Source organism: Nuphar pumila, chromosome 9 (genome assembly GCF_984573655.1).
Source record: "Nuphar pumila chromosome 9, dmNupPumi1.hap1.1, whole genome shotgun sequence".
Lineage (NCBI taxonomy): Eukaryota > Viridiplantae > Streptophyta > Magnoliopsida > Nymphaeales > Nymphaeaceae > Nuphar > Nuphar pumila.
Window position 1 is genome coordinate 106,956,912 of NC_143257.1, and position 144,179 is coordinate 107,101,090.

Sequence of the window (144,179 nt, forward strand, 5' to 3'; positions counted from 1 at the left end):
CATGGGGCTATCAAATTCTCATATTTACAAATAAAATAAAAAGTTTAGAATGAAATAACACAAATAGGCAAGGGGCAATGAAACTTACCTTTCGACCTAACCTAGGAAGTCGGTGTGAAGGATATTGCAACCTCATCAGAGTGCAATAAAAAAAATCACAAGAATCGCCACAAGGGAAGGTAAAAAATGCTAAGAGTTCTAGAGGAAAAAGGGTAAGAGTTTTTTTTCAAAAACAAGTGAGAAAAATAAACAAAATAAAAAAACATAACTTTATATATAATTCAATGAGCATGCAAATTTCATGAAACTTTGTAACATATTTTATGCATAGATCATCATTTTTTTGCGGATCTTATCAGTTACTTAAATGAGATCTGCACGACCATATGTGGACATCATACTATATATGCAATTTTAGTAGAATTTACGAAGTTTCTAGGTTTTAGTTACTGGAAGTTCATAGATATGGTTATGTAAACTTCTAACTATATATGTGAATTTAATATGATATTTGCAAAGTTTCTATATTTTAGTTTAATAGGAGGTTCACAAATTTGGTTATGCGAACTTCATGAGGTCCTCAAAAAAAAGTTATGTGAATCTACATTTAAGAGAGAGTTTGCAATACTCGGGGAGCATACCGATATATTGCACGAACCTCAGAAGGTCCGCTATGTGAAGGTTACAATGGTTCTTTTAAAGCAGAACATTTGCAATTTTAGACATCAGGCAGATTTTGAAAAATCATAAGGTTTTTCAAAAAACATATCAATTTTGTTGTATAGTATGATCATTTTTCGTTTTATTATGGAAACTAAGAGAGAGAGAGAGTTACATACAATAACTCAATAATTTTTTGAAAAAATTATAAGATGCCATGTAACACTGTTATTTTTTTGTTTTTGAAAACTTCATAATGAAGAATAGGCTAACAAACTTTTAATGACATTGTTAGAACACATCTGGATGTCAATTTAGAAAAAGTAATAAACATTTAATTTTTGACATATATTGCCCTTATGCTTTTATAATATTTATGATTTAGGATTTATGATTAGGATTAATATTTAAGATAGGATTTAGGATTAGGATCATAATCACAAATATCATTCTTGAAATTTTCTTAACTAGTTAATATCTCGAGAGATTTTAGGAAAGCTTATTTTTCTCAAAAACATTTCAGAAAAATCTTAGTATATTATAATAGATGATAAATAAATATATAATAAAAATATTATATATTAAAAGTACAATTATAACTTGTTTGTAAGTATTATGTAATTAATAATTGAATTGGTTGGGTAAAATTTAGTAAGTAAATTATTCAAGTTCTCAAATGAAAAGAGAGAATGGTCCAATATGGATTAAGAGAGATACAAGCAGAAAACAATTGCACTGTACGATAAAAATGACATGTTTGCTGAAATGTCCCATAATTTTTAAAATCTGCACCATGTTTAAATTCAGAAATGCCCAAATTTTGTAGGACCTTTTTACCCTTCACACACGTGAATCTCCTAAGTTTTGTGCAATATATAGGTATGAAGTCCTGATCTTGCAACCTCTCTCTAAAATGTAGATTCGCATGATGATTTTACAGACCTCACGAACTTCACATAACCAAATTTGTGAAGCTCCTGTAAATGAAATATGTGTACCTTTGCAAATACCGTAGGAAATTTGCAAATATAGATGACATTCACAAGTTACCATGCAAAGCTCCTTTACGTAATTGATCCTCAAGGAGGTCCATAAATGTATGGTGATGTTCACATATTAATGTTTGTGAATATCCTCGACCTTCGCACTCTACTTGATCTCCACAGATAAGGTACTACCTTCATATATATAGTATGACATTCACGAGATACTATGGAAATCTCCTTTAAGTAAATGATCCTCAAGGAGGTCCGCAAATACCATAAGAAATTGGCATATAATGTTTGCAAATTTTCTATGTATATATGGAAGTTCTCACTCATTTGTGGAGTTTCCGAACATTCACATATTTGAGCCTACAATTTTTTCAAGGATTTATGAATGTTCATACAAGCATTAAATGCGATGATCGTCAATATAAAAGCGATGGTTCACATTCCAGGGCTATTTTCACATAAACTAGGGTTTTTTGTAGTCCATAACCAGTGGTCCCCAACGTTCTTCTCCTAGCAAAAATTTGTGACTATTTTTCAACAATTATTTTTGGTGATTCATTGACAACAACACTTCATCAATGACTTTTTTAGAATAATCGATAACAAATTTTTCCGGTAAGCATATCTTTAACATTTGAATCAATTATTTTTTTAAACAACGATATGAAACAATTATTTTTTTGAAACATGGGCATGAGTCAATTATTTTGTGAAAGAAATGCATAGTTTTCAAGTTAGCTTTGCATGTTCAATAATGTATTCAATTTTTTCTTTGTTTAAATCATTTGCCAATGAGTGTCGGCTTGCTGTTTTATTCTTTTAATGATTAATATGTCTTTATCCTCAAATTTGGTTATTTATCTATTGCTTATCTTGTATTATAAACATGGGTAGGGAAAACACTTGCATTATTTTCGAGTTTTTTTTTTGCATTTTCAATAGCCTATTTTGTTTATTTTTTGTAATGCTTTTTCAATAGCCTATTCCTTGTCTCTGTTTCTCTCATGTTTACCTTTATTCCTCATTTTGTTATTATAGAAAATTTTGAACTTGCTTATTACAAAATGATGAGTGAAGAGACTGTCTTGGAGGGGCTCACACCCACACCATTAACTATTGTTAGAACATAGTAAAAAAAGCCAAAGAGAAAAATTACACTCTCGGTGATACTTCCTATTATAAATTACGAAGTAAGCTTAAGAAGTGGGTAGAAAGAGACCCTGCTTTGTGGATCAAAGCCTGGGTGTCCAACATTTTTCATAGAAAATGCAACCTCAGTAAATTGAGACCCAAAAATTTGCGCTCAAATAAGCAACAACTAATATATTCAACCCAAATCTAAGGTTGAAGCTAAAAAAAAGGTTAATGAGTTTGTGGCCACATTCATGTTTCACATCTCAGAAGCATCTAAGAAGGGGGAGGGAGCTCATGCATGCAGTCAGTGGTAAAGAAGTTAGAGTCGTTGGCTCACTATAAGGATGTTGCTAACCTCAATGCCCCACTATAAGAAGTTGAAGATGCGGTGACTTGCAGTGGCAGTGGTGAGATAGAGAGGGACATTGTGGAGAATAGAGAGAAATGATTCTCTCCAAGGGCAGAGGAGGTACCTTAGCATGTGGAGAATAGAGAAGTTTGAGGTGCTAAGATCGAGATTGATATCAAGGGTCCTTGGGAAGTGGACAGTGAGGGGACATTTGGCTGGATTAGATGCTCGGCCAAAGGTTGAGGGTGTGATGCATAATGCACAAGAGGATGCTCAAGGGATTGATCAGAGAAAAAGGTCACAATAACAAGCATGGTCTGATGCTTGTGGACATACAACAACAACAACTACGCCTTCATCCCAAAACAATTGGGGTCGGCAATAAGAACCAAAAAAGAAAATCATTCTGGGTCTTCCACATGAATCCTTCTCCTCCAATCATTTCTATCCAATGCCATGTCCTCGGTGAGGTTCAAAGCATTCATATCTTTTCCTATCACCTCCATCCATGTCTTCCTAGGCTTACCCCGACCTCTTTTAACTAATATATTTTCCCATTTCTCCATCCTTCTAACTGGAGCATCATTAGGCCTTCGCCGAATATGTCCAAACCACCGTAAACGATTCTCTCTCATCTTATTTTCAATGGGTGCAACGCCTACCTTATTACGTATCTCCTCGTTCCGAATCTTATCTTTTATTGTATATCCACACATCCATCTCAGCATACGCATCTCAGCTACACTCATTTTTTGAATATGATGTCTCTTGGCAGCCCAACATTTCGTACCATATAGTAAAGCGGGTCTAATAGTCATCCTATAAAACTTTCCCTTCAACCACAATGGCATTATACGATCGCACAACACTCCAGTTGCACTTTTCCATTTCATCCACCCAACCTTTATCATATGATTTACATCTCCATCAATTTCTCCATACTTTTGAATGATAGATCCCAAATATTTGAAACAATCATCCACCGATATTTCTTGCTCACCAAGCTTCACTACACTCCCATCACTACTTTGTTGCTTACTAAACCGACATTCCATGTATACTGTCTTACTCTTACTGAACTTAAAACCTCTTGCTTCCAATGTCTGTCTCCATAATTCTAACTTAGCATTAACCCCAACTCTAGACTCATCAATCAAAACAATATCATCAGCAAACAACATACACCACGGCACATTTTCTTGAATTGATCTCGTAAGCTCATCCATCACTATAGCAAATAGGAAAGGGCTTAAAGCAGATCCTTGATGTAACCCAACCGTTGTAGGAAAATTGGTTGTCACCCCTCCACAAGTGCGGACATTGGTTACTACTCCTTCATACATATCCTTAATTATACTAATGTACTTGAGAGAATTACCTTTCTTCATCATTGTCCACTAGAGAATGTCCCTAGGTACTCTATTGTATGCCTTCTCCAAATCAATAAAAACCATATGCAAATCTTTGTTCCTCTCTCTATTTCTCTCAATAAGTTGTCTAAGAAGATGTATAGCTTGCATAGTTGATCTTTCAGGCATAAAACCAAATTGATTCTCTGATATCATGATAACTTTCCTCAAGCTAGACTCAATCACCCTCTCCCAAAGTTTCATAGTATGACTCATGAGTTTTATACCACGATAGTTTGTGCAATCTTGTATATCACCCTTATTCTTATATAGAGGCACCAAAGTACTCTTCCTCCACTCATTAGGCATCTTATTTGTCCGCTAAATCTTGTTAAAAAGATTTGTCAACCATTCTAAACCTTTCTCTCCCAAGCATTTCCAAGCCTCGATAGGTATACCATCTGGGCCAACTGCCCTTCTTGATTTCATTTTCTTCAAAGTCTCTGCAATTTCTTTCTTTTGAATCTTGCGCATGAAGTCACGATTCATCTCATGAAAAGGAATGAAGAAGTCCCCAAGATTTTGAGCATGACTTTCATTAAATAGATTATCAAAATAATCTTTCCATCTCTCCTTAATCTCCTCATCTTTGACTAAATCCCTTTGCGTTTCATCTTTGATACATCTAACCATACCCAGATCCCTCGATTTCCTATCTCTCATCTTTGCAAGCCTATAAATATCTTTCTCTCCCTCTTTGGTATCCAACTTGTCATAAACTTCTTTATATATCTTATCTCTCGCGTTCCGAACTACTTTTTTAGCTTCCTTCTTTACTATCATATACTTCTCCAAATTCTCATTATCACGACTCATACTTAGATTTCTATAACACTCTCTTTTAACCTTAATAGCTAATTTGACATCCTTGTTCCACCACGATGTATCCTTACCTAGCGGTGCACCGCCTTTAGACTCACCCAATACCTCCTTAGCCACCTTTCTCATGCCACCCGCTATCTTATTCCACATTGATTCTGAATCCTCCTCGAGACACCAATTAGCTTCCTTAACTACCTGCTCTACAAACATTCCTTGTTTAGCTCCTTTTAGTGTCCACCACTTAATTCTAAGATCTATCCTATGTCTATCCTTTTTGCGGCATTGTCTAATTCTAAGATCTAAAATTAAGACTCTATGTTGTGTAACTACACTTTCTCTCACTATAACCTTACAATCGATGCAACAACCCCTATCTCTCTTTCTAAGTAGGAAAAAATCTATCTGACTCGTATTAACCCCACTTTTAAATGTTACTAGGTGAGACTCCCTCTTCCTAAACCAAGTGTTTGCTAAGATCATATCATAGGACAAACCAAAATCTAAAATTCTTTCTCCACTTTCGTTTCTTTCTCCTATACCATAGCCTCCATGGATACTCTCAAATCCATCTCTACTAATGCCTACATGCCCATTAAAGTCACCGCCGATGAAAAGCCTTTCTCCATAAGATATCCCTTGTACTACTCCATCTAAATCTTCCCAAAATTGACGCTTAATGGAATCATCTAAACCTACTTGAGGTGCATAAGTAAAATCCTATCACCCTTCCTACGAACGTCAACTACATTATCTATAAACTCACAACTCATAACAATCCCTACTCCATTCCTATTCCTATTTATTCCTGTATACCAAATCTTATATCCCCAAGGTTCTATCACTTTTGCTTTCTCACCTACCCATTTGGTCTCTTGTAGACATAAAATATCAATCTTTCTCCTACACATAACATCTACTAACTCTACCAACTTACCAGTTAAAGATCCTATGTTCCAAGTGGCTAACCTAATTTTATGGTCTTGAACTAATTTCTTTACCCCCACTCGTCCAACAAAGCGAGGAAACCCTTGCCTATTTGACACCACACCCGGGCGCCGGTGTGACGCGTCGTTTCCGGGCGACGACCTAGCAACCCTTGCCCATTTATCATTGTCTCCGGGCCTATAGAGTACAGCGCGTCGCTCAGTAGGGAACGCCCCAACGAAATTCTCATATTGGTTCATATTTGTTTGAAGCATGTTTTTAAGATAATTAGTTTGAATAAATATATTTATTAAATTGTCATGTGTCTGTGTGTGTACGTGTGAAACATATTTTTAAGATAACTAGTTTGATTATTTCAACTCAATATTTAAAATGCTATACATATATGTGTGTCTAAAGTATGTTTGTAAGATAACTATGTTGAGTATTGTAATTTATTGATTAAATTATCACACACACACACACACACACACACACACACACACACACACACACATATATATATATATATATATCTGTGGGGGGGGGGTACACAAAGCATGTTTTTAAGATAACTAGATTGATTCTTATAATTCAATCTTTAAAATGTTACATTTGTGTGTATAAGCATGTTTGTAAGACAAGTTCTTTAAATATTATAATTTAATGATTAAATTGTCATATATGTGTGTGATTTGAATTTAAGTCTTATATTCAATAATTAAACTATGATATTTATATGTTTTAGCAAAATTAATTGCGATTATAGGATTTGTAACCAAAAGATCAAAAAGATTCAATATCTTACATGCATCAGTTCTACTGGTTCTAAGCACACAAGTGATTCCTAACACTAACGGAGGAAGCAAATGATTGACTGGATCAGATGCATTTTAAAAAAAAATTAGAGGTCACACCATGGAACATCGATCACAGTCTTTTAGAGACTGTTATGCAGTTCTAGAATTTAGCAACCAACACATTCTAGTTCAGAGATGCTGAGATGACCATCGCGTTGGAAGACATAGCATGAATCACCAAATTCAAGTGTCATGGGGGAGTCAGTGAGTGCACATCGGTGGAGAGATTTCAAGTACATCTGTGATTTTTATTTGGTAGCGAAGGAGGATTATTTGAAGGTGAAAGGCTAAAGTTATCATGCGTGATGAACCATTGTGACCCCAATAGGGCGAGAAGAATGAAGGAGAAGCTACCGTGTGTTAGAGGGAAGGACGATGCTAGGGTGGACAAGGAGGTAAGAGCATTTTTGCTCTACTTTGGCATATGTGTATTCATTGATACTGGTGGCAAAATAGGAGGACTATCACTTTATATACTCACCAAGAAATAAGGGGTAAAATAAATGGTCTTTGGCAGTTCTGTTCTATTTGCCATGTCTTGTTTGTGATACTGTTGGAGTCGTTATGTGAATTTATATAGATGCTACATAAATTCATAGTATGTGATACATTCTTGTTAGATTCATACATGTCTACATACAAGCATAATAAACAAACAAAATAATGTGCAAAGTCACTTCTCAACATAGTTATGTACAAATGATGTTTATTTAGCTCTTCTTTTGTTGTCCATCTTTCTGGTTCTTACTAACATGTCTTCATGATAAAATAAAATTGAATATAAACACATATGTTAGTACCATTGATTGTATACACGAATAACTTGTTTCATTATACATCTTACCGCAATTGGATGATTGCTTGGGAATGGGGATGGGGTGGGGGTGAGAGTGAGGATTTAGTTTACTTTATGCTGTCATATTTCTCTTTACATGTATACAATGCGAACTACCAAAGATATGCATAGAAGACATAAGACATTGGAGCAGTTCAATAAAAACCTCTAAATAAATACATAGAAGCAATTCATTCAACAACTCGTAACAAATATAATTTTTCATTAAGAGGTGATCAAATATACTAGTATTCGTGCTTCTACTTGTTGTGATCAATCTCACCATATACAATGCACTTGTATGACACAACATTCTTGTGTTATGTTTTTTGTCTCTTTATCTTAGGTCACCCTAGTTTACGAGCCACTTTTGATGGATAGATAAGAACTAGAGTCAGTGGAGTGTTATATGAAACATTATCTGCCATCAGAAAAAATCAATGTGTATAATATGCAGATCAATATGACTCAACTATAAGGTACTTGTTGCATAAATCCTTGATATGCACACATAGTTGTTATGCAGCTCGATATACACATGTAGTTGTTGTGCCTTTCTCTTAAGTGTCTCTACCTTTTCTTCTACCTAAGGCACCATAACGCCTAACATTTTATGCACAATATTCTTTTTTTTCTATAAAAGTTTCATCAGCATAAAACAAAGTCGCTCAATAAGAGAAATTAGAGTCTTGTCATGTATAAAAAGAATCTACAAATGAAGCTCTCTGTTATATTAGACGTTAAACATCCATATCTTTTTGCTGAAAAAGTGACTGTTAGCCTAATGTTTCATATCCACGTTGGTGGCAATATAATTGTATGCAACTTCATCTTGCTTCAAGACTTTCAAAAGAAAATAATTGCAGTATTGTCTCATGACAGCTCAAAGTGCACTAAGTGGTGAAAGCAAACTTCTCTGTCAAGTGCTTCATGCAATATTCAACATAACATCTAGGCCACATGTGGGGAACAACATACTTTAGCCCTGCATGCCTATCTAAGATAACTATCAATGCTCCTCTCTCTTTAAACTCATCAAAGCGTATGACTTCTTCCTTTATATGCTTCAAAAATCATTCTTTTGAATTCTTTGAATCTTTATCTACAACTACAAATGCTACCAAAAATATCTCACCACAAGGATTAATACTATGGATTGATAATAATATACCTATCATTTCAAAAATGTGCCATCTACTATAAGAACTAGAAGAAATTATTTTAAAAACTCATTGATTCATGAACAAATACTTAAATTGATTTTCTTTATCGATTTGAATATACCTTAGTGTTTCGGGGTTAGCCTTTATTAAATGATCCAAATAGATAGAAAGCATCCTGAATGACTCTTCGAATGAACCATATAGCTCTACCCTTGTTCATTTTCGTTCACACCATTCTTGTTTGTAAGTAACCTTCACACCTTACTCGTGACTGATGTCATTCATAATTTTTTTTGGAGTCATATTCGGGATATCATGTAGGCATTTATGAATAACACTTGAAATTTACTTGGAAGATAATTTTTTTTACTAGAAGGTTGCTCAATTATCCACTATATATATGCTCGCTTTCATACTTTTTTATTTAAAAGAATGCAACTCTATGCATCTTTGTAAAATGGATCTTTCAGGGGCAATCAATCATAGCCTGCAAGTTCTTTCTTGCGCATACAATAGTGACTCTGTTACTGCAACTCTTCACAAATTTTGCTTTACTATTATTCTTCATTACATCATCTTTTAAAAGCTCACGATAGTGGTGAAGATCATTAAACCTTTGATCAAAAGCAATTTCTTGATCGTTTAAGTATGTTGTTAGCCACTAGAAATGTTATTAATCACTAAGTTTTTTGTTATGCAACTTGTCATACACTGAGATGCCTTCACTTTAATGTTTTTCAATTTTTGTCTACTGTATTTGAATACATTGAACTAAAACTTATTCAACCACGTCTTATTAGTGTAAAAACATAAAACAATTTTATTGTCCAACAAATACTCATTTAGCTTATACAACATACAAAGGGTTTGACTTCCCAATTGACAGCCGTGCATCATTTTTATCCACTGTTATTTGTTCTATGTCACCAGTGTCTTGATCCAACTCAACCGACATGGTATAACATTATCATCAATATTATCTGATTTTCCACTGTCAACGTAATCTATGGTTTGCCCACATAGTTCCACATCCTATCCTATGCAGTGATTCTATGCACATATACAATATCAATTGTTCGTGAAAGTTCTTTATTGCTTACATATCAAATATCTATATCTCTAATTGGTTCGGGCAATTGCATGCCCTCTATATGCCTGAGCTCTCTTTTTGGGACATTAATATTGCCACTGTTTGGGATAGTTGAATGTTCGCCAAAGGGGTGAGCTCAATAAATGGTGTCTTAGATAGATGCATATTCTTCATAGGATTCTCATTATTTCATTAATCAATTGTTTCTTATTTATTTTCGGAAGCAACTTCTTTAACTTTGCGAGCAACTAAGTAAACATCGCTACTAAAAAACATTGACTCTATATTACCTTCGTTCAAAATATCTATCCATATATCTTGGCTACCTACTTCAGGAGAATAACTATATCAGAGGCTTAATAACACTTTCACATATTCTATTTTCTGAGACATCAAAGCTATAAATTCTTTAAAGCTACTATTTTTAGAGACCCGTATAGATATTCAAGTAAGGTGATGAGTACTATGGTAGTGTATTTTAACCCTTTCAGAGGCCATCATTAACTGTCTACACCAACTGCATATCATTTACCTAATAAAAATAACATATGAGAAAATGCCATTCATATACCCTTCATATATTCAATTAACATAAATCATCTACAACATCAATATATATATATATATATATATATATATATAATATCCTAAATATAGTAAACCTTAAATGATAAATTTAGTGCCAAACATTAAATAAAATATAAGAAAATATACATAAAACATCCACAACAACAACCAAACATATATCCTGTAAGGATACTAAATAGTCATATTTACAAAAAAAGAGTTCAAAATGAAATAAAACAATATGCATATATATATATATATATATATATATATATATTATTTGTATGGAACTCACATTTTGACCTAATCTGAGAAGTTGATGAGAAAGATATCACAACCTCTTTAGAATTGAGCAAAATTTTTTTTTACTGCATTTGTGGATTTCCTTAAGGATTATTTACTTAAAAAAGATTCACATGGTATCTTGCGAATATTGTACTATATATGCAAAGGTAGTGCCTTATTTACGAAGGTCGACCAGAGGGTGAAGATAAAAAATATTTACAAACATTAATATGCAAATGTCGCCACACATTTGTGGAGCTCCTTGAGGATTAGTTACTTAAAGGAGCTTCATACGATAGCTCATGAATGTCGTCTATATATGTGAATTTCATACGGTATTTGCGAAGGTATGCAGATTTCAGTTATAGAAGGTTCGCCAATTTGGTTATGCAAAGTTTGTGAAGTCCACAAAATCATCGTACGAATGCAATTTTTAGTGATAGGTTACAAGATCGGGACAACATAGCTATAGATTGTGCGAACCTCAAGAGGTTTGTACATGTGAACGGTAAAAATGTTCTAAAAAAGTCAGGCATTTGCAAATTTGGACATGGGGCATATTTTAAAAATTGTGAGGCATTTTGAGAAACGTGTCATTTAGCCATATTGTATAGTTATTTTTTTTTAAAAAAAACCCCTCTTTTCTCTACTTTTCAAATTGTCATTAGGAAGGCACAAAGGATGCATTTGCATTGATTGCATTGAAAACACAAGATTGATTTTCAAAATCGAGGCTATATTTGTGATTATGATTAGCTTTAAGACTAGGATTTATGATTTAGAATTTACTAATAATCAGTCAATTGAGCCAAATCTTAGAATTGATTATGGAAAATTTACATTTAGGCACCCAACATATGGAAAAATTAAGTTTAACAGCCTGAGATACCAAAATTTTGATGTAGGCGCCTAATGTTAAAAAAAAATGCTAAAATAACCGCCTCTGTTAGCTTCCATCCAGCTAACCATAGTTAAATATTAAGCCTTCCTTCCCTTGTGCTTCCTAATGCTTTAAGTTTCAGGTACTATGGCATTTCTTGAACACTTGCTTCTTGCTTTAAGTTATATGCATTGCTTCTCACACCCACTTCTTGCTTTGATAATTATGCCACTTAATAGAGGCAGATAGATGAATTTTTCTGGCGGAAAATGCAAACCAATCAATTTAGATTAGGATTCAGCTTTTAAAATCATACGAGCAGGTTTTTATAAGATTTTAAAAATCACTGATTTAGAATTTTTGTAAATTTTGATCATAAAATTGTATATTTTGGTAAAAAAACTTATCCAACAGCCAATTCTAAGCAAATGAGTCATGTTGAACACATTTGTGAGGTCTGATTTGCAAAAATATATTACTGACTTTTGAATTTTCTTGCCATGTTCGGCAAATCTGACCTTGCAAAAGTATTTAGCACGATCCATTTGCTAGGAATCGCCTGTTGGGTCCTGTTTTTCTGATGAAAAATTATGGTTTTAGGTGTTTTAAGTTTATGATTTTTTTTTTTAAGTTTATGAAACTTTTTGGGTCATTTTTTTAATACCTTCTAAATGTCAACCAAATGTCTATTCCTTATAAAATTTAACCCGATGTTTATAGTCAAAGTTAACATGCGCACAAAGTCAGGATTTTTTCAATGACGAAGAAGGGAACCGGGGTCACTTAAAGGGTCTGCCTTCTTACAAAGTTTGGATCCGGGTAAGATATTCGACCCATTTGCTTCCCTGATAATGTGAGAGTGAACCAGCTAAGAGCGCGGGCGCGAGCATACGCACACAGCGAGGATGATATGCAACGCCCTTTGGACGAGCTCCCCACCAGCCGTCGTCTCACGCCCACCACCCAATCATCGCCACCAATTGATCACGACGCTCGAATCATGCACCACCATGGCCGATCTCAAGCAGATCCACTCCCTGTTCATCCGAGCCGGCCTCTCCGACGACAACGACGCCATCGGCCGAGTCGTCAAGTTCTGCGCTTCCTCCGATTCCGGCAGTTTGGATTATGCACTCCAAGTGTTCGACAAAATTTCCCGGCCAGATTCCTTCATATGGAACACCCTCATTCGAGGCCACCTCCATTCCGGCCTCGCTGAGTCGTGCATTCACCTCTATTCGCAGATGGTAATCCGTTCTGCGTCTCCCAACAAGTTCACGTTCCCGCCCGTCGTCCAGGCATGTTGTAACGTTCATGGTCTTGAGGAGGGAAGACAGGTTCATGCCCATGTGTTTAAACATGGGTTTGAGTCGGATTTGTATGCTCAGAACAATTTGATTCATATGTACACGACTTGTGGGGGCTTGGATGGTGCTCGGCGGTTGTTTGATAAAATGGATCGACGAGATGTTGTTTCGTGGACGACCATATTCTCTGGTTATGCGAAATGTAACCGTGTGGATGAGGCCAGGCTGTTGTTTGATGAAATGCCTGAGAGAAACTCAGTGTCTTGGAATGCTATGATAGCGGCTTATGTTCGGAGTGGTCAGTTTCAGGAGGCGTTTGTGCTCTTTGAAATGATGCAAGCAGAAGTAGGCATAGATAAGTATGCAGCAGCAAGCATGTTGACGGCGTGCACAGCTTTGGGAGCTCTAGAGCAGGGGAAGTGGATCTGTGCATGTATAGAGAAGAGTGGGATCGAATTGGATGTGAAGCTGGCGACGACGGTCATTGACATGTACTGTAAATGTGGGAGTTTGGAGAAAGCATTTGATGTTTTTAGTGGATTGTCAAAGAAAGGCCTTTCTTCATGGAATTGCATGATTACTGGGCTTGCCATTCACGGTCAAGGCCGAGCAGCTCTTGATCTTTTCAATGAGATGGAGAAAGAGATGGTTACTCCTGATGATATCTCTTTTGTGGGTGTTCTCAATGCATGTGCCCATTCTGGTTTGGTGCAAGAAGGGCGCCATTACTTTGATTACATGACCAGGGTTTATGGCATTAAGCCCAAGATGGAACATTATGGTTGCATGGTTGATCTGCTTGGGAGAGCTGGTCTGCAGGAGGAAGCAAAAAGTCTTATTGATGAGATGCCCATGAAGCCTGATGCTGGTGTGCTGGGTGCCCTTTTTGGAGCTTGCATGATTCATGGAAAAATTGAATTGGGAGAAATTATTGGGAAACAGGTTATTGAACTGGAACCTCACAATAGCGGCCGTTACGTGCTTTTAGCAAACTTGTATGCATCAGTAGGACGGTGGGATGATGTAGCTACTGTTAGGAAGATGATGAATGATAGGGGAGTCAGTAAACCACCTGGTTGTTCTATGATTGAATTGAATGGCGTAGTGAATGAATTCATTGCAGGAGGCAGAACACATCCTCAATCTAAGGAGATTTACTCCATGTTAAGTGAAATGTCTGCACGTCTGAGATATGCGGGCTATGTTCCAGATACCAAGGCAGTGTTGCATGACTTGAGTGAGGATGAAAAAGAGAGCCCACTGAATTATCACAGTGAGAAGCTTGCAATTGCGTTTGGATTGTTAAACACAAGTCCTGGGGCTACCATTCGAATTGTGAAAAATTTGCGAGTCTGCGGAGATTGTCACAATGCTACAAAACTAATATCAAAGCTTTTTGACAGAGAGATAATTGTTAGGGACCGGAGCCGCTTCCATCACTTCAGAGATGGGGAATGTTCTTGCCAGGATTACTGGTGAAACATGGAAAGAAGCCGCTTTATTGCAGTCCAGAGTTTTACAGAAAGTGGCTATTCAGGTTTGAAGGATGAAATTTGGCCATGAAGAATGGTTTTTTTTTTTTTTTAAAAAAAGGGGTTCCAACTACCATCACTTCAATTCAGGGGCGGAGGGGGGCCCAAAAATAAAAAAAGAAAAGATGTATAGGCGTAGATCCGCATAAGTTATGTGGATCGTGCCTATACATGAAACGGGTTTGGACCGGGGATGAAGGACATGAAACGGGGATGAAGGTTAAAATCTATTCCCGTGCGGGGATGGACTTATGCTTTCCCTTGCCCCGCCCTGTCCCCAATCCTTTAAGGAATGACTATAGACCGAGGGGAAACGGGGCTCCGCCTTGCCTCACCCCCGTTTGGACCAGGGATGGAGGACATGAAACGGGGATGAAGGTGGGGGTGGAGGTTAAAATCCATCCCCGTGCGGGGATGGAGGCGGGGATGAAGGTTCAGATTTTGAAACGGGGCAGGGGTGGAGACCTTCTCCCCCGCCCCGGCCACTGCCATCCCTACTTGTGAGAACCTGTCTTGTGCAAGTTCAGGTCTCTCTCTCTCTCTGGATTGTATTATCAGCACACAGCAGTAATTATATTTTTTAGTGACATTTTAAGATTTTCTATTTATATCACCTTTGTGGAAGGTTAGTAAAATAAATGCAATTTTCAAAACTTTTTATATTTTTTGAAAACTAACTAATATGCTTTTCTTTTTTATAACTAATTCAAAGCAGTGTTGTGAGAGGCGTACGCCTCAGTACCTGAAGCGTACGCCTCAGAGGCGAGGCGCACACTCAAGGTACTGAGGTGTTGCTGTGATGCGCCCCTCATCAACCTCCGACCAGTTGTGACCACCGACCACCCGAGTTGCTGTGCTGCAGCTGCTGCTCAGTCTTCTCCGACCACCGGACGACCGGCATATCCCTCGCTTCCATACCAGGTGGGCGCGTGGTCCTTCTCTTACTGCCTCCCCTCCCACCGCTTCACTTCCATACCAGTTGTGAGAGGCGTACGCCTCAGTACCAGAGGCGAAGCGCAGGCTCAACGCCTCGCTTCGCCTCATCGCATTTAACAACCTTGATTCAAAGGATAACCTGAAAATATTGCTTGGGTTAGGAGCTTGGTAATACACAACTTATAATGCATACAAAGAATTTCATTACTTATACCACATCTATCTATTATCTATTGTTTAGATTTTTTTTTAGTTAGGCAAGCTGGGATTTAGGCATACCCCCACCAGTTACCATTGGGTTTTGAACCTGCAACATCCCACCACAAGGTGACGTGCACTGACAGCTCCTACTAATCAAGCGGAGTTCCCGTTGGTGCAATTGTTTAGATTCTATGGGATAAAAAAGGCTATAAAATGTGAATTTTTTACTGCTTTAGCCTTTTCTCCTTCTCAAACACCCATTGTCATTTTAATTATTGTTGTAGTATTGAATTAAGTCTGCTCATTTTACTTTGATACGAGCCCCCCCTTCCCGTTTTAGCCTTTTTTTTTCTGATGTGTGTGTGTGTGGCCAGCTCGGCCTATATAAATTTTCTGGTTTCGCCCTGCTTCAATCTTGTTAAGTGAGCATAATTAGCAGTAGGTTGCACTGGCTGGCCAGCCCTCCTATGTAAATTTTCTGGTTCTGCCCCTGCTTCAATCTTGTTAAGTGAACACAACAATAGGTTGCAGTGGCTGGTGACCGAGAAACCTGCAGGGTAAAAAGTTGGCCATGGATCGAAGGAATCATTAACCTTTTGCCTACCAGTTAAAGCACACAAGGAGTCAAGCACAATAAGTAGCAGAAGGCAGGAAAGGAACTATATTAATTGGTAATTGCAGGACTGTGCTCTTAATTATCATGTTATCGCATATTTTCTGACATTAGTATTGGTGTCAATTACAAATTCAGATCTCAAGGTCAGATGAAAAGAGATTCCCTGAGCAAATCATCAATCTCTGCAAATGGTCCTCAGAACCTGGCTCTTGTGGAAAACCACAAAGGACAAATAATCATTTCAGGTGAAGTGTATTGAAGCCAACATCGCATGCTCATTACTTCTCCATTCTCTTCTCTACTGGGATTTGGTGAGGTTTTATAACCAGGACCTCTTTTTAAGTAAAGGATAAATGGTCTGGTTCATGTCTAAGGATGGCCTCATTCTTCTTGGATCGAAAATCAAAAGGGTGTTGCTTGGTCGTGCTGGAATTCATTGTTTTCAGCCGAGTGTGAATGGGAATGTTTACAGCCGGATCCAGCAACTGAACCCATTTGGCTCATTTACCAGTCCTGTTTGAATAGCCATGAACGCTGGGCATGTTTACAGAAAAAATACATTGTTTTCAGCTGGAAGAAATAGGATTACCAAAAAAATGCACTGTTTTAGGGCATGTTCGGTTGCATCTTTTAGAATCACTCTCTCAGGGCCTTGAGAGAGATTCTAAAAGAAGTCTGCAATCCAACATGATATTTCAGGTAGCCGTTCTCATTCGAAATCACTGCAACCCGCCCTGGGATTTCACTCTGATTCCATATCAGAGTGCTAGTTGAAGGGCCGAACGTAAGAGTTAGAAGTAATAAGATTTTACAAAGAAACCTATGTTTTGTAGTTCAAACTTTAATCATGTGTTTTACATATATTATATGATGTAAACTATATCTAAAATATATTTTTTTTACTAATTAACAAGTTCATACGAGTGGAGCCTAGCCGAGTACCTATTGTTCATGTTCAGATTGCCGAGCCTATTTTATGCTCTTTAGGAGCCAAGTCACGAGCAACTGGGTTTGTTTCCCAGCCTTGGTTCCAAATCTGGTTTTTGATGATTTGGATATGAGCCCGAATCGGGCCTCAGTTATATCCAAAACTAGGGATGACAATGGACGGGGGAAAGCGGAACCCCACCCCGTTTGGACCGGGGATGAAGGGCATGCAACAGGGATGGAGGCGGGGATGAAGGTTAAAATTCATCCCCGCTCGAGGATGGACTTACGCTTTCCCCCACCCGCTTCGTCCCCATCCGGATCCCCGCCTTGCCCCCGCCCCACTTCATCCCCAATCTTTCTAAGGGATGACAATAGACCGAGGGAAAATAGGGCCCCGCCTCGCCCCCGTTTGGACCGTTGATGGAGGTGGGGGTGGAGGTTAAAATCCATCCCCGTGCAGGGATAGACGCGGGGATGGAGGTTCGGATTTTGAGACAGGGCGGGGGTGGAGACCTTGTCCCCCGCCCCCACCCCGGTCCATTGCCATCCCTATCCAAAACATACGATGTGGAGTCAAGATTGGGTTTTGGCATGGTAATGCCAGAATCTAAACTGATAACAGTTCCGGCACAGGAAAGAATGAGAACAGGTCAGATCTCTATATTGGTTCATGTGACGATCCAAACAAAAAACAGTATCCACATCAAAGCCCGGATCTCATAGCATCCAACCGTATCCACGATTTTTTTTCTTCAAATACTTAAAATATGTATTGGATTCGGGTCAAAGGTCCTTCCAGATCCAACCACCTTCACCTTTTGTACTCAACCCCCTTTCTGTCCTCAACTTGATCCAAGGAGTACAACTAGTACTTATAGTTGATTATTGTAGGGCCATGTCACATGGACACGTTAATTAAGATCTTGCAACACGTCATAACCATGATGTTTAGCGCATTATATGTTGTATTTTTATTATTAATTTTTTATTTATTAGATTTTATGATCAGTTTTTATGTTTTTCTGATTATTTAAAATTAAGTTTATATATATATATATATATATATATATATATATATATATATATGTATATATATATATATATATATGGCATAAAAATAAACATTAGGGGAGGGGACATTTAAATTCCTTGATCAAATGCATAAAAAACAATCAATTATAAAAAAAGTTTCTATAATATATTTTTATATATTAAACATAGGATAGCATTTGCTACCGTGGTTGGTAAGGAACCCTAGTTGGAACTCATAAGGAGAGCTGGTTTTGAGGATATCAGACCTTATGGATGTACTCATTATGATCAAAATAGTAGGAAACAACATTTAGATGGGAGTTTTCTTCAATGCAAAAATGTGTTCTTTTGATGTTTAAAAGTTTATTACATTGTAAGCCATTGATTTTTTTTAACACTTACAAAATCTAACATATACATTAGGAAAACATGATCCAAAGGTCAGCTTCTATAGATCGCATACGGATGAACAGATTAAAAAAACTGAAAACAATAAAAATATTGCATTTTTTTCACTAAAAGGTTCCTTACCCACGAGGGTAGCAAATGTTAATCTTTGTCCTATTTTTATAAGTATCATATATTCGTGTCTTGAACCTTTTCTTTGTCGTATCCGCATTCGAATCCATGTGAGGCAAGTGTAGGAAAGGACTTGATCGTAGTTGGCGTCTTTGTACTACCCACAAAATGACAAAATGCTTGAGCGGCCCCTCAAAATGCACGAGCTTGTAGTACAAAGGCAGACCCCCAAATAATCCGGAGAGGAATTGAGCGGCCCCTCCTCTTGCTCAGCAGAGTCTCTCTCCTTTAATTCTTCCGTTCTGCTTCACCTCACCGTCTGAGGAAGAAGGTGGTGGGGGGGGGGGGGTGAGCGACGATGCATGGCGGTGAGGCGAAGCAACTCCTCGGCTTTCCCCCAAATTCTCACCCCACCCTTTCTCAGGTAACAGAAGAAGAATCTCTTCCTTCTTTTTCCTAGTTATGGGTGTTTCTGATTCACCAACCTATCCATAAAGCTGGGATAAGTTTGGAATATCATCGTGGAGCACAAACAGCTATCACCCACCTTATCCCACATTTCTGAATAATTGGGGTGTCTCCAACCACCCTAAATTCCTTGCAATTCCGAGAATTTTGATCTACCAACAGAGTTGCGTAGAAATATTGTTGCCTTCCTCCTTTTTTCTTCTTATAAATTTCATTGAACAATTTGAAAGTGAACCCTCTTTGGGTAATGTAGATTTTGGGGCGAAACATTTAGGGAATTCCGGAATTTGCAAGTTTTCTTGATGGTGATGAAGGAATTCTTTGTCTTGTGTATAAATTATCATTTTGAGTACTTGGTGGTGGTATCTATTTGTGAATTTCAAGAAAAATGATAATGATAATAAAAAAAATGGTGATGTCTCTTTGTAGGGGTTTATTCTTTTCATGGATTTCTTTTTGACGATTGATTTAACGCAAGTTTGTGTTCTTTTTCCAAGAAATGAATGGAGGAGGATTCATGTGGAAGACCCAGAATGATTTTCTTTGTTGGTTCATATCGCCGACCCCAATTGTTTTGGGATGAAGGCGTAGTTGTTGTGTTCTTTTTCCATATGGAATTCTGGCGCAGCATTTGTATATTTGATTTCCGGTCAAAATATTTGAATGGCATACCAAGACATCAAAATTAATATAACCTTTTAAGAGTATTTCCATTTTTGCTGCTATGATTTAACCCCTCATCGTTTACTTTTTTTTCCCTTTCTGATCCATTTTTGTTGCTAGATTTCAATGTTGCTATGCTTCCAAGGATGTCCTAAAATTGTCTTTTCCTCCTTTGAATTCCAATATGTGATGTTGTCAGTTATGTGTGCACACACGACTCACGCAGACACTTTATTTGGATGAGTTAAGTAAGTTGATCATTCTTATTTGATTACCGTACCCCCCGACACCCACATATAGAATTGCAAGTTTCTATCTAATTGTGATGTTCTTGTTGGATATTTGGGTTTGGGTCCAACCCATAGTGTGACCCAGCTTGACACTAATGAGAGGGTTAGTGGGGCTATTAGTGGGCACTTAATAGGAGTTAGTGGGGGGTGGAGGTTACGTGAATCACCTCTTATCTTCCATCAATCATAAATAGAGGGCTTGACCGTATGATGATAATAGCCATAAACTATAGCTTCTAGCCTATTGCCTGTAACTGTCATTGGTAGCTTCGTCGGAGGCATCACCGGATAGGAGATACGATTACCGTCGTCGGCGAGGCAGGACTGGATCTTCGTCGGCGGCGGCCTTGTCGGTTGGTCGTCGGTGGCGACAACCAGCCCTGGCGGCAGGTGTTGCTACCGACAACATATCTACCGACATCTAAATTAAAAAAAAAAAAGGATCGTTAACCTTTGCCCTTTCGAGGTTTTCGCCGGGGAGGTGAAAGTGTCGCCCTGGATAGCCGACGGCCTCATCGGTGCCGCTTGCAGCATAGGATGGTTGCCGGAACATGTTTTGGCTGTTTCGTCGTGGGATTGGGGGTTGCTGATGGAACCCCTTCGTTGGAAGGGTGTTTTCGTCAGGGACATCGCCGGATGGTGGTGACTGTGTCGGTGGGAAAGACTTACCAGCAGTACGGTGTCGCTGTGGGGTGGCCTTCATCGGCGAAACCACCGGTGCTGGAGTTTCGGTGCGAATGTGGGGCGACGTGAGAAACCGATGGGTGGTTTTTGAGAAACCGAAGGGTTTTCAGTTTCTCAGAAACTGACTGTATTCGATTTTTCTTTTTTTTTTTTATCGGGACATTTTTATTTTATTTTATGGTGGGTCGGGTCTAGATTTGAACCCGACCCGACGAACGACCCAATCCAAACCTGATCCGTGTGGATTGGGTATTGGATCTGTGATCGGGGCGGCCCGATCCAAACCCAGATAAGCTATCGACCGGGTGGATTGGGTCTCCATCTGTCATGGTGAGGACCCGATCCGGATCCGATGGATAGGGTTTGTACCCACTTATCGGATGGGACACTGGGCCCTGGATCAGACCTAGACCCATTATGGGTTACGAGTATGGGTCTGATCTAGTTTTTTCGGATCCAAAATCAGGATCCAGAAAGGATACATTAAATATTGGGTCTAGAGTGGGTCGGACACGTACCCGGTGAACAGGATCCAAACAAGACCATTTGTGGTTTCGAATCTAGGTCTGATTCGGATTGTCGGGTCGGTGATCGGATCCGACCCGGTTGAATCAGAACCGAACCCATTTGGGTTTCGGGTCATGATCCGGAACCAATCAGACTAGGTAAGGTATGAGTCTGATCCGATCTGTATGGATCAGATCTCGATTCAGAGTCAACTCGATCCGGGTATGAACCAGATCTGTTTTGATTCGGTTAGACCAGGTCTAGATTCAGACCAAACCGGATCCGAGCTTAGATCGGATACGGTTCTAGACTCAACCTGAATCTTGTAATGGATCAGATCTAGGTCCATATCGGTTTTGGATTATTGGATTCAATTCAGGACCCAGACATTATGGGTTTGGATCTAAATCTGGATTGGATCATGTATGATTCAAGACAGGATCTGGGTACTTATTACACTTGAATTGGTTCTGTGACCGATACAACTCTTTTTGAGATCGGTTCAGAGTCATTTTTGATCGGTTCTTATCGGGTTTTCACCGGTTTCGAGATGTAGAGACCCTGTTTTCATGAATCCATGAAAGTACAAGGATTTTCTGATTCGGTTAGAGGGTTTTGTGAGCTTTTGTTCATGTTTTATATCGGTTCATTAGGTCCAGAACCGGTTCAGACCCTTAGATGACCGGTTCGGAGCCGTTTCAGACGGGTTTGGGGTATCTTTAGATCAGTTTCAACTTGAGGACCTTGGGGTTTACCTATTTGAGTATGTTTTTATCATTTTTCATGCTTTATAAGTGTTTATTGTTAAGCAATCATGACTTATGTATGTTTAATACATGTGTTTTATATTATTTAAGTTGTGCATAATGTTTAAGCATGATTATGATTAAATTCATGACTTTTTTAATGTATTATGATTAAAAATTAGTTTATGCATATATGTTAAAGCATGAACTTATATTTTGATGATATAATGCATATTTCGTCTTTAACATTTATGCATTAATACGTGTGCATGACATGCGCCATAATACGAATATGATTTCAGTAAAAGATCTTGATTGACTGATTCATGTAATCACCAAAGCAATCTGAGGATTCTTTGGACCGTATTAAGATTTGATATTATGATTGTGTGTGACTTTATGAAACAACAATTCTATCCAAAGGTAGGTCGTATTCCAAATTCACAAAGGGTGTAATAGGAGATGTGTATTGCAGCCCATAAAGCATCTTTGTACCCAAAGGTACAATGCTGAATTACCTCTTGTTACATGATCTTATAGTTTCACCAACTGAAGTCAATTCCTTGTGAATTGAGAAGACAAAGCAACTGTGATTTTTGTCATTTTCACCAAAGTGGAACGATAATGACTCAATTATGCTTGTCTCATTGAAGGTGAATAATAAAAGGTCTCAATGTTTACCTTTTCATCACAAGTCTCATCTGCACAATAATAAAGTTTTCTCTTTCGTTCCTTGTTGTATCAGGTTCTTTCTTCACTGACGGTTTCAGTAATATTCTCTTATTAGACATATCTAATTTCTCGGATTGGAAATAAATAGTGTTGTTAACTATCGAATACATAGACTTATATCTGATCTTTAGAACTGACAAACCTCCCACTCTTACAAAGCAAAGTGTAGCTGAGCCGAAGGCTATCTTTGAGAAGTGGGAGCGCTCGAACAGACTTAGCTTGTTGCTTTTTGCAATTTCGAGTGGCTAAGAACATTCGAGGCACTATTCTTTACTGCAAAACAATGAAGAAATTTTTGGGAGCCATTGAGGCTCAATTTGTTAGTTCTAATAAGGCAAGGGCCAGTACACTAATGTTTAAACTAGTATCTACGAAATATACTGGTGATAGTCACATCCGACAACACATTTTGAAAATGAAGAACATTGCATCTCAGTTGAATGACATGAAGTTCGCCATTTTTTATTCTTTCTTGGTCCATCTGATTTTGACCTCATTGCCTACTGAATATAGACCTTTCAAAATCTTCACAACACATGTAACGATGAGTGGTCTTTTAATGACCTCTTGACTAAGTGCGTTGAAGAGGAAGAAATACTGAAGGGTGAGAGGGTGCTGAGTGCACATATGACTTCTCATAAGGAAAATCATTGAAAATGTTTATTCAAAAAGAAAAAAAAGAAGAAAACCTTGGGGAAAGTTCAAACTCTCAGGTGAAAGTCAAATCCCAGGCAGAAAGTTTTTCTATAAGTGTTTCTTCTGCAAGAAGAAGGGATATAAGAAGGTGGATTGCTTGAGTCATAAGAAATGACTCAAAAATAAAGGAAATAAGTCGTCCGTTTCTCATTAATGCAATTTGATTCATGTTTCATTGCATAGTTGGTAAATTGATTCTGGTGCCACGGTGCACATTGCCAACTCTTTGTAGGTATTTCTGAACAAAAAAGAAAGCATGAAAGAAGCATCTTCTCAGGAAATAAGATGCGTTCGCATGTAAAGAATGTTGGGACCAACTAGTTGTGTTGGAATCGGGATTCATTTTGGATTTGGTTGATACATTTTATGTTCTGTTCTATAGTCGGAACCTGATTTCAATTTTGAAACTTGATAAGTTTGGTTTTAGTTTTAAATTTGAAAACTCCAAGCTTGTTATTATTAAAATTTTTATTAATGTAGGTTCTGTATACGTGTGTGATGGTTTGTATCAGTTAAAAATTGAATTCTAAATTCAGGAATCCCATTCTGATGAGAACACAATAATTGACAATAAACGTGGTCTAAAAAAGAAGATAAATTCTATTTGCTTTGGCATCGAAGGTTAGAACACATCTTGAAAGAGAGAGTCCAAAGACTTGTGAAAGAAAAAATTCTTGGATCTCTTGATTTCACGGATATAAAGTCATGTGTTGACTGCATAAAGGCTAAGTAGTCTAACACATATAAGAAAGAGGCCAAACACAACAATGAAAAGTTGGAAATAGTGCATACGGATGTTTGCGGCCTTTTTTCACCGTGTCATACGGGTGAAAAATATTTTATCACCTTTATAGACGATTACTCACGGTATATGTATCTCTACTTATTATTTGAAAAATTAGAAGTCTTTCAGGTTTTTAAGAACTTTAAGAAAGAAGTAGAAAAACAAACCGGTGAAGTCATTAAAGTGGTCAGGTCTGATAGAGGTGGTGAATATTATGGTCGTTTTACTGAGATGAGATAAAAGAAAGGGCCATTAGCGTAGTTTCTAAAAGAAGAAAGCATTGTACCTCAGTATACCATGCCTGGTAGTACTTACCAGAATGATATAGCTGAAAGAAGAAACTGTACGCTTAAAAAAATGGTTCGAGCGATGTTGAATCACTCAAACCTTCCTTTGACCTTGTGGGGTGAAGCTCTTAGGACAACAGTGCATATTTTGAATATGGTTCTTACGAAGGTTGTTCAAACGACTCTTTACGAGTTATGGACTGGTAGAAAACTTTCTTTGTCATATATGCGCATATAGAGATGTCCAACAAAAGCTAAACTGTATAACGTACATATAAAAGCCTTTGATTCTAGGACAACTAGTGAATTTTTCATTGGTTATCCAGAAAGACCAAAGGGCTTTATGTTTTATTGTCCATTTCATACACCACAAATAGTGAAAATAGATAAAGCGAGATTTATTGAAAACGGTTCTATTGGGATAGATGCATATCAAAGTATTGAATTTGAGGAAATGCAAGATTTAGGTTCCATACCTGTGAAGGATAAAGACTCAGTTTTTTCTATCATTGTTCTTTTGGATAATGTCAGGGGAAGTCCGGTAAATGAACATCAATCCCAAATAGAGCAAGTTGTTGATGAGGATATACAACAACAACAACATGATACAAAAGTTTATTTCGAACCACCTATAGCACCTGTATGGAGGTCTACGAGGACCAGAAAATACGCTATCCATCCGGACCATGTGGTGTATTTGCAGGAGTCTATTAATTTCATAGATATTGACGATGATCCCTTCACCTTTGCAGAAGTCATTGAAAAAAGATCAACACATTGGATCAATGCCATGAAAGAAGCGCTTGACTCTATGGCAAAGAACCAAGTGTTGGATCTTATACCTAGACTTGATGGAGTTAGACCTATTGGTTGTAACTGGGTCTTTAAGACCAAAACAGAGGTACAAGGCTAGCCTTGTTGCAAAAGGTTTCACACAGATAGAGGGCATTGATTATAATGAGACTTTTTTTCCTATCTCAACTAACGAATAGTTGAAGTTAATCATGACCCTCGTAGCTCATTTTGATTTAGAGCTATATTAAATGGATGTGAAAACTAACTTTTTGAATGGGGATCTGGAAGAGGAGGTATACATGCAACAACCTTTTGATTTTATTGTAGATGACTTGAATAATTTATTTTGCAAATTGAAAGAGTCAAGTTATGGACTTAAACAAGCCTCCCGCCAATGATATAAAAAATTCAATCAGTTAATTATGAACTTTGGATTCACTGAAAACATTGTTGATCAGTGTATATACATTAATACTAGTGAGAGTAAGTTCTTAATTTTGGTTTTATATGTTGATGACATTCTTCTCGCAACTAATGATTTGAGTCTACTACATGAGACAAAAGATTTTCTTTCCTCTCATTTCGATATGAAGGACATGTGTGAGGCCACATTTGTCCTTAGAATCGAGATCCGTCGTGATAGAATTAAGGGTGTCCTTGGCCTCTCTCAGAAATTCTATATCCTTAAGGTTATTAAAAGATATGGGATGAATAACTATTCTCTTGGTTCGACACCCATAGTGAAATGAGATAAATTGAGTCTAAAGGAATGTCCTCATAATGATAATGAAAAGACTCTGATGGCAATTGTCTTATATGCTTCAGCAGTTGGGAGTTTGCAATACGCCCGGACCTGCACACGACTTGATATTGCATTTGCTGTGGGAATGCTTGGTAGATATCAGTCAAATCCAAGAATTGCACACTGAAAGGCAGCAAATAAAGTCATGTGCTATTTGTAAGGAACGAAGAACTACATTGTGACCTACAGAAAGGTTGGCCACTTAGTGGTCATTGGATACTCTGATTCAGACTTAGGAGGATGTCTCGATAGTAGAAAGTCTACTACTAAATACATTTTCTTACTAGCAGGTTGTGTCGTCTCATGGAGAAGTAAAAAACAGTCTATAACTGTTGCTCATACTATGAAAGCGGAATTTATTGCTCTATACGAGACTTTGTCTCAGGTCATTTGAATAAAAAACTTTATTATGGGTCTTGAAATTGTGGACTCTATTGAGAGATCACTAAAGATCTTTTGTGATAATGAAGCAGCTTTGCCTTTTTTAAATAATAACAAGAGCCCAACCTCGTGTCGACACATAGAGTTAAAATACTTTGTTGTTAAAGAAAGGACTGAGAATCATTTGGTATGTATTGATACAATTGGTACGAAGAAAATGACTACAGATCCCTTTACTAAAGGGTTAGCATCAGGATTATATTCCCAACATGTAAAGAGATTGATTTTTTTTATTCTTTCTGATGTATGATGTATGACAATTCATTATGTGATCACATTTGTAAAAATGAATTGATTCTCTATGGCTTTATGTATTGTTGATTTTGCATAAAGGATCTCTCATTTAGTTAGAGAGAATTGCAAAATAACAATATTAAATGACCAATAGAATAGGTTAGAGACCAACCTATTCATAAAGGTAATCTTAACATGTTAAAGCACTGAAAATGAGTTGTATTACAGTACATGAAAATATGACATTTCATAAAGAGATGATCGTTTTCATAACTCATATGATTCATTCTTGTGATACATGATAGCATGTGAACCCACGTAAAGAATTAAGTCAAGATAATGGTATAAACCTCGATTTAATACCCTTTTAGTATCAATGGTTCAAGTGGGAGAATGTTGGACATTTGGGTTTAGGTTCAACCCACAGTGTGACCTTGTTTGACACTAATGAGAGGGTTAGTGGGCACTTAATGGGAGTTAGTGGAGTGGAGGTTACGTGAATGTGAACTGTGCATATTCTTTACCAACCCCTATCTTTCATTATAAATAGAGAGCTTAACTGTATGACGAGAACAACAATAAACTATAGCCTCTAGCCTATTGCTTGTAATTGTCATTGGGTTCAAGGTCCTGCTCATCATTGACTTCAAGGCCTAGGCTAGGCGTCGATAGGCTGAGGTGAATGCCGAGCACCCGCACGTCGCATCGACTATGGCATCTACCGGTATGTGCTTATTTTGTATTCCGGTTTCAATTTATGCGAATACGCCAACAGTTCTTTCTTAGTCTGTATAACATCAAGAATGGCAAAATAGATGAAGGGTTTGTAATAGCTTTTGGGCTTCGATGGTGACATTTTTGTGCTGCAAACATGTTTCTCGTAATTATGCCTAAGAACTGGAGTTTGTATTATCAACATATGCTTATAAGCATTTTTTTTCTCGAGGAGAATTCTGAGATTCATCAAAACTATCTTCAGTTATTGCTGATTTGCTTTTGGGAGTCTTGGTTGATTCGAGTTATTTTTGTGTAAGTTTGAGGAATACCTAATCATGAGGATGCCACTGGAACGATGTTGTACTTTCTTTAAAGAAACAAAACTCTGCACTCTGAATATGGTCTTGCATGATCTATGGCTTACTTCAAAGATCGCAGTCTATAATGATTTTTTTTCTTTTAATAGCTACAGTTATCTACAATTTAGGATTTAGGGACTACATTAGTTTTTAAATAATGATTAGAATGCAATTAAGAAATTTGAATGCTTTGTAGAGATATAAATGGAACTATCAATGTTTATTTTTTACATTCTGTGTTGGCTTTAAGTTAAGGCTTTTATTTTTTACCACCAAGAGCTATTATTTCCTCATGAATTAATGAAGGTGGATGTTCCACCTCTAAAATAAAGAGCTTTTCACCAGTATGTTTCTCCTGTAAAAAAAAGAAGATATGCTTTTCACCATTGCTTAGCAAAATGTCTCTCAAATCTTTGTTATTCGTTCTTGAATTTTACTTTTTGCACTTTCAAGGCATGGTGTCCATGCAAAAAGTAATATATTGGTATTGTATGTCTTCCTCTTTAAATTATTGTTTGCATGAAAAAGTAATATATTGGTATTCTATGTCTTCCTCCTCTTTAAATTATTGTCAATGCAGGTCAAGGCAGCGTATAAACAAAAAGCACGGGAGACTCACCCTGATCGTTTTCCAGCATATCAAAAGTCTCAGGCAGAGTCCAACTTCAAATTGGTATATTTTTGAAACTTATCTCTGCTATTCTGATATGCTTGACACTCATTTCTTTTTCATCGTTGTTAGATTTGGTTGCTTTGTGGTTGAATTTCTTTGAATTTTAGCCTTTTACAATTTCTATGTTGCTTGAAATGGTATGATTATTTGATAGTAATACAAAATTTAAATACTATTCAAGATGTGAATCGGGAGTGCTATCTATATAGCTGTATTCCTATTATTTGGCTAGCCAATGGTATTCTCTAATTGTTGATAAACAAAAATAGAGAGCGTAGTGACAAACTGCAATTAGTGTAAAACACTGCAGCATGGTTTGGACATTTAGACAGCCTGACGGTTTAGAATGCAAGATGACCTTGAAGGAGGATATTACTAGATTGATGAGAACAAACCTCTAGTCCTGCAATTAATTACTATCTGCCTGCTTGTATGGGTGTGTGGGTGGGAGAGATTTTCCAACTAAATTAATGAGTAGGTGCCTGGAAGAATGGAATAAAAATCTTCATCTACAGTAGATTGCTGTGCTGAGAATGCAGCATTAATTTGGCCAACTTGCTTGCTGAGGGCATAACTTTGGCTCTGATGTTAGTTTTCTATGTTTTTGGTTTATACAAAGGCTTCGCAGAGGGCCTAGGCCATTCTATACCAACTTTTCCTATTTCTAGATTTTTGGGGGTTAAATTGCCTATGTACTATCAATGCTTCAAATTCCCTTTGTGGTGGATTCAGATTGTCAGATGAACCTTTTTATGGTCTAGGGCTGTATTGGGTTGGTTCAATTTTTACATTCTTTTCTTCCCTTCTTAATATTGTTTATGAACCTAAATAATATTTTGGAAAGGTGGATAGGCAATCAATTGAATCTGTTGATACTTTGATCATTCATTTGCACATTTCTTTTGCATCTATAAATTGATGTGAAATCTTAATCATCTGATACCATGGAATTGCAGGCTGTATAAATCCTTTCACCCATGTCAGAAAACTACATAAACTGGCACAAATTTGCATGCCTATAATAGCCATTGATTTGATTGTAGACCTTTGACCGTACATTCTCTGTATCATCTGTTCAAGATGCCAAGTACTATTGTTCATCTTAAAACCAGTTGGAAGTTTGGAATATGAATTTAGATAAATTTGATCTTTTACTTTTCTTTTCTTCTTCCTTAATTTAGAAATCCAATTAATATTTTTTGTAATCCTTATATCAGTTTTTTTTTCAACTTTAATTCTGTTTATAGATGATATTTTATATTTTCATGTCCATGATGAATTTTGTGCATTTGCAGATATCTGAAGCTTACTCGTACCTACTGGATGGTAGGAGTCTCATGCCTTGCCTACTCTCATTTTGGTTATTATAGCTTCCAATTCAAACCCCGGCTGCTAACACTTGCTTGGCCTGTCCTTTACAGATAAAAGATCTGGATGCCCAGCTCAAGGTTTGGTCCTTAACTCTATGCATGCTTCCTGTGCCATGGTTTCTTAATTCGGTTGTATATATGCAGCCTCTTGCATGCGAGTGGTGAGAACTGGTGTTCCAAGAGCAGGTGGCGGACGCAATCCTCTGTTGGTCAAAGCACCATTTCTCGTTCTGATAATGGCAACTGTTTCGCTTGGTGGTGCAGTTGCTGCAAAGTAAGTACATGCTTCCCTGGTTCACATATCTGTCAACTTAAGTTGTATTGCCAGAAGGAACCTTGCTACTTGCTCTGAGTCCAGTGACTAATTGAAACCATCACTAGTTCACCTGGACTGAGCAAAACCACGCCTTTGTATTGGTAGCATGTATTCTGTATGGTCATAAGCCTGGGCGTAATCCTTAGTCTATGGCACTTTTGTCTTCATGCCATAGGAGTCCACATACAGGCATGTGATGCGAGTCTAGCAGGGCATGGATGCTGTAACATCCTTTGTTGAAGAAGCAGAGGCCTATCCCCATAAGACTTGATGTACTTTTGTTTTCACACAACTTATGTCCAGGACTTACCGCAAACAAAGGGAGGCATTTCCCTCGCAGCATCCATTTCTTCCTTGAGATGAACACAACAAGGTCTTGCCTTAAGCCATACAACTCTTTATTTGGAGGAGCAACACTTTATATTTGCGCCACTGCTAGAAAGCAAGCATTTACAGCAGGGCACCCTGTAGCCGACTTTGTTCAGTTGTGTCTACAATTTGTTTTGCTTTGGTTGAGCCATGATGTAAGTGTTAGTCACATGTAACTTTCTTTGGGCCACCCTTGCACTTTGGTTCAGGCAATGTTTTGAAGTGTTAGCCTTTAGATCTGAACTGCAATGAGCCTGCGGGCAAAATTGTGAATGAATAAAAATGTGTTGAGCTTTCTTTGTTCACTTTTGTTGCGATTACTTTTAAGTGATTGCAATTTCTTTTTCTCTCTTCTCTTTCGCTCTTTTGCACTCTTTGTACTCAAAGCTTCCCTAGGGGCAAGTGAGCGACCTAAAAGGCTAGCGGCAGTAAGGAATGACTGTCGCGCTGTACTGGCCTATTGAAGAAGTAGGCTCGTGACAAGTGGTACAAGAGCTCATTCTCGAGCTTGGGAAGAGACTCCGGAGTCAGTGTTGAGAGACTCGCAGACGGGCCGCAATTTGTGAGAAAGACATCGTGGCGTCCCAATACAACTTGCGTAACATCAAAGGTAAGGCAATTGTTGAGACCTAGGCGATGGGTTCACTTTGGGACCAAGAGCAATTGGCCTAGATTGATGGTTGATGTGACTTTACATGAAGAAGCAATTTCACGCACATTTGAGTCGTTCGGAGGATTAGACGACGAGGTGAATAATCTGCGAGAGCAGATGAACTTGCTGATGGAACAAGTTACTTCACTGAATACGTCAATGATCACCTGGCAGACTGAAGTAGGAGAACTTCAGTTGAAGAATCACACTTTGCAGCGGACGATGACCCTAAATGGCGGAAATGGCAATAGGCCATCAAAGATAGATATGTCGAGGCAAGCGAAGTTCAATCGTTCAAGGGATAGCAAGTCCATAGAGAACTTTTTGTTCTAGGTGAAAGACTACTTGGACATTCAGAATGTATTGGCTGAGGACTTCAGAGTGAATGTTGCAACAACTCTGCTTGACAGAGATGTTATAGCCTGGTGGTGATAGAAACATAGCTACATGAAAATAAGGCATTGCGTAATTGATAACTTTGAAGCTTTAAAAATGAGCTACACAACTACTTTATACCAAGGAATGCACAAAAACAAGCTTATCAGATGGTGACAAAATGTAAGCACTCTGAATCGTTGCAAGACTATGTCAGAATATTTCAGAAACTCATGCTAGAGGTCTCCAATATGCCAGATGAAGATAAACTCAACTTGTTTATTGTGAGACTCCAACTGTGGGTACAATGCGAAGTGAAAATGAGCAATCCCGAGATCCCGAGACTTTGAAAGATGCGTATGTGACGGTCGGGCGCCTTGTGGATACTCAATGTAAGCCCTTCAGTCCATCGACTAAGGTCAGAAAGAAGCTGGACCACAGAGACAAGAAAGAAGATCAACGTGATAACAAGGGTGAGGCGTCGACCCAACACCATTTCGACAAGAAGCAGACCTACAAGAAGTACAACAATAACGACAACAAAGCACGGGTTGTGACTTGTTGGTTCTATGGCGATAGGCATATCATAAGGTAATGTCCTAAGTACCTCGTTAAAGATGACAGATAGGCCAATGCAGTACTGGCAGAAAGTAGCGACATCGAGGTCATGTAACTAAGGATGGAAGCTATGCGGTCGGTTAACGCAATAAGAAGTTGTGCAGTCCAAAGCATACCGGTTATCGAAGAACTCATGTATCTAGAAGTCATTACAAATGAAAAGTCTACTATGACAATGGTAGACTCCGAGACCACGCATAACTTCGTCTTGCGGGAATAGGCGGAGCAGTTGGGCTTGAAGCCCGGGTTAAAGCATAGGACCATCAAGACGGTGAACTTTGAGGCTAAGCCTATAAGCAAGGGATGTGGCTATCCAAATTGAGAGTTGGGCCGACAAAGCCAACTTTTCAGTGGTGCCCTTGGACGATTTTTAAATGATTTTGGGCATGAAGTTCCTTCGCTGCTAGAATGTGATGATGTTGTCGAAGTTTAACTCGTTGACTATCATGGGAGAAAAATCTTTATACACGGTGTAGTGTCTTGCTGTTGAAGGCAAGTCTTCAATGCTATTTGTCATGTAATTGAAGAAGGGTGTCAAGCGAGGAGAGCAGACATTTCTAGTGGTCGTGCGCACTGAAAAAGGAAAGGTGAAAGCAACAGTGCCACCGATCCTTGCCCCACAGTTGGCAAAGTTTCGAAGAGTGATGCTCTCGAAACTTTCGAAGCATCTGCTGTTGAGACGCGAGGTCGACCACAAGATAGAGTTGAGCTCGGGAGCAAAGCCCCCTGTCATGGTCCCTTATCGCATGAGACCGGCTGAATTGAAGGACCTGCGCAGACAACTGAACGAGATGTTAGAAACAGACATTATTTGTCCATCAAAAGCACCCTTTGGCGTCCCTGTGCTCTTCTAGGTGAAACATGATGGTTTCAAATAGCTATGTGTGGATTACTGTGCGTTGAATAAGGTTATGGTGAAAAACAAGTATCTGTTGCCACTGATAGCGGACTTGTTCGACCAGCTAGGCAGTGCCCGTGTCTTTTCAAAGTTAGACTTGCGATCAGGTTACTGACAAGTGAGGATTGCTGATGGTGATGAATCAAAGACAACGTATGTCACTCGTTATGGCGCTTATGAATTTCTGGTGATGCCATTCAGGTTGACTAATGCTCCAGTCACATTCATGACATTGATGAACAAGATTGTCTACCCTTATTTAGACAAGTTCGTGGTAGTCTATGTCACAGGGATTCGGCTAGGAGGGTGCCGCACCCGCGTCGACACGACTCGACACGAGTGCGGGTGCGGGTGCCGCACCGGGTGCGGTCAACCCGATCCTGGGTGCGTTGACCGCACCCAGGATCATTAAGGTCCATTTTTAAAAAAAAAAAAATTTGCCCAAATGGGCTTCAATTTTTTTTTTAAAAAAATTATGCAACTGACAGGATCATTAAGGTCCATTAATACTATTTTGCAGCTGTTCTGTCAGCTGCTGACAGTTGCAGCAGCTGTCTGTCAGTTGTTGACAACAGCTGACAACTGCAAAATAAAAATAAAAAACCCGCCTATTCCCCTGACTCCCTTTATATATATATATATATTACATTTTTACCCCTGCCGCACCCCCGCACCCGGGTTTTTTGGAAGTGCCGAATCCCCACACCCGCACCCGCACCCGCACCCGCACCCGCACCCATGTGACATAGGTGGTAGTCTATCTTAATGATATCATTATTTACAACATCTGCATGGAAGAACATATCAGATATTTGTGAATAGTATTTCAGGTGCTGAAGGAGAATGACCTACGTGTCAAGAGAGAGAATTCTCTTCGGGCAGGAGGAGATCAACTTCTTTAGCCACATCGTGGGGCGTGGTTTGCTGCGCATGGACGGACAGAAGATAAGAGTCATTTAGGAATGAAGTCCGCTAACCAAAGTGCCAGAGTTGCGATCATTCCTTGGCTTGACAAACTACTATTGGTGGTTCATCGAAGGCTACTCCCTTATTGTGGCGCCCTTCACGGATTTGTTGAAGAAGAATCAGGTATGGCTCTAGACAGGAGCCTACCAAGATACCTTCGATGGCTTGAAGAAGGCCCTGGTGAGGGAATCAGTGCTGCCATTGCCGGACTACACAAGACCCTTTGAAGTCCACACATATGCTTTAGACTTCTCATTCGACGAAGTTATCATGCAGGAAGGACATTCGATTGCTTATGAGAGTTGAAAGTTAAAGGATGCAGAGAGGCGCTACCCTATGCACGAGTGTGAGATGATGGTAATCGTGCACTGCCTTAAGACTTGGTGGCACTACTTTCTTGGTGCCCAGTTTGTCGTGAAGATGGACCATATCGTCATGAGCTATTTTCAGACGCAGAAGAAGCTAATGCCCAAGTAAGCTCGATGATAAATGTTCATAGCTGAGTTCGACATTGCTTTAGAGTATAGGGTGGGGAAGACTAATGTTGTTACTGACGCTTTGAGTCGCAAGGTAGAACTAGTGGGTGCTCGAGCGAAGCCTTTCAAAGTTCACTTGGAGGGTGCGTTGTTGGACCACATCCGTGAAGGAATACAGTAGGACACAATGGTGCAATTTGTCTCTTTGGCGCAAGCGGGAAAGACTCGACGATTTTGGCTACAGAATGACCTTCTTGTGACTAAAGGGAAACATGTCTTGGTGCTACGGTAGGAAAGCATTTGCCGTGAATTGCTTAAGGAGTGCCATGATATATTATGGGTCGGTCATCCAGGTCAGAAGCGGACCTTAGCACTTCCTGAGTGTGGCTGCTAGTGGTCGCAGATGAGAGATGATGTGGAGGGGTATGTGCGAACGTGCCTTATCTGCTAGCAAGACAAAGAGACCAACCAGAAGACTGTCAGCCTCTTTGAGCCTCTACCTATTTCAGAATGTCCTTGGGAGAGCATTTTCATGGATTTCATTGTTAGTCTGCCAAAGATAAATGCTTTCAGCTCCATCATGGTGGTGGTAGATCGCTTCTCTAATTTCGCCACCTTTATTCCATCTTCAAAGGAGTGCCCCACAGAGAAGACTGTGGGGCGGTTTATCAAGCATGTTGTGAAGTACTGGGGTGTACTAAGAAGCATTGTGAGCGATCACGATGTTCGCTTCACTGACAAATTTTGGCATGAAGTGTTTCAGCTACTCGGTTTTAATTTGCTATTTTTAACAAGTTTCTACCCACAGACGGATGGGCAAATGGAGCACATCAACAGAGCAGTATCTCAAGCACTTTGTTAGTGCCAATCAGAAAGATTAGGTAAAACTCTTGAACATGACCCAATTCTGCTATAATCTTTAGAAGAGCGAGTTTTCAGGTCACAGCTTGTTTGAGATAGCCATGGGGCAGCAACCGCTAACTCTGCATACTCTAGCCGCACAGAAGAAAGGAAGGTCATCATTTGCCTATTAGTTTGTTCGAGACTAGCACGAGCAGACTGGGCTGGTGAAAACATTTCTGCACAAGGCCTCTAAGAGAATGAAGAAGTGGGCGGACAAGCATCGTCGGGCTGCTGAGTTCCGTGTTGGGGAAGTGTTGGTGAAGCATTACCCGGATCACACAAACATCTTTCGTGAGCAGCACCGTGGACTGATCAGGAAGTACGAGAGACTATTTATCATCACCAAGAAAGTGGGCAATCTAGTGTATAAGTTGGACCTGTCCCCGGACTTTAAGATGCACCCGGTATTTCATGCGTGCAACCTAAAACCTTTTTATGCGGACGAGGAGGATCCAGAACGTAGTGTGCCACATCGCGCTCCTATCTTGTAGAGGGTCCCGACAACACAACAGGTAGAAAAACATCTCAGCAAGATTCTTCGCTATAAGGTCAACTACTTGGGCGAAGCGAAAAAGTATTTTATGCAGTGGGAGAAGACAACAGAGCCGACGTGGGAGCCAACATTTTGGATGAAGAGATGCTATCTAGGTGAAGTCAGGACCTACCATGAAACAGATGACGCCGAGGGCGACTCATGATTTGAAGGAAGGACCCTGTTCCCCGTGACCTACTTTATACAGTTGTGTCTAGAGTCTATTTTGCTTTGGTTGAGTATGATGTAAGTGTTGACTCACATGTAACTTTCTTCGAGTCACCCTTGTACTTTGGTTCAGGTTGATCAATGCCCTGAAGGGTTAGCCCGTAGATCTGAACTGTAATAAGCCTGTGGGCAAAATTGTGAATGCATGAAAATGCATTGAGCTTTATTTGTTCACCCTCGTTGTCATTACTTTAAGTGATTGTAATTTCTCTCCCTTTTTTCTCTTTCGCTATTTTGCACTCCCTATACTCAAAGCTTCCGCAGCAGCAAGCGAGCGACCAAAAAGGCTTGCAACGGTAAGGAAGGACCGTCACAACACACTGGCCTATTGAAGTAGTAGGCCCGCGATACCTTCAATAATTGTGTTATGTGTTTGTGAATAGCCAACTTGAGTTGTTATTTATTTAAAGCTCTTTGTTTTCCTAGAAGGTTTTTTTTTTCAAATTAGTCCCTGCCTTATCCATTTTTGCAATTTCGTTCTCACCTTTTTTCACCGTTATTACAAAATAGTCCTCTCCTTAATATCTGTTAGGTTAACCATGGTCAAATGCCAACCATCTCTCTCTCCCATGACCTCGCCGACATCTTCCTCTACCGTAACCAACACACTCTCTCCCTTTCTTCCTCCCCAACATCTCTCTCTGTATTTACAAAATAGCCCTTATGAGGGCAGAACCGTTCATTTACCAACCCTTAACGGTTTCCGTCAAGGCTGAGGGACGGATGTTAACCTCGGGGACCAATTTGTAAGGGTTAACCAAAAGGGGGGGAGCAATTTGCAAAAGTGGATAAGGCAGGGACTAATTTAAAAATGGCTTGTAAGGCTGAGACTAATTTGCAAAAGGCACTTCCTAGAACACAAAACCAGGCCAGGTCTAGGAATTTGTGCATGTTTGTTTGGCTCCTTGTGAGAATCAACCCTTTTGACTGATTTTCACAAACCCCATTTTCTCATGCCATTGCAATGTGAGAAAAAAGGGTTGTGAGAATGAAAAGGGCATGTCTGCAATGCCCTATGATTGGTAGATTTTCTCAGCTTCCTGTGATTCCAAATCACAACAATCAGGGCCCTTTCTCAAGTTTAGTGAAACTTGAGAAGGTGCAAAGTTGTGATTGTAGTTCTCACTTGGCTTCTCTTTTTAATACTATAAAGTTGGTCACAAGATCCTTGTGACCAACAATCAACTGCTTTTGAATTCTTCCAAAGTAAATATGCCTAAATGCGATAAGTTCCTTTCTGGACTAGAATCTTCGGGCAAAAGTGTTGGCTGGCAACTGTGTTGCAGAGCAAAACAAGACCAAGCCAACTGTGAGCGAAGGGAAAACAAAATGAAGAGATGGTGTGATAAAAAATACCAGCCATACTGGTGATGATAGAAGACCAAAGTTGTCGGTATCGACCCTAAATAGTTTGGCCACTGATTCAGCTGTATTGGCCGATACCGATACTCAAGTGAATCGTTCTGTATCGGCCAAAAAATAAAATATATTACATGTCAATAAGAATATGACACGTGTTAAAACTATTAAAATAATATTAAAAATTACTTTTTAGTATTCTTTTATATTTATTAAAAAAATAACTGATTCAGGGGTGAAGTGTATCGATTTTCTGCCAATATGCACCGATACTGATAACATTGGAGAAGGCTCATTCAGGATGAGCAAGTGTAGGACACCAATCGGCGTGGAACTGCCTTCGAAGGCCCGACAATTTTGTTCCAACCGAATAATCCCACCATGGATGGAGTAGCCACCACCTCCACACTCTATACCATGACTTGCCTAAGGCTGCCCTGGGCAGATGAAGGTGTACGCATGCATATCCACTAGTTGAATCAGTCGTGTCAGGTTCCAGCTTGGTGCTTTCGGTTCTGGGCCTTTTGGACCTCGGTAGGAGGCCACTCTTGTTGGTGGCAATGTAAAAAAGCCGAGGAAAGACTTTGCATAGAGGTGCCCTGTCACAGACATTGGTCCAGTCAGAATCCAACGGTCTGACCAGATCCCAGTCTGACCCTAGTCCTTTCCAAAATTGAAACTAAAAATGAAGTCAACGTGAAACTCAAGTTACAAGGTCTCCTCCCACCAAGAGGCTATAGTCTACTTGACTGTTAACGTAGAAGTAACTATATTTTGAATTCAAAATGAAGGGAAAGTTTTCCTACTTGGGCCCCCATTTAGGTAGGATTTTAGATTCTGTGTTTGATAAGTATTGGCAGGGGGCCGATACCAGATTCATTACACTGATATGAGATTCATGCCATTCAAACAAGTCCTAAGAGATTTAGTCTGGGATTTGAGTTCAGGGTTACCAGAAAGGCTACAAGAGGAAAACATGTTTCCTGAGAAATCATTTCTAAAACAAACATTTGAAAAATGCCAGAAAATTCATGGAAAATGTGTTTCCCACTTTAAGGGAAACACATTGCTCACTTATAGAACACGTTTGGAAGCAAGAAAAACTCTCATATGAAAAGAAACTTTTGCTTATGAGAAGTTTTGATACGATATATTTTCTAAAATGAAAAACTTTCATTTGTCTGGTAGCATGAGAAAAATAAAATAGAAAATCTTAAAAAATTGAGAGAGGAGGAGGAGGAGGGTGGTAGTGGTGGAGCTTCTCCAGTGTAATACTTGAGAATTTAATTTATTTTAATTTTTAAATTTAAGCAAAATTTAAGATAAATTTATGTTAAAATTAGGTTAAATTCAGGCAAAATTTGAGAGTTTAAGTTGAACTAGGACTCTAGTTAGGTCTGTTACGAGCTGTAGATCTCATAGGAGATCAAATTTGATGATTTCGGTTAATGTTTGGTTAAAAAAAATTTAAAATTGACTTGCCTCTATTTTGAGTTTTTCAACTTAGATTTGATTCTAAATTCATTTATTTTAAGTTGATTAGGTGTTTTAGACTCAAACCAGGTTTCAAGAGAGGCACAAGGGATCATGCCCAGTCTAGTGAGTTGTCAGGTACCCCTAGGGTGACCTACAAGGGTTCAAATGTGACTTAGGATTTTATGGATCCAGGATGAGTTAGGTTTATATCTGAACCTAAGTTATGGATCCAATGTTGATTCGGATCTCATGTTTGGATATGAATCTTTAATTTAAGCTTTTGATTTTGATTCTTATTTGGTTCTTTGATCCAACACAACGGGGTTTGAATTCAGATTGGGGGTTGTGGATCTGAATCATTTGAATCTGGACCCAAGTGGGGGCACCACCTAGGTGGGACCCACTTTGCTTTTTCTAGAGACTATTTAATTCATAAATTAATTAATCTAAACTAAATTGGAGGGTTCTAGAGAGGGTGAAATGTCTCCTTCTAGTGAACCCCACATTAGTTAATTTAGATAATGTATTAACTTAAGTAGGACTCTAAAGAGTCCATAGCTTGTTTGAACTCTTTTAGAGGAAGGGGTTGAAATTAGCTAGAAGTCCTTTAGAGGAGGCTTCTAGGTGGGTCGACCCACCTAGTGGGGCCTACCTAGAGGTTGAAGAGATAGAGTCCTATCTCTTGTAGCCCTTTTAGAGAGATCATAAGGGGTGGGGGGGGGGGGGGGGGGGGAAGTAACGGCCCCCTATGGGGGCTTTATAAACTCATGTCACTCAAATCTCCTATTCTTCTTCTTTCATCTTTTTCTTCTTCTTTAAAGCTTTTCCAGCAGTCATTAAAGCTGCTCTAGGGTGCTAAGATGGGAGATGGAGGTGTTTGTACATTCAAGAACATATTTCAGGTAGGATTCATCCTACTCGTAGCATAGATCGGATACAAATGAATACTATGTATTTTGCCAATTCTATGGGCTGATCCATGGTGGATCAGATCAGGTATAGATTTGAAAAAGGTTTTAAAAGTATTTTTAATTCAATATCATGCTTTGAAACGGATTTACAAAATCATTATTGGTAAATCTATGCTTGCACGGCTAAACTGAAATCGGGTAATGTAAAACACATAGTTTCGCATTCTTACATAATTTTAAATGGCTATATCTTTGTTTTCAGCATGATTAGCTGTATATTTGCTTTCTTGCATGTGTTTATAGTATGAATCATGTTTATGCAAATTTATTTGATGTGTTTCATAGTGTTTTTGCATGCTAGCATCTTAAATTAGTTATTCTGTGTAAAAATCATGATTTATTTTGATAGTTTAGATTTTAAATCATGTGTTAAGATCATATGACATTTTTTTATGACTGTTCATGTGTTAATGCATGCTTTAAAATAAATATTTTATGTTTATGCTTCAGTTTTCTTGTATTTATCATGATTTATATTGTGTGTTTTTATACTGTTTTGATTTTTTTGACGGACTCTTTGTGGTAGAATAATTATAATTCTCAAATTGGATCACCATCAGCTAAACCCTTTTATGGAGACCTTTCAAACATCTAGGAGGTATCTCAGAAAAAATTTGGGCTTCATTGGTGGTACAAAAGTATGGGTTATGGCTGCTGCAACCCAAGACAAAAATTTTGTCCTGGATGCAGAGCAATTCTTGATAGTCAATTTTGTAGAAAATCTAATAAACCAAATTCGAGTTTATGGCTTATTTTTTGATATGTTATGAATATCATATGAATAGATCTCAGAAAAAAAAAGTTTTGTTTTTTATAAATCTTGAGGTCTCACATAAGTCATGTAAAAATCAAGATTCTACAGAAAATTTGGATTTAGAACTGTCGCGGACAGGGTCTAGTCCAGAAAATATAGAAAATTCACATGATAGAGTTTTTTTGTAAACTCAGATGATTTTGAAAGATAACAAGTATGGCTATCATCACAAAATTTGGGAGGATGAAACTCTTCTCAGATTAGGTCTGGTGACTATTTCTTTGTAATTTTTTTTTTTTGTCAAGATTTGACATAACAAAAAAATAGTCTTTAGTCCATGAATTTCTACGAGCAAACAAAATTATTTTTCTAAGATCTATCACTTAGATTTGAAAGCTAATACCTTATAGTATGACTGTGATTTTTTATGGAAACATATCTATTAGGTTTGATGATCTGACAAACCCGTAAATAGCATACAAATTTTGATTTTATACGATTCTTGATTATGGATAATATTTAGACTTGTGAACTTATTTTGTTAAAATCATATGCTTTCTTATGACATGAGATGTTAATCATGTAATCATGTATATGCTGATATGTGATGTTTCATGAATATACTGTATGCAAGGATGTTGATTATTTGTGTATGATGGCATATGAGACTACATGTTAAAACATGAGAGTTAAGCATGATGTTTGGGTCACGTAATATGCATAACTATGCATGTGTTGTTTTATAAAAGTCATGGTTCATGCTAAATTGAAATGAGTCTCATGCATCATGGAGTGTGGTATGTAGCATGTGATATATTGTAAGTCAAGTGAGACATGCATACATGGGGCTCGAATGTGAGTCTGGTTCGATGAAACCAAGGGGGTATTTGTAAGTACCTAGTCCAGCTATAATAAACATGCTTATATACACACACTTTAACTAGACTCTTTGGTGCTTCTTATAAGAGAATATGTACCTTGAGTTAGGTTCAAATGAGTCATGTTATGATACCTCAGTGACGTAGGGGGTGTGGGTCCACCACAAGAAAAACGTCAATTAGCGACGGATCTTAGCGACAAAATTTTTCCGTCACAACTTTGCGACGGATGTAGCGACGGAAACTTATCTGTCGCTAAGATTTATAATATTGACGGAAAACCTTTAGTCGCTAAATCCATCGCTACGTAGCGGCGGCTTAGCGGCAACCCATTTTTGTCGTAACACACGCGACAATTAGCGACAGATAGGGCGACAAATGGTTTTTCGTCGCTACTTAGCGACAACCTTAGCGACAAAAATCTTTCATCGCTAACTGGTCATCTAAATTTACGATGGAGTTGTGACGAAATTAAGCCGTCGCCAAATCCGTCGCTAATTTTTGCATGAATCCCTAATCAGAGCCCCTTTTCCTCTTTCCTGTTTAGTCTCTCCCGCCCGACCGACGCAACCCTCCGTTGCCCGACGCCATCCTCTGTCGCCCGACGCACTCCCCGGCCCGCCGGCCGCCGCTTGTCGCTCCCCGGTCACCAGCCCGGCCCATCGCTCCCCGGTCCGCCGCCCGTCGCCCCCCGTTCCGCCAGGCCCGTCTTTCCTCGTTTCACCGCCCGACGCACTCCCCAGCCCGCCGACCACCGTCCGTTGCTCCCCGGTCCGCTGCCCGGCCCGTCGCCCCCCGGTCCGCCGCCCGTCGCCCCCTGCCCGCCGCAGGTAAATCCCAGTTTTTTTTACCTGCGGCAAGGGGGGCGCCTGCCCTGCGTTTTGTTTTTTCCGGCAGGGAGTCGACCCCCCTACCTAGTTTGTTTTTTCCGGCAGGGGGTCGACCTCCCTGCCTAGTTTATTTTTACCGGCACGGGGGTCGACCCCCTGCCTGTGTTTTGTTTTTTCCGACAGGGGGTCGACCCCCTGCCTCGTTGTTTAATTATTTGGGCAGGGGGTCGACCCCCCTGCCTCGTTGTTTTATTCGGGCAGGGGGTCACCCTCCTACCACTCATTTTTTTCCCGGTAGGGGTCGACCCCCGCCTCGTTGCCACTTTTTTTTTTCCGACAGGGGGTCGACCCCTCCATGGTTTTTTTTTTCGGCAGGGGGTCGCCCCCTCTGCCTCGTTGCCACTTTTTTTTTTTTTCGGCAGGGGGGACGACCCCTTCATAGTTTTTTTTCTTTCGGCAGGGGGTCGACCCCCATGCATCATTGTTTAATTATTCGGGCAGGGGGTCGACCCCTCGGCCTCATTGTTTTATTCGGGTAGGGGGTCGCCCCCCTGCGTTTTCGGCAGGGGGTCACCCTCCTGCTACTCGTTTTTTTTCCTGGTAGGGGGTCGACCCCCCTGCCTCGTTGGTACTTTTTTTTTTCAGGCAGGGGGGGGAGCCCTCCATGGTTTTTTTTTTCGGGAGGGGGTCGCCCCCGTGCCTCATTTTTTCCTCTTTTTTTTTTCTGGCAGGGGGGGCGACCCCTGCCTCGTTTGTTTTTTTCGGCATGGGTCGCCCCCATGCCTCATTTTTTTATTCGGGCAGGGGGTCGCCTCCCTGTCGTTTTTTTATTCGGGCAAGAGGGCGACTTTGCCTTGGGTTTTTTTTCGGCAAGGAGTGACTTCATTTTAACACAGTGTCTCTTGCAGATTTCTCAACGGAACCGGCTTGTGCTCCGCCACCCGTATTAAGTAAGTGACAAAAATAATGCAAATCGAGTAAATACCCGTGGTGAGTAAGTGATGCAAGCGCATCATATGTTATTTAATTTATTGGATGCAACACTTTACTGTTCACACACTCACTTAGTTGTTGATATCTAGGACTGCTTTGTTGGAGTTTGGAGATCATGCTGAGCATGATTTTAATGTATAAGAATAGAAGTGTTCTTATTTTTGGAGTAGGGATTCCATGCTAGGCATGGTAGTAGTTAGCGAGATATTGAAGTGTGTTTGCTGCAGGTACATGTTTGACATTTTTTTGATATGAATGATTTTCATGTATTGCAATGTTTGATGTGATTGTATCCATGCTTGCATGTAGTTACTTTCAATTTAATTATGACTTCCATGTGAAATTGTATAATGAAAGTATGCTTTAAATTAATGTATCATGTTATAAATAGTTTGCACATGAAAATATTAAGTTATCAATGCATGCATCATAATTCTTGTGATTGTATGACATCATATATTGCATGATAAATTTGATATTTTTTTTATCATAACATTCTGATGGTTCTATTTTAATTGGTTAAGATACTATTCGTAACATCATACGACAAAATGACTGCAAACCGTGAATGGATGTACCGTAAGATAGTTTGTGGAGTGGTCGAAAGAGTTGGTAAGGACGCTCACATAAATTGTGTACTTGTAAACAACACTGAGTTACTTAATTGGTCGTGATGACAACCATTGTTTATGTTTGTGTGTAGGTCCGCCATGGTGATGTTAAAGATCAAGGAATATGTGATTTACAAAATGGTCCAACCAAAGTTGTGCAATATTACAACGGGTACATCGTAAATGGTTATCAATTCCATACAAAAGACTACAGTATAAACAAATCAACGATAAATAGTGGTGTGTGTGTCAAGGGTAACAACTACGATGAAAATAAACATGATTACTACGGTGTTATAGAGGAAATAATGGAGTTGACTTACTTAGGCATAAATAATAGGGTAACTTTATTCAAGTGTCATTGGTTTGATCCAACTGCAATAAGAGTCGACAAAGCCTCAGGCATTATGGAAGTGAATCATAAATCAAGGTTTGGAACATATGAACCATTCATATTAGCCTCGCAAGCTCAACAAGTTTATTATACTTCATATCCGAGTACAAAAAAGTCAGATAGAAAAAAATGGTGGACAGTTTGCAAGGTGAAGTCCAAACTATACCCTGAGTATGATCAGTTACTAGAAGACAAGTTAACTGAAGAGAGTGATTACTATCAATCAGATGATATCTATGACTTCTCTTATGGTCACGATGTTGCGCATGATATGCATGTCATATCGCCATTGGTCGATGAAACATTCATAGAAGAATGTGATCTAAATGATATACCAAGTGGATGGGCAAACAATGAAGAAGAAGATGAAGAAGAAGGTGATGAAGAAGATGCAGAAGAAGAAGAAGAAGAAGAAGAAGAAGAAGAAGAAGAAGAAGAAGAAGAAAAATATGAAAGTCAAACAAGTGATGGGGAAGAATTCTCGAGCTAGTGAGAAAATTTTTTTAATACAAACCTCTGTTTGAATGTATTATTGTAATACTTGATTTGAATGATTTGAATGTTTTGAACGTATTATTGTAATACTTGATGTGAATGATTTGAATGTTTTGAATGTATAGAAATGTATTGCAATGATTTGAATATTTTGAATGTATTACTGCAATACTTGATTTGAATGATTTGAATGTATTATTGTAATACATGATGTGAATGATTTAAATGTTTTGAATGCATTATTGCAATACTTGATGTGAAACAATTTGAATGTATTGCATGACATTTTTTATTTGTTAGAATATGGTTCGTGGAGGTTACAGTGGTCGTTCATCCAGTGGTAGCCAGACTCAGCCTTCATCTTCACGAGCTCCTTTGATAGGTATATCATTTAACTAATTGGATACTTGATTAGTTGAAATATGCATTCTGAGAATTTCTAACGTATTTTCTTACAGATGATGTTTCGCCTGTACATGACCCACCTATACCAGTTGATCATACAAGTCAGGAGCCAACACAGGATGCATGGTCTTCTCAGTCTGGCACAAGAAGACTCATTCGAATAGTGTATATTGATAATCGATCGTAAGTATTTCATTTTCACTTATTTCATATCTTATAAATATTGTATATTGATATTTACTGTATACCAATTCATGTGCAACACGAAGTTCGAGCCACAAGAAGTAGTATGCGAAATTAGGAATTCACTACTTCAACATCTACTAGGACCGGTCGCTCAATGAAAAGAGTATCCAAAAGAGGTGATAGCCAGATTGTGGTCCTCATTCACGATATACAGTTGTTTGTCATAGTTAATGTGTTTCATATTTAATTTTTTGTTATAGTCATGTCTACTAACTTTCTGAAAATATTTGTAGGCTTCGAATCGCTTTGCGAATACGGTGGAGGGACATGATGCAAGGAAGGTATGCCAGAAGGTGACTGCCAATTGATTTGCAGACATGCTGCACAATATGAAGATTGTAGCAAGAAAATCATCTGGCGGGATAGATGATCCACTGCAGTGGAAGGGCCATGAACCTCCTACTATCAGGTTAGATGTTTGGGATGCAATGTGCGACAAGTGGACTGGGGATGCATTTCGAAACCGCTCAGCGAAGGCTGCACAAAATCGAGCGAAAATGCCCGAATCCCATCTACACACAGGTGGAGCTAGGACTCTTGTGAGCCACCAGAAGAAAATGGTAACTCATCAATATATATATTGTCAATTTTATAAGTATTGTTGCAAACCTGATAACTAAATCTTTTATCATTTCACTTCGCAAGAAGCAGAAAAAGGAGGCATTGTGTCATAAAAGGATGTGTTTATTGAAACACATAAACGTAAGACCACGAGAGAGTTCGTATCAGAGAAGGCGAGAGCGACAACTGTATGTATTTATTTTATTAATAAACATTATAATAGACAAGTTACTATGAATTAAGTAATCATAAACATTGTAATTCTTAATTATTAATTCATATTCTAATCATTACATTATAGGAATCATATGAGCAGCAAATGATACAGCGATATGGCGATGACTGCACTCAGCATCCGCCTTTTGATCCTACAACATGGGTGACTGCAACCGGTGAACCCATAAAGTGTTGTGTGTTCGGGTTTGGGAGTAACATGAACACTACACTAGTCGTTGCCTCCTGCAGTCTGGGCCGACAGAGTTCTCCCGCCAGCATTAACTCTCAACGTCCTAATGACCCTGCTATGTCTTGGGATGGTGTCTGTCAGCGTCTTGAGGACAAAATGCAATACTTTTTAAATGAAGCCATTCTTAACATTGTTCGTAATGAGTTATGCAACTTTTTTCAGGATAGAGGAACTTCGTCTGCATTCAACATGAGCTCCGGTGCCCGTCAGGTATAAAGTTTTTTTACTGCCTTATAACACATATGACCATGATAGAATCACATATAAAGTTTTTTTTACTGCTTTATAACACATACGAGCATGATAGAATCATGTATAAAGTTTTTTTACTGCCTTAGAACATATATGAGCATGATAGAATCACGTATGAAGTTTTTTTACTGCCTTATAACACATATGAGCATGATAGAATCACATATAAAGTTTTTTTACTGCCTTAGAACACATATGAGCATGATAGAATCACATATAAACTTTTTTTATTGCTTTATAATACATATGAGCATGATAGAATCACGATAAAGTTTTTTTACTGCCTTAGAACACATATGAGCATGATAGAATCTCATATAAAGTTTTTTTACTGCCTTAGAGCACATATGAGCATGATAGAAACACGTATGTAGTTTTTTTACTGCCTTATAACACATATGAGCACGATATAATCACATATAAAGTTTTTTTTACTGCTTTATAACACATATGAGCATGATAGAATCATGTATAAAGTTTTTTTACTGCCTTAGAACACATATGAGCATGATAGAATCACATATAAAGTTTTTTTACTGCCTTATAACACATATAAGCATGATAGAATCACATATACAAATTTTTTACTGCCTTAGAGCACATGTGAGTATAGTAGAATCACATATACAGTTTTTTTACTGCCTTAGAGCACATATGAGCATGGTAGAATCACATATACAGTTTTTTTACTGCCTTAGAATACATATGAGCATGATAGAATCACATATAAAGTTTTTTTGCTGCCTTAGAACACATATGAGCATGGTAGAATCACATATACAGCTTTTTGACTGTTTTAGAACACATATGAGCATGATAGAATCACATATACAATTTTTTTACTGCTTTTGAACACATGAGGACGAAGAATCACATATAAAGTTTTTTTACTGCTTTATAACTCATATGAGCATGATAGAATCATGTATAAAGTTTTTTTACTGCCTTAGAACACATATGAGCATGATAGAATCACATATAGAGTATAATTTATTTCAGTATATTTTGTTTATCACTACTGACATTTTTTTTCTCGTGTAGGTTGCTGACGATAATCAGCGTAGTGGAGTTGAAGGGACAGATCGAGACACTGAACAAGAGGGCGTACAAAATCTTGGCAATGATTAGATTTATGTGTTGAATTTGTTGTACATTCTTTTTGTTTAAAAACTGTAAATGTTGAATTGTAAATAATTAGAACTTGCGAATTTTATAGTGGATCGATTAATTGTTTTAGTTTCCTTTTATATGTATTTTGATGTGTATTTTGTTTTTTATTCACAAGAATTATAAATTGTACAGGAAATATAAATTATATCACGATAATTTTTTTCTCGATATTTAATTTTCAAATATTTTTTTTTCTTTTTTTGCAACAGATTAACGACAGATATATCCATCGCTACAGGCATTGAATTTAGCGACGGGTAGAAATCTGTCGCAAAACGAGACCTCCACAGAGTAACGACGACCTTGCGACGAATTTTGGCATTCGTTAATCCATCGCAAGTTAGCCTGTGGGCAAAATTGTGAATGCATGAAAATGCATTGAGCTCTATTTGTTCACCCTCGTTGTCATTGTTTTAAGTGATTGTAATTTCTCTCCCTTTTTTCTCTTTCGCTATTTTACATTCTCTATACTCAAAGCTTCCGCAACAGCAAGCGAGCGACCAAAAAGGCTTGCGACTGTAAGGAAGGACCGTCGCACCACACTGGCCTATTGAAGTAGTAGGCCCGCGATACCTTCAATAATTGTGTTATGTGTTTGTGAATAGCCAACTTGAGTTGTTATTTATTTAAAGCTCTTTGTTTTCCTAGAAGTTTTTTTTTTCAAATTAGTCCCTGCCTTATCCATTTTTCCAATTTTGTCCTCATCTTTTTCACCGTTATTACAAAATAGTCCTCCCCTTAATATCTGTTAGGTTAACCATGGTCAAACGCCAACCATCTCTCTCTCTCCCACGACCTCGCTGACATCTTCCTCTACTGTAACCACTCTTCCTCCTCTGTGACACTCTCTCTCCCTTTCTTCCTCCCCAACATCTCTCTCTGTATTTACAAAATAGCCCTTATGAGGGCAAAACCGTTCATTTACCAGCCATTAACGGTTTCCGTCAAGGCTGAGGGATGGATGTCAATCTCGGGGACCAATTTGTAAGGGTTAACCAAAAGGCGGGGAGCAATTTGCAAAAGTGGATAAGGCAGGGACTAATTTGCAAATGGCTTGTATGGCTGAGACTAATTTGCAAAAGACACTTCCTAGAACACAAAACCATGCCAGGTCTAGGAATTTGTGCATGTTCATTTGGCTCCTTGTGAGAATCAACCCTTTTGACTGATTTTCACAAACCCCATTTTCTCATGCCATTGCAATGTGAGAAAAAGGGGTTGTGAGAATGAAAAGGGCATGTCTGCAATGCCCTATGATTGGTAGATTTTCTTAGCTTCCTGTGATTCCAAATCACAACAATCAGGGCCCTTTCTCAAGTTTAGTGAAACATGAGAAGGTGCAAAGTTGTGATTGTAGTTCTCACTTGGCTTCTCTTTTTAATACTATAAAGTTGGTCACAAGATCCTTGTGACCAAGAATCAACAACTTTTGAATTCTTCCAAAGTAAATGTGCCTAAATGCGATAAGTTCCTTTCTGGACTAGAATCTTTGGGCAAAAGTGTTGGCTGGCAACTGTGTTGCAGAGCAAAACAAGACCAAGCCAACTGTGTGAGCGAAGGGAAAACAAAATGAAGAGATGATGTGATAAAAAATACCAGCCATACCAGCAATGATAGAAGACCAAAGTTGTCGGTATCAGCCCTGAATCGTTTGGCCACTGATTCAGCTATATCGGCCGAAACCGATACTCAAGTGAATCGTTCTGTATCGGCCAAAAAATAAATTATATTACATGTCAATAAGAATATGACATGTGTTAAAACTATTAAAATAATATTAAAAATTACTTTTTAGTATTCTTTTATATTTATTAAAACAATAACCGATTCAGGGGTGAAGTGTATCAATTTTTTGCCAATATGCACCAATACTGATAACATTGAAGAATGCTCATTCAGGATGAGCAAGTGTAGGACACCAATCGGCGTGGAACTGCCTTCGAAGGCCTGACAATTTTGTTCCAACCGAATAATCCCACCATGGATGGAGTAGCCACCACCTCCACACTCTATACCATGACTTGCCTAAGGCTGCCCTGGGCAGATGAAGGTGTACGCATGCATATCCACTAGTTGAATCAGTCGTGTCAAGTTCCAGCTTGGTGCTTTCGGTTCTGGTCCTTCTGAACCCCGGTAGGAGGCCACTCTTGTTGGTGGCAATGTAAAAAAGTCGAGGAAAGACTTTGCATAGAGGTGCCCTGTCCTAGACATTGGTCCAGCCAGAATCCAACGGTTTGACCAGATCCCAGTCTGACCCTAGTCCTTTCCAAAATTGAAACTAAAAATGAAGTCAACATGAAACTCAAGTTACAAGGTCTCCTCCCACCAAGAGGTTATAGTCTACTTGACCGTTAACGTAGAAGTAACTATATTTTGAATTCAAAATGAAGGGAAAGTTTTCCTACTTGGGCCCCCATTTAGGTAGGATTTTAGATTCTGTGTTTGATAAGTATTGGCAGGGGGCCAGTACCAGATTCATTACACTGATATGAGACTCATGGCATTCAAACAAGTCCTAAGAGATTCAGTCTGGGACCTGAGTTCAGGGTTACCAGAAAGGCTACAAGAGGAAAACATGTTTCCTGAGAAACCGTTTCTGAAACAAACATTTGAAAAATGCCAGAAAATTCATAGAAAATGTGTTTCCCACTTTAAGGGAAACACATTGCTCACTTATAGAACACGTTTGGAAGCAAGAAAAACTCTCATATGAAAAGAAACTTTTGCTTATGAGAAGTTTTGACACGATATATTTTCTAAAATGAAAAACTTTCACTTGTCTGGTAGCATGAGAAAAATAAAATAGAAAATCTTAAAAAATTGAGAGAGGAGGAGGAGGAGGGTGGTAGTGGTGGAGCTTCTCAAGTGTAGTACCTGAGAATTTAATTTATTTTAATTTTTAAATTTGAGCATAATTTAAGATAAATTTATGCTAGAATTAGGTTAAATTCAGGCAAAATTTGAGAGTTTAAGTTGAACTAAGACTCTAGTTAGGTCTGTTACGAGCTGTAGATCTCATAGGAGATCAAATTTGATGATTTCGGTTAATGTTTGGTTAAAAAAAATTTAAAATTGACTTGCCTCTATTTTGAGTTTTTCAACTTAGATTTGATTCTAAATTCGTTTATTTTAAGTTGATCAGGTGTTTTAGACTAAAACCAGGTTTCAAGAGAGGCACAAGGGATCATGCTCAGTCCAGTGAGTTGTCAGGTACCCCTAGGGTGACCTACAAGGGTTCAAATGTGACTTAGGATTTTATGGATCCAGGATGAGTTATGTTTAGATCTGAACCTAAGTTATGGATCCAATGTTGATTTGGATCTCATGTTTGGATATGAATCTTTAATTTAAGCTTTTGATTTTGATTCTTATTTGGTTCTTTGATCCAACACAACGGGGTTTGAATTCAGATTGGGGGTTGTGGATCTGAATCATTTGAATCTAGACCCAAGTGGGGGCACCACCTAGGTGGGACCCACTTTGCTTTTTCTAGAGACTATTTAATTCATAAATTAATTAATCTAAACTAAATTGGAGTGTTCTAGAGAGGGTGAAATGTCTCCTTCTAGTGAACCCCACATTAGTTAATTTAGATAATGTATTAACTTAAGTAGGACTCTAAAGAGTCCATAGCTTGTTTGAACTCTTTTAGAGGAAGGGGTTGGAATTAGCTAGAAGTCCTTTAGAGGAGGCTTCTAGGTGGGTCGACCCACCTAGTGGGGCTTACCTAGAGGTTTAAGAGATAGAGTCCTATCTCTTGTAGCCATTTTAGAGAGACCATAAGGGGGGGGGGGATTAACGGCCCCCCTATGGGGGCTTTATAAACTCATGTAACTCAAATCTCCTATTCTTCTTCTTCTATCTTCTTCTTTCATCTTTTTCTTCTTCTTTAAAGCTTTTCCAACAGTCATTAAAGCTGCTCTAGGGTGCTCAGATGGGAGATGAAGGTGTTTGTACATTCAAGAACATATTTCAGGTAGGATTCATCCTACTCGTAGCATAGATCGGATACAAATGAATACTATGTATTTTGCCAATTCTATGGGCTGATCCATGGTGGATCAGATCAGGTATAGATTTGAAAAAGGTTTTAAAAGTATTTTTAATTCAATATCATGCTTTGAAATGGATTTACAAAATCATTATTGGTAAATCTATGCTTGCACGGCTAAACTGAAATTGGGTAATGTAAAACACATAGTTTCACATTCTTACATAATTTTAAATGGCTATATCTTTGTTTTCAGCATGATTAGATGTATATTTGCTTTCTTGCATGTGTTTATAGTATGAATCATGTTTATGCAAATTTATTTCATGTGTTTTATAGTGTTTTTGCATGCTAGCATCTTAAATTAGTTATTCTGTGTAAAAATCATGATTTATTTTGATAGTTTAGAATTTAAAGCATGTGTTTTGATCATATGACATTTTTTATGATTGTATATGATATTTAGATATTGTTCATGTGTTGATGCATGCTTTAAAATAAATATTTTATGTTTATGCTTCAGTTTTCTTGTATTTATCATGATTTATATTGTGTGTTTTTATACTATTTTGATTTTTTTGACGGACTCTTTGTGGTAGAATAATTATAATTCTCAAATTGGATCACCATCAGCTAAACCCTTTTATGGAGACCTTTCAAACATCTAGGAGGTATCTCAGAAAAAATTTGGGCTTCATTGGTGGTACAAAAGTATGGGTTATGGCTGCTGCAACCCAAGACAAAAATTTTGTCCTGGATACAGAGCAATTCTTGATAGTCAATTTTGTAGAAAATCTAATAAACCAAATTCGAGTTTATGGCTTATTTTTTGATATGTTATGAATATCATATGAATAGATCTCAGAAAAAAAAAAGTTTTGTTTTCTATAAATCTTGAGGTCTCACATAAGTCATGTAAAAATCAAGATTCTACAGAAAATTTGGATTTAGAACTGTCGCGGACAGGGTCTAGTCGAGAAAATATAGAAAATTCACATGATAGAGTTTTTTTGTAAACTCAAATGATTTTGAAAGATAACAAGTATGGCTATCATCAGAAAATTTGGGAGGATGAAACTCTTCTCAGATTAGGTCTGGTGACTATTTCTTTGTAAAATTTTTTTTTGTCAAGATTTGACATAACAAAAAAATAGTCTTTAGTCCATGAATTTCTACGAGCAAACAAAATTATTTTTCTAAGATCTATTACTTAGATTTGAAAGCTAATACCTTATAGTATGACTGTGATTTTTTATGGAAACATATCTATTAGGTTTGATGATCTGACAAACCCGTAAATAGCATACAAATTTTGATTTTATACGATTCTTGATTATGGATAATATTTAGACTTGTGAACTTATTTTGTTAAAATCATATGCTTTCTTATGACCTGAGATGTTAATCATGTATATGCTGATATGTGATGTTTCATGAATATACTGTATGCAAGGATGTTGATTATTTGTGTATGATGGCATATGAGACTACATGTTAAAACATGAGAGTTAAGCATGATGTTTGGGTCACGTAATATGCATAAGTATGCATGTGTTGTTTTAAGAAATTCATGGTTCATGCTAAATTGAAATGAGTCTCATGCATCATGGAGTGTGGTATGTAGCATGTGATATATTGTAAGTCAAGTGAGACATGCATACATGGGGCTCGAATGTGAGCCAGGTTCGATGAAACCAAGGGGGTATTTATAAGTACCTAGTCCAGCTATAATAAACATGCTTATATACACACACTTTAACTAGACTCTTTGGTGCTTCTTATAAGAGAATATATACCTTGAGTTAGGTTCAAATGAGTTATGTTATGATACCTCAGTGACGTAGGGGGTGTGAGTTCACCACAAGAAAAACGTCAATTAGCGACGGATCTTAGCGACAAAAATTTTCCCTCGCACCTTTGCGACGGATGTAGCGACAAAAACTTATCTGTCGCTAAGATTTATAATATTGACGGAGAACCTTTAGTCACTAAATCCGTCACTACGTTGCGGCGGCTTAGCGGCGACCCATTTTTGTCGTAACATACGTGACGATTAGCGACAGATAGGGCGACAGATGGTTTTCTGTCGCTACTTAGCGACGACGTTTGCGACAGAAATCTTCCGTCGCTATCTGGTCATCTAAATTTACGATGGAGTTGCGACGGAATTAAGCCGTCGCCAAATTCGTCGCTATTTCTTGCGTAAATCCCTAATCAGAGCCCCTTTTCCTCTTTCCTGTTTAGTCTCTCTCGCCCGGCCGACGCAACCCTCCGCCGCCCGACGCCATCCTTCGCCGCCCGACGCACTCCCCGGCCCGCCGGCCGTCGCCTGTCGATCCCCGGTCGCCCGCCCGGCCCGTCGCCCCCCATTCAGCCCGTCCCATCTTCCCACGTTCTGCCGCCCGACGCACTCCCCGGCCCACCGGCCACCGCCCGTCGCTCCTCGGTCCGCTGCCCGGCCCGTCTCCTCCTCGGTCCGCCGCCTGTCGCCCCATGCCCGCCGCAGGTAAATCCTAGTTTTTTTTTACCTGCGGCAGGGGGGGCGCCTTCCCTGCGTTTTGTTTTTTTCAGCAGGGATTCAACCCCCCTGCCTAGTTTGTTTTTTCCAGTAGGGGGTCGACCCCCCTGCCTAGTTTATTTTTACCGGCAGGGGGGGTCGACCTCCTGCCTTGTTTTATTTTTTTCGGCAGGGGGTCGACCCCCCTGCCTTGTTGTTCAATTCGGGCAGGGGGTCGCCCTCCTACCACTCATTTTTTTCCTGGTAGGGGGTCGACCCCCCTGCCTCGTTGCCACTTTTTTTTTTCTGGCAGAGGGGGCGACCCCTCCATGGTTTTTTTTCCGGCAGGGGGGGCGACCCCTCCCTGTTTTTTTTTCGGTAGAAGGTCGACCCCCCTACCTCATTTTATTCGGGTAGGGGGTCGCCCCCCTGCTTTTCCGGCAGGGGGTCGCCTTCCTGCCACTCATTTTTTTTCTTGGTAGGTGATCATGCATATAATTCAGGGTTTATTAACATTTAAATATGCATGATTTTATAAAATAATGTTTCAAAAACCCAATTTTATGTTAGTTTTTGAGTAAATGTGCTAAAATGATTTAAAATTAGAAAATGCATGAAAAATAGTTTTATTTTACCTATTTTAGTTTTTGTAGTTGGTTTTAGTTTTTATTAAAAGAAAAAAATAAAAAAATTGGAGAAAAATAGTTTTATATTAATTTTAAGTGTTTGTGTTTTTTAGAAAAGAAAAAAAAATATATATAGTAGATTAGTTTTTGAAGTTTCTTTTATAAATACTTTTGTTTTTGAAAATTTTCATAATTAACCGATTCATACGGTTTTCTTTACTTTTGAAAAAATAAAAAAATAATAATAAAAACAAACCATTTTGTGGTTTGTAATTTTTGAAATTAATGGAAAACTGAAAAAAAAAATATAAATAAATAATAATAATACAAACCGGTTGGAACCGGTTTGTATTTCTAAAAAGAAGGAAAATTGAAAACCAAACCGGCTGGAACCGGTTTGGAAGTTTTGAAACCGAATAACTTTTGTTATAAACCGGTTTGAACCATTTTAAAAACCCCAAAACAGAATTGATCGGGGCTCCATTTTTGTGCGCCAAAATTTTTCTTTTCCCCCTCTGCTTTTCACCTTTTCCTTCCGTTTCCCAGTTGCCGGATTCCTTCTACTTCTTCTTCTTCTTCTTCTTCTTCTTCTTCTTCCAGCAGCAACAAATATTCTTCATCCGGTGGCAAGGAGTTCTTCAATCGATTGCAGCGCACGAGTTGGAAGCCATCTTCTCCCTCATTTCCTGGATTGCACGAGATTGGAGCAGAAGCGATTACGTGACACGATGTACGAAGAATAAAGCTTCTTTTTGCTTTTATTTTTAGAATTAGAAATTTAATTGAGTTGTAAATATTGCACTTTACGCCCTCTGCGAAGGGTATTCATTTGTTGTAATAGTTAGTTGATTTTATATTTCTTGAACATTTTATATTTCAAATATTTCGGCAATAAAGATTAGTTTAGATTTGTGTACTTGAATACGATATATTCCCGTTCCCTGAGTTCGACCCGGTCTCATCCACTAGTGAGAACCAGTTTTTATTATTTGATGTCTGGTTTTCACATGTTTTTCACATAAAAATCTTTTCAAAATTACAACGATTTAAAAGAAGACATCAGTAGGGGGTCGACCCCCCTGCCTCGTTGCCACTTTTTTTTTTTTCGGCAGGGGGGCGACCCCTCCATGGTTTTTTTTTCTGACAGGGGGTCGCCCCCGTGCCTCATTTTTTTATTCGGGCAGGGGGTCGCCCTCTACCTCTTTTTTTTTTCTGGCAGGGCGGCCGACCTCTGCCTCATTTGTTTTTTCGGCAGGGGTCGCCCCCATGCCTCGTTTTTTTATTTGGGAGAGGGTCGCCTCCCTGTCGTTTTTTTATTCGGGCAAGGGGGCGACCTTGCCTCAGTTTTTTTTTTCGGCAGAGAGTGACTTCATTTTAACAGAGTGTCTCTTGTAGATTTCTTAAAGGAACCGGCTTGTGCCCCGCCACCCGTATTAAGTAATTGACAAAAATAATGCAAATCGGGTAAATACTCGTGATGAGTAAGTGATGAAAGTGCATCACATGTTATTTAATTTATTGGATGCAACACTTTACTGTTCACACACTCACTTAGTTGTTGATATCTAGGACTGCTTTGTTGGAGCTTGGAGATCATGCTGAGCATGATTTTAATGTATGCGAATAGAAGTGTTCTTATTTTTGGAGTAGGGATTCCATGCTAGGCATGGTAGTAGTTAGCGAGATATTGAAGTGTGTTTGCTGCAGGTACATGTTTGACATTTTTTTGATATAAATGATTTTCATGTATTGCAATGTTTGATGTGATTGTATCCATGCTTGCATGTAGTTACTTTCAATTTAATTATGACTTCCATGTGAAATTGTATAATGAAAGTATGCTTCAAATTAATGTATCGTGTTATAAATAGTTTGCACATGAAAATATTAAGTTATCAATGCATGCATCATAATTCTTGTGATTGTATGACATCATATATTGCATGATAAATTTGATATTTTTTTTATCATAACATTCTGATAGTTCTATTTTAATTGGTTAAGATACTATTCGTAACATCATACGACAAAATGACTGCAAACCGTGAATGGATGTACCGTAGGATAGTTTTTGGAGTGGTTGAAAGAGTTGGTAAGGACGCTCACATAAATTGTGTACTTGTAAACAACACTAAGTTACTTAATTGGTCGTGATGACAACCATTGTTTATGTTTGTATGTAGGTCCGCCATGGTGATGTTAAAGATCAAGGAATATGTGATTTACAAAATGGTCCAACCAAAATTGTGCAAAGTTACAACGGGTACATCGTAAATTGTTATTGATTCCATATAAAAGACTATGATATAAACAAATCAACGATGAATAGTGGTGTGTGTCTCAAGGGTAACAACTACGGTGAAAATGAACATGATTACTACGATGTTATAGAAGAAATAATGGAGTTGACTTAGGCATAAATAATATGGTAACTTTATTCAAGTGTCATTGGTTTGATCCAACTGCAACAAGAGTCGACAAAGCCTCATGCATTATGGAAGTGAATCATAAATCAAGGTTTGAAACATATGAACCATTCATATTAGCCTCGCAAGCTCAACAAGTTTATTATACTTCATATCCGAGTACAAAAAAGTCAGATAGAAATGAATGGTGGGTAGTTTGTAAGGTGAAGTCCAAATTATACCCTGAGTATGATCATTTACAAGAAGACAAGTTAACTAAAGAGAGTGATTACTATCAATTAGATGATATCTATGACTTCTCTTATGGTCACGATGTTGCGCATGATATGCATGTCATATCGCCATTGGTCGATGAAACATTCATAGAAGAATGTGATCCAAATGATATACCAAGTGGATGGGCATACAATGAAGAAGAAGATAAAGAAGAAGAAGAAGAAAAAAAATATGAAAGTCAAACAAGTGATGAGGAAGAATTATCGAGCTAGTGAGCAAAATCTTTTAATACAAACCTCTATTTGAATGTATTATTGCAATACTTGATTTGAATGTTTTGAATGTATTATTGCAATACTTGATGTGAATGATTTGAATGTTTTGAATGTATAGAAATGTATTGCAATGATTTGAATGTTTTGAATGTATTATTGCAATACTTGATTTGAATGTTTTGAATGTATTATTGCAATACATGATGTGAATGATTTGAATGTTTTGAATGTATTATTGCAATACTTGATGTGAAACAATTTGAATGTATTGCATGACATTGTTTATTTGTTAGAATATGGTTCGTGGATGTTACAGTGGTCGTTCATCTAGTGGTAGCCAGGCTTAACCTTCATCTTCACGGGTTCCTTTGATAGGTATATCATTTAACTAATTAGATACTTGATTAGTTGAAATATGCATTCTGAGAATTTCTAACGTATTTTTTTACAGATGATGTTTCGCCTGTATATGACCCACCTACACCAGTTGATCATGCAAGTCAGGAGCCAACACAGGATGCATGGTCTTCTCAGTGTGGCACAAGAAGACTCATTCAAATAGTATATATTGATAATCGACCGTAAGTATTTCGTTTTTACTTATTGCATATCTTATAAATATTGTATATTGATATTTACTATGTACCAATTCATGTATAGCACGAGGTTTGAGCCACAAGAAGTAGTACGCGAAATTAAAAATTCACTACTTCAACATCTACCAGGACCGGTCGCTCAATGAAAAGAGTATCCAAAAGAGGTGATAGACAGATTGTGGTCCTCATTCACGGTATACAGTTGTTTGTCATAGTTAATGTGTTTCATATTTAATTTTTTGTTATAGTCATGTCTACTAACTTTCTGAAAATATTTGTAGGCTTCGAATCGCTTCGCGAATACGGTGGAGGAACATGATGCAAGGAAGATATGGCAGAAGGTGGCTGCCAATCGATTTGCAGACATGCTGCACAATATGAAGACTGCAGCAAGAAAATCATCTGGCGGGATAGATGATCCACTGCAGTGGAAGGGCCATGAACCTTTTACTATCAGGTCAGATGTTTGGGATACAATGTGCAACAAGTGGGCTGGGGATGCATTTCGAAACCGCTCAGCGAAGGCTCCACAAAATCGAACGAAAATGCCCGAAGCCCATCTACACACAGGTGGATCTAGGACTTTTGGGAGCCACCAGAAGAAAATGGTAACTCATCAATATATATTGTCAATTTTATAAGTATTGTTGCAAACCTGTTAACTAAATCTTTTATCATTTCACTTCGCAGGAAGCAGAAAAAGGAGACATTGTGCCATACAAGAATGTGTTTGTTGAAACACGTAAACGTAAGACCACGGGAGAGTTCGTATCAGAGAAGGTGAGAACGACAACTATATGTATTTATTTTATTAATAAATATTATAAATAGACAAGTTACTATGAATTAAGTTATCATAAACATTGTAATTCTTAATTATTAATTCATATTCTAATCATTACATTGTAGGAGTCAAACGAGCAACAAATGATACAGCGATATGGCGATGACTGCACTCAGCATCCGCCTTTTGATCCTACAGTATGGGTGACTGCAACCGGTGAACCCAAAAAGAGTCGTGTGTTCGGGTTTGGGAGTAACATGAACACTACACCAGTCGTTACCTTCTGCAGTCCGGGCCCACACAGTTCTCCCGCCAGCATTAACTCTCAACGTCCTAATAACCCTGCTATGTTTTGGGATGGTGTCTGTCAGTGTCTTGAGGACAAAATGCAATACTTTTTAAATGAAGTCATTCCCAACATTGTCCGTAATGAGTTGTGCAACTTTTTTCATAACAGAGGAACTTCGTCTGCATTCAACATGAGCTCTGGTGCTTGTCAGGTATAAAGTTTTTTTACTACCTTATAACACATATGACCACGATAGAATCATATATAAAGTTTTTTTTTACTGTTTTATAACATGTATGAGCATGATAGAATCATGTATAAAGTTTTTTTACTGCCTTAGAACACATATGAGCATGATAGAATCACGTATGAAGTTTTTTTACTGCCTTATAACACATATGAGCATGATAGAATCACATATAAAGTTTTTTTACTGCCTTAGAACACATATGAGCATGATAGAAACACGTATGAAGTTTTTTTATTGCTTTATAACACATATGAGCGTGATAGAATCATGTATAAAGTTTTTTTACTGCCTTAGAACACATATGAGCATGATAGAATCACATATAAAGTTTTTTTAATGCCTTAGAGCACATATGAGCATGATAAAAACACGTATGAAGTTTTTTTACTGCCTTATAACACATATGAGCACGATAGAATCACATATAAAGTTTTTTTTACTGCTTTATAACACATATGAGCATGATAGAATCATGTATAAAGTTTTTTTACTGCCTTAGAACACATATGAGCATGATAGAATCACATATAGAGTATAATTTATTTCAGTATATTTTGTTTATCACTACTGACATTTCTTTTCTTGTGTAGGTTGCTGACGATAATCAGCGTAGTGGAGTTGAAGGGACAGATCGAGACACTGAACAAGAGGACACACAAAATCTTGGTGATGATTAGATTTTTGTATTGAATTTGTTCTACCTTTTTTTTGTTTAAAAACTGTAAATGTTGAATTGTAAATGATTAGAACTTGCAAATTTTATAGTGGATCGATTAATTGTTTCAGTTTCCTTTTATATGTATTTTGATGTATACTTTGTTTTTTATTCACAGGAAATATAAATTGTACAGGAAATATAAATTGTATCACGAGAAATTTTTTCTCGATATTTAATTTTCAAATATTTTTTTTCTTTTTTGGCGATGGATTAGCGACGTATATATCCATCGTTACAGGCATTGAATTTAGCGACGGATTAGCGACAGGTAGAAATCTGTCGCAAAATGAGACCTCCACAGAGTAACGACGACTTTGCGACGAATTTTGGCATTCGTTAATCCATCGCAAGTTAGCGACGAAACATGTGACATATATATTTCGTCGCTAATTAGCGTCAAAAAATTCATGATGGAAGCTATCCGACGCTAATCTGTCGCTAAACTGTTTAGCCACGGATTAGCGATGGATTTAGGTCGTCGCTAATCCACAGATTTCTTGTAGTGGTTCATGCCTTGTGAGGCAAAGGTTTAAGCTGCCCATAGTGAAGCTTAAGACTATTGAGCTTGATATTGAATGTACCCAGTGTTGTAGTTGAACCAAATATAATTAACACTTAATAGCTCATTTATTTCAATAGCCTATTTTGGACAGGGTAGAAAGTACATACGCTGATTGACATGTTTTGAGGGCATATATACTTCTTAGACCCGAGTCGTTAATGTAAGAGGTTGGGGCTATCAATTCATCTTAGGTAGGCAGTCAGGCTCTAAAGAGTAGAAATCAATTCTCTAGACCACTGTTAAGTCTATTTCGGTTAAAGAGCGCTTCAGTTGATGTTTGACTTGACTCTTCAAATTGATGGGTTAATTAAAATGCATAGCATTATAAACTCTCATATGATTGCTGAGTTAAGATTAGGTCCTAGATGTGTACCCCTCAGGATAGAAAAGGGAAACAATGCATTAGATTAGTTTTACAAGTGTTTAAATGATTAATTGAATATTAACATAAAATTCTATGCATGTCATGAAAATTTTTTAGTTCATACATATGTTGGCATATATGGATCTATTTTACTATGATCTTGATTACTAATGATACGATGCAGGTTCGTTACTTGATGGTAAGAATGATTATTGTGTAATCCTGCATGAATAAATTATCATTGTTGTGGTCATTAACTTTATTGTATTTATATGCTATGAAATGCTATGATTTGTTGCATTGAGAAAGATGTATGTTTTATGTATTTGTGTTTTTTTCATGCGTATGTATAAAGTGTTTTCCTACTGAGGCTATGGTACTGAGGCTATGGCTAATGCCTTTACTTTTAATATTTCATATAACGAAAAAGCTGAAGGATGATGACAGGAGGCTCAGGGTAGCGCCAAGAGGGTCACACTCTTTTAGGTTGATGGATGGATTGTATCATTTTATTTACTTTATTATTTCATTAAGTCTTGTAAAGTCTGATATTTGGAAGACTAGTATTTGATTTATTGCAATTCAAACGATGATTCGATTCAGTTATTCTAGTCTTATACATGGGAGTTGTAAACTGTAACCCGCCCAAGGCTTGAACCATACTTAAAAAAAAGTTTTTGTTGTTTTCTTAAAATTGTGTTAAGAAAATAAAAAAAAAGTCTCCAAATTTTTTATTTCAAAAAATTTCCCGTTGGTTGGCCAAATCCCCACAAGGACAATTGTTCTAAAAATGTGTACCCTGTTTGAATCAGGTCAATGTGTATTGGACCATCTGATCGAAGATATATCAGGTGCCTTCTGTCCTCAAGATTGATGGCAGCAAGAGGTCCATGGGCTGAATGCACACTTCAATGGACCTTTGCACTGACAACCAACAACCTTCATCACAGCCAATGGCTTCACAAACTTAACTTCACCATCAGAGTTATTTTGAAAGAAAACAATTCTACTCCACTACAAAAGCTGTTTCACCCATTGATTAGAAAAACTTAATTCACTTTTTTTTTTTTCAAAGGCAAGCTGGGGTTAGGCAGATCCCTACCAGTTACACAACGATACCATTGGGATTTAAACTTGCAACGTGCAGTAGCTGTTCCTACCAGACAAGCAGAGGCTTCACTTGCTCCATTGACAATCTTGGGCCCTTCCTTACAAGAAATGAAATAAGATAACCATATTGAAGAAAGTAGATACAATGATTAGGCCCCAACCGTGTAGTCCCCCCCGCACCCCCAAGGAGGAGACCCATGCTTGCCTCCCTATTCAAAAAGGCCCAACACCTATAAGGTGGCCGATCATACAATCATGTCTCTCCACGTTCACTGTCTAAATGTGGGTTTGGAGAAGATGTCCTTGCTCTTCTTTTTTTTTGTCTAGGCCTTTCAGTTGGTAAAAACCCTTGAAGTCCCCTCTGCCCACTGAAGAGTACACCTACTTTTTTTTGGACAAAGAAAGCTGGGTTAGGCAGACCCCTTGCCAGTTATACAACTATAGCATTGGGATTTGAACGACGGGCACTAACTGCTCCTGCCAGACAAGGGGAGTCCCTATTGGTAAAGAGTACACCTAACTTTGACCCTGCAGCAAAAGACACTAGCTCTGGGTTTCAAACTTGTGACATTTACAAGTGACCCTTACCACAGATGAGGGACGCCAATTGCGGGCTATCCTTGCTCCGATTTTCAGTAAGCATAATATATAAATATATGTCTTATGAAGGTAGAGGTGATGATTTAGACTGAACGTAACCCTAAGGCTATGTCAGTTTTTTGCACCAATTGAGGTTCCCCCTCTATTGCGACGGTAAATTCACCATTGAAGCCTTCTCAAGTTGGCAATTTTTAAACCAACGGGGGCTCCACTTGTCTGGTCCCAATGGTATAGTTGTATAACTGGTAGGGGTCTAACTAACCCCTGCTGGACTTTCAAAAAAAAAAAAAGTTGGTGTCAATTAAGACCAATGTTAGCAGAATTGGTTTGAATCAGCTGGTCCGAATGAAATCAGCACTTCACCTATTCAATTGAAAATCAACCTGGAATATCTAAAGTTTTCCAATGAGTTTTTTCTTTCTTTCTTTTTTGGATGAACAAGTGGGGGTTAGGCAAACCCCTACCAGTTAATTTCAACAAAACTGTATAAAAAGTGAGCTAGAAGCTCTTATAATTGCCCTTTGGAAGGGTGCCAATCAGGTGGCTTGTTCTTCCATTGACGTATTCCAGCTGAAGAAGCCAGTCTGGACAAAAAATTAACTACTGAATTGCATTGAGACTTGGCTAGAAAATTTCTAAATCTGTTGAACCTGTACAAAGACGATAGAATATGCTACGGTATTAAACCGGGCCTTAACTGCAATTTTCATAATTTTAGTCATCTCACTGAGCCCATGCCTGACCCAAACCCTAACATTCCATGACATGAGTTTCATTGTTGAACTAATTTTCTGACCTGTGTTTTTCAACCCGATTTGGTTCTTCAAGTCTCCAAATTGAGTTTTGAGTCTAGCACCACTCAGCTCTCTGCATTACACTTTCAAATTTCCTCTTTTACCGATCTGCCATTTTGTTTGATGGACCGGTCTCTCAATGATCATCAACTTGCTCGTGCCACCCACCCCATGGGGTTTTGGCGTAGTGAAGTGAGGCCTAGGCTGTCAAATGGGCAGGCGAGGTTCAATTCCTGAGAGTGTCAAACTCCTTTGTGCAAGCCGACCTTCAACATAGGCCTTGGGGGTGAGGATCCTAGCTTCAGAGTTTTACGTCTCTGCAACTGCCACCGATACAGTTGTACTGTCCCACCAAAGTGAAACTCAGGAACTCAAGGACTGTTAGGAAAACCGCGAGCAAGAAACAACCGAAGGAAACAAAACACATCAACACAGATTTACGTGGAAAAACCTCTCCTCAAATCAGAGAGAGAAAAAACCCACGGTCGTCCAGAGGAAAAACTTTATTGCTCTTTTCCGACTGATACAAGAGAGAAAGAAAAGAAAGAATTTATACAAGGCAAGGGTGACAACCCTAAACCTAAACAAGTCGGGTCTGATTCATAAGAAACCGAGTCTCAAACATAAGCCTAAAAAAAAACTCTTTCGGAGGGCGCCTCCCCCTTACCCCCCCCCGCCAGGGGCGCCCTCTTTGGACCCCCCGCCCGCTGAATGCGCTGGGGGGAGCCCCCGGACCCCCCTTTTTGCAAGGGCAAAAACTCTGAATCAGACTCTAGAACTCATCAATCTCCCACTTAGAGACTGATACAAAAAAAAGTCCATCTATCTTGTCCCCACAGTTATACATGAATGCGTCAAACTTCTCATACCATTGCCTAGGGGCTTGTTTTAGGCCATATAAACTCTTCTTTAGTTTGTACACCAAGTCTTCTTTCTTCGGTGCCTTGAACCCTTCCGGCTGCACCATATAGATTTTCTCTTCTAAGTCCTCATGAAGAAAAGCAGTTTTCACGTCCAACTGCTCTAGGTACAAGTTTTCTGCAGCCACAATACCAAGAATTGTCCTGATGGTAGTTAACTTCACCACGGGGGAGAATATCTCAGTATAGTCAATCTCCTCCTTTTACAAGAATCCCTTGACTACCAATCTTGTTGCCATCGGACTCATCTTTCACTTTGTACACCCATTTGTTAAACAAAGTTTTCTTCCCCTTTGGTAATTTGGTTAGCACTCAAGTCTCATTCTTTTGCAAAGACTTGATTTCATCTTGCATTGCTAACTCTCACTTAACCGAATCTTTTACCTGCATTGCCTCAAAAAAGTGTTTTGCCTTACCAGAGTCAGTCAATAGTAAATAGTGTAAAGATGAGGAATACCGAGTCAAAGGTTTAAGTACTCTAACAGATCTCCTTAACTCAGGTGCAGGAGTGACTGACTCTGTGTTAGAGTCTACCTCGACTGTCTCAGAATTCTCAATAGGGGTATTTGTTGAGATTTCCTCAAAATCAATCTCTCTCATCATATATCCCTGTTTTCCTGTCCCCTCTGATTCTACACTGGACCTATCCTTGTAAAACACATTTTCATTAAACATTACATCATTAGTTCTTATTACTTTTCGGTTTTGTTCATCCCAGAAACGATAACCAAAGTAATTAGAACCATATCCAATGAAATAACATTGTCGGGCCTTAACATCTAGCTTATCCCTATTCTCAGAATCAATGTGCACATAAGAAACACAACCGAAAATTCTTAAATGAGATAGATTTACCTTCTTTCCCATCCATTCTTCTTCTGGCAGTTTTAGATCCAACGGGACTGAGGGACCTCAGTTGATTAGATAGGCTGCCATATTGATAGCATCTCCCCAGAATGCCTTGGGCAAACTCGCGTGTAGTCTTATGCTCCTCACATGCTCATTGAGAGTTCTATTCATCCTCTCAACAACTCTATTCTGTTATGGTCGGTTTGGAACAGTCTGACTCATTTTAATTCCATTCACCGCACAAAATGCTTTGAACTCTGCACTGTCATACTCCCCTCCATTGTCAGACCATAGGTTCTTCACTTTCAGCCCAGTCTAATTTTCCACCTCTATTTTTCACTTCTTAAAAGTGACAAAAACATCAAATTTTTTTCTTCAAAAAATAAACCCATACCTTTCTAGTGGAATCATCAATGAAGGTCACATAGTATCGTGAGCCTCCAAAGAAACAAACAGGGGCTGGTCCCCAAACATCAGTGTGCACCAACTCAAATTTTTTTGCCCTCGGTTCTCTTCCGATCTTTGAGAAACCGACATGTTTCTGTTTTCCTAACACACAATCTTCACAGAAACCAGTGTGTACAAACTTCAAATCTAGCAATAGTCCCTTTGATGCTAACACCTTCATCCCTTTCTCGCTCAGGGGTCCGAGTCTACAATGCCATAACTTAGCATCTTCTTCTGAACTCACCAAAACAACAATATCTCAGTTGTTATCAGTCATGTACAGGGTCCCCAATTTTCTTCCCTGTGCAACAACCAAGATTTCTTTCACAATTTTTCAGGAATCATGTTCAAATACCGTTTTATACCCGACACTATCTAACTGACCTATTGAAATCAGATTTCTCTTTAGGACGGGTATATAACAAACATTATGTAACATCCATTTGGACCTACTAGCAGTCCTAATATGCACGTCACCCCTGCCCATGATATCTAACTGCTCATCATCGGCTAGGTAAACCTTACCGAGCTTTTTGGCCACAAAATTGTGCATAAGCTCTTTGCATGGAGTGGAGTGGAAAAAGACACCTGAGTCTAGGATCCATGACTCAATCGGACTGTCCACGCTCAAGATCAGAGCGTCTTCAAAACATGTAGTTTCTTCAGCCGTCGCATTTACAGACTGATTATTGTCCTGGTTCTTTTTCTTCTTAGGGGCTTTGCAATCTCGCTTTAGATGACCCTTCTTATCGTAGTTCCAACACACAAGGTCACCACGAGGTCTCGACTTACTCCTTCCTTTCGACCTTGACTTGCCACGGTTTGAACTCTGGCCCCGTTGGAAGTTCTTCCCTCTGCCTTCGAAACTCAAAGCAGCGCCTGCGGATTCTCCCAACTCCTTTCTCCGAATATTCTCACTGAGAATCATATCTCGAATTTCTAAAAGTTTCAACTTCTTCTGGCCAGACAAACTGCTCACCGCAGTTACCGTCGCACCCCAACTCTCGGGTAAAGAGGAGAGTAGAATGAGGGCTTTTACCTCATTATCAAAATTGATGCTTACCGAACTCAACTGGCTCGTGATGATGTTGAACTCATTGATATGATCGGTCATAGAAGCACCCTCAGCCATCTTCATATTGAACAACCGCCGCATTAGATACACTTTGTTAGAGGTGGATGGCTTCTCGTACATGTTTGATAGGGCTACCATCAAATCCGTCGTCGTTCTCTCATTCACAATATGTTAAACGCAACATTACAAGACAGTGTGAGGCGAATCACACCTAGGGCTTGCCGATCCAACAACTCCCATTCATCTTCTCCCATCGTTTTCGGTTTCTTTCCTGATAGGGGCTGATACAGTTTCTTCTGATACAACAGATCCTCGATCTGCATCTTCCAAAAACCGAAATCCTTGCCGTCGAACCGATCGATCTTTACCTTTCCCTCTTCCATTCTTGCTTTGACGAATTTCTCTCTGTTTTTAAGAGATTGCAGTACGGTCAATATTCACGTACTCACAGACCACTTCGACTCAAGGCCACAAAACGACGAAAATTCACGTTCTACTGTCGAAGAGTGTTTCTCACGAGAAAAGAAATTTGAACCTCGCTCTGAAATCAGTTGTTAGAAAAACCGCGAGCAAAAAACAACCGAAGGAAACAAAACATAACATAACAAGAACACACAGATTTACGTGGAAAAACCTCCCCTCAAATCCGAGAGAGAAAAAAACTACGACCGCCCAGAGGAAAAACTTTATTGCTTTTTTCCGACTGATACAAGAGAGAAAAAAAAAAGAATTTATACAAGTCAAGGGCGACAACCCTAAACCTAAACAAGTTGAGTCTGATCCATAAGAAACCGAGTCTCAAACATAAGCAAAAAGAAAAAATCTTCCAGAGGTACTGCCCTCCTACGACCCCCCACCAGGGGTGGCCTCCCCTAACCCCCGCCCGCTGAATGCACCGGGGGGAGCTCCCGGACCCCCCTTTCTGTAAGGGCAAAAACTCTGAATCAGGCTCCACAACTCATCAAGGACCTCAAGTCTTGCTTTGGTGGGACATCCATGTCCCTTGTTTGATGCAGGGCATGGAGCCCATGATACAATAGACCATCGTGTCCCCCCTATCAAAGGTCACCTAAAAGAACAACAGATGAGGGGCAAAATTTTCTGAGTTCTAGCAAGTGCAATTAACTTTGCATCCAAATCCGATCACACTTGCAAGTGGTCTATTTGCATTGCAGAGCAAATGCAAATATCCAATATTGGTTTTGCTGGCATCTGAACATCACGAGTACAACTGGCCTGATAATACCAGAGATTAACCACCATGGTTACATAGTCAACCTTTTCTTCGATGCTCATTAGTTAATTAAGCCATTGATACTATAAAAAAAAGCAGCCCTTATAAAATGGAATGCCTTAAATGCTAGTGCTTGTATTAAATCTGGGAATATGAAGATTGGACAAATGACCGGACCATTAATCATTAAGTAACATTCAGATGATTATAAGGATTATATTTTCATACAAATACCGCAAAGTAATGGTCATCAAGGTGAGGGTGATTACCAAAACCAGTTTATACCCTTATGAATGGCGGGATCTACCCTATGAGGATGAGGTTGAGAAGAGATGAAGCTGGATATTTTGTAAGATATCAACAGATTGCAGCTGTCCCCAAAAAACCTTTGAAGGAATGCTTATAACAGCTTAAAAGATGGGCATCGAATGTTTAGGTTAGAATTTGGACAGCAGAAATGACTCCATGGTTGTCATTATCCTGTCTGCTGCTAAGCTGTTATCAAGAACTATTAGGTTCCATGCTTTCAGATTTCGTGAGGTATCAAAATAGGTCCCAGGTCGTTGGCAACATTCCTGTACTAAAGGCTGTAAAGATAACCAATGAATGAACAAAAAATTTAGAAGATTAAGCTAGCTAGCATTAATAATGCATTTGCAGGGAAGCAACTACCACAACAATCAACAAAACTAGCATTACCAGTAATAATGAAATCTCATTTATCATGGCTATGCTAATTAGACCAACATAAATTCTGATATCAAAATATGAAGGTAGAGTTTTTAATATTACATAAAAGGTAGAAATCCAAATTACACTGACAAGATAACCAATCCATAGAAAATCCAACTAAACCGACCATTCATGAAATTGCAAATAAAACATATCCAAATGTGCAAAAAAAGAGAAGCACTATTACTGCTAGTCATCGTGTTTCTGTTATGCACAAAGATGCTATAAGATGCATAGAGCATTCAAAGAAGCAAGGTGGTAAGGTTGATCACTAAAGCATACAGGTTTACAGCTTCATTTGATTAGGAATTTTACTTTGCTGATTGACCTGATTTTTCTTTGAATCAGATGGAGCATTCATTTGATTAGGAAGTTTACTTTGCTGCTTGACCTGCTTTTTCTTTGAATCAGATGGGGCATTCATTTGATTAGGAATTTTACTTTGCTGCCTGACCTGCTTTTTCTTTGAATCAGATTTGTCCAAGCTAGTGTTTGCATCTTGAGCTCTGAAGCTGACTTTCACGGCTCCCACTTTTTGGAACATTTGATTGTCGTGTGTTTCTTTTGAATTGTTTCCCTTTAGTCTTATCAGTAGCCTTATTACCATGGAACTTCTGACTACCTGAAAAATCCCGTGTATAGTTTCTGAACGCACAGACTGCTTTTCTTGCTGAGTTTCAGGAAATGCAGTTCTGAGCTTATCAGCGTTGTACACATTGACTGGTTGCACTAGGTCACCTGATACACCTTGTGGTGCTGGTCCTGCACCATTTGGCAATGTTGGACCTCCAGCCAACAGGCTTGCCCATAACCATACAGTCTTTGCAGCAGCAAGAAGGGGAGCAGAAACATTCGGAAGCTGTGCTAGTAGAATATTATATCTTCTCATGAGTAATTGGTGGAGCGCATTTGAGAAGTCCCGATCCTCAGAAATCAACAGAAAATTTGCAGGGGCAGGATTATCCACTCCCCAGAACGGCATATCCACGAGAATTTTCTTGTCGCTTGCATCTTTAACACCTATAAGCTGCCACGAAGAAAAATTCTACTAAATCAAAATGACTAAACATCAACAAATCGTATAAAAGAAAATCTACAGTAGAACTGAACTGCTAAAGACTAGGACCAAGTAGTGTGGACACCAGCACCTAAGTATACAAAATGTCAGTGGTTTTATGTTAAATATTAACAAAAAAAACTTATCCGCAAAAAACAGCATAGTAGAAACACAGGATAAACGGATGGAGATCCTCGAGGGAAAAAAGGAACATGCAAAAGATGCAACACATATCAGTAAAAGTAAACACAGATAAGATGAGCTATGGTGAACAATACCAAAGGGTCCTGCTCTAGCAGAATCAGGTGCAATACCAGAAAATAGATCTTAATCCACAATCAAAATCAAGTGTATGCTAGAAAAATAGTCAGAGTAAGAAAGAGCTTGAGGACCCAGCAGGGACAAAGACGGGATCATGCCTCATGCATGTATGCTCCAATTTACCATAGGAGGAATCAGATATTGGGTGTTGTCGATGTGCATGAGAATGCCAGTGCACATGCAACAGAAAAGAAGCTCAATGAAGCTAAGGACATTATTTCATAATTCAGCATTAGCAAAGAGAGTGGCTTTTCATCAGACGCCTGCTGTGAGTTGGTCATGCCCCAAAACAGTGGCATCCAGGAAGTACTGTGTGTGCACCAAAAGCAAAATGCAACAAGACTAGCATAATATAAGATCTAGTGAGAGGTTATGGGGCAGCAGTTGGAGCTAAAGTCAAAAGAGAAGAGAAGAGAAGGGAGACAAAATAAAGATATAGCAACAGGAAAACCTGAAGGGCCATATAAATAGGACCCAATCAAAGAATTGCTAGTTAAGCAAGCGTACCATCACAAATATGGGAGAAACCGTAGAGGCAAGGAAAGATCAGATAAGCCAAGGAATATATGACCCAACTTGATAATGAGGTTAAAGCTTGGACTATTTCTTCTCAATATCAAGGCTTTTGGCATTTGAAATAAAATGGTCTCACTGAAACTGAAAGACTAACTCCAAAATCAATCCAAACAACAGAAAGAGAAGAAAACAAAGAACAAAATGGTTACCATCTATGTCACAGGGGCTCGGCCAACTAGGTGCCGCACCCGCGTCGATGCGCTGCGCATGCGGGTGCGGCACCCAGTGCGGTCAACTTGACACACCCAGGGTCATTTATGTCTAACTTTTGGACTATATATATATATATATATATATATATATATATTGCCGCATCCCCGCACCCAAGTTTTTTGAAAGCGCCGCACCCCCACACCTGCACCCATGTGACATAGGTTACCATCTGACTCTCATAACAAGCAGAAAGATAAATTGACAAACTTTCAAATTAACCAACTTTTGTGACATGCTAACGGTCAATCAAAACAAAAGCCAAGAGCAACATCCAAAGGTCAAAAATCATCTAGAATCAAATGTAGATAACCTACTATGTCGAGGTTGGATTCTGTCAATTCTGTTAATGGCTTAGGCTGACCATAAAACACACTTCATTTTCTTAAACGATGAAATCTTATAGGTTTTTTAGTGATTAAAGATCCTCCTTCTGACAAAGAAATTAATCACCAAAATACAGTCACTACCTACACAACCACATCTTCTAACAATCACACGTATCAACCTGACATTCTCCTTGAGGATGTTAGAAATTCATGTCTTGTACATACGTGTGTGTGTATATATATATATATATATATATATATATATATATATATATATATATATAAGTGTATGTCATATATAGATGGATTCTCTTTTGTAATTTTTTATTTTATTTTTCTTTCTTTCATTTTTATTTCTTTTCATTTTTGTTTTTTTTCTGGTTTTACTTGTGGACTAGCCGTTGGGCAGCTCCTAGAGCCATTGGGAGTTAACCCAATTGCTAATCCCCTTTCTCTTGTGTATATATTGGGGTAAATACCCCATTGTAAAGTGTGGTTTTTAGTGAGGATTCCTCTTAATAAAGATTGATATTTTGTATGTGTGCCTTAGTGCATTTTGTGATATTTATGTGCCTTAATGCATCTTATGAGTGAATATTCTTATCTAGTCACTAGTAGACTCGATTAGCACCAATATTTGTGTGCTTCTTTACATGGTATCAGAACCGGGTTGGTTACTTTGCTTATATTCACTCATGAAGGCAGCCTCGTAAAGCATGTTGGTGATCTTTTTTTTATCGTGATTCTTTCCTCTTCAACATGGCTGAATTCTTGTCTCATAACTTAAGCAACTCAAACTTTGTTCTACCATTCAAGCTTTACGGTAGCAACTACATCATTTGGGCGGGACACTTGGAAGCATTCATAAAAGGTCAAGGATTATGGGGGTACGTTAGAGGTACTATCTTCGAACCTACTCTTAAATTACTATATGTGAAAATGATGTCGAGATAAATCTCAAAAAAAAAGACAAAGAAAAAGAAAAAGAAAAAGCAATGGAGGAATATTATAAAAAATTAGATGAATGGACACGAAAAATGCTAAAATTCTATCTTGGATGCTAAGTGGGGTTGAAACCAAGATTGCCTCAAATCTTTTATGTTACAAAAAGACAAGTGAGGCATGAGAATATCTTAAATGTATGTTTACCGAGAAAGATATGGTTCATAAGTATTACCTCCAAGAAAAAGCTAGAAACATCAAACAAAGAAATGAGAATATTAGAGATTATTTTATGGAATTATCATTCATTTGAACTCAACTCGATCAATTTGAACCAAAATGGGAAGTAAAGTGTATTGAGATGTGGAGGGCTCAAGTTGAAGACAATAGACTTTTTGTCTTTCTTTATGGTTTGAGACCCAAGTTTGAACAAACTAGGGCCTCTTTGATATCTTCCTCATCATCTCCTCCTATTCATGAAATTCTCACTAAACTTAGTGGAGAAGAGACTAGACTTAATATGAGCAAAAGTGATAGTGTTCTTGCTACACCTAGTAACACTCAAGAAGATGATTGTACTCTTGTCACCTCCAAACCGAGAAATTATATCAAGCCTTATAGGCCTCCTCACTTCAATAAAAATCAAAATAGAGGAGAATACAAAGTAATTTGTCATGAGCCCGGTCACATTAAACCTCAATGTCCTAGATTAAAAAAGAACTATATACCTCATAAAAAATCAAAGCAAAAAGAAGACACCATAACCCCCAAAGATCTCTCCAAATCATTGGCACAATTGACAGAGGCATTACAACTATTGTTTAAAGGATCTACATCGAGAGCGGCCATTGCATTTTCTTCAACTCCTGGTATGTGCTTTTGGCTTTTTTATTCTGGAACTTTATTTCATATGACCACACACAAGTCTATTCTATCTGAATGTCAACTTAACTCAAATGCATCTTTTGTTTCCATTGTCGATAAAACTTCTTTGGAAATAAAGGGTATTAAAAATTCTAAAAATGGTTTGACTAAACACAACAAGTTTTACATTTCAAAAGTGAGATTTATACCAAAATTACATCTTAACTTACTTTCCGTCTCTCAAATCTCGGATCACAGATGTGATATTGTATTCTCATCAAACAAATGTTGGGTGCAGGATCGCCAGTCTAAAATATTGATTGGGAAAGGTTCTAAGCAAAGGAGATCTTTATTGCATAAACTCTTTTTGTAGTCCAAAAGAATCTTTTTATAATATTGCCCAAACAAAAGATATCAAAGTTTGGCATCATAGACTTGGTCATCCAAATATAAGAAAATTAAATTTTATACCTATTACTGAGGATCTTTACAAAGACAATTTTGAATACAAGGAATGCATACTTGAAAAAATGATATCTTTGCCTTTTGGACAAAGGACTTTTTACTCCTCCATAACTTTTGAGTTGTGGGGACCTGCTCCTATACTTTCCAGGAGGATTCTCCTACTATGTTGTGTTCATTGATGATTATACTAGATACTGTTGGATTTATTTTCTTAAATTTAAATCTGATGTGTTTGCATCCTTTAAAAACTTTCATAACATGATCAAAACTCAATTTGAAAACAAGATTAAAATCCTAAGAATGGACTCTGGGAGAAATTATTTATCAAATGATTTCAATCTTAGAAAATGAAGGGATTTCACACCAAAGATCGTATCCTAGAACACCACAACAAAACAAAATTTCAGAAAGAAAATATAGACATATTATAGAGACTACAAGGACTATACTTATTTCTAGGAATGTTTCCAAAAAAATTTGGGCCGAAGCTGCCCTAACCTCAATATATCTTATAAATAGGATGCCTTCAAAATCTCTATCAAATGAAATTTCCTTTGAAAAACTGTTTAAGTATCAAGCTGATTATCAAAGACTTAAAATCTTTGGTTGCAAGTGTTATGTTTTAAATGATAAATGAGACAAACTATCTTCCAAGGTTATTCCTTATGCTTTCATTGGTTATTCTGAATCACAAAAAGGGTTTAAATGTTATGATGTCAAAAATGATAAACTCCTTATCTCAAGGAATGTTAACTTTGTTGAAAATGAAAGTAGATTTGAAGGATGTATGTCACAAGATGTAAATGTTGATTGCTCCTTGTTTAAATTATTTTCTAATTATGGGTGTGATGATAATCAAGACACTTATGGAGTCTTCTATTGAAAGTGGAACAACAGTTGAACCAATAGTATACACTAGAAGGAATAGGAACATATCCACTGAAAATCTAAATCGACATGGTCACAAATCATTAGAAGCTCCCTCTGAACAAATTAGCATTCGTAGAACTGAGCGAACTCCAAGGATTCCCAATAGATTTGTTTCTTATGACTCCTCTCCTAAATATAGAGCATGTCTTTTAGCCATTCATTCATACTTTGAACCCTCCTGTTACAATGAAACCAAAAGTCTTCCTGAATGGGAAAAATCTATGCGTATGGAATTGAAAGGTGCTAATACTTGGAAAATCCTAAATTTACCTCCCGGAAAGAAAACCATAGGTTGTAGATGGGTCTTCAAAATCAAGATAAAAAGTGATGGGTCTTTGGAAAGACATAAAATCAGGTTAGTTGCCAAAGGATATTCTCAGAAGTATGTAGTAGATTGTAAAGAAACCTTTGCCCCTATTGCTAGGATGACAACTGTTAGAATCCTTGTAGCTATTGCAGCTGTTAAAAATTGGAATATATTTCAAATGGATGTTAAGAATAACTTTTTAAATGACAACCTTAATGAGGAAGTATATATGTATGTTCTACCTGGGTTGATAGTTTCTAAAGGCAAAGTATTTAGATTAAGAAAAGCCCCATATGGGCTCAAACAAGCACCTAAAGCCTGATTTGACATATTTAACAATGTTATTACTAAATATGGTTTCAAACCAAGTTATATTGACACGACTTTGTTTGTCAAGAATTCTTTTGCAGGTATTGTAATTCTTCATTTATATGTTGATGATATGTTGATTACAGAAAGTGACAAAGAAGGAATTAAAAAAGTAAAACAGTTTTGAAAAACAGTTTTGAAATGATTGATCTTGGTTTTCTAACATACTTTCTTGGAATAGAAGTGTCATATTCTAACATAAGATATATATCTTCACAAACAAAGTTTGCTTTAAACATCATTGACAGGTCAGGATTATCAGATGACAAAGTTGTTGATACTCCAGAGATTGTTGTAACGAAGATATGAGCTGATGATGGGGTTTCTTTAGACAATCCAACTCCCTTCAGACAACTGGTTGGATCTCTTATGTATCTAAGTATTACAAGACTTGATATAGTTCATGCTATCCATGTGGCGAGTCAGTTTCAGCATACTCCAACATCAACTCATATGGGTGCAATCATGAGAATCATCAAGTACATTAAAGGCACCATCAATAAGGGAGTCTTTTTATCCTCTTCTTCCTCATTAGACCTCATCGCTTACTCAGATGCTGATTTGGGAGAGGATCCGAATAGCAGACATTCAATATAAGGTTTTTATGTATTTTTAGGAGAGTTCTTGATTTCGTAGAAGTGCAAAAAGCAACAAAAAATGTCGCTATCATTTACAAATAGCTGAGTATAGAGCAATGGCCACCACCACCATGGAGATCGTGTAGCTCAAACAACTAATTTCAGATATGGGAGTTAATCTTCAGAATCCTACGAGATTATGCTGTGACAACAAGAGTTCCATATACATTGCTCATAATCACATGTTTCATGAACGGACTAAGTATATAGAAATGGACTGCTACTTTGTTCGTGAAGAATACGTAAAGAAGACTATTGATCTTCCCTATGTGACATCAGAATAACAACTTGCTAATTTCTTCACCAAGGCTCTTTACTCGCCAAGATTCAACTTTCTTCTTGACAAACTTTCGATGATTATACCATATGTTTGAGAGGGACTGTTAGAAATTCATGTCTTATACATACATATATGCTTGACTATATATATAAGTGTATGTTGTATATAGATGAATTCTCTTTTGTAATTTTTTTTTCTTTCATTCATTTTTATTTATTTTTATTTTTATTTTTTTCTAGTTCAACTTGTTGACTAGTCGTTGCGATGTAGTGTTATTCCAAAATAAGGGAAAATAAAAAAGAAAGAAAGAAAAAATGTGAAACTAAAAAAATCTTAAATAAGTTATATATAACTTATATTATATTATGAAAAGACCAAAATACCCCTATCAGGTATTTTGGATAAAATAAAAAAATACATACATATATATATATATATATATATATATATATATATATATATATATATATATATATATATATATATATATATATATATATATATATATATATTTTACATGCCCCCTCAAACTTTACATAGGGAGGACAGAAAGTTTGAAAATACAAAAGTAAGAATTTCAAGTCTTCAATGGAAATCGCTATTTTTATATCATATCAGAGAATTTTGCAAATGCCAGCCTTCAACTTGAAAAGACATGTTTGTGTTTATATTGGATCACGGGTCACGGTCTAGACCCGTGATCATGCATCCTTTCATTAATGGCACATATGTTATTATTCTTTGTTGTAAAAGGGTATTTTAGTACCCTAAATTTGTATTAGTAACAACATATAATGACAAGATTAGTAGCAGCCGATTCCTGTATTGGGAATAAGGGTTTCTCTATAGCTCCTTCTCTCTCTCTCTCTGTTCTTTATCCTTCACACATGATAAAACTCTAGTTTTATAAAATATAACATGGTATCACAGCCATGTTAGAGATGGATCTGGGATTGCTTCCAAAAGGTATGTCTAGAAAGATCATTCAGTCTCCCAAGTCAGAAAATTGATTTCCAATATGTTTTTTCTGCTTCTTAACCTTGATCAGACCAATATCTTTCTGCTTCTCAATCTTGATCAGACCTTATCAAAATCTTATCTGATCACGTTTTCATTAACCAACTCTATCTCGCCTCTTAATTCCCAAATTTTTTTCTGCATCATCTTCTTGATTAGATCTTATCAGAATCAGATCTGATCACGTTTCTCTATCATTAATAGATTCTATATCAATTTGTCACTCCTCTTAATTCCTAAAAATCTTTCTGCATCATCTTCTTGATCAGAATCAGATCTGATCACGTTTCTCTGTTATTAATAGATTCTACATTGCCTTCTTAATTCTTAACCTGGTTCTAAATCATCTTGTTGATCAGATTTGATCAGAATTAGATCTGATCGCGTAATCGGTTGTCTATTAGCCATGCCACTCTTTTCTTGATCAGATCTGATCAAATTTAGATCTAGCTCCATTTGCCTTTTGACGTTTTCATTTAAATCACTTGATCAGAAAGACCGGATTTGGGTTTTTTTATTTCAGTTTTTTTTAATGTCTATTGTTCTTCACATAGCCTGATATAGTCTATTTTGCAAAAAAAAAAACAAAAAGGAAAAAGCAAGTTTCCAGTTATTTTAGTCATCTGCGTGACTATTCTGTCAGCAAAAAAAAAAAGAGTAAGAGGATACAATTTTTTTTTTTAGGTTGAAAGTTGCCTTTCGATATACTGATTCTTTTAGCTATTATCGGGCTGTGTGTTGGACATATTCTTCTTATTGTGAAACATGAATTTATTTCCTTCTCAGTCTGGTCTTTCTTCAAGCTTTCTTAGTCAACTTGTCTAAAACATTAAACAATTCTAATTTCCTGACTTGGAAGAGGCAAATCATTCCTTTCATTAGGAGTTAGGATTTTTCTAGACATTTGGATGGATCTGTTCCAGTCCCTCCAGAGTTTATATCACGAGAAGAAAATGCCAGTAAAGGAGCATCTACCACAGTATATGTTAGAAATCCAGAATTCGTAACTTGGATGAAAAGAGACCAGGTGCTAGTGACTTATATTACCTCTACGTTGTCACAAGAAGTGCTTGTGGCAATTTCAGATGATTGTACAACCATGCAACTTTGGGACAAACTAGTTCAGACATATTCACATGTTTCTCAGGCCAAGATTCTATTTCTTAAAAAAGAATTTCAGATGTTAAAAAAGGACTCCATGACTATCATAGAGTACTTGAACAAAATAAAGATCATCACAGATCAACTAGCAGTTGTTGGGTGTGCAGTGAGTGATAAATATATGGTACAACAAACTCTGGATGGATTGGGGCCTAAATATCATATGATTGTTACTTATTGTGTTTACCTAATCTGCCCAGATTTAAAGAACTGTGTGCAAAACTACTTCAATATGAGATGAACTTAAAAGGGTTATCTGAAGAATCACATATGCATACAGGCACGCATGATGTTCTTGCCACAGGGGTAGCTTATGGACGAGGACGAGAAAGTTATGATGTTAAGGGAAGAGGAGGACAAGGAAGAAGTGGACAAGGAGGCCGTGGACTATTACCTACACCCAACATACCTCCCAACTCACAGCGACAAAGGCCAATTCTTACTTGTTTTATGTGCAATAAAAAGGGGCACATCAAAGCTAACTATTGGTTTAATCCCCTGAATAAAGGAAAATCAACACAGACTGAAGCAAAGAGAGGAACTGATAGCTCAAAGGTCAGTGGAGAAGTAAAAGAATTGCTATTGTCAGCCTTAGCAGGATTAAATCTGAAATAGAATGAGCAGGGTACTTGGTATGTGGACTCTGGAGCAACGACTCATGTTACTGGTGATACTGGTAAGCTCTTAAACCTTTTTCCTTACATTGGTAGAAATAGTATAGTCATTGGGGATGGATCCCACCATTCTCTCTCATATTGGAAATTTCGTTATACCTATGTCAAAGTCATCTCTCAGTCTTTCAAAGGTTCTTTATGCTCCTAACATCAATAAAAACATTGTTTCTATTTCTAAGCTTGTTGATAATATCAATGCTTCAGTTGAATTTACTCCCTCTTCTGTTCTTATAAAGGATCTCTGCACGAGAGAGACGTTCGCTAAAAAAAAATGACAAGGCAATATGTATGTTTTCCAAGAAGATCCTTCTACTCATGTTCGCCCTGTTGACCCCAACTTGAAGCTCTCCTCATCGTCATCTTCAGTGATTCCTTCATGTGTTTTTAGTGTCTCTGAGTCCAATAAGCCAAATCTTTGGCATGGTCGTTTAGGTCATTGTAGTAGTAGTTTCATTTAGAAGCCTGTCTCAAACAACCTCATTCCCAAGTCTAGTTTAGGAATGAATGTCAATGACAACAAATGTTCTAGTTGTCTCTTATGTAAGAGTCATATTTTACCTTTTCATTCTATCAATAAAAGACCTTTAAGACCTTTTGAAATTATATGTTCTGATGTTTAGTGGCCAGCCTCAGTTGCTTCTGTATCTGGAACTAGATATTACCTTATATTTGTTGACAGTTATTCTCGTTATACTTGGATTTTCTTTATGAAACACAAGTATGAGACTTTCAAGTTGTTCCAAAATTTTCACTCTTTTGTCAAGAATCATTTTTATAAAAAACATTTTTTGCTTCCAATGTGACAGAGGAGGTGAATTCTCTTCAAGTGACTTTATTAACTTTCTTCAAGGTAATAGAATACGGAGAAGGGTGTCTTGCCCTCATACATCTCAGCAGAATGAAATTGCTGAAAGGAAGCATCGCCATATTGTTGAGAGTGCAATGAGTATGATACATGATAGTAATCTTCTGATTACTCTATGGACATAAGCCTTTCATTCAACAGTCCATGTGATAAATCGATTGCCCATGACTATTTTAGAGAATAAGTCTCCATACTTTTTCCTATTTGAAGTTCATCCCAACTATCATGATTTGCGCATGTTTGGTTGTGTATGTTATGTCCATATTGACAGTTCAATGAGACATAAGTTTCAGGACAAAGCTTTAAAGTGCAGGTTTGTGGGTTATTGTTATCATTGCAAAATTTTACTCTTGCAAGTCAAACTGACCTTTGAATTTTTTTTTAAAAATAACTCGCCTCTATTTTAAAATGCAGGATAATTCTGAGAAATGGGACTTGCATGTCGGTACGAGGTTCAACCGTTCCTGGCACCATAACTAGAGGTAATTGAACTAAGGATCAACCATGTGCTTTGCTTTGCTCAATCTGTCTAAATCAGTATTCTATTTCTAAATGCACAAAGAATCAGGCATATGCTATGATTTTCAGAAAATGCAGTTTTGAAAACATGATGTTTGCTTGAAATAATTGAAAATATTTGGAAAAGGATACTTTGAAAGTCGTGAACCATGTTGAGAGAACATTTCTTAAGAAAGAAAAATCGATTTCTAAAGAAATCTTGATGTGTTGTGAAAATCGATTTATGAGAAAATTCAAATAACTTTGAGAAAATTGATTTTTTTGAGATGAATTTGGAAAATATATCAAAAGGGATGGGCGTGTGGCCCTATGAAAATCCTTTCATGATGCAATCTAACTTATATGAACGAATGAAATTTTGAAGAAAACATTTTCTGAAGAACTTTTGAGAAAATATTTGAAAAAGGAAGTTTATGTGCCTTATAGAATTTCAATAAAATAGATTTTCCTCATATCTCTGACTATGGACATATATATTGATTGAATCTAATCCATTTAATTCTAAAAGAAGAAAATATTTAAAAAACTTTAAAGTATGCAATGGTTTTTGAAAATAGCCTAAGAGTGTAGGCTGATTGTGTCTTAAAAGAAGATGATAAATTTGGATTTTGTTCGTATTCTGACTATAGCCATAAATACAAACTCAATCGAGTTAATCAACTCCCTAAAAGCTAGTGCACGTGCCATTCGTGTAGACCATGGTGAATTTGAATATGCATGAATCATCATTCATTACACATTAACATTTATATATAAAAATTAAACTATATGCACATGCAAACCGTAATCTAAGCAGGAATTTAAACTCTTATTCCACATTTACATTTAATTTACATCACTAATTGAATTTAAATAAAAGAAAGTACAACCTTGAGTGTCCCTACAAAACTAGAAAACTTGTTAGTGAAAATATGTTAACTTTTCTGTATTTATCCAGTAATATCTGGAAATTATTAAATTTATCTCGATATAAGCCTTTTTTCATGTTTTCTTGAGGTAAACATAATAAAATATGATGTAAGATTGAAGAAATAATAAAAATAAATAACTTTTAAATTCGGATTTTAGAGAAAAATAACAAAAATACTCCTGAAAACAAGACTATGGCCTTGAAATCAGGGTTTTCAGAAAATATTTTGGTAAAACTTTGGATTTAGGGTTCAAATGGATTCAAATTAAAGCCAAATCGGGTATAAAGTACTCTAACATAATTATAAACATGATAAAACATTAAAAATATGAAAAACATGCATAAAAATTTGAAATGTTACAAAAAAGAGCAATTTTTAACAATGTTTTACATGAATCGAGACTTTGCGGACACCCTATTTTCATGATTTAATTAAATAACATATTAAATGAACTCAAAAATTAACAAAAATCAAAATGGATAGTTCTGATAACCTTAAAATTAAATTGTATTTAAAATATATATATTTTTGGTATTATTTTAACATGAAAATTACATAAAACCCTAAAATATATGATTTTTGCCTACAGACATGTACCTGTCACAGTGTCAGTCTTGAATCAAGCATCAAATCACCATGGAAATTTATAAAAATTTAAAAAGAGAAACTAGATATAAAAACAAAGATTTTCCTTTTTACAGATCAAAAAAATCATCTCCGGTTAGGGAGATATTGTTTCGATAATATACGATCAATTATAACGAATATATAATGAGTAGAAATATATGCATCCGGTTTCAGGTACAGGAAAATATAGCTAATCACATTAAAAAATTATAAAATTTTAGCAATGTACAACAAACACACATAGAAAGATTTTCCTTTTTACGGATCATCGATCAGATCTCTGGTTAAGGAGATACAATTGACACAAATCGATCTAGGACTTAAACAAGGTATAACAAGCTCTGAGAAACTGACTCTATTTTCTTATAGAGGAAAAATAATAGACAGATTCAGAAAAATATGAAAAAAATATAGTAAATACTAGACATCAATACAAAATCACTACAACTTAAGGATCATCCATCAAATCTCTGACGAGAGAGATATTGCCTCTGTAAGTTGTTCCTGAATCCCAATAGTGATTTTACGGTTTACAAATCACGATTCGGTTTTTTATTTTTTTAGCAGAGTTCTAGAACCCAAAATAATCTGACTTTTTTTTACAGAAAATCACTGTCAAACCCGTGAACCAACCCTAAAAAAGCAGATTTTTCTGACAGAAAAACACACACATAAAATAACGCTGTTCTCACACACCTCAGATTGAAAATCACATATTAGCGATAAAGCTTGAAAAATCCTAATCTAAACGTGAAAAAAAATAAGAAAAATATGAAAATAATGTCATGAATTTAGATTTGATGCTTGCATGAATAAAATAAACATTAATACAGTGAAAAAAATCAAGGAAAGCACTATTAAAACTTGATTTAGCCTTCAAAAGAGGGATTCGACCCATTAAACAGGCGAATCTCATCTTTTTATTGGCTTAAATATAAAAAATATTAATATAAATGATTTTAATAGTTTGAAATCATGGAAAACATCTTAAAACTGTGTTAGATCGTTTTCTTGGATCGATTGCACGGTTCTTGAATGGAAAAGAGGCTTGAATCTAATGCACAAGGGGCGGCAATGGTGGAAATCATGAAATAATCATAAAAAAAATAATAAAATCAATGAAATAAAGGAAAGAACGCACCTTGAAGGTTGGTGCCACTTGAATAGAGGAAGGAGATCTGTTGGGAGGAGAGAAAAGTAGCAAGAAAAGAGAGAGAAAAAGCCTAGAGGTTGACCTCCCGATTTGCCCCTTTTTATAGATTTTTTAGAAAGCTATTTTAGAAAGAAAAAAAGTTTCCTAATTGGGTTTGGATAAGCACATGGGGGGGGGGGGGGGGGGGGGGATTTTTTGGAAAATTCTAACCTAAGCGGGACTCTATCTAACCCTAATTGACTTAATTAACTTAATTAATAAAAAGAAATTCCAAATGTGGCACCACCTAGGCGGGCCCACATTTGGTTTTTAAAAACTCAAATTTAAAAGCTTTAAAAACTATTAAAAAGCAAAGATGAAGTTTTAAAATCACTTTTGACTCTTCTAACCTAGCTAGGACATTGACTAATCCTAAACTAACCAAAACTTTCAAATGTGGTGCCACCCAGTGTGGGTTCCACTTCATTTTTCAGAAAATGATTTTGAAATTTTTGAAAATAAAGGGTTAAAAATGATTTTGTTCTCAGAAACTTCAAAAGAACATCTAAGCTAAGTAAATTTTTTGTATATGAATGATATGAAATGATATGAGATAGAAAATTAGGGTTTTGCATCTATGCAGGGTCGGTCCTGCTTGAAGAAGGTTGAAAACTGATTTGGAAATCAGGTTTTTGAAATGAATAATTTTAAAAAGGGAAGTTTTTGAAGGAAAGTTTGAAAATAAAATCAAGGTTCTAAACTAAATAGAGTCCTAAATGGATTGGGACTCTTCCAGAAGTAGCGACTGAGCGGGCCCCACACCAAGGTTTTGAAAAAGTTGGAATAAAGATTGGAAATGGTTTTGAAATAGAATTAAAATCATCGAATAAAAATCAGAAGTTTTGAAAATAGAATCCTAATCGAACTGAAACTCTGGACCAGAGTCCTAAACCAACTAAAACCCTGAGATTTAGGTTTTTGAAAGCCAAATAAAGAAGTTTTTGAAAGATTTTATCAAAACTGGTAAAAATAAGTCAAAAAATGCAATCACGGTTATAGTCCTAACTCAATTGAAACTCTGAAATAGAGTCCTGAATCAATTGAAACTCTGCAAAATGGACTAATTTTTGAAAACAAGTAGAGAAACTGAAAATGAAGGTAGAAACAATAATCAGAATAGAGTCCTGGTCGGATTAGGACTTTGAGACAGAGTCCTGATCGGATTAAAATTCTAGATTTTTTGTTTTTTCTGAAAAATAGATAGAAGAATTCTCGAAAACCAGTAAAAATAGCAAGAAGCAATGAGATCAGAATAGAGTTCTGATCCAACTGGGATTCTGGGGATAGAGTCCTAATTTGACTAGAACTCTCAAAATTTTGAACAAACAAAAATGTTTTAAAAACTTTTTTGCAAAATAGGTGAGAGGCAGATGAAAACTGAAATTAGAATTAGAGTCTTGATCCAACTGGGACTCTGGGACAAAGTCCTAATTCGACTAAAACTCTTAAAGTTTTAGGTTTTCTAAAAAAATAAATGAGAGGGTTTTAGAAAACATGTGAAAATAAGATAGAAATTGAAGTCAGGTTCAGAGTCTCGATCTGACTAGGATTCTAAAGAAGAGTGCTAATTCGACTAGAACTCTAAGAATTTTTGGTTTTTCGGAAAGCAAATGATGAGATTTTAAAAGGACTTTTGAAAACAAGTAGAAATGGAATGAGAAAATGCAATCAGGATAGAGTCTTGATTCGATTAGGACTCTGGGACAAAGTCCTGAAATTTTGAAACTCTTTATTTTTAGAGGTTCTTGAAGGAAAACAACAAGATTTTGAAAGATCTATTTTTAAACTGATGAAAATAGGCAAAATATGAGACCAAGATCAGAGTCCTGCTCAACTGGGACTCTATGATAGAGTCTCGAAATTTTAAAACTTTGTGATAAAATTATAATAATTTTAAAATTTGGTTTCTGAAAAGATAAATAAAGAGATTTTTGAAAGATTCTCTCAAAATTGAAGTCAGGGTTAGAGTCGTGATCCAACTGGGACTCTATGAATAGAGTTCTGGTTCAACTAAAACTCTGAGGTTTTGACCTCTTTCAAAAGATTTTAGAAGATTTCCTCAAAAATAGGTGAAAACAACAACAAAATATAGAGTCCTAATCCGACTGAAACTCTGAAAAAGAGTCCTAATCAAACTGAAACTCTGAAATTTTAGACCAAAATAAAAGATTTTGAAAGGTTTTCTCAAAAACATGTAGAAATAGCAGTAAAACACAGAGTCCTGATCCGAGTGGGACTCTAAAAAAGAGTCCTAATCCAACTGAACTTTGAGATTTTGGCTCTTTTGAAAGTCAGATGAGATTTTTTTTTAAAACAAGTGAAAACATGAATAAAGGATGAAATCGAGATAGAGTCCTAATCCGACTGAAACTCTGGGACAGAGTCCTATTCTAACTGAAACTTTAAAATTTTGGCCAAAATAAAAGGAATGGACAATGGGGTGAAGCTACTTCTGGATTAAAACAAAAATAGAATTTAGAAAATGTTTAAAAAGGTGAAAAGATAGAGTCCTAATCTGACTAGGGCTCTGAAATTTTGAGAAATTTGAGAAATAAAGAAATCCAGAAGCGACACCACCTAGATGGGTCTCTTACGAGCATTGAGATCAGTTAAAAATAGGTTTTAAAACGAATCCAAATCACTTTCTAAAGGAAATATTTTGAAATAAAGGATCTTGGGGGTTAACAAATGGCAAAATGTCTATTTAAAACCAAGGTACTTGAAATTGATTTTGAAAGAAAATTTTAAAAATTGAATCTGGATTGAATATTTTAAAAACCAGAGTGCTGGATCTCGAGAATGAGATGCAATGCCATGCAATGAAATTACATGTAATGACATATGATGATGTGAGATGATATGAAATGATATGCAATGAGATACAAAAGGCAAACCCTGGATGAGGGATTTGAAGTCCTGGACCCCTGGCAAAAACAAAGAGTTGAACATTTCTATTCGGAGGTAAAGATTGATGATTGAAATTGAGCCATAATGGAGATTGTCTTTTAGAATATTTGAATTTGGGGCAAAATTTTGGGCTTTGAATGACCTTGGCTCAGATATCGACCGACTGGTTCCCTGAAGGATTTAGAGAGTGGATCCCAGTGGCAAGGGAAAAGGGTTGGTGAGCGAAGGTGAAAAATTTGGGGTGTTTATAGTTATGAAGATAACTATAAAGGATACAGGTGCTATGATCCTATGAGCAAGCACATCAAAATATCAAGAAACATTACTTTCGATGAATTGAATTTCGATCATCATCGCATCACTTCTTCTGAATCAAATTCCAAAGTTGAGGTCTATCATCCTTGGTTGAATTCTGAGCTTTTCTCCAGTACTAACGATATTTGTTCTTCATATTGTGATCAGAAGGATAAAGGAACTATACCTGCTGATAGGTTGATTTTACAGGAGAGCACGAAAACATCGTTGAGTCCAAAAAGGTATAAAGGTTTTGTTTATACTCGACGAGGAAGAGAGGCACCCATTCTTTTTAATCAGGAAATGGCTACACCCTCTACATCTACTTTTGATGTTAGAAGATCCACCCGCTCTCGTCATTCGATTGAAGGATGGGTCAGCTATGAAATTTTTTTACGGGACTTTCAACTTTTTTCTAACTGCTTTGGGCAAGGAAGATGAGCCCACAATATTTTCTCAAGCAGCAAATTCTAAAAGATGGATTGAAGCAATGAATGAAGAAATGGAGGCTCTACATGAATGTGGTACCTGGGATGTTGTTCTCAGACCACCTAACAAAAATGTAGTTGGGTCAAAATGGGTGTACAAAATAAAATACAAATCGGATGACACTATAGAACAGTACAAGGTGAGACTTATTGCCAAAGGATTTACACAGAAGCAATGACAGGATTATGATGAGACTTTTAGTCCAGTTGTGAAAATGAGAATAATCAGAGTCATACTATCTTTAGCTATTGAACATCAGAGGACAATCAATCAACTTGATGTCAAAAGTGCTTTTCTACATGAAAATTTGAAAAAGGAAGTATACATGGAACAACCTACTGGATATGTAGAAGGCAATCCTACAAAATACGTATGCAAATTAAAAAGGGCAATATATGGGTTGAAGCAGACATCCCGTTCTTGGTTTGATAGTTTCTCTCTTGAAATACAAAAATATGATTTTAGGTGATCTCTCCTTAACCATTCCTTGTTTATATTCAAGAACCAAGACATAGTCACCCTCCTATTGATATATGTAGACGATATTGTCATCACAGGTAACTTCAAAGTTCATATTGAGGAGGTTAAGCATCTCTTGAATCAGAGATTCAAAATGAAGGATCTTGGAAAACTGCGATACTTCCTTGGAGTTGAAGTTGACAGTACTTCTAAAGGAATGACTCTCACCCAACATAAGTATACTATTGATGTCCTCAACAAGGCAGGTATGAAAGATTGCAAACCCTTGGGAACTTCTAGTGTCCTTCATCAGAAACTCAGTGCTCAAGATGGAGATCTATACGAGGATCCTACAAAATATCGTAGCATAATTGGTATGTTGCAATATCTCACTTTCACTCAACCTGATATCATTTACTCAGTAAATCAAGTATCTCAGTTTATGCATGAGTTGCGTGAAGGGCATATGGAAGCGGTTAAGCGGATACTTCGGTACTTGAAAGAAACTATTGGGGATGGTCTTTTGTACAGAAAAAGGATAAATGGGCAAAATACACATGAAATTATTGTCTATACTGATGCAGATTGGGTGGGAGATCCAGACGAACGCAGTTTCGTATTAGGCTATTGTGTGTTTGTTGGGATGAATTTGGTATCTTGGAGCAGTAAGAAATAAAAGGCTATTGCTAGATCAAGTACAAAAGCCGAATATAGGTCAATGATAGCTGCTACTGTTGAAGCTACATGGATTATACATTTACTGACAGAAGTGGGAGAATTAATCTCTCAATCCCTTCTTTTATGTGATAATCAAAGTGCCATCAATATGTCCTCAATCCCAATTATCACAATCGTGCCAAACACATCGAAATAGATCAACATTTTGTGAGTCAAAAGGTAGAAAAGAAGGAGATTGAGCCTGAATTTGTACGAACTACCGATCAAGTGGCTGATATATTCACAAAAGGATTGACCAAAAACAGGTTTTGGATGTTAAAAGGCAAGTTGTTCATAGTTCAAAACTATGCACAACTTGAGGGAGGGTGAAAAGACGTGTTTGTGTTTATATCGAATCACGGGTCAGGGTCCAGACCCGTGATCATGCATCCTTTCATTAATGGCACATATGTTATTATTCTTTGTTGTAAAAGGGTATTTTAGTACCCTAAATTTGTATTAGTAACAACATATAATGACAAGATTAGTAGCAACTGATTCCTGTATTGGGAGTTAGGGTTTCTCTGCAACTCCTCTCTCTCTTTGTTTTTCATCCTTCACGCATGATAAAACTCTGGTTTTATAAAATCTAACACAACTGTCTTTAATGGTGATTATCCCCAAGCACCTTCATTGACTACCTCCATGATGTAACAAAGGTGCTCTTCCATCTCATCTTTAAGAACCTGTGAAACAAACCAAAGAGCTCCAAGTATATAAAAAAAAATTTGAATATAATTTAATAACAAGAATAGAATATTTTAAACAAGATATATTGAATCAACTCATTTTTCAAAAAACTATAACAATGATCATAAGAAATTTTGATTATTAACGAACATATGATTTAAAAAAAAGAAATAAAACAATGATGCATAAAAAACATTCTACACATTTCAATCAAGCACCATGTGAAGATATCGTTAAGATGATCAATCTCAAAAATAATTTGATAAACTCACTATATTCTCAAAGAAAGATATGTGAACAAATGCACAAAAAATTGCTCACAAAAGAGCAAACATGCACAAAGGCATAGAAAGAAATTCTTTATTGAGAGAGATTAAGCATTACAAAAGATTTAGAAAGAGCTAATTAACTTCATGTATACACATATATGCATCATGTAATTAAAGCATTTTTTATGCACATGAAACAACAATAAAAAGATAACTATTTTTATCAATAAAATGCATATAACAAGCATGGATTTAATATAACAAATCCAGTTCCTTTAATTATGAACAAATTGTCCCTATCATAACAATACACAAGTGTTTATGTAAGGGACATACTTAAAAAAAACCCTCAAGGGGGCATAAAAAGACTAATAATATTATCATGAGTATGCGAAAGTGCTTTATCTATAAATGCAACGTTGACGTTAAGGGTATGTTTGATATCACATCCTGCGCGTCGCGCGAGACAAAAAATACAAAACTTATACATTTTTTAACAAATGTGGGATGGGGCCAAGGAGCAGAATATTGTCGACTGCGTTCATAAAAGCATGTTATTTTTGTTCTACCTCCCCCTGTTATGAAAATTACAGGTACATGAGGAACATATTTAATTGTTTCTCGATGAGCATGCCAAACCTCCTCTCTCTTGTGCAGTGGGTGATCAAGCAGAAGTGATGATGGTAGTGGTTGTTCATCACCAGCGCCAAGCGAGGCTGTTCATCACCATCGTTTGCTACATCGCCACGAGCGAGAGACAAATGGGCGATGATAGTGGTGGTTATTCATCACCGACGTCGGGCGGAAGAGAGTTAGAATAGAGGGGCATGTTAAGATTTGATTTCCTTAGATATCTCTTTTGTTGTTCTCGTATGTTCATCTCTTGTTACGCATAGTTATCCTTATCCTCATCTCCAGTTGTAAAGTTGTTGATAGTTGCCATACTTGGATTCTGCTGTTGATCTGTATTTATCCGTTTATGTGTGTATCCCATCTCATGCTCCTTTTGTACTTGGTATTGAGTTAGTAAAGATTGTTCTTTTCCCTCTGTGGATGTAGGTCTCACAAATAACTGAACCACGTACATGATTTCTCTTTTCCTTTATGCTTGAATGTCCCTCTTGACATGGTATCAGAGCAGACTTGTTTTTGGTAATTTTCCCTCCTTCTTGTCTCCCTTCTTTTCCACTATGGCAGTAACAAAAGTAGGCTAGGAGAGTTAATCGAGTGCTGCCACCAATGTGATAGCACAAGAGCACAATCCTACATGGAAGATTACGACCTCTCCTCTAAGTGGCACTAATTACCTTGTGAGGGCTAAGGCAGCCACACTGTTTCTAAATGGGAAGGGGAAGGTCAGACATGTCACTGGCACCTCGGCATATGATGAATGGGAGTCTTTCGACCATCTTGTTATGAGCTGGCTCCTGAATTCCATGGAGCCGAGTATAGCTGAAAGTTTTTTATTCCTTGATAGTGCCAAGCAAATTTGGGATTCACTCAAGGCGGTCTATGGCTAACAAAATAATTTGGCCAGGATTTACCAACTTCAACAGGGAATTGCTAATCTAAAGAAGGATGACAAGAAGTTTCACGTTTATCTCAGGACCCTTCAGAGCATGTGGGATGAACTGCAGCAATATCGACCAATCACCACCGATGTCACCATCATTAAACAACGTATGGAAGAAGATCGAGTATTCAAAGTCTTGGCAGGGCTGAGCCAAGATTACGGTGCTCTTAGAAGCCAAATCCTTATGTCATCCACGTCCTTATTCTTAAATTTTGTTTGCTCCATCATACAACATGAAGAGACAAGGCGGGCCATGATGGGAGTTGAAACCAAATCGCGAGCTGAGTCACGTAAAAATGTGGCTTACAATACTTATCGTGAGACAACTAATGTTGGTGAAGGCGAACAAAAAGGGCGACCCAAGCTAAAGTGCACTCACTATAAGAAAACAGGACACATAAAAGAAAAATGTTGGGAGCTACATGGGAAACCTAACAAACATTTTTCTAACAAAGGTGATGGCAAAGGGAATGTTAATGGTGTCAGCAACTTGGAGGCGCTTGCTAAACTTTTGCAGCAACTCAACAAATCCCATTTAGCTATGGCTCAAGAATCAGATGTTGACAAAGGAGATGCTGGTAAGTCTCTTGCTTTTAATACCGTTTTTTTTAAAGATAAATGGATTTTAGACTCAGGTGCGATTGATCATATGATCGGTCATAATGAATGGATGCAAAGTGTTGAAAATCAAAAAATGAAACGCATCTCTATTGCCAATGGGGCACTCATTCCTGTTCAAGGTGTTCGACGAGTTCAGTTTTTTCAGAAAGGCGCTACATCTAGAGTCTTGTATTTGCCAAAATTTCCAGCCAATTTAATACCCATCAACAAGCTGACAAAAGCACATAATTGTGCCGCTATTTTCTCGTCTGATTATGTGATTTTTCAGAACCTAAGATCGATGAAAGTGATTGGTAAGGGTCATGAATGCGATGGTCTCTACATTCTTGATGATGACACTCAAGTTTTTTTGGCGCAGCAAAATGATAATCTTAACAGGTTACAGCATGTTAGACTCGGTCACCCATCAGATCGTGTGTTAAAAAAGGTTTATCCAGATTTTATTTCAAATAGTGAGTCTTGTGATACTTGTCAGTATTCCAAATAATGCATATTGCCTTTTAATTCATTAGACAATAGATGTAATAGAATATTTCAGCTTGTCCATTCAGACATTTGGGGTCCAGCCTCTATTGCTTCTCATGCTGGTTTTAAGTATTTTGTTACATTTATAGATGATCATTCACGTGCCACTTGGATTTATTTTTTGAAAAGCAAAGGAGAAGTCTAGTCTTTTCAAAGATTTTTGTGCTATGGTTAGCACACAATTTGATATTCAAGTTAAAGGTCTTCGGTCGGACAATGGTGGAGAATATATTAATGATGATTTTAAAGAATATATAAACAAAAAGGGCATTGTGACTCAAAACACTTGTGCTGGCACTCCTCATCAGAATGGAGTTGCTAAGCGCAAGAATAGGCAAATGTTGCTTATGCCTTAATGTTGCATATGAATGTTTCCAAATGTTTTTGGGTTGAGGCTATATCTATCGCTGTTTACATCATCAATCGCTTGCCTAGTCAAAGTATAAGTTTCCAAACTCCCATGAAGCTTCATAGAGGAAAGGATTTCTCCCTTGCTCATCTCAGGACTTTCAGATGTAAATGCTTTGTTCATCTTCAAAACTCTTTTCATGATAAGTTGGATAAAAGAGTTGTTAAGTGCATATTTTTAGGATATTCGATTGTTAAAAAGGGCTTTATATGTTTTGATCCAAAAGGCAAAAAGCAATATATTTCTCAGGATCTTGAGTTCTTTGAAAATAAGCCTTTTTTCATGAACAAACAAATTTTTCATGGGATTATGACAATAAGGAGGAGGACGAAATTCAACGTGATATGGTCCTTCCATTAGTCAATGGAGATGAAATAAATGGTAGTGGTGTTGGACGTGAACACCAAGCTGGTCGTGACCTTGATCAAGTTGACCATATTGGCGATAATGCTCAAACACATGACAATAGCCAAGTTCAATCTGAAAATGTTAATGGACCTCTTAGAAAGAGCTCACGGGTCAGTCATCTTCCTAGAAGATTGCAAAACTTCTATACATACCACGTGAGAGTCCTTGACTCTCATCCTATTGAGATGCAATTTGACTTCAAAAAAAATTCTGCTAAGCATTTTCCCTTTCTTAGCAAGGTTTACTTTGATATTGAACCTTCCAGTTATAAAGAAGCTTGTCAAATCCCCGAGTAGAGACTGGCCATGAAGGATGAGTTAGATGCATTGGGGAAAAACAAAACTTGGGAAATTGTTGACTTACCATTAGGAAAAAAGGTTCTTGGTTTCAGATGGGTTTACAAAATCAAGCGCAATAGTGATGGGTCCATTCAAAGATTTAAGGCCAGGCTAGTTGCTAAGGGATACACGCAGACTGAAGGCATCGCCTTTAATGAAACTTTTGCCTCAATTGCCAAAATGAATTCTATAAGAATTTTTCTCTTAGTTGTTGCTAACAAATCTTGGGTCGTTCACCAGTTAGACGTAAATAACGCTTTTCTTCACGGAGACCTAGAGGAAGAGGTATACATGGAGGTACCTCAGGGTCTTGAAACTACTGAGAAGAATGTGGCATGCAAATTAAAAAAGGCCCTTTATGGCCTAAAGCAAGCCTCACATGCTTGGTTTGAAAAACTAAGTGACACCTTGATCAAATTTGGATTTAAAAGAAGTATGGCCGACTACTCTATGTTTGTGTCTAAAAGACCTAATGGGATAACTATTCTCCTTATATATGTTGATGACATAATTGTCTCAAGGGATGATGTTGCCTTTGTTAAAAAACTCAAAGAGCACCTTCATAAAACTTTTGAAATCAAAGACTTGGGGGTGTCTTAGGTATTTCTTGGGTATTGAGATTGCCCATTCGAAAAAAGGTGTTTTCATGTGCCAAAGAAAATATACACTTGATCTTCTTAAGGATGCAGGTATGCTTGGGTGCAAGCCAGTTGACACGCCTTTGGAGGTTAACCATCACGTTAGCAAAGATGAGGGTGAGTTGATAAAAGAAGTTAACAGTTTTCAATGATTAATTGGATGACTTATATATCTTACCATCTCCAGGCCCGATATCACTTATGTGGTCAACCTTCTCAGCCAATACATGTATCAACCAAGGGTATCTCATCTTGAAGTTGCTCAAAGGATTCTACGATATCTAAAGGGAACACCTGGAAAGGGAATCTTAATGAAGAGAACAGACCATCTCAAACTTGAAGGTTATGTTGATTCAGATTGGGCATGCAACTCTAGTGACAGAAGATCTACCACTAGTTTTTGCACATTTTTTGGAAACAACCTGGTTACTTGGAAGAGTAAAAAGCAGAATGTCGTGGCTCGATCCAGTGCTGAGGTAGAGTACCGAGCTATGGCATCAGCCACGTGTGAACTCATCTGGATAAAACAAATTTTAGCGGATATTGGAATAGATGTCCGAGACACATTTGAATTGAAATACGATAATCAGGCTGCCATACACATAGTAGCCAACCCAGTGTTTCACGAGCAAACCAAGCACATTGAGGTGGACTGTCATTTTATAAGAGAAAAGATTCAGTCTAAAATCATCTCTATGCCTCATGTGAAAATTGAAGATCAGCTCGCGGACATTCTTACTAAAGCATTGGGACGAGATAAGTTTGAGGAAATTAATCACAAGTTGGGACTGATGGATATTAGTACGCCAACTTGAGGGAGAGTGTTAAGATTTGATTTCCTTAGATATCTCTTTTGTTGTTCTCGTATGTTCATCTCTTGTTATCCATAGTTATCCTTATCCTCATCTCCAGCTGTGAAGTTGTTGATAATTGCCATACTTGGATTCTGGTGTTGATCTTTATTTATCCCTTTGTGCATGTATCCCATCTCATGCTCCTTTTGTACTCGGTATCGAGTTAGTAAAGATTATTATTTCCCCACTGTGGATGTATGTCTCACAAATGACCGAACCACGTACATGATTTCTCTTTTCCTTTATTCTTGAACATCCCTCTTGACAGGGTAGGCGGGATAGGGTGCCGACCGTTGGAGACCCACCACCTCTGCGCCAACAATTACGGGTTCTAAAGCAGCCCGACGATGATGAACCTTTGCTCCAAGTGCTATCGAGACCTCTAATTGAAGGATCCCCAGGAGTCATCATCGGCGAAATCCGCACTGGAGAACGCTAAGCCTCGCGGAAGAATCACCCAAAAAGGTCAAAATCCGGGATGCTGATGCATCCTACCAGGCCATCGTCCTCCCTTTCCCTTCTTTCCTCTCCTTCCCTTCCCTTTCCTCCTCTCTGGCGTCTTCGTTGTCGAGTTTCGGCAAGTCGAACCGTTGCTCCAGCTACAACAAGCGGGTGGGTCTGATGGGGTTAAAGTGCAGGTGCGGTAGCACATTTTGTGCATCACATTGCTTGTCGAAGAAGCACGTTTGCGCATTCGACTTCAAGGCTGCCAAGCGGGAAGCCATCGCGAAGGCGAATCCCGTAATCAAAGCAGAGAAATTCTAGAAGATTTGAATCTCTGAAAGTGTGAAAAAGAAAAGAACGTAAAGATGAGAATTGATCGATCTCCAATCTTCTTTTTCTATGATGATGGCACCTAAAATCTCCCCCCTTTTCTTCTTCTTCATCTTTTTTTTTTTTGGTTTTCCCTGAGTGGAAACTGTGGTTTCCTTGGTGATGGAATAAACTGTGTGTAAATGTAAAAGGCTTGTTGGGTAGCGCATAGATGTGCTAGCTGGTGTAGGCCTCTGCCGTGCCATGTGTTGCTTTTCAATCGAGAAAAGGAGGTGGTAAAGGGAGTTGAAAAAAAAAAGGAGTGAGAAGGGGAAAAAAAAGAAAATGGTGAGGTAAGGTAATGTATGTTTTTTATGACATTTTATGAGGATTCAAAGTCATGGGTTTTGATTTCTTTATTTTACGTGTTTGTGCTCGTCTCTTTGTTGACATCAGCAATTGCTGCTCTCGCTAGTGCCAAAGCTCAATTTGAATCTGCAGGAAAAGTGGAATAAATTGAAAATTTTGCAATGAGGGGAATAGGTTAAAATCCCAAATTATCCTACTTTTTCAATAAGCGGGTGCATCCAAAACCCCCTCAAAGTGAGTGAATCTAAATGGCTACTAATGTGAAAATTGGATTGAATTTTTAGATGAAAGAAGAGTTCCACATGTTAATGAAGGATATAATGAAAGCATTGTGCACAACTTCAAATTAATAAAAAATAGGAAAATAAACGTTTATGAGAAGATAATATAGAAATTGAATTGGGTCATACGATCCAAAACAAAGTAATTTGACCCATTACCCATTACTGTCCAAGTTATTCGCACATAGTCATCAAACAACAGACATTTGGAACATAGCATATGGGGACGGTCCAAACAAACGTTGAACTTGGAATAGTTGTTACAGAATGAACAAAATCAATGTTCTGTTCCGTCTTTTTTGTTCATTTTGTCCAACCCTGAACAAGCCATCAAACAATCCCTAACGGGACAACTACGGGCTGATCAGGCCCACACCAAGAGGTCCAAACACATTACCGACATGGAAAGTGATGTCATAGATTCTTAAGAGTGCCTATCAGGTCAGAGCAACCACTGACTAACCCGCCAGTGCTTGCTCTGATACCGTTCATCCATGCAATGAACGACATCCCAAATGAAATAATTTTCAGCCGTTCATTCAGGGTATCACTGGCTGTGAAAACAAATGTGGGAACCATCTAGAAACCATAGAATCGATGTTGTTCATCGCATGGATGAACGACTGCCCGTCAGTGCTTTGCTCTGACCTAATACGCACTTAAATCTTAAAACTATGATCAGAGATTGTGGGAATAAAAAAAAGTTCTTTCTTCGATAATGAAGTTTCTTACCCACCCAGACCACAACCCTAACCACCAGTGAATGCATTTCTTAAGCTTCCTTTTTCGTTAGGTCTCGTTAAGTCCATTCAATTCAAAAATCTTGTTTTATAAGTTTTGTTTAATGGGAACCGGCTTTTGGATCGTGGGAATCTGACATGTATATGGGTTTTTCAGTAATACAAAATCAATGGCTATAAAGGTATCAACTTTTTCTACGTCAAAAAAATATATTTTTTCGTCGAAAAAACATGATCCAAGAGTCGATTCATATTAAATCGAGCATGCTAAACACATGTAACGGTTCAGATCTATCATAAAACACTTAAAACTTATGGGCCAAAAGGGCAGAACAAGAAATAAGGCCTAATATGTTTAGTTGATATATATATATATATATATATATATATATATATATATATATATATATATATATATATATATATATATATATATATATATATATATATATATATATGTGTGTGTGTGTGTGTGTGTGTGTGTTTTAGAAGCTTGCATACATATTCAAAAGCACTATCCTATCACTTTGCTTTGTGGTCCTAAAGTGTCTTAACAATAAGGGTTACCTTGCTCGCTCTTTTATGTATTATCAGATATTTTTTATATGGCTAGGCAGAAATGGTGGACGGTACCTCATCACCCTAAGCATTTGTATTCATCTCATTTTCACTAACTGCCCTGATCTTCTTGTAAAGCTGGAGTGGATACCTCATCACCCTAAGCTTGTTTTTGAACTTATATTTAAATAAAACTAAGTTTCCTCCCTAAAAAAAAAAACCCATAGAAACTACCTTTACAGCTAACACTCTCGTTGCTTTTAGGTCGGCGGGAACACCTAGTGATGTTAGTATCTTTGTCAATCGATCTAAATCAGCTTATTCTTGTTATATCATCTCAATATATATATATATATATATATATATATATATATATATATATATATATATATATATATATATATATATAGGGAGTAACTGCCTACTTTGATCTATGCCAGTATACTGGGCTTCTAAAGTGTTTTATTTCACGTTATTCTCAATCTGATAGGTTTGATTTTATAAAATTAACTTCTCGGGTCGTCCAATTTCAACACATGAGTAGGTATTTATAAGGTTTGAAAATAGACAGTCTAAAATTTTCATAAATATTCAAGCTTAAAGTTTCATGTTTTTTCATTAAAAAACATGATCTAATTATAGTTTTTTAGCAAATCAATCTATATTGAACCTATCTTTAGATTTGAAAAAAATTCCCAAAAGCCCTCGCTCACTTGGGTTGGGTACCTAACTTTGGTAGTGTTTCACTCTCCACATGTAGATTAATTAAAAAGAAGGGTATAAAGCTTTCTTAAATGAGAAAAGGCTTGCTTTTAGAAAAGTTGCTCAGCCCAAGTCTGTCACTTACACAAAAGGCTTGCTTTCAGGAAAGTTGCTCAGCCCACGTCTCTCTCTCTCTCTCTCTCTCTCTCTATATATATATATATATATATATATATATATATATGAGAACTGAACATATTAGGCTCCATTTTCTTATTTTGCCCAGTTCTGTCGTATAGTTTGAAATGTTTTATGATAAATCTGAACCATTAGTATTTTTTGGCTTAGAAAAATTGATGCCTTAGTAGCCATTGATTTTGGATCATCGAAAACCTGTACACAGGTCAGATTCCAGTGATCCAAAAGCCGGTTTCCACTAAAAAATCTATATATCATATCTATGGTGTTAGATGTGAGAAAAAATACCAAAAAACTAAGATTTTGAAGGAGCAGAATGGGTCAGAACGACAAAGTGGGCAGAACCAGCGCATTAATCTCTCTCTCTCTCTCTCTCTCTCTCTCTCTCTCTCTCTCTATATATATATATATATATATATATATATATATATATATGTGTGTGTGTGTGTGTGTGTGTGTGTGTGTGTGTGTGTGTGTGTAAATTGGATTTGGATCCAATGGCGCTGTATTTTGTTATGATGATTTTGGTGAATGCGTACACCAACTTATTAACATTTCTAAAAAAAACAGTTTTAGAAAAAAATATTTTCCAATTAATGACAACAATTGAAGAAGCAAATATGACAAATATATCTAACATAAAACTATAATATCATCATATAAAGAATGGGTGTAGAAGGCTGGGAGATCTATCCTTGGACTGAGTTGGATCTTACCATATTGGCGGGCTTGGAAACATAGTTTTTTTGTATAAAAAAATTATGTTCTACCAAATTTTAATGGATGATGTGCAAGAAGCTAAGAAGCTAAGGTCCTACAAAAACTTATAACTTATGATATTTAAGTTGGATATGGACCCAAATCTAAATCCAATTTTCAAGAAAATGAATGTAGTATTGGATCAAGCCCAACTCGAGCCCATATACATCTCTCTTTTTTTTCCTATCTAAAAGGTAATTAACTTATCTATAGGAATTTCACATTATATAGTGCTTCTATTCATGAACATAAAAAAATCTTGCATGTATTTGTTGTAAGGGTAAAATAGCAATTCTGAATCATAAGTTTAGGCATCTAATGATCTAAGGTCAATCAACCTAATTTTTCAATAGGGTAACTACGATTGGATTTCTACAGTGAGGCGAAAACAACAATTTTAATCAAACATGAACCCTATGTGTTATTTAATTATTCAAGGCTAAAATAGTAACTTTTGAATATGAGTTTATTCATGCACAGCATGAGCTTAACTATATCCAAGCTCGTTAAAGTGTTTCTTTTATTTTTTTGATGTATGAAAAAAAAAACTACATTTCATTCATTGTGCTAAGCATGAGCTTAATTGTATCAAAGTTCATTGGTGTAAAACCTAGCCTAGTCATTAAAGTTGGAGAGGGAGATGAATGTCCAACGTGTCATCTCTTTGTAATGTCACTTGTGTGTTATGGTCAAAGGTTTAATTACAATAATATCCTTGCAATACAAAACTTTTATTAACATCGACAAACATAATAACAATGCAAGGGTAAAACTATACCAAAAAATAAACATTTAGAATTTGAGTGATACTTTAGTAACTGCAGAAAGAATAGTTAGCTTTGTGCTCGCAATGCGGCTGCATTCTTTGACTTGGTAGGATTGTAAAATATTTGTCCTAACATACGTAGGATATTTTTTTTAAAGAATGTACATACAATACTTGAGCTTAGACGAAGAATTAAATTTTACACTAGTATGTTATATGTCATGTTTTATTTTTTTTTATGTAAGTTATTGTTAGATGTTTAATAATAATATTTTTGATAATGATATATCTATTTACAAGAAGCGTACGATGAAATTGTATAAATATGAGAGGAAGAAGATCTGTTTACATAGGGTCAAAGAGATAATTGAAGGGAAGTAAGAGAGGGCATCGAACAATGATGTGTTAGATGGTGAGGAGAAGTTAGTTGAGTTCTGGACAATACTTGGTTATGTATATTCTATTTTAATAATAAAAAATATGAATGTAATTTTGATCGAATGAACAAAAACTTAGATGTCATTTGGATGTAAAGTTCATTCATGATTGTATTTAAAAACTTGGTTGTAATTTTGCATACTAGGTTGACATAATTTATTGTTGTTTTGTTATGTTTGGAGATGAATTTTAGCTGTAAATTTTAGAAGTTATGTTTGTATGTATTGTTAAATTGTTAAACAAGCATATATGTTCTACAACAGTAAAATTTAACGCAAAAATATTGCATATTTAATGAAATTTTGCATATAAGTAAGAAATTTACATATATATACATATGAATTTGCATAGAAAAATCACATATATACGTGCAAATTTGTAAAAGAAATTTGCCTGTATACATGTGAATTTGCATAAGAAATTGGCATATAAAAATTCACATGTTTTTTATATGTGCGATTTGTTCTGTATATATGCAAATTTTTTATCCTTTTGTGAAATTTTGCACATAAAGAGAAAAATCGCTTACAAGAGAATTTATATAGAAAATTCACATATTTAAGAAAAATTTTCATGTTTTATACATGTGATCTGTAATGCCCTAATTTTTTAAACCAAAAATTTAGAAAAAAAATCTTTATTTTTTAAACTCCTTTACATGATTTTCAAGAAACACAGTGAAAACTATTTTTTAAATATGGTTCGAGCCTTGGGCGGGTTACATATATAACACACATACAAGTAAGACTAAAATAACTCAATCAAACCATGATTTGCATTAAGATAAATCAAATACTAATCTCAAATATTATTCGAGTTAACAGAACTTAATCAAATAAATAAATAATAAAATATCAAGTCCCCTCAAAGTTATAAAGAACTATGACCCTCTTGACTCTACTCAGAGCCTACTCATTATCTGAAATATTATAAGTAGAGACATAAGTCCATAGTCTCAGTAGGTAATCACCAAACATGTGAACACAAATATTTCAATCACAGAAATAAATATTGGCATATTTTTAGATAACATCTAAATTATGCAACATCATAATATCAAAATTAAGCATAGTTCACATCTACGTAACTAATCATGCTTGCATTCATATTATAGAAATAAATATATTACAATGCATCATGTCAATGAAATAACAATTTTGGTACAAACTGAAATATTTCAATGATTCTATTTTGATTTCTTATGTTTCACTTTTCCTCCTGCTCGAAGGTACACTCTCGATTTCCTAACTTCAATCCAACCAATTCAATGAGAGGTATATTATGCAGTTATTTTATTAACCTTATTGAACTAAAGAATATGCAAACCTCACACTGAGGTTCCACTAGAGCAGTCCATAACCGAGAGAAACTCTCAGTGGTCTTGCGCAAAATCGATTTCTACTCTACAGAGATTTTGGATATACCACCTAGGACACATGATAGTCTGAGCCCCCTACGATCAGAGACATGAGACCAGAAGATGCCGCTGATCTCCAAAACAAAATAACGATCAACCGGTTGTGTGTATCTCTACCTTCTCCAAAGTAATCCCTAGTCCAAAGGACCTGTTCCGAATGAGTTATGGGTGTTATTTAATTATTAAGCTCATAAATTAAATCACATTTACTCATAGCATACGCACCCGGGCTCATAAGCCCAATCTCTCCAATGGAGATTCTATAAGCAAGTTTGTTTTGACCCATCCAGATCTTACAGTTCACACTGTAAGCCTAGCCTCCATGAGGCAATTATATGTATGGATATCTTTTCTGTCTCTGGTGCACTATAGGCACTCCCAAGTTTCACTGAACCTTGACATACACCCGAGCCACACACGTGCTCATATCACACATCATTATCACCATGTCCTATGATCACATGCACAAATAAAAGCTGCAACCACATGCAATTCATGATCATGCTTAAGCAAACAACAACATGTGTAACAATTTACTTTACACTGACTATGCCTTATGATATTCAATATTCATTAACATGCATGTCATATTAATGATTATAAATCAAGAATAACATAGAATATATTCAGTTTGCATGTATATCAGCTCAAATTTCAAGACAAACATCCATAATCATACTGCATAATGTAAAATATACTTAAGCATCCATACATATCATAATATGCAAATTTAGATCCCTATTAATCTGGTTTTGGAAAACCCACAAAAAATCACAAAAACCAAATTATATTTTTCCAATTTTAACTACCCTCATATCTCAAGAACACAGTCCAACAAATAGAATTAAAAAATTCATTATAATAAAATCAGAAAAATTATGGGACTAAACCCTGTTAAAAAAAAATATAAGACAGATCCTATCAACTGCAAAAATTTATCCCAGTTTGGAAAATTTCTCTAGAGCTACAAAAAAATCTTTTGATAGAACTCTTTATATAGGATATTCTTATATATGTTACCTTTCACCCATATTTTTTCTCAATTTATTTTGATCAGTCTTGGTTGAATCTTTAGAACTATCAAAATCGTTGGTTGGAACAATCTTGCAAACAGGGCATAAAATATGTGCTCTGTCGCGATGGAATTTTGACCTCAATATTGATCCAAACAAAGCAAAACAAGATTCCTAATTTAAGCCCTAGATGTGTATAACACTGCAGTATTTTTATTTTAATTTATTGACTTAAATTTCATGATGATATCAATTTTGTTCTGAAAAAGGTCAGAATAAAAAATGAGGACAGAAAAGCCAATATTCAAACTCATGCAAGATCTATAAAGCAAGAACACGATTCAAGGTAAAAATCGATACAACCATGATTTTTTATGCTTTAAACATATTTACATCATCATACAACACATATTTGCTCAGATTCATGTCAATCTTGCTAAAAAAATAACATACATTATCCAAGAATCATAAAACCTTCAACAAATACCTCAAATATGATTACATCTATCCAAGAATCATAAGAAACCCTAAATAATCATGAAAACATGGATTCTTTATACAATAACATATTGTTTAATCATGCTAAACCTGAAATAATCCATCATACATGCTTAGATCAACTTTCTTTATCAAAAACATCAAAACCCTAAAAATATTTTTTGCCAAAACCATCTTTAAAATAAATTTTCACATACAAGAACATGAATTTAAGCATATAACAAATTTTTAGAACTTTTAAAACTTATATATCATCAATATAACCTAAGATTAACATATTAAACAAGCATGAACAAATAAAGAAACTTTTCCTAAATCGTTTTTCATAATAGAAGCTTGAAAATTGTCTTATTTTAAAAATTATTATTTTTTATTCTATGATAACAAAGATCCAAAAAAACATATTTTCTAGATTGAAAATCAATTTTAGATATGTGTTTCAAGGTCTGATCCATCATTGATTTATATTTGAAAATTGTTTCAAGCATATTTCATGCGTTTGAAAAAAATCTATGCCTACGTGATTGATGTACCTACCTTAATCGGGTTCTCAAACGTAGATCAACCTTCATCTCCTATCTTAGAACCTTAAAGGAGCTTCAATGACTCCTGAAAAAGCTCCAAGAAGAAAGAAAGAAAGAAGTGAAAGAATAGAAAAGAAAAAGAATAAGAAAAGAGTGCTCAATTTGGATTCATTAATGTGTTTTTTCATAACTATATTAGATGAAGTATTGTTCATGTTTAGAGAGAAAAAAATGACCAATAACTCGTATATATAATACTAATACTTGAAATAATTTTATTTTTTTAACTATAAGGTAAATTGGCATTTGGTGCTCCCTTCTAGGGATGACAATGGACTGGGGCGAGGGTGGGGGACAAGGTCTCCACCCTTGCCCCATCCCAAAATCCGGACCTTCATCCTCGCTTCCATGCCTACACGAGTTTGAATTTTAACCTCCACCGCCACCCCTGCCTCCATCTTTGTTTCTATCCTCCATCCCTGGTCCAAACGGGGGCGAGGTAGGGCCCCATTTTTCCTCGGTCCATTGCCATCCCTTACAAGGATTTGGGACGAGATGGGACAGGACGGGGTGGGGTGGGGCAAGGCGGGGATCGGGATGGGGACAAGGCAGGGGAAAGCGTAAGTCCATCCCCGCACGGGTTTTGATTTTAACCTTAATCCCCGCCTCCATCCCTGTTTCATGTCCTTCATCCCCGGTCCAAACTGGGCGAGGGGGTGGGGGGGGGGGGGGCTGTTTACCAGGTCCGCTGGCATCCCTACTCCCTTCACCCGGAGAGGTTTGTTCAATTTTTTGATGCGTAGGTAGTGAGTGTTCTGGTCTGCCTTGGGCAGTTGTGGGATATTCTCCCATCTAAAAGGACCCTTCATCTTTTTCGAGGGAATGGGTGAAATTTTATTGAGAGATGGTGATGAGGAAACATCGAAAGAGGTACGAGAAGAAACAGGAATAATAGAAAGACCATGAGTACATTATCGACCTGTTCTTGTAACGCCACTCCAACTGAGGTCTTTGTTGCAGTCGTTTGAAGGAAGCAAAGGTGAGGACATCCTTTGGATTCTATAGAGGATGGAACTAAGTCTGTAACTCCTGCCCAAGATCATTCTTTGATTCCTTTTGTTCCCAAGAAATCACCAAGCTGCAAATAACTGCCATTTCCATATAACCCTCCACTGTTTATGTTGCTAGTGAAATAGTGTCCCTAGGATGGTGTTGTCATCCGGGTTGGATAATTTATATTCAGGCCTGGCCTGTGCTAGCAACCTTTTAAGGCAGAATAAAAGGCAAATAGGTGTGGTAGCGTCTCCTCCTCCTTTTTTCTAATCATATATATTCCCTATTGTTGTTGCTGGTCTGTCTGTCTTGGTTCTACTTTTCTGGTTATTTATCTAGAAGAGTTCTTTCTTTTCTTTAGAGGTTTTACCTGCATCATTTCACTTTATTCTGCATGCTTATTTCACCTGCTAATAAATTTGTCTTATAACTTTAACTATTTTGCAGTAAAATGAAAAAGGTTGCAGGTCATGTTTGTTATTATTTGTAAACTCAGCCTTCTACACGAGTTTCATGAAGCCCGGGTTGGGGCACCACTTGAGTGGGGTCCACAAAGTCCTCCATAATTAGGAGGGGCGTCCCATGGGTGTGACCTACAAGGTCTTCAATACCATGTTTAAGAGGTGGGCCCCACAAATTCAAGCAATTGGAGAATTGTAGATGGACCACAATTGAGCCTGCATCATCTCTTTCTCCTTGAGAATTGTCTATTTCTTTAAGCAAGAATTTGAGAGGATGCTTTTGAAGGGTGCATATTGTCTTCCAGCCTTTGGCACCAAGCGACACCCATTCGCCATTCCAACACACGAGCCGCCTGCAGAAGTGAGTGGTGGGAGCTCACTTCGTCGACGGTGGATCTACTGTTGGCTTTCACTGGGATAAAAAATAATGAATAGATTAATTCCACCCTTGACTCCACTTTTCATGAACACCACTCACCCAGTTAAAATATAAAGGGTTTTTCTAAATTGGTCCTCACCTTATAGCTGATTCAGTCCTCGCCTCTTTCACCATTATTATAAACTGATCCTTCTGTCAACAGCTGTAATTAGTTTAACCATGATAAAACATTGACATAGATAATTTATCACTAAAATGCCCTTCATCAAATAGTTGTTAGTGTATTAATCTTTTGTAAATTAGACCCTACCATATTCACATTTTGCAAATTGATCCTCTTGTAAGGGAAGAACTGTCAATTTGTTTACCCTTTAATAGTTACCGTCGCAAAAGCTATAACAACTGTTAGTTTCACCGGCCGATTTGCAAAGGTTAATGGAAAGGATTTGCAAAATGGCATAAGGTAAGTACTATTTTGTAAATTAACTATAAAGCAGGTACCAATTTGCAAAAAACCCAAATATAAATCATCTACCCCAGCCCCTCCTCCAGCCAACATCAAGATCAGCTCATGACACTTGGCCTAGAGCAAGACTATCCTCATGTCATGGTGAGCATGATTACAAAGCCTAGTCCCATTCTACATGGGGTTGGTGTTGCAAATCATTGCATCTCCATTTACGTGCATTCATGGCTAAACCCTGCCATGCTACTTGAGGTTCAGTCCTATAGTCAGGCTTCAATAGACTTCTTTCCTACGAGTCCCTTCAGCCCTGGACAGATGCCCTACCTTTCTTTAAACCCAATTTTATGGATAACCTTGGCCCACTTCCATTTTAAAACTCATGGTTCCACTTGATGCAATGAAAAAAAAAAGGAAAAAAAAACCCTATAAAACTGACCTAAAAGCTGTTGCACACATCATAATTTTAATTTAACGAATCACTCTCACCCCCACCTCCACTTAATCTTTAATGGACTCCATGTTGAAAAAATTGACATCATACATATCCATAAACTCAATAATTGTTTACTACTAAATTAGATTATATGGTGCACCACAGGAACATGTTGCTATGGCATCATGCACCACAAAAAAACATCACCAAAGATTTGGAGGATCTAAAACGATACTTAACCAAGATTTCAAACAATGGTTTAAACAATAAAATCTTGTTTCCATGTCCTTGTCCACTTAAAGGGCACGCGTTTTCTTCCTTTCTTTCTTAGGTGTGGACAAACAAAAATGACAGCAATGTTGCTTAATATAATGTATTGGAGGAATGATGTATTCTCTATGTCATCTCCTTTCGAGCTTACGATCTATATATACCCATAAATGTGTTGGGCATGATCGATTTATGAGGAATCGACACCTAAATCATGTATTTTCGATGAATAAATAATATTTGGAGCCTTGAAAATTTACAAAGATTTTGGACCGTTGATTTTTTGAATGTTATAACTCACCCATGTGTGGGAATTGAACACTTCAAGAGCTGATCCCTATAATAAAATCAAGTACATAGATCACAACTGTACGGTCAAAATTTAAAAATAAGACAAAACAACCCTGAAAAACTCATTTAGCACGTACCCATTACTCTCATATATATATATATATATATATATATATATATATATATATATATATATATATATAGAGAGAGAGAGAGAGAGAGAGAGAGAGAGAGAGAGAGAGAGAGTTGGGTAGGTGCTTCATTAAATATGCCTAATGATACGTGCTTAATGGGTTTTTCTGCTCAAAAGGTATGTGGTTCCATGAACAATCTATATTAGTTCCATTAGTTGGATCTGGCTAAACTTATGGATTGCAATGGTTTCGAGTTGAACTTGGATGGTTTTGTGTTAATCCATGCTAGTTGCTACTCCGATCATTTATCCAAATTGAGTTGAATTTATAATGATGGTACAATTTAACCAAGGAGTAATAACATGAACAGGAAAATTGAACACCTCATGTTTTTTTAACCAAAAATAGTGAGCGGTTCATCTGAATGACTCTTGTCTTGTCTAAAATAAACATAAACAGAAATTGAGTACATTCTACACTACCTTAGATGTTTAAAATTAAGTACATCCAGCGCTGCCTTAGATATCTAAATGCTGTTGTATGATTTTGGCAGCAACTATATCAGAAAGCACTTTCAATCAAATCAGCAAGACACCATCCTCGGATCATGGGAATTATTCATGACTGTGGAGGGAAAATGCATATGGCAGAACGCCAATGGGCTGAAGCTGCAACAGATTGTTTTGAAGCTTTAAGAAATTATGATGAAGCTGGAAATCACCGGCGCATTCAGTGTCTAAAGTATGGCAAGCATGACCCATACAAGGGTCAAGCTGAGCCAACCCTAAGCTCGATATATGCTGGTTCAAGGACCTAAGAGCTCAATATAGACAAGCTAGGTTTTTCATCTCATTCGGGTTGCCAAACAAGCCAACCTTTGTTGAGACATACTTCTCTCTATTGCTTAATCAAGAAAAATGACTTCAGATGCTTAATTTCAAATCCTCTCAACAGTCTGAAATGTCTGCAATACCTTCTTTTCTCAAAGGAGGCATGGTCGATGCTGCGGGGGCTGCAATAGGCGTGGAAGAGGGGTTAGTTGGTTTAACTCATTTCAAAACTTTGGTGCCAAAGAAAGTCAAGGATAGCCGAGGGCACCTCAACATGAGGGTGGTTAAAAGGATGATCATGTCACATGTTAGTTTTGTGATCACAAAAACCATACAGCTCATACATATTCCAAAGCATTTGCAGTCATGGCCCTGAATAGTATGCAAAACAACTCTTGGAACCTAGACTCAAGTAATATGCATCACATGTCCATAGATTATACAAGAGAGAGTATCTTGGCACAAAAGGAGTCATAGTTGTCAATGGTGCAAACTTGCAAATAAGGATGCATGGCAGTGGATTGGGGGAAAATGAGGCCCCGCTCCTCCTTGACTTGTTTGGACCAGAGATGAAGGACATGAAATGGGGATGAAGGCGAAGATGAAGATTAAAATCAAAATCCGTGCGAGAATGGAGGCGGGGATGGACTTACGCTTTTCTCCGCCCCGCCCGTATGATCCCCGATCCCCGTTAGTAAAATAACTAAAATACCTTTAGCGATGGCACTGGACCGAGGAGAAACGGGGCCTCGCCTTGTTTGGACCAGGGATGGAGGACATGAAATGGGGATGGAGGTTAAAATCTAAACTCGTGCTAGGATAAATACGGGGATAGAGGGTAGAATTTTGAGATGAGGCAGGGGTGGAGACCTTGTCCCCCGCCTCTGCCCCAGTCCACTACCATCTCTACTTGCTAATAATGAGCATATGTAATGTTTATTTGCTCACTAACAAAAAATTATTTGATCTCTTGGATGTATTGCATGTTCTCAGCATTTAAAATTTTTTATTATCAATTGCTAAATTTACTTTGGGTAATAATTGTGTCTTTGAATTTAATACTGATGATTTTTTTGTTAATGATCGAAAGAGAGAGACTACTCTCCTAAGAGGATCAAATAAAGGAGGATTATACCTCTGGTCGTCCCACAGCCTAGGTGAACAGATGAATCAAGGAGTCGTTCAGGGTGAAACAAACTTTGCTAGAGTTTCTCATAAATATTTTAAGAATGTTTGGCATTATCGTTTGGGACATATTAATTTAAGGAATTTAAATTTGCTTAAACAAAATAAATTGATTGCATGTGATGGTGATAGTTCTAATGCTTGTAATGATCAATTATGCTCTAGTTGTATTGTGAATAAAATTCACAAAGTATCATTTGAGAAGCTGATTTCTCTGCTTATTCACCATTGAAAGTGGTTCATGCTGATCTATGGAGGTCATCTCTCCTTTCACGGAAGGGATATGTGTACTACCTATTACTTGTTTATAATTCTTCAGATTTTCATGGATTTTTCCTTTATACAAAAAAACAGATGCTTTGTCATGTTTTAAAATTTTCAAAACTATTGTTGAGAATCAAATTGGGAGCAAGATAAAAAAAAAAATCGTAGTGATTGGGGTAGTGAGTTTGTTAGTGGTGATTTTTTCAATAAGCATAGAATAAAAATGTGATTGTCCTGCCACATACACTTCAACAGAATGGAAAAGTATAGAGGAAACACATGCATGTTTGAGAGATATGTCTTATAATGATAAGTTTTGGGTTGATGCTTTCTGCACTGCATTTTTACTTAATTGTCTTCTTAGCCCTGTCCTAAACCATAAGTGTCTATATGAACTATTTCTAAATGATATCCTTTGTTATGACCATCGTAAGATTTTTTGGTACATGTATTACACTACAAGAAAAATGCTAATTAGCGATAGAAATTTGCGATGGATTTTTTTGGTTGCAAATTTGCGACAGATTAGCTAGAAAAAACTTTCATCGTAAATCCGTTGCTAAGTAGCAACGAATTAGCGATGCAAAAATGTTATTGCTAATTCGTCGCTACTTAGCGATGGAATAGTGACTCCAATTTTTTGTCGCTACTTGTCAATAGAAGAAAAACAAATTAGCGACAGATTAGCGAGGGAAAAATTCCCTTGCTAAATCTGTTGCTAATTTTTTATTTAAACCGCCCATCAAGAGCGGTGGAATTTTCCCTCTCTTCGAGTTCGAAATTTAAACCGACTTCTGAAGGAATGATATCGAATGACGACAACGAGGCAGAGTGGACGATTGCTGGAGGACGGCGATGCCAGAGAGTGCATCGGTTTACGGAGGACGGCGACGAGGCAGAGTGGCCGGTTGCTGGAGGACGACAACGCCGGAGAGCGCATCGGTTCACGAAGGACAACAACGAGGCAAACTGTCCGGTTGCTAGAGGACGACGACGCTAGAGAGCATGCTAGTTCACAGAGGACGACGATGAGGTAGAGCGTCCGGTTGCAAGAGGACGGCGACGCCGGAGAGCGCGTCGATTCACAGAGGATGACGATGCCGAAGAGCATATCGGTTCACGGAGGAAAGCATTGCAGATATCAAAGGACAGTCAGTCCCTTTGCAATGCCTGTCGGGTGCGGTACAAGTCTGGTTTATTGTTGTCGGAATACTGCCCGACAGAGAGCAATTTTTTTTTATTTATTTATTTTAAATTTAACGACGGATATTGTCTGTCGCTAATCTATCACAAATTAACGACGGAAGTAACGATAGATAATTTTGGCGCTAATTAGCGAGCAAAAATTTACGATGGACGATATCCATCGCTAAACAGTTTAGCGATGAATATCGTCCATCCCTAATCCACGATTTTCTTGTAGTGTTACCCATATTTGAGACCATCAGTCAAGTTTTTATCTTGAGGCATGTTTTATTCAATGAGTTAAAATTTTTATATGTTGAAACAAAAGATCCTATATTAGACAAAGATGTCACGTCCTAGATACAAGAAGAGAACAAGACCCAGTTACCTCCAATAAAACATGTTGGAGACATACCTGAATCACCCATTAGAATTGAATTACCTAGGGTCATATTTTCAAATTTCAACCATGTGGTATTGTAAGATCCAGTTGACCAAGATGAGAACCAAGAAATTGTAAGTCTTGGTTACCTACCTCTCTTTGGTTCTCAGAGTAAACATGTGGTTGTGCATAGTCCTTAACCTCTTGAAGTAAAACCTGTAGTTGATAACCAAGGTCCTATCCTCTCCTATCATATGTTAACCAGATCCCAAGATAGGATACTGAAACCAAGACTCTTCACTGCAATGAAATATCCTATATACCTTGATCTCTTGAGTGAAGTGTTACAAAAAGAAAATGAACCTTATAATTTAAAGTAGGTTAGACAGGAATCAAAATGGCAACATGCTATGGAAGAAGAAATATGATTTTTGCAAAAGAAATCATATTTGGTCTCTAGTTCCTCCCATATATGCTCGTAACCTAATAGTTTGTAAGTGAATCTACAAAATAAAACATCATGTTGATGGGTACATTGCCAGGTATAAGGCTCGATTAGTGGCTAAGAGGTACACTTAATAAGAAGTAGATTATTTTGAAACTTTTTGTCCTGTAATCAAACCTACTACTATCAGGACAATGTTTTTTAGTGCAGTGAGTTTTGGATAGCAAATATATCAATTAGATGTTAATAATGTCTTCTTACATGGCTTTTTAAAGAAGGAAATCTTTTTGATGCAGCCACCAAGGTTTAAAACGTGTGTAAGCTTAGTCATGCCCTATATGGATTGAAGCACGCCATGCATGCATGCATGGTTTGAAAGGTTGAAAGTGTGCATAGAAAAACTAAAATTTGTTGAGTCTTGTGTTGACTCACCTTTATTCATCTGAAATAAATTTTTTTGTCTTAATATATGTTGATGGCATTATTGTTACAAGAAATTCTTATCAAGAAGTCAAAAATATCATTAAGATGTTTGGCCAAAAGTTTTTAACCAAGGATTTGGGTCTTCTCATTAAGTCAGACATGCTTGATTGCAAATCAGTTATTACTCCTGCACCAAATGTTTCATTTTCTAAGGTATTTTGGGGAACTTATGGATGATGCTAAACAATACAGGAGTATCGTGGGTGCTTTACAATATTTCATGTTTACTAGTCCAGATATTGCCTACTTAGTCAACAAGGCATGTTAGTTTATGTATGAACCCACAATGGATCATTGAAGTCATGTTAAATGTATATTGAGATTTCTTAAATGTACACTCAATTTTGGCTTGGATGCTCTAACCGTCTTAGACTTTTAGGATTCTCTGATGTTGATTGAGTTGGATGCCTACATGACTGAAAGTCCACTAGTGGGTATCTCACATTTCTTAAACCAAACTTGTTTTCTTGGAACTCATCCAAGCAGCACACAGTTGCACAGTCAAGTATATTGAAGCATAGTACAAATGCATAGCAGGTGTAGTTTCTGAATTAATGTGGCTAAAGCAACTCCTGAAAGATCTAGAGTGTGACAACGTGAGAGTTACATATCTAACCGCCAACAGTGTTTCATGCCGGAACGAAGCATATAGAAATAGATTTTTACTTTGTAGGATAAAAGCTTGCTCACCAAGCAATTCAGTTGAAATTTGTTCATCCTTAAGATATTCTAACCAAAGCTCTGCCTTGACCAAAATTTCATTATCTCATAGACAAGCTTAATTTTGGGGAGATTAACTTGAGGGAGTTGTCAAGATGAGTTCAGATCCATACCCAGGTTCAAATCCAGCAAATCTCAGGTCCAGATCTATCAAGAGTGCTTCATCCTGTTGGAATGAACTCTCCAGAAGAAGCCTCACACGTTGGAATGGGGAGTCCTCCTCCTATTCATCGCCCCCCACTAAGAAAATCAGTCTTATAAGGAGACTAAGATTGTAAAGAGGAAGAGTACTTTTAAGGATGTCTTAAAACAAGTTTGTACTCCTTGTGTTTTAAGGAGTTTTGCTCATTGTAATTTTGAGAATTTATATAAAAAGAAAGGACGTCTCCTCTTCTTTGTTGTCTAAGTCAAAGAAAGAGAGAAGGGCGCCCAACAGTGAACGTAGTCACTGACCACTATAAAGTTTTCTTTTTTTTTTTGTGTGTGATCCTATTTGCAAAACGTCCCAGCCTAGCCTGAATTTTTACATGATATTTCTCCTTCCAAACCATGAATTATCCTATCTTTTTTCCAATTTTATGGTTAACCAAAGAACCAGTGATTTGGTTTGCTCGGGTATTGCCAAAAATTGACGATATGTAGGAGACGAATTTAATAACATGTTAACCATTTAAATCATGATCGAATCCCTAAGACAGTTCCACCAACCAGGGTGGCCCTAACAAGCTGCACCAACTAAACAGAGTTCATGCCCACAAGGGCTCCGCTCATCTGGTAGGGGCGACTTGTGAATGTCACCAAGTTGACGGGATGTCGAAACAAATGGGTGGCATCCCTTGCCGAAGGTCGAAGCTGGGTGTATTTCTCTATGGGCAGGTGGGACCTTAATGGTTTTACCAACAGGAGGTTAGCAAAGGTGAATTAGTGATGAGGGTTTCTTTAGGATTATCCAAAAAAAAAAAAAATGTAATCAGAGTTCACATGAAAATGATCAACTTATGATCTACCAAGTGGATGAGTTGGAACATAGATTTGGCCAATCTTATTTACATTATGGACTAGCCTTGGTCAGATGTTGGCATATATGTTTATAGCACCCAATGCAATCTTCTGTTGCTCGTTTCGAAAGATTTTGTGACGGTCACGTTCAATGTCATGGAAGGGGCGTTATTATGGAATCATATATGTACTTTTAACCTCCCACGGAACAGACACCCCCAAACAAAACCTATGGTGGGGAACATGTCACAGGTGGCCCCATCCCACGCTTGTCATCCTGTAAACCAAGAAGCCCAAAAAAAAATGTGGGGGGACTAAAAAAGGGGAAGTCAACCGCCAAAATCTCTGCCTGCAGCCCTGGCTGATGCCGACCGAATGGCGTTAGTAGCTCTCACATCCCCCCCTTGCCAGCCTTGACCCCCGAAAGAGACGAGAGGACGAGAAAAAACAAAACTTAAAGAAAACCAACTTACCCCTTCCTTGCCTACCTTCTTCTGCCATTAACAGATCTCTCTCTCTCTCTCTCTCTCTCTCTCTCTCTCTCATGGCCTCACTAGCTGTTTTCAGGCAATGAATGGAATGAAGTAGGAAAAAGCAAAAGAAAGAAAGAAGGTGGTGAATGACATAGGGCCTTATGCCATTTCAGGGAGAGAGAATTGGTGGGTTGGTGTTTTTAGAATTGGTTTCGTTTAGGTCCTTCATTCTTCATTCTGTTTTTCTTTTCTGAGATGAAGTAAATATATGCATTAAATTGGTATCAGAGCGCAAATTTTTTGAAAACAAGAATGCAACAGTAAGATTCGAAATCACCACCTCTCATTCATTCTGTTTTGGAAACCATTTAGATGGTGACAATTCGAGTGGATGCGTTTCAGGTGTGAATCAATGTTTGGGAAAGGGATGTTTGATGGCAGGCAAACACACAGCTTGGTGTTGGAGTCCACCAGCAGCCCAACAGAGGAGAAGACGCAGTCATGGAGCACGGGCTCAAGAACACCACCGGATCGAAAACTGGATAATAATATTGGATGGCCTCTTGGACTATCCGCCGACAATGCGCCGAAATCACGACTCAGCAAAGAATCTGGTGGCAGAGACCGGCAACCTTCAGGCAAGTAGTAATACATTTGGAGTTGCATGAGACAACCAAGTAACGTAACAACAATTGATTCAATTATGTATAAGAATTTTGGAGATGAAGCATGCTTGAGTTGAAGAGAAAAAGTAAGAACACGCTTTACGAATGCAGAAAATGAGTTTTTTCTGAACAAGAGAGTTTCCTGGTTGTGCCATTTTGCAGACATTGAGATGATGAAGGAAAGATTTGCAAAACTGCTCTTGGGTGAAGACATGTCAGGTGGTGGAAAGGGAGTTTCCTCCGCATTAGCCCTGTCCAATGCAATCACCAATTTGGCAGGTTAATTCATTCATCACCATCTTCAATCAAACTATCAACCTAGTATGATCGTTTTGTGAATGTATTGTTAGTTTTGTTGTTGTTCGAAAGCAGCCTCTGTATTCGGCGAACAATGGCGGTTAGAGCCCATGTCTGCCGAGCGAAAAGCGAGATGGAGGAAAGAAATTGACTGGCTTTTATCTGTGACCGATCACATTGTGGAATTTGTTCCTTCACAACAAATAACTAAAGATGGAACCAGCGTCGAGGTAAATATTATTTCACCATCAAAAGCATATTACTTCAAAAAGGCTTGTTCAATTGCATAAGGAATGATAATTCTGTATATGTTTCATCAGCCTAGAACAAGGATTGCACCTGTTAAACTTGGTTGCATTCTCTCATAGATAAATTTTTCCAAACATTCTGTGTACAGATAATGGTGACCCGCCAACGGAAGGATCTGAGCGTAAATATTCCTGCTCTTCGGAAGCTTGATGCCATGCTAATTGTATGAAAGGCTTCATTGTTTGTTAACCCATCTCATGAAACCAAAAAGTTTCAAAATAATGACTACAAACATATATTTGCTCTGAGCACAGGAATACCTTGACAATTTTAAAGATCAGAATGAGTTCTGGTATGTCTCTCGCGATGAAGATGACGGCGACAAAGGGAGCGGTCAACAGAGACACGGAGACAAGTGGTGGCTTCCTAGACCTAAGGTTCCTCCAGAGGGACTCTCTGATATGTCCAGAAAATGGCTTCAATTTCAGAAGGAATCTGTTCATCAAGTCCTGAAGGCTGCAATGGCCATCAACGCACAAGTGCTCTTAGAGATGGAGATACCTGAAGACTACATTGAATCTCTACCGAAGGTATTGATTGTGAAGGGAAGATATGGTTATGTTTGTTAGTTTCAGTAGTAGATTTGCTTAATGTTATGTTATATCATGAATGCCAGTGATCCTAAATGCCAAACTTTAGAAAGAAAAATATTCTTCAGAATGACCAAATTGCTTCCAGTTTCACTGACTAGCCAATTTTATTTTAATTGGTGGTAAGAATGGACGAGCAAGCTTAGGAGATTCAATCTATCGGAGCATCACAGTGGATTTCTTCGACCCTGAACAGTTTCTTTCCACACTTGATCTCTCAACAGAGCACAAGATTTTGGACCTTAAGAACAGGATTGAAGCCTCGATTGTGATTTGGCAAAGAAAGATGCACAACAAGGATGTAAAGTCATCATGGGGTTCTGCTGTCAGCTTTGAAAAGAGGGAGCAGTTTGAGGACAGAGCAGAGACCATCTTGCTTCTCCTTAAGCAGAGATTTCCGGGAATTCCTCAATCTGCTCTTGATATCAGCAAGATCCAATACAACAAAGTTAGTACTAAGGCTACTGAGCTGAATCCTGTTGCTTGTTCACTTGTTCGATTATTTTGAATTAGGTTCGCAAGTATGTATTTGTGCAATCATTAAGCACCAAGTAGTACAGTACTTTCAAGCTTATACATTACTCAGATCAGGTACCACCGGTGCGAATTACATCTAAACTCTGCAAACTCTGCATCTGAAACATACCTCCACTCATATTTTCTCCGACAATCTGCAATCCTCACGACTAGAATTGGACCGAAAATGTTTCATCAGATGCTTCCTCTCTGCTAGCACTGTATGCCAATAAACATTCAGCTGCAAGTTTAATCATTATACTTACTAAATTGTGCATCCAATACTGAGCTCTACGGATACTTTTTATCCATGAATCTACAGTTTTCACAACTAGCATTGAATAAAAAATAGTCATTGATGCTTCCACTCTTGTAGCATTATATTAGAATATACATTCAGCCTCAAGCTTCATGGCAATAGGTTAATCTTCTTTTGATACTCAGAATCAAGGCCACATCTTGTTTCCAATTAAATTTACTGATCTATTTTTTATTTTGCAGGATGTTGGTCAATCTGTTATAGAGAGTTACTCTCGAATATTAGAAAGCTTAGCCTTCACAGTCATGTCCCGAATTGATGATGTTCTCTATGCTGATTCACTCACACGAAATCCTTCCAACGGCAATCAAAACAGTGGTCCAGGTACAAGCCCCGTGAAGTTACCGGATGCTGGGGAAGAGACGGAGCACAACTCTGTGGAATCTGGCCCTAATTCTATGACCCTGTCTGATTTCATGGGCTGGCATTTGGATCAAGAATCAGAGGTGAACATTAATGACAAAACAGGGAACGCCTACACCACAACACGTATCGATGATGCCAAGTTACTCACAAAACCTGCCAATGTTAATGCAAACAAGAAGTTCTCTTATATTGAGAAACTTGAGAATTTGGGTGGCCTTAGAAGTCCAACTTCAAGGCACTAAATATTTCACCTAGAGAAAGAGAAGAAAAACAATACAAGTTGAGCTTGTCTTACTATCTCTTTTCACAGTATTCATGATCATCCATCGTTTCTGTGGTTGCAGCTGAAGAACCAAGCTGATGGCCTATCATCTCTAGTGGCTCCAAGGCATGTTATAGTTACTAACTCCCCATAAGGAACAGCCCCAATGGACTTTGCACAAATGATCGATTGAGTGCAAATTGTTGCACCAGATCATTAATTTTTCAGTTGTATAAAATTAGAACAGGAATCTTCGTGACATCTCTTTCATCCAACTTCATGTATTCCTCTTCCTCATCTGTTGTTAGTGATTATAGGAATTAAATACCAAACACTGGGATTCTCCAGAAAGGAATTGTATCATTTCAAACAAGTGTAAACATCCAATTTGAGAGATCTATGACTGTCACTATGACCTGGTATAGATGATAGGCATCAGACATTGACTGATTTAGCAGTTATACAAACAAGAAACATAACGAGAAGGTGCTAACAATTAATACACTAATGCAATTTTGTGATGCATGCAATCAATTTACTGCCAGAGTTACATTTATGAAGGATTGGTGTCTACCAAGTCCAAGCAGAAGGTGTTCACACTTTGGGTGCCTCACTTTTGCAATGAAAATAGGAAAATGAAAGAAAATAAAAAGGAAACCTTGGGATATGCCTCCAAAAGGCCAACAAACCTCTCAAAGTTTATATGGTTTTTCTTGTCTCCTCAAGTTCCAGTTTTAAAGGTTACCTGAATGGAGTCTCAGGTTGGCAACTGACAAGTATTCTATTTGGAGATCGACGGGAGCAAGAGGATAGTGCCTGTGATTTCGGGCCCTTTGGGCTTGTGGTTGATGTGTCTGAGGGATGTACCCTAGTTGACATGATATGGTAGGGGTCTAAGGTCTCTAATGGCGATGATTCACCCTTATAGGTCTCACCTAGGCCTGGACAGCCCTCACTGCCGTGTGAATTTTGGAGCTAGGATACACATTATCTTCTGAAATTCGGTTTGTAACATCCTGCAACAGTTATTTTGCTTAAAAAACAATGGCCATCAGGCATATGCCAGAATTTGGTTAATAAATTTGACCTAATTGATGCGGTTCTCAAGACTAGTGAAGAAAATAGATCGATGCATCATATAAATGAACGGCTTCCTATCATGGGATTCGCTGATTACTGTAGCAATTGCATAAATGCATTGAAAAATGTTATGGTGCTCCAGGGCCACCTACTAGAAATCATAGTTGTAGGTTGTATCTTCTCATTCAAACCTTATAGATGTACTTAACACAATTTATTTAATATGAATCATGTTTTGGATAATGTTTTTTGGACATAAAAATAAGATTTTTTAAGTCATAACATTTTGATACATTGTTAGCAGTTGAATTTTGAAGATCATAAAAATCCTGCATGTATGTTATATTCAAATGATCCTAAACTTATTTTCCACTAAATAATGATTGTAGATTATATTTGTAGGGTTTGATCAAAAAATAAGCTGAACATTTTTTGAAACTTTGAAGCTTTTATTAGGTGGGATTAGGTACTCCTGGAGCACCCTAGCATTACTAATATATATATATATATATATATATATATATATATATATATATATATATATATATATATATATATATATATATATATATATAGGTGTAGTGTCAAACTGGTAGAGCGTCCGTTAAAAAGATTATTTAGGGCTATCGTGATCTACATGGTCTTTTTCTGCCCAGACCTAAAGGTCAAAAACAGGCACAAAAACATTGGACGTGCGGGGTGCGTCCAATAATATGCCTTTATATATATATGAGAATTAAACATATTAGGCCCCATAGTTTGAAGTGTTTTATGTTAGATCCACTACAACAAATCAGTGGATTAGCGATGACTTAATTCCGTCGCTAACCGGCTTAGCGACGGATTAGCGACAAAAATCTTCTATCATGAATTTTTTGACACTAATAAGCGATGGCATATATCCGTCGTCAGTTCCGTCGCTAAGTTGCGACGGAATAACGAACGACAACGTTCGTCGCAAAGCCGTTGTTACTAAACGGCGACCTCAATTTAGCGACAGATTTACATCCATTGCTAACTTATACATCTAATGACGGATATATCCGTCGCAAACAAGGAAAAAAATTAAAAAAAACAAATATTTGAAAATTAAATATCGAGAAAAAATTTCTCGCGCTATAATTTATATTTCCTGTACAATTTATATTTCCTGTGAATAAAAAACAAAGTACATATAAAAAGAAACTAAAACAATTAATCATTCCACTTTAAAATTCACAAGTTTTAATTATTTACAATTCAACAATTACATTTTCGAAACAAAAAAAAAGTAGAACAAATTTAACACATTAATCTAATCATTGCCAAGATTTTGTGCGACTTCTTGTTCATTGCCTTGATCTGTCCCTTCAGCTTCGCTACACTGATTATCGCCAACAACCTACATAAGAAAAGAAATGTCAGTATTGATAAACAAAATATATTGAAATAAAAAAAAACTCTATATGTGATTCTATCATGCTCATATGTGCTCTAAGGCAGACAAAAACTCTATATGTGATTCTATCATGAATGATGTGTTCTAAGGCAGCCAAAAAACTGAATATGTGATTATAGCATGCTCATATGTGTTCTAAGGCAGTCAAAAAATTGAATATGTGATTATAGCATGCTCATATGTGTTCTAAAGCAGTCAAAAAAACTCTATATGTGATTCTATCATGCTCACATGTGTTCTAAGGCAGCCAGAAAAACTCTATATGTGATTCTACCATGCTCATATGTGCTCTAAGGCAGACAAAAAACTTTATATGTGATTCCATCATGCTCATATGTGTTCTAAGGCAGTCAGAAAAACTCTATATGTGATTCTACCATGCTTATATGCGCTCTAAGGCAGGCAAAAAACATTATATGTGATTCTATCATGCTCATATGTGTTCCAAGGCAGTCAAAAAACTGAATATTTGATTATAGCATGCTCATATGTGTTCTAAGGCAGTCAAAAAACTGAATATGTGATTATAGCATGCTCATATGTGTTCTAAAGCAGTAAAAAAAACTCTATATGTGATTCTATCATGCCCATATATGCTCTAAGGCAGGAAAAAAACTTTATATGTGATTCTATCATGCTCATATGTGTTCTAAGGCAGTCAGAAAAACTCTATATGTGATTCTACCATGCTCATATGTGCTCTAAGGCAGGCAAAAAGTTGTATATATGATTTTATCATGTTCATATGTGTTCTAAAGCAGTCAAAAAACTGAATATGTGATTATAGCATGCTCATATGTGTTCTAAGTCAGTCAAAAAAATGAATATGTGATTATAGCACGCTCATATGTGTTCTAAAGCAGTCAAAAAAACTCTATATGTGATTCTATCATGCTCATATGTGCTCTAAGGCAGGCAAAAAACTTTATATGTGATTCTATAATGTTCATATGTGTTATAAGGCAGTCAGAAAAACTCTATATGTGATTCTACCATGCTCATATGTGCTCTAAGGCAGACAAAAAGTTGTATATGTGATTTTATCATGCTCATATGTGTTCTAAGGCAGTCAGAAAAACTCTATATGTGATTCTACCATGCTCATATGTGCTCTAAGGCAGACAAAAAGCTGTATATGTGATTTTATCATGCTCATATATGTTCTAAAGCAGGCAAAAAACTCTATATGTAATTCTATTATGAATGATATGTGCTCTAAGGCAGGCATAAAACTCTATATGTGATTCTATCATGAATGATATATGTTCTAAGGCCGTAAAAAAACTCTATATGTGATTATATCATGCTCATATGTGTTCTAAGGCAGTCAGAAAAACTCTATATGTGATTCTACCATGCTCATATGTGCTCTAAGGCAGGTAAAAAACTGTATATGTGATTCTATCATGCTCATATGTGTTCTCAGGCAGTAAAAATATTATACTGAAATATTATATAAAAGGTCAGTACTGATATACAAAATATACTGAAATAAATTATATCCAATGCACCTATGTTAAGACAATCAAAGTTACATGAAATCTAACGACATACAATATATTGCATGAAACTTTCATACCTGAGAGGCATCTGCAATAGAAGTTCCCTTGTTCAGCAAAAAACTATTGAACTCAGATTGGAGAACGTCGGCGATGGTTTCATGAAAGTAGTCACGCATTGTGTCCTTAACGATCTGGCGTACATCATCACCGGAAAAAATAGGATGCTTCTTGGAGCTTATGTCGACGAAAGAAGTTTGTGAGTCATGACTGAAGGAAGCAATGCCAGGTGAGGTGTTCATATGCTGTAAACCTTGATTTATGATTCACCTCCACAATGCCTGAGGATTTGTCGAGTCTTGTTGCAGTTGGATCAAACCAATGACACTTGAATAAAGTTACCATATTATTTATGCCTAAGTAAGTCGACTACATTATTTCCTCTATAACATCGTAGTAATCATGTTCATTTTCACCGTAGCTACTACCCTTGGCACACACACCACTATTCATCGTTGATTTGTTTATACCGTAATCTTTTGTATGGAATTGATAACCATTTACGATGTACCCGTTGTAACATTGCACAACTTTGGTCGGACCATTTTCTAAATCACATATTCCTTGATCTTTAACATCACCATGGTGGATCTACGCATAAACATAAACAATGATTGTGATCACGACCAATTAAGTAACTTAGTGTTGTTTACAAGTACACAATTTATGTTAGTGTCCTTACCAACTATTTCAACCACTCCACAAACTTAGTTTCACGTTCTTTTTTTACTTCTGCATCAGTGAGATGTGAAACTTCTCTTCGCAACTCTAGATCAAATCGTCTGCAAACCACAAATACTTATATTACTGAACCATGTATGCACGTATAAAACATAAAAGGATTTATAATTGTGTTGCATCTACATATACTTACTCGATGTATGGGACGATCGATGAACAATTAAAAAGAATATAGATGTGTGTTGCATCTTGCTCTCGATCTGTCAAGAGCCTTGATCGACAACTACCAAATGCATGCCCAAGTGGTTGAAATATCGACAGCTTGTCAACTACAGTTACTTGTTCTCCATCATCGTTATGAGGCAGGCATGTGTAACGTGTTGGAATTTGAGGTTCAAAGTACATAGATAAGAAATTTGAAATCTCTTCTAAAGTGTACGCCTCATAAATAGAGCCTTCTACTCTTGCTTTATTACGAACCTTTTTTTTGAGGTCAAACATGCATCTGTCAAAAATATATATTTCAAATTTGAAATATCTGTCCTTGAAGAGACAAATATAAGAAAACATATACCTTTCAAATGGGTACATCCATCGATATTGCGCAGGGCCACCAACCCTTAGTTCATATGGAAAATGTATGATCAAATGTTCCATAACATCGAAAAATGCTGGCGGAAAAATCTTTTCTAGCAGACAAACAATGGTGATGACAGAGTCCTCGAGATTCTTTACATCAGATACTACGACTTTTGATGCGCATAATGTTCTAAAAATCCACTCAACTCAGACAATACCCCCCATATACGTTTGTCTAACATATCATGGAATGCTAGGGGTATCAATCGTTACATAAAGATATGACAATCATGGCTCTTCAACCTATATAATTGCCCATCGTCAATCTTCACAGCCCGAGCAATGTTAGAGACATATCTATCAGGAAATCTCAATTGTCTCAACCATTGACATACATGTTTTATTTGATCAGGTCCAAGCACGTACTTTGCCTTTGGTTTCAGTACTTTGCCATTATACTCTTTGAGTTCCAATTGTGGTCTTTTACATATTACTTTTAAATCCATACGGGCCTTCGGATTATCCTTCGTTTTCCCTTTAACATTCATTACTGTATTGAACACATTATCAAACACATTTTTCTCCACATGCATCACATCCAAATTATGTCATATCAATAGGGTCGGCCAATATGGTAGTTCCAAAAAAATAGATTTCTTTGTCCAATTGTGATCCTTCCCAAATCCACGGAAGGGTGTAGGACTGCGAGCATCTGTTAATACATCTAAAAAGTATCGCAATCTTCTTAGAATCTCTATGCCAGACAATCTTGTGGATGAACCTTCTATTTCAGTTGTGCCTGCTCTAAACGCATTCCTTTGTCGTCAGAATGGATGGTCACTGGGTAGAAATCGACGATGGCACTCAAACCAGCAAAGCTTCCTTCCATGCGTCAATATAAAAGCTTTGGTATCCTCCATGCAGTACGGACATGCCAACCTCCCATGTGTGCTCCAACCAGATAACATACCATATGCAAGGAAGTCACTGATTGTCCATAGAACATCGGCCTTCATATTGAAATTTTGTTTTTTGTGGGCATCATATGTGGTAACACCGTCATCCCACGGTACTTTTAATTCATTAATCAATGGCCTTAAATATACATCAAGATTTTGGCCAGGTGAAGTCGGACCAGGGATCAACAGAGACAAGAAAAGATTTGGACGCTTCATACACAAGTTTGGTGGAAGGTTATATGGAGTTACAAATACTGGCCCGCATGAGTATGGAGTTGATCTACCCCCAAATGGATTAAATTTATCTATACATAGACCGAGTTTAATGTTTCTCACTTATATTGTGAAGTTCTGATGAGTACGATCAAAGTGTTTCCAAGCTTCAGCGTCAACAGGATGCGTGATCTTGTCTTCATCGTGTCGAACTTTATTTGCATGTCATCTCATGTGTTTAGCTGCCCTTGAAGACATATACAATCGTTGCAATCTAGGAGTGATAGGAAAATAGTGAGTGACTTATATGAAACTTCCTTTGATCTCGTGCTACCATTGCCTCTTGTCTTTGGCTTGAACCGAGGATGCCCACATGATGGGCATGATATGTTGTTTTTCTGATCCTTGAAATACAACATGCAGTGATTTGGACAAGCATCAATCTTTTTATACCCCATACCTAGAGCGTTGACCATAACTTTCGCACGATAGAAATTTTGTGCCAATTTCTCATCTTTGGGCAACATACTCTTCACAATCATGCACAAACGATCAAAACATGATTGACTCAAATTATACTCGGACTTCAAATTCATTGGTTGAAGAACTGCAGACAAGATAGTGTGACTCTCACAACCGTTCCAAAGTGGCTCATCAGCATCTCTAAGTAAATCATAAAATCCACTAGCTGCATCGTTTGGTGATTCTCCATCTACTGCAGTTCTTACATCACTAGGACTCATAGCAGAACCCAGTTCTGTTCCTGCGGCATCAAATATCAAATTCATATATAGATTATAGTGCACCACATTCACCCGTGCATCAAAATTGTTTCTAAATTCTTCTTCATGAAATGTCCAATTCTGATAATCACTCGCAAAACCCTTCCTGTATAGGTGATGTCTAACGCCATGAGGTTCTACAAATTGATTATTCTTACAAATCTTGCAGGGACACCTAATCTGACCTGTGAGATCCACTGTACTGACACTTGATGTTGCAAATTCAATAAAACTTTCAACACCATCCATATATTCATGCGATAACTCATTGTCCACTATCCTATGGTACATCCATTCACGATTTGCAGTCATTTTGTCGTATGATGTTACAAATAATATTCTAACCAGTTAAAAGAGAACCATCAGAATGCTATGATGAAGAAAATATCAAATTTATCATGCAATATATGATGTCATACAATCACAAGAATTATGATGCATGCATTGATAACTTAATATTTTCATGTGCAAACTATTCATGACACGATACATTCATTTGAAGCATGGTTTCATTATACAATTTCACATGGAATCCATAATCAAATTGAAAGTAACTACATGCAAGCATGGATATAATCACATCAAACATTACAATACATCAAAATCATTCATATTAAACAAATGTCAAACATGTACCTGCAGCAAACACACTTCAATATCCCGCTAACTACTACCATGCCTAGCATGAAATCCGTACTCCAAAAATAAGAACACTTCTATTCTCATATATTAAAATCATGCTCAGCATGATTTCCGAACTCCAACAAAGCAGTCCTAGATATCAACAACTAAGTGAGTGTGTGAACAATAAAGTGTTACATCCAATAAATTAAATAACATGTGATGTGCTTGCATCACTTACTCACCACGGGTATTTACCCGATTTGCATTGTTTTTGTCACTTACTTACCTCGGGTGGCGGGGCACAAGCGAGTTCCGTTGAGAAATCTGTAAAAAATAGTATGTTAAAATGAAGTCGCCACCTGCCGAAAAAAAAAATGGAGGCAAATGAAAAAATCTTGCATAGGCTTTTTATCTAAAAAATGTTGCCCTTCCAGAAGTCGGGCTTTGGTGCGCGTATTAGCTCTAGCTTTACTAGAGTTATCCGAGTAGCAGGAACCATCAAACAAACTATAAATGATTTAATGAGTCATTCACAGTTTCATAGAACGATGCAGTTTCACAGAACGCAGGGGGGCGACCCCCCTGCCGGAAACACAAGGGGGGCGACCGCCTTCCTGTCGGAAATGCAGAGGGTCAACCCCCTACTGGAAACGCAGGGGGGGCGACCCCCTACGCCCTACTGTCGGAAACGCAGGGGGGTCGACCCCCTACCGGAAACGTAGGGGGGTCGACCCCCTGCCGACAGAAACGTTTACCTGCGCATCGCCGGGCAATGGCAGGAGGCTGACGGGGAGTGGCGGCCGGCTAGCGGTGGACGGTGGGGGTCGGAGAGAGGCCGACGGGTGGCGGGAGGGAGAGGGCGGCGGGCGGGAGCAGTGGAAGAGGCAGCGAAACAAGAAAAGAGAAAGAGGGCTGGGATTAGGGATTTACGCGGCATTTAGCAACCAAATTATTCTGTCGCTACGCCGTCGTAAATCAAAATACGAAAATAGCGACAAAATCTATTTCATCGCCAAATCCGTCGCTATTTAGCGACAGAATCTATTCTGTCGCCAAATACGTCACTAAATGGCGCGACTATTACGACAAAACCTTACGTCGCAAAATCCGTCGCTAATTAGCGATGGCGTTTGCGACGGAATCTATTCTGTCGCTATTTTTGTAAATATTATTCATTTTAGCGACGGATTTGTTTCTCTCGTTAATCCGTCACTAGTTAGCGATGGAATAATTTCGTTGCTAACTTCCGTCGCTAATTCCATATTTTCTTGTAGTGATTTAAACTGTTGGATGTGTTTAGCATGCTCAATTTAGTGGGAATCAACTCTCGAATCATGTTTTTTTGACAAAAAAAATTATATTTATGAGCCGGGAAAAATTGATGCCTTCATAACCATTGATTTTGGATCACCGAAAAACCCTGTATAAAGCTTATGGTGATCTAAAAGCCTGATCCCACTAAATAAAACCTATAGATTACATCTATGGTGTTAGATGCGAGAAAAAATACAAAAAAACTATGATTTTTGAATGGGGCCTAACGGGCAGAACGACAAAAGGGACAACACCAATGCATTACTCTCTCTCTCTCTCTTATGTGTGTGTGTGTGTTTCTTACAAGTTTTGTTGAATTTGAAGTATGGCTGGGAAATGACACAAGCAGCTCACCATTTAATTTGGCTTGTATAGTTTTGTTTTACATATTATATATTTTATGCATATATTATATATTATATTCATAAAATGTATATTATATATTATATATTATCAAGCTTTAAAAATATTAAAAATACTATTTTTTAGAAAATGAGCAAGCTCAAGATCAACTCAGCTCCAAGCTAAGCCCGAGCACGGTTGTACGTACCATTAACAGGTCAAGCCCGGACAACTTGAATTCGGCTCATTTACCATCCCTAGTTCCAAGTGTCTATTGTAAGATCTTTTTTTCTTTTACTTTTTTAACTTTTAGTATGCCATTTTGGTCATTTTCGTGGCTTGTGTGTGAGAGCGAGAGAGAGGAGAAACCGCCTCCACTGTAGGCACGTTGCATGTCTAGTAAGTGGATAATCAATCGACTGTGATCCCACAACTAAGCTCTAAGCATAGTGACAAACGTTTTTATCGGCAATTTCTCGTTTTTCAAAAACTTGCGAGAAATCACAAAAATTTTATAAATCTCGCATTTTTTCGGCAAAATCTTGGCAATAAAAAAATTTTAAAAAATATTTTTTATAAGAAAATATTAATAAAAATTATTTTAAAATAAAAATACATGATTTTTTCGTGATAAATTTAAAACATAAACATCATGTTTAAATCACGGTATTTATGTTTTTTTCATAAATCTCATGAGAAATTGCCGTTTTAAACTTTCAGGCAATTTCTCACAAAATTTTTTCATAAATCTCGCGATATTTGTCACTATGGCTCTAATTACGTCTATTCTAACAATGTTTTTCTTTCTATTTGGGCCCCTCATATATTTGTTATATAAAAAAAAAAAAAAACCCACTCTCTCCCTTGAACTTCTCCTGACAATAAAGAAAGCATTAAGACGGGGTACAAAGTTAATCTTTTCCGTCGTTGCTGCATACGAAGGGAAGTTCACACCCAGGACGCCGTGCCATAAATTGAATCAAATCTTCCACACCCTTAAGGGTTGTTCTCTCTTAAATGAGTTAACATTCCATAGAGCTTCTTTCATGGGCACTTCAAAAGTCCTCACACGGGCCTAGACCTTTTTCATGGAAAAACCAGATGCAACAACCAAGCTTTGCTTCTAGTCCGTGTCCTTTGAGCAAAGCAGATTCTCCCTGCAAAGCATCTGATGCATGAGTACTTCATATCCTGTCTTTTGCCTCGCCCAAACAAAAAATAAATAATGTGGCACTAATTAAGAAAGAGTCATTGAATATGAAGAGAGTTCAACACTTAACTAGTCAATTTTTTCTCTTACAAGAAAGACTTGCTTTTCAAAGTTTATATATATAGGAAATGAAAACCTACTAAATGAAACATGATAGTTATATTTTTGGTGTTTTTTTTTTCAAAATTCAAACCCCATAGATGTGTTCAACATGACTGATTTACTAGGAATCAACAATTGGATCATGCATTTTGGATGAAAAAGGAGCCTCACAAATTTATGAAAATTATAGGTTGTTGATTTTTGAAACCTTATAAAAAACCTATCTATGCATCATAATCAAATGTTCTAGGTGATTTCTATAAAACAATCCGAATTTCAAAAAAACACTAGAAGTTCATGAAAATCTAATAGCCTGTTTCATTTAGTAGGTTTTATGTTTTGTAGGTTTTCATTTTCCAATATATATAGTTGCCTACCACTTTTTTACCTTATCGATCTTTTGAAGTTTTTTTTTTATTTTTTGAATCTGATTATACGGATGTGATCTATATGCTTGATTTTATAGGAAACAACTCTACAAGTAGGTTTTTATAAGATTTAAAAATTGATGGTCTACAATTTTCATAAATATTCAATGCTTAAAAGATCTTGTTGTTAATAAAAAAAACATGATCCAACTGTCATCTTCTTGCAAACCAACAATGTTTGAACACATCTGCAAGATTAAATTTGCAAAAAACAACCCAAAAACACCTATTCTCTGGTGGTAGGCAGCTACCACTTATATATATAAACAACAACTACGCCTTCATCCCAAAACAATTGGGGTCAGCGATATAAACCAAAAAAGAAATTCATTTTGGGTCTTCCACATGAATCCTTTTCCTCCAATCATTTCTATCCAATGCCATGTCCTCGGTGAGGTTCAAAGCATTCATATCCTTTCCTATCATCTCCATCCAAGTCTTCCTAGGCCTACCCCGACCTCTTTTAACTAATATATTTTCCCATTTCTCCAACCTTCTAACTAGAGCATCATTAGGCCTTCGCCGAATATGTCCAAACCACCGTAAACGATTCTCTTGCATCTTATTTTCAATGGGTGCAACACCTACCTTCTTACGTATCTCCTCGTTCTGAATCTTATCTTTTATTGTATTTCCACACATCCATCTAAGCATCCGCATCTCAGCTACACTCATTTTTTGAATATGATGTCTCTTGGCAGCCCAACATTCCATACCATATAGTAAAGCGGGTCTAATAGTCGTCCTATAAAACTTTCCCTTCAACCGCAATGGCATTCTACGATCGCACAACACTCCAGTTGCACTTTTCCATTTCATCCACCCAACCTTTATCCTATGATTTACATCTCCATCAATTTCTCCATACTTTTGAATGATGGATCCCAAATATTTGAAATAATCATTCACCGGTATTTCTTGCTCACCAAGCTTCACTACACTCCCATCACTACTTCGTTGCTTACTAAACCGACATTCCATATATTCAGTCTTACTCTTACTCAACTTAAAACCTCTAGCTTCCAATGTCTGTCTCCATAATTCTAACTTAGCATTAACCCCAGATCTAGACTCATCAATCAAAACAATATCATCAGCAAACAACATACACCACGGTAATCCATATGTGATAAATGAAACATGCTAAATGAGTTTTTTAGGCTTATTTTATTTTTAAATTTTGATTGTATAGATGTGATCCTTGTACTCGATTTTATATGTCATTTTTTCACCCATGTTTGATTCAGACACATGGGTGGGTTTTTATAAGGTTCAAAAGATCAATGGTCCAAAAAATCTTTGTAAATTTTTGTGGTTCGAAAAATCAATGGTCTAAAGATACTTTGTAAACTTTTTAGGCTCCAAATATCATTTTTTTTTATCAAAAACACGTGATCCAAGTATAGATTCTTAGTAAATCGACCATGCCCAACACATTTATGGGGTCAGAATTGCGAAAAAACAACAAAAAAGCCGAAAACCGCATTTAGCATGGATGTATTACCCTATATCAATTCCAGAAGAAGATTTAATCATGCCTGCTCTTCATTGTTTGCCAAATGAATATCATGCTTTTAAGACCACGATAGAAACCAGATCTGAACTGACCACTCTTGATCAATTGCATAGCATGATTCTCGTCCAAGAGGCTCATTTAAGTCAGAAGAATCAGATGCCATATCTCCTTCAGTGAACATGGCCACCAATCAGGGAGGCTGTGGGTTCAACAATAGAGGTAGAGGGAACCGTGGTTGTGCTGGTAGGTTCAGGGGCAAAGCAAATGGCCAAGGGTGGAATTGGGATAGGCCTTGTGTTTCGTGCCAACTATGTGATAAGCCTGTCCACTCAACCAACCAATGTTTTTCATTGTCCAATTTTGCTCCATCGGCTTCAAGTTGGCTCCCGATTGGTGCCCTGACTCAGGTGCCTTGATGTTACTAGTGATCTGAATAATCTGTTAATCCATAGTGACCATCAAGGTCATAATGGGATGGTACATGTTTGGACATAGCTCATGTTGGTTGTTTTTTGTGAAAATATTCCTGATATTTTAATAAGTTTATTATCAGTACAAAAACTTGTCAAACATAATGATGCAGTTTTTGATCGTTGTATTACGAAGGATCGGTGCACAGGAAAAATCCTTTTACAGAGGCCAAGTAAAGGAGGCTTATATCATGTTAAGTTGGTGTAGGATAAAAAATCAACTTCAACTTTGTTAAGAGAGAAGGCCTTAGCTGATTTATGGTAAGTGGATGGGCCATCAGGCAATGCCAATAGTTAAACATGTCACTGATAACTTTGGTTTACCTTATGTTTAGTTTTGGACTAATGTTTGTGAAGCTTGTCAAAGGGCATCCTTACGCAGGAGGCTTATATCGTGTTCAATTGGTGCGGGAAAAAAATACGAATTTGATAGGAAAGAAGGCATCAAATATTGATTTATGGCATAAGAGGATGGGCCATCCAGTCATGCGAATAGTTACACGTCATTGATAATTTTGATTTACCTTATGATTCGTCTTGGACTAATGTTTGTAAAGCTTGTCAAAGGGCAAAAAGTTATAAATTAGCCTTTTGGTAGTTCTTCTTCTTCTTCTATTCAAGGACCATTAGATATTATTTACTCTAATGCATGGGCCTTGCGACTCGTGATTGCCCATGATTAATGTGAATGGTTACAAGTATTACGTGGTGTTTATAGATGCATTTTCTAAATATGTTTGGATTTTTATAATCAAACAAAAATCATGTGTTGAAAGCTTTTCAAAATTTTAAGGTCCATGTTGAAAATATTATTGAGAAAAAGATAAAATATCAATACTCAGATTGGAGAGGTGAACACCAATATGTTTCTAAATATGTCGTGTGGTATTGGACATAGAATTTCTCATCCTCATACCTAAGAGTAGAACGGTGCTGCTGAGTACAAGCACTGCCATATTGTAGAGATGGGGCTCTCGTTGATGGCCTAAGCTGAAATTCCCGCAAAATATTGGTCATATGCTTTCTCTGCTGCAATGTTTCTTATAAACCTCATGCCCTCTAATCATAAAAGTTCTGTTTGGTGAAAGGACTAACTGCAAATTTTTGAAGGTCTTTTATGTACATGTTATCCATGTTTGCGTGCATATATGCAACATAAGCCTGAATATCGTTCTGGTTATGCCCCTCAACATCGTGATCCTGGTCATTATTGTCTTAATCTTAAGACAGAATCTTGTTAATTCACGCCATGTGGTTTTGGATGGGACCAAATTTTCTTTTAACTGTCATCTAGTCAAACCAAGTTCTTCACAAGAACCTTGTTATAATCCATACTCATGTTCCTTCGTCTAGTAGGGTTCAAGTTGATGGTCATCAAGAAGAGTTTGATGTGATACCTAGTCCCGTGTCAAGTCAAGAATCCCGTGAGTTGTTCTCTTCTGTACAGTAATCCTCTACCATGCATGTCTCTTCTATGTTGTCACCTATAGCCATCCCACCTGTTCAATCAAATAGCCAACCTCAACCAGAACCCTGCTCCCTTACCATTGATTACCCAGCCAAGTAGAACCCATGAGGTTTTAAGATGGAATCTTGAAACCAAAGGTGTTTCAAGCTACCTGCTTACAGTTTTATCCCAAGATAGCAAAAATGTATCATTCAATGAGGCCTTGAATCGTCCTAAGTAGCATGAAGCAATGCAAGCTGAATTTGATGCTCTTGAGAGGAATAAGACTTGTTTTGGTGCCTGCTGATTGTGTATTTATGTTGTTGGATACAAATAGATTTTTAAAACTAAAATGCGAGCTTATGTTAGTTTTAACATATACAAAACTTGTCTGGTTGCTAAAGAATATAGTTAAAAAGAGAGACTTGATTATTTTGAAACTTTAAACCAACTATTACTAGAATTATCCTAATATTAGTTCTGAGCAATGATTGGTGCATATGTCAACTGGACATGCAAAATGTTTTTTTTGCATGGGGTGTTAACTGAAAAAGTGTTCCATAAGTGTTGAAAATCTTAAGTTTTCAAAACATGTTTGTAAATTAGAAAAGGCCCTGTATGATTTAAAGCAAACCCCAAGAGTGTAGTTTGTACATTTGAGTAAGTTTTTTGGTTAAAGTTGGGTTCATTCGCTCCTAAACTGATATATCTTTGTTCATTTATAAACATGATGTTCTATATGTCTTGATATATGTTGATGATATCATTATTACTGATAAGACACAAATTCTTTTCTCCAAGCTCAAGTTTGAATTTGTTCTTAAAGATCTAGGTGATCTTCATTATTTTCTAAGAATTGAAGTCATTATAACAGAGCAAGGCTGAATTATGTGTCATAGGAAGTATATATATGATCTTCTAACGAAGGTTGGAGCTAAACCAGTGTCCATGCCAATGGCTTTAGAACCAACTTTGTCTGTCAATAATGATTATCAGTTTGATGATCTCACTGACTACTGCAACATTATTGGTGGTTTGCGATATGCCATATAATTATTTCGCTGTAAACAAGGTGTGTCAATTCATGCATGCACCTGCATATCAACATTGGGCAACAATGAAGTGTATTTTATGCTATCTTAAGCAAACAATTAATCATGGTATGCATATTAGGTCATCCTCTATTATATCTCTATGAGATAAAGATTAGGCAAGATGCCCAAAGGGGTTATGCAATAGTTTTTTTGTTGACAATTTAGATTTTTTGGAGTGCTATAAAGCATCCCCCTATTTCAGATCAAGTACAAATATTGAACCCTAGAGCTATAGTGATGGATGAGCTTACGAGATCAATTCAAGAAAATGTGTCGTGGTGTATATTGTTTGTTGATGATATTGTTTTGATTGATGAGTCTAGAGCTGGGGTTAATGCTAAGTTAGAATTATGGAGACAGGCATTGGAAGCAAGAGGTTTTAAGTTGAGTAAGAGTAAGACAGAATATATGGAATGTCGGTTTAGTAAGCAACGAAGTAGTGATGGGAGTGTAGTGAAGCTTGGTGAGCAAGAAATAACGGTGGATGATTGTTTCAAATATTTGTGATCTAACATTCAAAAGTACGGAGAAATTGATGAAGATGTAAATCATAGGATAAAGGTTGTGTGGATGAAATGGAAAAGTGCAACTGGAGTGTTGTGCGATCGTAGAATGCCATTGCGGTTGAAGAGAAAGTTTTATAGGATGACTATTAGGCCCACTTTACTATATGGTACAGAATGTTGGGCTGCCAAGAGACATCATATTCAAAAAATGAGTGTAGATAAGATACGTATGCTTAGATGGATGTGTGGAAATACAATAAAAGATAAGATTCAGAATGAGGAGATACGTAAGAAGGTAGGCATTGCACCCATTGAAGAAAAAATGAGAGAGAATTGTTTACAGTGGTTTGGACATGTTCGGCGAAGGCCTAATGATGCTCCAGCTAGAAGGATGGAGAAATGGGAAAATATATTAGTTAAAAGAGATCGGGGTAGGCCTAAGAAGACTTGGATGGAGATGATAGGAAAGAATATGAATGCTTTGAACCTCACTGAGGACATGGCCTTGGATAGAAATGATTGGAGGAGAAGGATTCATGTGGAAGACCCAGAATGCTTTTCTTTTTTGGTTCATATCGTCGACCCCAATTGTTTGGGATGAAGGCGTAGTTGTTGTTGTTGTACAAATATTGAGCCCTGGCAAATGCCACTGTAGAGCTCATGTTGTTGCAATATCTATGTTGTGAACTCGGGGTCACGAGTAAGACTGCTATGGTTTTATGGTGTGCTCGTTTAGGAACAACATATCTTGCAGCCAATCCTATTCAAATAACAGGACCAAGCACATTGAAATATATGTGCATTTTGTACAGGATAAGTTGACAAAGAATCAGTTGTATATTAAATATATTTCTACAAAGGATCAGATTGTAGATACCCCCATGAAGCCTCTTACATCCCAGTGATTCAAATTCTTGATCAACAAGTTCAATGTGATGGCCATCTTGATAAACTTGAGGGAGGTTGTTAGAGATCTAGTTGGATAAGATATTGTGGGGCCCAGATTAAGAGAGGTTTCTTAATGAACATCCTTGTCATAGAAGGTTTCCTAATGAAGGTCATTTAATTTAAGGAGAGTTCTAGACTTGATCAAATTTTTTCTGTAAAAGACGTTCAACAAGTTACAACTTATGGAAACTTGAGGAGATTGAGAGAGCATTTTCTAAACTTGTAGAGTTCTACTATTGGAAAAAGAAGGTTGTTAAAAACCTTGCCAAGGATGTAACTCATCAATAAATAATAGAATCATAACCTCCTCAAGTTGATCGAGTGAGTGAGATTTCCTTGTGGATGTAGGTCACATCTGACTGAACCACATTAACCATGGTGTTTCTATGTGATTGCATCGTGCGGCATGCCACAATCCGTTTAAATAGTGCCATTTTTTTTACCAAAGCTTTTGAAATGGGAACTCTCCCTCTCTCCTATTCAAAAGAGTTATAGGGCACATTTATGTATCAAGAGCGGGGGCTTCTTGCATTGTCTAGCGCAGAGCCTCCATCCCTCCTGTTGGACTTGGTTTCCATTGAAAGGGCAGCCCTCCCATTTATCCATCTTTTTGTTGTAATGATAAGGCCAAAATGAAATTAATAGATGAGCAGAGGGCTTCACGTTTCTTTGCCTCTCTTTGCTTTGTATCTCTTAGTTAACTCCAGATGGAAGGGACTTATTGGTTACCCTTGATTGACTCCTACGGGTGGCTAATGTAATGTCATGCGGTCATAAGTGATTGTTAGGGATTTTTCAACCGTCATAATATTAAAATTCAAGAGAAGTGACTCTGGAGGGATGAAGGGATTTCTCTCGGGGGTTATGTTTCAAAACTAGAACTCTTCACTAAATATAAAATGCATTTAAAGGATGTGATTAACAATGTATGAGAAAATACAAGAAGTCATATAGATATTCACAACTACAGTGAAAAGCATTTGATTTGTGAATGAGTTGAGAGTTCAGACTCCTTGGTGATTTTGAGCGTAACTGTGAAGTCTTCATCCCACTGCAAATTCGATCCCGTGTAGAGTGAAACCTTATAGTGGGATCACAATAGGTTCAATAAAAACCTCTGACGGTGTCGTCGAAAGTCCCCTATGTGTGCGGGCACGTTGACGCAAAAATTAAACGCCGATAAAAGGCAAGGACTCGTCGCCAGAAAAAGCGCATAAACAAAATTAAAAACAAAATAAGAGTTTAGTTTTTAGTTTTCTGATTTAGACAAAAACACTGGTGGTGGCTCGGTTTATCTGAACCACTCATCGGACCATCTGTGTTGTCGGTGGTTGTAGTGCCGAAAAGAAAAAAAACAAAAGGGGAAGAGGAAGAGGGTTCGGTTCCCTCTTTCCTCTCTCTCTTTTCTAAAGGGCTCGAATGATACGGAAGATGACCAAAGGGGCATCGACAGAATATATATATATATATATATATATATATATATATATATATATTCCCACCTTACGGTCGGAGGCCGGTATTTTTGAGGGTCATAATTGAAAAGAGGTGTCGGCAGACAGGCCGGCTACAACGACGTGCAACGCCTGCCGGACAGGCTGCCTACAGTGGTGTGTGACGATCGTCGGTCACCCGGTCTTGAGCAGCATCCTATCGTCAGGTGCTGTGAGCACTCGCTGGAACATCGACCGACCCCCTTTTCTGTCTGCAAAGACATCAAAGAAAAAAAATAGAAAAGAAAGGAGAAGAAGGTGTGGGTGTCGCCGGACAAACCAGAGGAGGTCACCGGAAGGTCTCCTGCTGGATACTTTAGCGTCGGGTTTCTCTTCTCTATCAGAACATGGTAAAATGAAATATGGGAACCCTAAATCGGGGTTTCCACCTTTCGTTTTATCCTATAATCCCTTTTTACTGAAAAAAAAAATGTTTCTCAGTTTAGACCCAAAATTTTGCAAAAATTTGAATAAAAGGGATTGGAAGCATACAAACTTTTATGATATTGCAGAAAAGCGGCTTCTTTCTTTTTTGGTTAACTTAATTTCTTTTGAAGTCTTTTTGTTTATCCGTTTTTACTCACAGAGGGTCTTGACTTTCTGAAAATTATAGAAAAGTTGTTTATCTTTTCTGTTTAACTCAGAAATTTCAAAAAGTGTTATATTTTGTTGAGTTTTTGCAGAACAGGATCTCTTAACTTTTTTTATATTGCAAAAAAGTGCCCAAACTTTTTGATTAACTTAGAAAGTTGCAGAAATAGGTTTCTGTAATTTTTTGTTTACATAGAACCTCTCTCATTACTTTCTGAAATTGCAGAAAAGTGGTTCTAAATTTTAGAAAACTATCTGCTACTTATCTTTGCCAAAAAGTGCTTAAATTTAGAAAATTTTATGAGTTTCTTGCATACTTAAAGATTGTGTTGCATGTTAAACTAGTTTAAAATGATCAAAACTAGTTATATTTACAAATATTAGTTGAAAAAAACTTTATTAATTCTAATAATGGTTTATAATTAGGAATATGGCAAATCAAATTGTTATGGCTGAGTTATCCAAAATAAAAAAACTCAATGGGATGAATTTTAGAATGTGGAGAAGAAAAATGGAATATTTATTGACACATGACAAGACTCTATACGTATTGACCAATATGAAATCTTCACTAAATGATAAATTGATTGAAGAAGAGAAGAAAGCCCATAACAAGTTTATTGAAGATGATCAACTTGCTCGAGCAACTCTTCTAACATTTATATAAGATGACCTCATCCAAGTATTTAAAGATTTTGACACTACGAAGAGAATGATGAAATAAGTAAAAAAGAAGTATGATATGACTTCAGAAACCCACATTCAACTTCTTTTGGAGCAGTATAACTCTTATAAGATGAAAGAGTCAGACAACGTGATCGATCATGTGAATCGAATGCTAGTAATGGCTAAGGACTTAGCCATAGCAGGAAATGATATTCCCGAGCACATGCAAATCTCCACTATATTAAATAGCCTTTCTCTAACATCAAAGATGGTGTCAATTTCCATGAGATTAAATCAGGAAAACCTTACTCTAACAGAGCTCCTTCTGCAATTAGCTCTTGAACAAGAGCACGTGTCAAAAGACAAAAAGAGAGAAGTTATGAATACTCAAGAGTATTTTCTGGCAAACTCTCACAAGTTCAAGCCTAAAGGCACATTCTTCAAGAAATTTAAAAAGAATAAATTCAACAAGAAGCATCTAGTGCAAACCAAAAACTCCATGACTGCAACCAGGAGAGCATATTTTTCTTGTGAAAAAGTTAGGCATTTTAAGAATAATTGTCCAAATAGAACCAAGAAAGAGAATCTAAGAAAGCAAGTAGATGGAGAAGGAGAATTAATATGCACTGTGTCTGAATTATTGATCGTAGATAGTGATTTCCTAGGGTGCTAGATTGATTCAGGGGCAACACAACATGTGTCTGAGACAAAGAAAAGTCTTATAGAGATGAAGGAGCTGAAGCCTGGAGATCATAAGGTGTATATAAGAAATAACACCTATAGTGACATGGTCGGGATAAGGATCTATAGGCTTCAGGTAGAAGGGACCAATCTCCTACTAACAAATGTACTTTATGTACCTTCCATGAGAATGAATCTTTTAGCAGTGAGAGATTTTGCTAAAAAGGGCTTCAAAATCTATTTTTTGGGTGACAAGGTCACTATTGAAAAAGATGAAAAAGTAAAGCTTAGGGGTCGCTATGATGTTGCCGATGGTCTTTTTCGTCTTAATGTAACGCCTTCTACAAGTAATACAATGAATATTTCTGATTATATTAATTATGAATCTAATGTTGATGCATATTTATGACATTTAAGGACAGGGTATGTAAATGTCAATAAAATACAAAGAATAATTTGCATGAGATTATTATCATCTCTTAAAAATGTGAACCATGCATATCAAGAAAAATGACAAGAAAACATTTTTTTATGGAATATAAGTCATGTGACTTGTTAATTTTGGTACACATAGATATTTGTGGACCTTTATCTATAGAAACACATGAAAGAAAATCATATTTATAAATGATTATTCTAAGTATGAATATATCTACCTAATTTTTAAGAAATTAGAAGCTCTAAAAAATTTTAAGGCATATAAACATAAAGTTAAAGCATTACTAGGGAGAAAAATCCAAATTATCAGATCTGATAGGGGAGGTGAATATAACTCTGATGAGTTTAAAAACTTTTGCATTGATAATAATATAACTTCTCATACAACTATTTCTTATACACCACAACAGAATGATGTAGCAGAACGAAAAAATATAACCTTAATGGATATAACAAGATCCATGTTGGCACATGCAAATCTTCTAAAAAAATCTAGGGAGAAGCAATTTGCACTGTTATGTACATCTTAAATAAGGTTCCTTCTAAGGCTATAGAGTTTACACCCCATGAATTATGGATTGGAAAGAAGCCAGACTTAAGTCATTTAAGAAAGTAGGGGTCACCTGCTCATGTGTTAATTCTTAGTCAAATGAGAGACAAGTTATATAGTAAAATTATCAAATGCATCTTCATGGGATACTCAAAGGGATCAAAGGAATACCGACAATATAATCCTAAAAAAAAAATTATAGAGAGTAGCGAAGTATAATTCCTAGAAACTCAAAAAAACATTTTTTATTCTGAAGATGATGATGTCTTTCTTGATATTATAAATAATCCTAGGGTACCAAGTCAAGAGTTAGAGAATAACGATTTAGTTGTGAATAATGAACAAAATTCACAATCATTAATTGGATAAAAAAGTACAAGAACTCCTCCATTTTATTTGAATGATTATTACACATTCTTGAGTGAGAAATTATGCTATTTCATGGATTTGAATGAAACTCTTGACAACCTGAGTTTTGAGAATGCAATTGCTTCTAATGAGTTTGAACTCTAAAAGGAAGCAATGAAAAATGAGTTGGACTCCATAAAAAAGAATGGAGTTTGGGAACTAGCTACTTTGCTTAATGGATATAGGGCAATTGGTAGCAAGTGAGTTCTCAAGAAAAAACTAAGGCAGACGGATCTATTGATAGATTCAAGGCAAGATTAGTAGCCTAAGGCTATTTTCAATTAGAAGGTATTGATTATGAAGAAACTTACTCTCTTGTAGCCAAATTGGCATCTATTTGCATTATTTTGGCATTGGTAGCTTATTTTGATCTTGACCTATATCAAATGGATGTGAAAATGACCTTATTAAATGGTGAATTAAATAAAATTATTTTCATGTAGCAACCAAAAGGTTTTAAAATTAAAGGTCAAGAGGATAAAATATATAAGTTAAATAAATCCTTATATGGCATTAAGTAGTCATCAAGAGAGTGGTATTTGACTTTTCATAATGCTATAACCAAATTGGGTTATAAGGCAAATAGTTTGGATCACTGTGTATATGTCAAGAATAGTGAGAGTAAGTTTATTGTGTCATCTCTTTATGTTGATGATATATTAATTGCAGGTAATAACATAGACATGATAAATATAACTAAATTATGGTTAAGTTATCGATTTGAAATGAAATATATGAGTGAAGCTTCATATATCCTTCGAATTAAAATCTAAAGAGATAGAAAATTGAGATTGCTACGTCTAAGTCAAAGAAAATATCTTGACCACATTCTAAAGAAATTTAGAATGAAAAGTACCAAGACAAAAGGTACTCTTGTGGTAAAAGGCCAAAAGCTAAGTAAGAATGATTGTCTAAAGGATGGATAAAAAAAGTTGAATGTTTCCTATGCTCAGGCAATTGAAAGCCTGATATATGTAATGCCTTATACTAGACCTCACTTAAGCTTTGTTATAAGTCTAGTAAGTAGATATCAAAGTAATCATGAGCACTCTCACTGGGAAGCAGTGAAGATAATTTTTTGATATCCAAAGGGAACTAAGGAACTTAAGCTATGCTATCAGTTAGATAGTTTAAAGCTTGTAGGATACTCAGATGCTGACTTTGCTGGTAATAGAGATGAAGCAAAGCTCACCTTTGGTTATGTATTTATAATAAGAGGTGGGGCAATTGCATAGTCATGCAAGAAATAAGGGTGTGTGGCACAGTATACCCAGGAAGCTGAGTATATTGCCTGTAACATGGCAGCAACATTTGGTGTGTGGATAAATCATTTCTAAAATGAGTTGAAATTAGACATTTCAAAAGATTCAATTCAACTATATTGTGATAATAAAGCTGTTATAAGACTAATACAAACATGAGTTGATAGCTCTAAAAGTAAGCATATTGAAGTTAAATATCAATATATTCATGATATGCTTATGAAAAATGAAATAGCAGTGAACTATATTCCTTCAAGTGATATGGTAGCAGACCCGCTAACCAATGCAGTCACTGAGAATGTTTTCACTAGACATGTAAGTCAGATGTGACTTAGATATGTCTAAGTGGTAAATGAGAAAAGATTACTTAGAAAGTGTATATGCAAGGTTTCGATTGAGAATAAACATATAAACACAATGAGAGTAAAGATTACTCGAAAAATGTGTATGCATGGTTTCGGTTGAGAACAAGCATATAAACACTAAAAGTCCCTTATGGCCAAGTGGAAGATATAAGGTCGTGTGGCCATAAGTGACTGTTAGGGATTTTCCAACAGTCACAATATTGAAATTCAAGATAAGTGTCTCTTGAGGGATGAAGGGATTTCTTCCAGGAGTTATGTCCCCAAACTAGAACTCTTCACTAAGTATAAAATGCATTGAAAGGATGTGATTAACAATGTATGTGAAAATACAAGAAGTCATACAGATATTCACAGTTACAGTGAAAAGCATTTGATTTGTGAATGAGTTAAAAGTTCAGCGATTTCGAGCGTAACTGCGAAGTGTTCATCCCACTGCAAATCTAGTCCCATGCAGAGTGCAACCTTATAGCTAAGATATCTCCCCTGAGCTTGTAAGGAGTTCTTTTGTCTTCTTTTCTTTCAAATCACCATCAACAGAAAAAAGTGAAGCCTTCAAGAAGTTTGGGTCATCTTTCCGCACTCTACTTCAAACGAACAAATGAGGGACAAGTCGTTGGTGGGGAACCAAGCATGAAAGAGATGAAAAGGTCGAATGCTTTAATCAATCTTTGGATTTGAGGCACCCAATTTAGCCTTTTTTTATTTTATTTTTAAATTTTGACTGTACATATATGATTTATGTACTTGATTTTATAGGGATTAACTCTTGAAGCATTCTATTATGACACATGGGTGGGTTTTTATATGGTTCAAAAAATCAATAGTCCAAAATCTTTGTAAAAATTTTAGGCTCCAAATATCATTTTTTTAATCGAAAACACATGATTCAGGTGTGGATTCCTAGTAAATTGATCATGCCCGACACATTTATGGGGGTAGGAACTGCGAAAAAACACCAAAAGTGCAGAAAAACCCATTTAGAACTATCATTTCGCATGCGTGAGCAACTACTAATCTCTCTCTCTCTCTCTATATATATATATATATGTATGTATGTATGCATGTATGTATGTATGTTTGGATAGATGGATGGATAGTGGTACTGTATTACTATAATTTATGGTGGTACACACTTGATTTACATAGATCTAAGCACCAAATGTGAAATCTAACCTTTGGATCATGTTTAGTAGGTCCTATTTAATATTTTCATGTGTTAAAGTTGACTCAAATAGGATGTTTATACCATTTCTAAACTGCCCCTATTTTCATAAATTATTAGCGGTTGATTTTTCACCATCTCAAAAATGAATATGATGGTGTATTAAACATGATAAAACCCTTTAGCATATTAAATAAACCATATTAAAAGCATGTACGGTTAGATTTTCCATTTGGTGGCTAGATCCATACAAACAAGAGTGTGCATAAGCACCACATATATATATATATATATATATATATATATATATATATATATATATATATATATATATAAATCTTTGACATGTACCTTTATAACTTATGGTAGTACACCCTTGAATTACATAGATCTAAGAACCAAAGGCAAAATTTAACCTGTGAATGATGTTCAACAAGTTCTATTTACTATTTTCATGTGCTAAAGACTCAAATAGGATGGTTTATACCATTTCTAAGCTGCCCTTATTTTCTAAATTGTGAGCCGTTGATTTTTCACCATCTCAAAAATGAATACAACAGTGTATTAAACATGATTAAACCTACTAAACATGCATGTACTGTTATATTTACCATTTGGTGGCTAGATCCATACAAATAAGAGTGTGCACCACCATAAGGTATCATGGTACAAAACCACCCTATGTTTTTCTTATATATATATATATATATATATATATATATATATATATATATATATATATATATATATATATATATATATATATATATATATATATATATATATATATATAAAGTGGTAGCTGTGCACAAACAGTAGGGCTGATCACGGCCTTGATGGACGACCTACAAAAAACAGGCAAAAAATGTACAAAAACGCTATTTTTGCATGTTCTTTGCTTTTAGTGGTGATCAGAAACCACCACTAATTATCCGCTTTTTTTTGTAGTCGTCCATCGCGCTTGTGATGGATGGCCAAACTAGTTCCACTCGTAGCTGTGCACCTAAGGGTTGCGCAGCTATGCATTATTCATATATATATAGTGATTGGTAGCTGCTCCCATGTTAGGTGTGAAATGAATGTGCTAAATAGGGTTTTCAGCCTTTTTTCACTTTATTTTTAAATGTTGACCGTACAGATGTGATCTATGTACTTGATTTTATAGGGATCAACTCTTGAAGTGTTTTAAA

At 37.1% G+C, this 144,179-nt stretch overlaps 2 protein-coding genes and 1 pseudogene across 4 annotated transcripts; all 3 read left to right on the top strand.

Moving 5' to 3' along the window:
• Positions 1-12,872: 12,872 nt before the first annotated feature.
• LOC149828808 (pentatricopeptide repeat-containing protein At5g66520 pseudogene) lies at positions 12,873-14,901 on the top strand (annotated as a pseudogene).
• Positions 14,902-18,997: 4,096 nt separating this feature from the next.
• Positions 18,998-105,900, top strand: LOC149828809 (uncharacterized). Of its 3 annotated transcripts, none has more exons than XM_090017739.1 (6): positions 18,998-19,470; positions 28,832-28,924; positions 30,220-30,250; positions 30,346-30,372; positions 30,439-30,568; positions 105,805-105,900. In XM_090017739.1, exons 1-6 carry the CDS (start codon positions 19,405-19,407, stop codon positions 105,845-105,847), a joined length of 390 nt encoding a protein of 129 aa, XP_089873865.1. In that variant the 5' UTR covers positions 18,998-19,404; the 3' UTR covers positions 105,848-105,900. The 3 variants fall into 3 exon arrangements, with proteins under 3 accessions (XP_089873865.1, XP_089873863.1, XP_089873864.1); XM_090017737.1 differs by lacking the exon at positions 105,805-105,900 and adding an exon at positions 70,318-70,507; XM_090017738.1 differs by lacking the exon at positions 105,805-105,900 and adding an exon at positions 30,914-31,281.
• Positions 105,901-110,882: 4,982 nt separating this feature from the next.
• LOC149828810 (rho guanine nucleotide exchange factor 8-like) lies at positions 110,883-118,061 on the top strand. Its single transcript, XM_090017143.1, has 8 exons — positions 110,883-111,103; positions 115,160-115,395; positions 115,585-115,701; positions 115,795-115,949; positions 116,117-116,191; positions 116,283-116,558; positions 116,746-117,066; positions 117,636-118,061. The coding sequence occupies exons 1-8, from the start codon at positions 110,883-110,885 to the stop codon at positions 118,059-118,061; spliced, it is 1,827 nt and encodes a 608-aa protein (XP_089873269.1).
• Positions 118,062-144,179: the final 26,118 nt, after the last annotated feature.

Bases quoted from the DNA above. Each gene is read 5' to 3' on its own strand.
- LOC149828809 (XM_090017737.1), top strand. From the start codon at position 19,405: ATGCATGGCGGTGAGGCGAAGCAACTCCTCGGCTTTCCCCCAAATTCT. The intron at 30,251-30,345 runs GTAGGAGTCTCA...TGTCCTTTACAG, and splicing joins TTACTCGTACCTACTGGATG to ATAAAAGATCTGGATGCCCA. The intron at 30,569-70,317 runs GTAAGTACATGC...TCTTTGAATCAG, and splicing joins GGTGGTGCAGTTGCTGCAAA to ATTTGTCCAAGCTAGTGTTT.
- LOC149828810 (XM_090017143.1), top strand. From the start codon at position 110,883: ATGACGACAACGAGGCAGAGTGGACGATTGCTGGAGGACGGCGATGCC. The intron at 115,702-115,794 runs GTTAATTCATTC...GTTCGAAAGCAG, and splicing joins TGCAATCACCAATTTGGCAG to CCTCTGTATTCGGCGAACAA. The intron at 115,950-116,116 runs GTAAATATTATT...TTCTGTGTACAG, and splicing joins AAGATGGAACCAGCGTCGAG to ATAATGGTGACCCGCCAACG.